Raw genomic sequence first — 120,983 nt, 5'->3', positions numbered from 1 at the left:
TTTCTGTTTTAAGTTAGTTATTGCTCTACGGATAACATTTGTTATTGTTGATGTTTTTTGTTTTCTGGTGTTATTATTTTGGAGTAAAGTTACGTCACAGAGTAATAAGACCGGATGTTAGTATTTTAAGTAGCAGATAGCCCTTCAGTAGCTTTCCGTAATTCAAAATAATAAAGTGTAAAAAAAGGAAGTCACTGTTATTACGGTTGAAAGCAGCGATAACATTCACAGTCTAAATTTCCCAGCAACTGATAGCGGTGTTTGAAACAAAATACGAGAGGATCAGGCCTGTATTTATACCAGCAGGGGTCACTTTCAACATTGTTTATAATTGTCATTCCTATATTTACCTCTGTATTCTATATTGAAACATGTCTGTTAATAAATATAAGTGCACAGACCGAACACCCTGGAGTGTTAAGCAATGGCAAGACAAAGAAACAAATTGGTAGGAATTTCAGAAAATTAATAACATAACAACTGCCAGATAAAATAAAACACTGTGCAGTTTTGATAGCAGCGATAACAGAATTCATTCATTTTAATTCGAGCCATAATCTGGTAGCGGTGTTTAGAAACAAAATAAGAAGGATCCAGGCCTGTATTTAAAACAGGGGTCACAAACAACATTGTTTATAATTGTCAACCATAACAACTCCTGTATTCTATGATTGAAACATGTCTGACAATTAAATATATAAGTGCACAGTTCCTTTCCGAACACCTTGTAGTATTGTAAGCAATGGCGAACAAAAACAAAATTAAAACATTAGAAACAATATTAGAGCAGAAATTAAACAACTAAAACAAGAAAACTGGGACAACTTCTGCTCCAAACTAAATGAACAAACCAACCCTAGTAAGTTCTGGCTACACTTAAAACACTCAGAAATGAACCCACTACAAAAAAATACCTAACACTGGAACATATAACACCTTAGTACAAACCAAAAAAGAAAAAGCAGAGACCTTCAGACATCAACTACAAAACACATTTAAAACACACAATGACTCGGACATGAACAACTATTACTACAACAAAATAAATAGCTACGTAACAAATAACATAGAATTATATAAACCACATTTTCCAATCAACATTACAAACAGTAACAATACATATGACTACAATACCCAATTACTCACCTAAAAATCAAACTAAGTGAACTCGAACAAGCAATCAAATATTCAAAAAACAAAGCACCAGGAAATGATGGCATACAAACAATTCTTCTAAAAAAGGCACTCCAAAATTATTTGATCACCTATTAGCCACATTTAATTTATCTATATACTCTGGATACATCCCAGTTTCATGGAAGCAAGCTAATATATTACTGTTCCACAAAGAAGGAAAACCAGCTAATAAGCGAAAGTGTTATCGACCGATCAGCCTGACCAATTGTGTAGGCAAAATTCTCTCCAAATTTTTGGAGATTACATCAAAATTACCAGAGGAACAAAACGGTTTTGAAAATATAGACAATCAACAGATTTAATTAGGTTAACTGAAACAATAATAAATAGTTTTAAAAAAAAGAATGCATGATGCTTGCTTCCTCGATATCGAGAAAGCATTCGACACTGTATGGAACAATGGTCTTCGGTTCTGTACGTATGAAATGGGACTACCACGAGGATTCACTGGTTATCTAACTTTTTGGAAAATAGATAATGTAGTTCTTCACTCCAGAACCTGGCGTCCCTCAAGGAGGGGTGGTTAGTCCAATTCTCTTCATCACGTATGTAAATAATATGTTACTCAAAGACCCAAACCATGGATACTCGTTACAGTTCGTTGATGATGTAGCAGTTTGGAAAAGTGCCCCTACACCAGAAATTTCAGCCACTAACATACAACCACAACTAAACAGAATAAGTGAATACTGCCAAAAATTTAGAATTAAAATAAATACAGCGAAGACACAATTAGTGGTATTTTCAAAATGAACGAAACATCAAAAAAGTACAACCCCAGATTTACATAAACGGAGAGCTTCTCCAGACTGCTTCATCTGCACGATTTTTAGGGTTAACATATGATTCTAAACTTACCTGGATAAAACATGTAAATAACATAAAAACTAAAATTTGGCGAAGAATAAACTATGCTAGGAGTATAACTGGTAAAAACTACGGAACAACACCAGAAAACATCATTAAAGTATACAAGACATACATTAGACCTGTAATAGACTATGCAGCTCCTGCATGGATCAATGTAAGTGAAAAACAAATACAAACCACACTCCAAACATTACAGAATACACTAATTACATCAGGATACAGAGTACCTAAAACAACCCCATCAAAGTTTATGCATAATTACTCAAATACACAAACAATACTAGATAGATTTCTACATAGTAAAATAAAATATTTTGATAAAAGTTGGCGAAAAAATGAGTTGTTGTGTGAACTAGACAGATATTGCATATATGATGAAGAGAGACCTAAACACCTCTCCCTGTTAACTTTGTACATCAGATCTTTAAGATAAAATTAAATTTAAAATAATAATAATAAAATAGTGCTAAAATAAAACAGGCCACCTACGTTCTAGACTTATTAAAATAAGTTAAAAAAATGAAAGAACAATATAAATGGACATTGTCCTGAAAAGGACCATATTTAAAGTTATGATATTACTTGAGCCATTCAGTATTTACTCGAAATATATTAATCAGGCCATTCCAACTATGTAATGGAAGAAGGAAGAGGTCTAGTGTACATGACCCTCCTGGGTATACAAATATATATATATACACCCAAACACCAAGAGAGAGAGACAGCACTGGCGAAAGATCATCACGGTTGCCCAGAATGAGGCACGAATCAACCAGAATCGTAAACTACAATTATAGAGAAATAAATTTAAGGATCTAATAATTTCTTTTTTTTTTATGCGTGGGGTCATGTTTTGTAGTTACGTCACTGATTATAAGTCCGTCAACTTACTGCTGATCCACTGGAGTCTCCAGTTAAACCTGGCGCTAACATTTTCTAACAAAATATTTTTTTGCAACAGTTGTAAAATATTTTTCAAATATTGTTGTAGATGATTCAGTAGAGAGGGAAACATCTACAAACCTTCTTGATGAAGTTACGTTAAGTAGGGAAAAAAAAGACAAATTAACATGAAAATGTGACCAAATTCGAGTAACAATATAAACGATGTGGAATTCGAATAATTAATAATGTGTTTAATTTTTACCACAAAGCTGCACAACGGACTATGCACTTTGACCGTTCACCGTGGGATATTAAGCCCTGTTTCTACTGGTCTTGCGAGTTCGTTAACTTATTACTGAACCAAAGCGGGGCAAAAATTTATTGTTTGTTTGCTTAGAATTAAGCCCAAACTGCACAGTAGGCTACTTGTTCTCCAGAAACCCGGTTTTGAGTGGTGTTAATTCGCAGACATACCACTGTGCCACTGGGAGGTGGGGAAAAACTGAACAATTTCATTGTGCTAAAAATGAAAATACGGACGTTATGTTCCGCCCTGCCTTCAGTAAACGTAAGAGCATATCGTCACTCAGATTTCCACACAGTTTCTGTCATACCTGAACGCTTGGTTAAAATGGTTATCGGTATCTCTCCCAATCTTTCTTTCTTGAATTTAAAATAACATTCTGAAACAGGAATTCTCAAACTGTGGTACATGAAGCTAATGTCGATAGCACACGACACAATTAATATTAAAAAATATATATGAAAATTTCTAACAAGTCCTATCCGAGCTTTCCTTTTATATGTACGTACTACTATCCTCGCTCACAGACTCACCCTCCACTCGGATATACTCCCCAGTAATTTCTTCCCTTGAAATTGACAAAAATAGTACCACGTAATCTTCACTCGTGTCAGAAAAAAACAGTTGCATCTTTCGCATTAATGGGTGGGTGTTTAAAATATGAATTTCTGCTATTATGTGCTTTTATATTCTTTTTTATAATTAGGCTTGCGTTTGTAATTAAAAAGCGAGCCTTAAATAGTTGAGAACTACTGTTCTAAAGAGTTCATATTTTTACAATTAAATATATCATTGTTTGTTTGTTTTTTTAAATTTCGCACAAAGCTACTCGAGGGCTATCTGTGCTAGCCGTCCCTAGTTTAGCAGTGTAAGGCTAGAGGGAAGGCAGCTAGTCATCACCACTCATCGCCAAACTCTTGGGCTACTCTTTTATCAACGAATAGTAGAACTGATCGTAACATTGTAACGCCCCCAAGGCTGAAAGGGCGAGAATGTTTGGTTTAACGGGTATTCGAACCCGCGACCCTCGGATTACGAATCGCACGCCTTAAATATATCATAATACATTACTATGACGCATATTACATTTTTATACACAACATTTTAAACATAGCCCATGAGTGATTTTCAAGATTTTTCTTTTTTAAAAAGGGTACTTTGTTACTGACAAAGTAATGGATTTAAAAGTGGTTAGCATTCCCTTTATATTATTCAACAAAAATATTTCATATTTTTGAGAAATCCGTCTCTGCGACGACGCACTTTAGTCAATCCAGAGCTCACCGGAGTGATTGGGATACAATAAACGTGGGTAGTTTGTTTGTTTATTTTGAATTTCGTGCAAAGCTACTTAAAGGATATCTGCGCTAGCCGTCCTTAATTTAGAAGTGCAAGACTAGAGGGAAGGCAGCTAGTCATCACCACCCACCGCCAACTCTTGGGCTACTCTTTTACCAACGAATAGTGAGATTGATCGTAAATTATAACGCCCCCACGGCGGGAGAGGGCGAGCATGTTTGGTGGGGCCTGGATTCGAACCCGCAACCCGGATTACGAGTCGAACGCCTTAACACGCTTGGCCATGCCGGGCCACAACGTTGCATGTTCTGACAATAATAAAATATATTAAAATACCAGCGACCGAATCTTAAAGAACGTTTTCAATGAAAGAGTTTTGTACGATAATTGTAAAGTTTTCTTTTCCCTTCTTTTGAACCCAATTACCAATAAATCAAGATAAATTTATTTTTTATGCAGTTTTTATTTAACAAACAAATTAATATTGGTTTCTTTTTCATTTGATAAAACCGTCAGTAATTGTTAAAACATAGGAGTGTAGTTATAATTATTAATTTATAGAGCGAAACAAATTTGTACGGTTGTTGTAAACAGTCTTATGACTGGATTCTATCATAATTCACAATCATAAATTGGCAGAATAATTATTTTATATTAGTCCCCTGTCCCTCCCCCTGCTTGACATAGCGATTTGTCTGGGGGGGGACTTACAGAGCTAGAAACCGGGTTTCTGTACCTGTGGTGGGTGAAGCACAGATATCCTTTTGTGTTGCTTTGTGCTTAAAAATAAAGACAGATAAATTTGTCCAGTGGTAGAACAAAAGTGAGGTTAGAGATTTGGAACGCTAAAGCTGAGAATTCGATTCCCGCGGTGAGCAAATGGTATATTATGGGTGCTTTATCCTAGTGAGTGCATAATAAGATGGACAGATTAACGAGAGACCACGATTTGTGGTACGTGTCCGTAATTGTAGGATCTGGCGATAGTAGTTTGCTTGTCAGTACGTCCTTAACGCAACTGACCTTTTCTCTCACACTGAACTAGTACTGTTTACCCAGTGCGCTGTTGCTAGTACAATTTTACAGTGGATAGACATCTGTCTCTACATGTACGTAGGAAGCTATTTTTTGTAAATAAAGAAATCTGTTAAGGGCTCCAACTTTTTTAAATGCACCATAATTTATTATATACATTTGAAAGAAATATAAAACAAACAAAATTCAACAACTTTCAAGGAAAGATATTTCATTGGGTTAAGAGAACGAAGAAACAACAAAACACATGAAAATTCGCTTATACTTTTTTTTGTTTGTTTGTTTTGAATTTCGCGCAAAGCTTCTCGAGGGCTATCTGCGCTAGCCGTCCCTAATTTAGCAGTATAAGATTGGAGGGAAGGCAGCTAATCATCACCACCCACTCTTGGGATACTCTTTTACCAACGAACAGTGGGAGTGACCGTGACATTATAACGCCCCCACAGCTGAAAAGGGGGAGGGAAAGCGAGCGTGCTTTAGCGCGACCAGAATTCGACCCTCACATTACGACTCACACATCTTAAGACACTTAGCTATCCCGGGCCATTCACTTATATACTGGAGTAAACGCACGTGTAATTTGCATATTGTACAGTGGCGCCACTTACTAAACCGATTTCCAGATATTTACTTCCATGGCACCAGGAACTAAATCTCTGTCCAGAATCATTTTGTTTTTAGCAGTTTCTAATGAAACTTATATTTAACTCATTTATTGATTTAATTTGCACATTATCACAATCAATACTATGCCAATAGTTCCTCGCATGTTCTACCAAAACCCAGTTACTAGTTTTTTAAGGTATAAGCGGTATTTTTATACTCTTTAATTTTGCGTTACTGATGTAATAAAATTATAGGAAATTGTTAAAACGTGCAAGTGGTTATTCATAATTGTTAACCTTTTGCCAATGTTGTAAACAATTTCACAAGTGTATTTTAGCATAAGTTACCTTGACGGATTGTCATAATAATTATTTTATTTGTTATAAAATTAAGGCTTGGTAAGTACGACCACGTCGTATACGTGAGAGTGACAACGGGTGTAGATCGCACCAAACATTCCAAAGGGGAACGTGCCTGGGAAATGGATGTCGTCCATCAGAGCTTCATCTCAGACATCAGTGTTTGTGTGTTAAGGTTTTGTGTGTTTATAGACTCTTAGGGTACCGGTATCGTCACCGTGTTGAATATAGAAATGGGAACGTAAACATGGACTTTTAACACATCTCCAAAATACCTGTTTGGTTTTGACAGATCTCGTACTAGATAAGTTGATCGATGGATCAGATCCGATAAAATCATTCGGCTTAAAGTTGTTTTTTTTGTACTAGAGGTGTTTGTTGGGTATCACGTATGGTGGTATAGGCTTAATCCATTTGGATTTAACTTCGCAGTCATTGAGACCCATTGAGTATTAATCTAAGCAGGTCACTGTTTTAATTACTTTGTGTATGCAGAAGTACGATTTTTCTCCCTAGTATTGATTATAAAAGATATATTTATCACAAATCCAAAAAGTTAATTATCTGTGCACAAATTACTAGTTGAGCCTCATCTGTAATACAGTGTGCAGTGGTGGTGTTCTTATATAAGAAAGGATATTACTCTATCGGAAAAGGTACAGAGGGAAGTTAATAGGATGTTACTGGAGATGAAAGTATTATTTTGTAGGGATTGGTTAATTTCTGTTCTCGAGAGAAAAGAAGGGAAAAAAGGGGTATTAGTGATATTTACAATATTACCTCAGGGTAATAATCCTCAGGGTAATAATCTGTCTGGATAATTAGCTAATCATGTACAATCTTATAGTAAAGTTGTTATGGGGTCGCCTGGTTCTGGACAGTTGACTAATCATGTATAATCTCCCTTTGTCATGGAGTCTCTTGATTCTGGATAATTAGCTAATCATGTACAATCTTATAGTAAAGTTGTTATGGGGTCGCCTGGTTCTGGACAGTTGACTAATCATGTATAATCTCCCTTTGTCATGGAGTCTCTTGATTCTGGATAATTAGCTAATCATGTACAATCTTGTAGTAAAGTTGTTATGGGGTCGCCTGGTTCTGGACAGTTGACTAATCATGTATAATCTCCCTTTGTCATGGGGTCTCTTGATTCTAGAAATTTAACTGATCATGTACAATCTTCCTTCGTCATGGGGTTTTCGCTAATAATGTAAAAGCTCTCTTCGTGGTTTAGACAACTAATAATGTAAAAGCTCTCTTCGTCATGTGGTCGCCTGGTTTTGGACAATTAACTAATAATGTAAAAGCTCTCTTCGTCATGGGGTCGCCTGGTTTTGGACAATTAACTAATAATGTAAAAGCTCTCTTCGTCATGGGATCACCTGGTTTTGGATAATTAACTAATCATGTATAATCTCCCTTCGTCGTGATATAGCTTTGTGCTTGACGTCAAACAAACAAACAAACAAACGAAAAGAGTACAGCTGAAATAAGTTTGTCACAAAGAATAGAAAGGAAACATTCAAACAAATCGTACAGAACTTTGTGTTCGATCAAAACTAATAAGAAATTTAATGTTCTGCTTAAAAAAAGAAGTTGAAATCAGAAAAACCAAAAGTTAGTATTTTCTCAATGTTAGAATATCTGCGTAAACAATAAAATAATTGTGGTTATCTTAAGTTTTATCCTATAACGACAATGTTTTTCAATTTATACAAAGCAGCAAAACTCTTATAAAACTGAATATAAAACAAGTATATATATAAGTAAATTTGAATATTTTTCAAAATTAAAATTAAATATCAAAAAGGGTTAGGTCCTTACTGGTTTCAAGTTAGCATCAGAGTTAGGTGAAATACATGCAAGTTGTTCATCGTTCAGTTTATATGCATTCATTTGGATTTTCCTTATCTAGCTATCAATATGCGGGTTCCCCGCTAGTACAGCGGTAAGTATACGGATTTACAACGCTAAAATCAGGGGTTCGATTCCCCTCGGTGGGCTCAGCAGATAGCCCGATGTGGCTTTACTATAAGAAAACACAGACACTCAATAGGTGGAGTTTTATTTTCTGTATTTTGCAAATAGTTTAGAACAGAGATAACAGAACACACCCAACAACTTCTTCTAATTGACTGTTGTCTGTTTTGTTTCTAGTTAAGCACAGTCACACAATGGGCTATATGGGCTATACCTAGTAAAGGCGAGAACAAATTTTTGAACGTTATAAGTCATCGGACTCATTGTTTAGCTACTGGGAGGGGGGATGGAATCAGGTTGTTACATTGCTTTCATCTGTAAGAACAGAATAACAAGGGTAGAATAACCTAAAAGCCTAACGCGATATTTTACGAGTGTTATTATTCCTCTGTTAAAAAGTTTGACTTGTGGAATAGTGTGCTCTGTGCTGTTTTGTATCCAAGTGCATTAGTTGTTTTCTATGTGTTTTAGTTGTATGGAAAATTTAAACAAATTTACGTTATTTAGTTCTGGCATAAATACGTGGCCACGAAATTCGTTCAGATCATTGTGTTCAAATAGCTTTGTTTATTTGCTATAGTAGATAATGTCTACTCTGTTTGAGAGGATGTTGAAATAACATACAACATCCGAGCTTACTGCAATGTCCTTTGCTGGACGACCCAACATTGTCTTTATGTTACTGTCAACCTATGCTATGAGACAGCAAAGGTTACATAATTCGAGCATATTTTCTTAGTCCAACGCGTTTAGTTTTACAAGTTTGTCCCGAAAGAAAGAAATCTGTAGGGATAATTCAGTAAAAGCAATTGTCTTTTTGTGTTAACAAATAGGTCAACTTGTCTTCTGGCTTATTTCATAAAATGTTCTATTCGTTTGACATTAACTTTTTCCAGTCTAATTACCTCACACACGCTAGGAAAACTTTGTCGGGTTATCACACAGTTTACCCTCCTATTTCCTGAACAAATCTGTTGGTATTAGCGAGTTTAACTATTTAATACTTGTTAGGAAATCAGTTTCTACATGAAAATAACATACTATTAATTTCGACTGTTTAACTTTTACATTATATTGACATAAGAATACGAAAAGTTACATTAAGGTGAATTTGTTTGTTGGAGGACTTGAAGTGATTTCAATGGACTTGGATGGCTTTTCGTCATCTTGCTCGTTTTTTATAATAATAGTGTTTCAAACATTCAAGTGTTTTCCTGAAATTACTTAGTAGTGTGCTGCTTGAGGTAAAAAAAAGTAGTGATTCATATTATTTTACTCTAACGTAAATATATTTGTTTGGTTTCCTACCCGCCCTTAATGTAGAAAATACTAAAGGGAAGCCCGAGTCGCACCAAACATGCTCGTCATTTCATCTTGGGAGCATTATAATGTAACGGTCAATTCCACTATTCGTTGGTAAAAGAGTAGCTCAACAGTTGGCGGTTGGGTGGTGATGACTAGCTGCCTTCCCTCTAGTCTTACACTGCTAAATTAGGGACGGCTAGCACAGATAGCCCTCGAGTAGCTTTGTGCGAAATTCCAAAACAAAACTAAAGGGAAGGCAACTAGTCATCACCTTCCACTATCCAATCTTGGACTAAGTTCTTACCAACGAATGGTGGGATTGACCGTTACGTTATAACGCCCGCACGTGAGGCTGAAAGAACGAGCATATTAGATGAGATGGGGATTCGAACCTGTATCTTGCGAGTCGAGCGCTCTAACCACATGGAAATGCCAGGCCCTAATATATCTTTCCATTCTGAAGCTCTACACTTATAAAGCAGATAGTTTGACTGTAAGTGCTTTCTTATTAGATTTATTTTTATTATTTCATTACAAATTACAAATCAGAGGTTAAGTTCAAATGGAAATATTTTATTGTTTATTTTTGTCTGCGTTGTATTGATCTTTCTTGGCTCTTCGTGGACTTACATAAAGAATAGCCCTAAGATTTGGTAGTTCTAACATAGTGCACTACATAAAGAATAGTCCTAAGATATGGTAGTTCTAACATAGTGCACTACATAAAGAATAGTCCTAAGATATGGTAGTTCTAACATAGTGCACTACATAAAGAATAGTCCTAAGATTTGGTAGTTCTAACATAGTGCACTACATGAAGAATAGTCCTAAGACTTAGTAGTTCTAATATAGTGCACTACATAAAGAATAGTCCTGAGATTTGGTAGTTCTAACATAGGGCACTACATAAATAATAGTGCTAAGATTTGGTAGTTCTAACATAGTGCACTACATAAAGAATAGTCCTAAGATTTGGTAGTTCTAACATAGTGCACTACATAAAGAGTAGTCCTGAGACTTGGTAGTTCTAACATAGTGCACTACATAAAGAATAGTGCTAAGATTTGGTAGTTCTAACATAGTGCACTACATAAAGAATAGTGCTAAGATTTGGTAGTTCTAACATAGTGCACTACATAAAGAATAGTCCTGATACTTGATAGTTCTAACATAGTGCACTACATAAAGAATAGTCCTGAGATTTGGTAGTTCTAACATAGTGCACTACATAAAGAATAGTCCTGAGATTTGGTAGTTCTAACATAGTGCACTACATAAAGAATAGTCCTAAGATTTGGTAGTTCTAACATAGTGCACTACATAAAGAATATTCCTGAGACTTGGTAGTTCTAACATAGTGCACTACATAAAGAATAGTCCTAAGACTTGGTAGTTCTGACATAGTGCTTGTAGTTAGTGCGTTACGGTGTATCTCACAACTTGTAGGACCAACTTCTGCAACTTTCCCACGCGCTCCCCAGTGGCTCAGCGGCATGTCTGCGGACTTACAACGTTATAAACCGGGTTTCGATGCCCCTGGTTGGCAGAGCACAGACAGTTCATTGTGTAGATTTGTGCTTACTTCAATACAACAACAACTTTTCCACGTTATAGTTTGAACCTTGGTTTTTGTTTTTATTTCTTGCTGCTACATTCCTACCTGGCTTTTGACTCTCAGTAAGTATTCCACGAATGGTTGGCTTTGTTGTTGTTTTTTCGTCGCTCAAATTCCAATAGGTGTAGCATTTCAAGGTCGTTAAGGTAAACGTACATATAAATTCGATTTTACAACATTATGATACCAAGTATCTAGAACGTTGGACTACTGGGTCGAATGAACGCTTGTTGTTACATTGACACTGGGACATTTTAATGGAACATGAACACAATTTACACTTAACGGAGAACAAATTTATTTAAAAACATTTACACAAATCAACACAGCTGTATCTTTAATAAATAGTACATAATTCTAACTTATTATTACAACTGATATTCGTATCTTTAATAAATCTTCATACTTTTTTATCTTATTTGTTTCCAATAATAATGTGAAAGGTCATGTGTGGTGGTGACCTTTTGGCTTATCTTATGAAAACATTTCACACATACAAACACATTTATTTCATGCCATCCAATCCTTATTTTTCTAATCAGTGACGGTAATTATAACATTATGTACCTAAAACATATGATATGTACTAATGTGGGTTTGCAATGATTTTTACAGCAGTACGACAATACTGTTCTGTTGTAATATAACTAGATCTGTAGCAACACAGCGATACTGTTCTGTTGTAATATAACTAGATCTGTAGCAGCACAGTGATACTGTTTGTTGTAATATAACTAGATCTGTAGCAGCACAGCGATGCTGTTTGTTGTAATATAACTAGATCTGTAGCAGCACAGATACTGTTTGTTGTAATATAACTAGATCTGTAGCAACACAGCAATACTGTTCTGTTGTAATATAACTAGATCTGTAGCAGCACAGCGATACTGTTCTGTTGTAATATAACTAGATCTGTAGTAACACAGAGATACTGTTTGTTGTAATATAACTAGATCTGTAGCAGCACAGCGATACTGTCCTGTTGTAATATAACTAGATCTGTAGCAGCACAGCGATACTGTTCTGTTGTAATATAACTAGATCTATAGCAACACAGCGATACTGTTCTGTTGTAATATAACTAGATCTGTAGCAGCACAGCGATACTGTCCTGTTGTAATATAACTAGATCTGTAGCAGCACAGCGATACTGTTCTGATGTAATATAACTAGATCTGTAGTAACACTAGATACTGTTTGTTGTAATATAACTAGATCAACACAGCGATACTGTCCTGTTGTAATATAACTAGATCTGTAGCAACACAGCGATACTGTTCTGTTGTAATATAACTAGATCTGTAACACAGAGATACTGTTTGTTGTAATATAACTAGATCACAGCAGCGATACTGTCCTGTTGTAATATAACTAGATCTGTAGCAACACAGCGATACTGTTCTGTTGTAATATAACTAGATCTATAGCAACACAGCGATACTGCTGTTGTAATATAACTAGATCTGTAGCAGCACAGCGATACTGTCCTGTTGTAATATAACTAGATCTGTAGCAGCACAGCGATACTGTTCTGATGTAATATAACTAGATCTGTAGTAACACAGAGATACTGTTTGTTGTAATATAACTAGATCTGTAGCAGCACAGCGATACTGTCCTGTTGTAATATAACTAGATCTGTAGCAGCACAGCGATACTGTTCTGATGTAATATAACTAGATCTGTAGTAACACAGAGATACTGTTTGTTGTAATATAACTAGATCTGTAGCAGCACAGCGATACTGTCCTGTTGTAATATAACTAGATCTGTAGCAGCACAGCGATACTGTTCTGTTGTAATATAACTAGATCTATAGCAACACAGCGATACTGTTCTGTTGTAATATAACTAGATCTGTAGCAGCACAGCGATACTGTCCTGTTGTAATATAACTAGATCTGTAGCAGCACAGCGATACTGTTCTGATGTAATATAACTAGATCTGTAGTAACACAGAGATACTGTTTGTTGTAATATAACTAGATCTGTAGCAGCACAGCGATACTGTCCTGTTGTAATATAACTAGATCTGTAGCAGCACAGCGATACTGTTCTGATGTAATACTGGTAAAAATAAAGAAAATAAACAGAACAAAAAGTACCGATTCTTTCATGTAAACCTGAATAAAGGAAGCATGTTCTATATATATATATATAAATGATAAACAAAATATAGTGATAATTACGTTGTTCATTGTGAATTTATTATTATTATCAGGTTTTAAATATCACTTTTACTACATATGTAAATTATAAATGCTAGGTACTCATCAGTAGCTTACCGTAGCATTACCTCTAGCTACCTTCAACTGTGACGTCTTTTCTTATGCATTTCAATGAAAACATAAACATAACAACAAACGTTTATAAAGATATTACACGAACGTCTACACGAGTTTATTTGTACTGTGACGTTTGTCCACAAGCGCGTGTTGCTTCAGTGTTCCTCCATTCTTCTTGCACTTTGGGATGGAAGCTGACCAACGTCCGGTCTCTAGGCACTTTATTGTTGCTCTTCCTATTATTCGATAACCTTCTGTACACTTAAAAGTCACCGTTTCATTAACTTTATACTGAAACTTAACGTTCGAAATAACGGCACCTGGCGTCCGTCCTGGATAAGTACACGCTGGCACACCTGTTCAAAACAGACAGACTTTAAATTATGTAAACGTGAATATTTTAGATGAAGTGACATCAAAGATAATGCTTTCGTTACTAGAGTAAATATTGATGCGCGTTCTTTAAGCGGGGAGTTTGGTGAAAGATGATCACGGTGTTCACTTCTGAATTATTTTTGTTTTTGTGGCAAAGCTATGAGGTTTTATGTATTGTCGTTCATTATCTTAAAATACTGACCAAAAGAAAGTCGGTCCGTTACTCTTATTACGCTTTCACAGCTTAGAGAGAGGGGAATATTTTGTGGTGTCGCAGAGATTCGAAATTGGCTTTCCAGGTGGCTTGGTTTTATCTGAAAGATGGGTAGCTGGACTCGTAATCTGCGGGTCAGAGGTTCGAATCCTGTCACAGAACATGTTCGTCCTTTCATCCGTAGAATTGTTATAATCCAACGATTAACTCTGTTATTCGATTACAGTAACCGAAGAGGCCTAGCGCGTAAGGCGTGCGACTCGTGATCCGAGGGTCGCGGGTTCGCGCCCGCGTCGCGCCAAACATGCTCGCCCTCCCAGCCGTGGGGGCGTTATAATGTGCGGTCCATCCCACTCTTCGTTGGTAAAAGAGTAGCCCAAGAGTTGGCGGTGGGTGGTGATGACTAGCTGCCTTCCCTCTAGTCTTACACTGCTAAATTAGGGACGGCTAGCACAGATAGCCCTCTAGTAGCTTTGTGCGAAATTCCAAAACTAACTAAGTAACCGAAGATTTGGCGGTGGATGGTGTTGGTTAGATGTCTTCCATCTAATCCATCACTGCGACATGTGACGTCTAGCGCAGATAGCCTTCGAGTATTTTTGCGCGAAATTCAACAAACAATTGTCCTACCAGTTTCAGAATCCGGAGCAGGACGAACCCAAGCCTTCTGAATTGTGTGACTATTCGTTAAGTGAGTTTTACTTGTAAATCTTTCAACATGAAAAGCTGTAATTTAAACAACTATGTATATCAAATACCATGAAAATCACCAGCAGTATATCTAAGAGGTCAGAGGTGGCTGAGTGCACTCAAACCTCTACCTATTGTTACGTCTCAAAAGTGACTCTTTTCTGCAATCTTTAAAAATGATCAACAACTGCTAGCAGACGTGCACCTTGCACGCTGAGAGCTGTAGCGGGGGAGAAGATTTCTGCGATGAAAGAAGTTACACGCAGGTAATTGTAGGTCTTTACATTAAGAAAAGTAAATTGTGGTAAGCTATTACATGTTAATAAATAAAATTCATTGTTTAATTTTATATTTTTAAATGTTTTATTGTTTGTTTGTTTGTTTTTGAATTTCGCACAAAGCTACTCGAGAGCTATCTGTGCTAGCCTTCCCTAATTTAGCAGTGTAAGACTAGAGGGAAGGCAGCTAGTCATCACCACCCACCGCCAACTCTTGGGCTACTCTTTTACCAACGAATAGTGGGATTGACCGTCACTTTAAACGCCCCCCACGGCTGAAAGAGCGAGCATGTTTGGCGCGACGGGGTTGCGAACCCGCGACCCTCAGATTACGAGTCGCACGCCTTAACCCACTTGGCCATGCCGGGCCTTTAAATGTTTCAAGTCCTGTCTAATTGAATCTGCTTGTTATGTATACCAAAGTAATCCATAGATCCCTCCTTTCTTCATCAAACAATGGCTATTTATTATATGTATAGAATCGTGAACACTTACCTGTCGGTATAACTAACTTTAAATTTAAAATAAATGTCATAGCTGAAACTTGGGCACAGTCATACCTCATTCTGAACAAGTATTCCAAAGTAGGGACCGTTTTATTCATTAGGGTAAAGAGGGAGTGCAGAGGCCACCGCTTATTGCGATTATAATAATAAATAATAAAATAATAATAATAAACCAGTTTTTTAAAATATTTTTTCATTTTTTGTATTTCCTTAATTTTTTATCACCAATAAATTTAGTTTATCAAATTGTATTATATTTTATTGAAAGCAAAGGTAAGCAAGGTCGTCCACGACCCACTAGTGTCTTAATCTGAACGCATGATTCTTACTATATTCATTTTATACACAACCATGTTATAACCGAGGTTGTATGTGCCATCTTTATACGTTACTAAAAGATAATGGTTGTTTTTATTGGAGTTTTCATGTAAAGCTACACAACGGCCTATATTTACACTGCTGGTCAAAATCTTAAGGCCAATGAACATAAAGAAAAAAATATGCATTTTGCGTTGTTAGACTCAACCACTTATTTGAGTAGAGCTTCGAAAGATGAAAATAAGAAAATAAAAATAATAAACTTTTTTGGCATTTAATAGAGAAAATGTGAACATTATGAAATTAGCCTAAATACTAGCTGGTTAAAAGTTTAAGACCATACCAAAAAGAAGTCCTAAACAGGGTAGGAAATGCCCAACAAGAGGTCTCAGTGGTGAGTTGCACGGCTGTCATTTCAAATAACTTCAAACATTCGCTTTGGCATGGTCGATATAAGCGTTTGCAGAAGGCTGGGTGGAATGTTATTCCAAGTGGTGAAGATGGCTAAGGTTTTTTTTTTTTCCTTTTCTTATGTTCATCTTTCGAAGCTCTACTCAAATAAGTGGTTTAGTCTAACAACGCAAAATGTATATTTTTTCTTTATGCTCATTGGCCTTACGATTTTGGCCAGCAGTGTATATGCACTCAGATTCGCGGACCTCAGATTTTAGCGTTATAAGTCTGGAAACTTACCACTAACTCCCTGGCAGTCCAAAAGGGGAAGAGCAAAAGAAGGAATAGGAAAAGCACATCGTTCGGAAAAATCTACGACTTATCGAGATATATCCAAAAATATAGTTTAAAATGCTTTGGTTGTATTTGTTTGTTTGAAGTTAAGCACAAAGCAACACAATCGGCTACCTGTGCTTTGCCCACCACGGGTATCGAAAACCCGATAGCGCTGTAAATCTGCAGACATGCCGCTGCGCTACTGGAGGGGGGGGGATGATTTTATTTAATCTTTTTGTAACAAACCAGTATACGAGGGCAACTACCGTAAGGGGGCAGCAGTGAGCGACTCGCATAACTATTGGAAAGCCATTACGCCCTCTCTTTCGAATAAGTTAAGGAGGGAAATTACTTGGTCAACAGCTACTCTTACCTTACTGAATAGTGTGGTTTGACTATCACTCTCTTAGCGCATATATAAACGACTAGAGTCACTAGACCTTGTTACGGAGCGCATTTTTTCGGCAATGCTTAATCCTTAAACTCAGATTCCAGGTACGTGAACCATTAGGCCACATCATGGTTTAAAATAAGCTGGAAGTGATCTGTCAGTAAGTTTTATACTTTTTAAATCGTTCATTTTGAGCTGCACTACTAATTTTAAATTGGCCAAGGTTAAAGCTTCCCAATAGCACAACGTTATGTCTGCGGACTTAGAAATATACTCGCCCTTTCAGTCGTGGGGACGTTATAACGTTATGGCCAATCCCACTAGTCGTTGATACAAGAGTAACCCAAGAGTTGGCGGTGGGTGGTGGTGACTAGCTACTTTCCCTTTACTACTAAATTAGGGTCTGCTACCGCAGAGGCGTGGCATGGCCAGGTGGGTTAAGGCGTACGATTTGTAATCCGAGGGTCACGAGTTCGAACCTCCGTCGCACCAAACGTGCTCGCTCTTTCAGCCGTGGGGGCGTTATAATGTGACAATTAATCCCACTATTCGTTGGTAAAGAGAAGCCCAAGAGTTGGCGGTGGGTGGTGATGACTAGCTGCCTTCTTTCTAGACTTACACTGATAAATTAGGGACGGCTAGTGCAGATAGCCCAAGTGTAGTTTTGCGCGAAATTAAAAAAAAACAAACAAACAGCTAGCACAGATAGCCCTCGTGTAGCTTTGCGCGAAGTTAAAAACAAACTAACTAAAATTTGGGTTCGATTCTCCGCTGTGCGCTAAAAACAACTATCTTACATCCGTTAACATTTCTTTCTGAACTTCGCGGTAAAGGTTAGTGATTTCAAAATTGATAAATACTGAAACATTAAAATAGCATGTCAGTACCTACAGCCTTCAAGATATAATACAATTTTGAATTTTAATTTGCCTGAAAATTTATTTAAATTGCATTACTATGGTACATTATCTGAAGTTGGCTTACAACACTAATTTTAACTCTGGTAAATTTCAAATTCTATCTCTAGCCGTAAATCCAACGCGTTAAATGTTTTTATTTGGATTTCTAACTCCAAGGCCCGGCATGGCCAGGTGAGTTAAGGCGTTCAACTTATAATCTGAGGGTCGCAGGTTCGAATCCCCGTCACACCAAACATGCTCACCCTTTCAGGTATGGGGGCGTTATAATGTTGCGGTCAATATCACTATTCGTTGGTAAAAGAGTAGCCCAAGAGTTGGTGATGGGTGGTGATGACTGTCTTTCCTCTAAATTAGGGGCGGCTAGCGGAGATAGCCCTCGCGTAGCTTTGCACGAAATTAAAAAACAAACAATCCGTGTCTATAACCTTCTTCATACTTTTAAAAGTTCTAGATAATTCTATAAGTTTTAAATGATTTATATCCTTATGATATGAATTTGAACATTCAAAATTAATTTTACAACACGCTAACAAGCGATTGCTTACATTTTGGTGGATTCCCTGTCCAGTATCCACTCTGACAGACAAGAAAGGTTGGTCCGTCCATGACCAAACCAGCTGTACAGGTAAACCGGATCACGTCTCCTGTGTTATAAGTGTTTTGGCTCCCGGTCTGTGTTATCACATTTAACATTCTTGGTGGTGGACGACAGGTGTCCCCTGAAATTTATTTTAATTCGATGAAGGTTAAATACAGCATTAATTAAATGATTAAAGAATGCGAAAGAAAACAGTGACGATTAGCCATCATGGAGATCGGGTTCGAGACTCGTGCTATGATACACTAACGCAATTTTCTGTTGGCTTAGTCTTCTGTTTTAAAGCAGTTTCAAACAGAAATTAGGCTAATGAAAGTAAATCCTTGTCACCATGTTTGTATGGCTGTGTTATGTGCTATATCTAGTAAATATTTTCCAATAAGGTGAATAAAAAAATATCCGATAAAATCTTAGAACAAGATTCAAATTATGAAGAATTAATTAGTTTGGCTGTGATCGTCTGGCGCCCTCTTCTGGCAGTGCTGAAGTAATTAGTTGACATTTAACTCGCGATCAAAATCTATTACGGTCTTTAGCCAAAATAGAAATCATCATGGTAAGAACGTACAAAAATTAGAACCCACTGTTTGATCATTAGGGTAACTTACCTTCACAGCTTGGTGGTTTAGATGACCAACTTCCAGAAGGTAAGCAAATAGCTTGTCCATTTCCGACTAAGCTCAGTCCCTTGTGACATTTGAACACCACTTTTGTGGTCATCACGGTAGAAGAGGTACTGATGATCAAGCCGGCAGTCAAGTTGAGAGGTGGACAGTGGACAGCTGAAAAAATTAGTACAGACAACAAAAAGGTTAATATAAGTTACAAAATAGCAGGTTCGTACGCAGAATGGTTAAAAGGGAGGGGGGTGTAATTTGTGAGATCAAAAGCCAACACATTATGCTAAGCATGCTAATGCTATGGGGAGTCTGGGAGCATGCTCTCTAGAAAATTTGCAAAAATAAAAAGTTATAAAATTACATCGGAAAACATTTAATGGCTATTCATATAGAATTCACAAACATCAAATGAAAAGCCAACAAATGTAGGGAGTTAGTTGAATCTCCTGGAACCCCTCTCTACATATCATATTAAACCTCATAGTAAAATGGTATCCAGTTATTGGAAAACCTCATAGTAAAATGGTATCCAGTCATTGGAAAACCTCATAGTAAAGTGGTATCCAGCCATTGGAAAACCTCATAGTAAAGTGGTACCCAGTCATTGGAAAACCTCATAGTAAAGTGGTATCCAGTCATTGGAAAACCTCATAGTAAAGTGGTACCCAGTCATTGGAAAACCTCATAGTAAAGTGGCATCCAGTCATTGGAAAACCTCATAGTAAAGTGGTACCTAGTCATTGGAAAACCTCATAGTAAAGTGGCATCCAGTCATTGGAAAACCTCATAGTAAAGTGGTATCCAGTCATTAGAAAACCTCATAGTAAAGTGGTATCCAGTCATTGGAAAACCTCATAGTAAAGTGGTATCCAGTCATTGGAAAACCTCATAGTAAAGTGGCATCCAGTCATTGGAAAACCTCATAGTAAAGTGGTACCCAGTCATTGGAAAACCTCATAGTAAAGTGGCATCCAGTCATTGGAAAACCTCATAGTAAAGTGGTATCCAGTCATTGGAAAACCTCATAGTAAAGTGGTATCCAGTCATTGGAAAACCTCATAGTAAAGTGGTATCCAGTCATTGGAAAACCTCATAGTAAAGTGGCATCCAGTCATTGGAAAACCTCATAGTAAAGTGGCATCCAGTCATTGGAAAACCTCATAGTAAAGTGGTATCCAGTCATTGGAAAACCTCACAGTAAAGTGGTATCCAGCCATTGGAAAATGGAAATAAAGTTTGATAATATGAGTGACTTTTGTTATATTTAACAGTTAAATATTTAAAAATAATAAATATTTTTATTTGAACGTTCTACCAAAAAAATAAGGTATTCACGTTAAAAATAATTTTAATGATATTAAAATGACAATATTATTATAAACATAAAAGATAAATTTTAAGAATGGTTAAGTTGACAATATTATTTTAATTAGAATGTTCGGAAATCTTTGCACTCGTGCAACAAGAAATAATGTCATTCATTTGGTTAATATTACAAATTAACTAATCTACAAGGACCGGCATGGCCAGGTGGTGAGGGCATTACACTTGTAATCTGAGGTTCGTGGGTTCGACTTCCTGTCGCACCAAATATGCTCGTCCTTTCAGCCTAAGACTAGAGGGAAGGCGGCTAGTCGTCGCTGCCAACCCTTGGTCTATTCTTTTAACAACGAATAGTGGGACTAACCGTCACATTTTAACGCCCCCACGGCTGAAAGGGCGAGCATGTTTGGTGGGACGAGGATTCGAACCTTCGACCCGCAGATTGCGAGTCGAGCGCCTAATCACCTGGCTATGCCAGACCTACCTATTTATTGGTATACGTGTGTCACGACTTTACTGTTTTTTACTAAAGAAAGACTATTATTGGTATCCGTGTATAACCACTCTACTGTTTTCAACTGAAGAACTATTATCGGTATACGTGTATTACCACTTTACTGGTACGTAAGTTACAACAGTACCACAGTGTGGCTTAGCTAACTAGTTATGGAGGTTATAACAGTACCACAATTTTGGATGAGGATTTAGAGACATATTCTGTTGAAGAGAAAATCTGAACTTTCAACTGTTATTTTTTTAAGCCTAAAACAGAGATTACTGATGGTATTAGAACTTTATGACAGCATTTAGCTTATCTGAAAACTTCAACCTTTTCCGCCATTTTGAGATAACAGAAAATAGTTCAACTGCTCCGAAAATGTATTAAAATAAATGAAGTAATAAACGTTTGTTTCCTCAGAACCGACGTAATTCTTGTAGAACCATGATTATCATAAGGTTACTTACCATCTACAACCACATTTACAGAGTGACGATGACCCATAGGCGAGATGCAAGTAAACTGACCAGAGTCGTCCTTCTGCGCATTATAGATGGATAGTCGATACTCCAGATGAGAGTCTCGTCCTGGTTCATTTGTCCAGCCTGTATATTGGCCATATACAATACCGTTCAGGAAACACCAACACTCTACTATTTTCTTCATTTATAGATTTTTTTTTATTTTTTTACGGTTATAATACTTTCCACTATGAAGTCCATAACATTTGTTTACCTCTTAAATTGAAACTAATTTTTGGGAGATGTCTCATTAAATGTTATTTGATTTTCTTAATTTTTGGCCATTGTTTACAATAACACATCGATATTTTGTTTTTGCTCTTTTCATCTCTCAAAATTAAATCCATCTCTTAAAATTATTTCTTCAGTGAAAAGACATTTATAAGCACTACAAAACGCGTATTTGTCATGGCATAATGTCCAGGGTGACAAACTGTGAAGCCAGGGCTCCACTGTTTGTTTGTGCACAGTTGTATAATATTTTTTTTTGAAAATGTGAGCTAGAAACTGCTAATCTAGTTTGCTTGGCCTAACTATTATTTATGTATCTGCACATCTTTTCGCCCTGTAGTCTTACTTCTCTAAATCAGCCGTTAATTCGAATGACAAAACTGAAAACGGTCCACTGTAGGAAAAATTTTTGGCCGATAGCTTAGGTGACATTTTGCATTGGCGTGCATAAAATGTTTGGTCAAAACTGGTTTGTTTTGAATCGAGCGCGAAACGAGGACTTTTTGCGCTAGCCGTCCCTAATTTGGCAGTGACAGACTACAAGGGAAGCCGAACTCTTGGACTACTCTTTTACTGACGAATAATGGAATTAACCGTACCATTATAATACTCCCATGACAAGCACCCGGGTTAGCTCAAAATGTGACTTATTTTTGAAGCTAATTTTACACCCAACTTAAATTGGTAAATATCTATCATTGTACCAAATTTGAGAAATATTCATAAAAGTTAAGTATGCTTTTCTATCAAATAAAATTTCCGTATTTTGGATTAGAAAGACAAATAAAGCAGAAACTCAATGAAAATATGGAGATTTTATATCTCAGGTATTGCTTAACTGATTGTCTTGAAATTTGGTAAGTGAAGTAAGAGACAAGTGGAGCACATCCACTGAAAATATGTGGTAGTTTTCATTACCACAGTTCGATATACAAAAGGTAGAATATCATTAAGCCTGTCAGTAATGAAACATAGTGTATCATTCAGCTGGTTGGTTTGACTACACGACACACTACCATGTGTCTTGATCAGAAATATGTCTTAACTTAGGCTTAAAACATGCCTGAGGGAAGGAAGATTTCTCACACAAAGTTGTTCCAGGGTTAACTAACACTAATTTAGTAGTGATAGAGTAGTACAACTCTTGGATCAACGAATAGCGGGATTAATCGACAAATTATAGCACCTCCATGGCTAAAAGAACGACTATGCTCAGTGATGGAGATTCGAACCCTCGCCCTGCGGATTGCGAGTTACAGAAGGTTGAAAATAGCTAAACTATCACTTCTGTTGTTTTGACCGCATGACGGCGTGTCTTGATCATGTTGGTAATAAACAGTTTTATTCAAAACGTGAATTCTAGAAGCTTCACTTAGTTATAACTTGTACTCGTTCTCTGTCAATCACATATTAAATCACCACATAGTGTTAACAGTATTCTTGTGTTACATATTTTAAGAACACAGCATGTCCTGAATAGTTGTTAAAGTGTAAAATAAATTATATTATTAAATAAATGTTATATTTATTTGATACTCAAGCTATCTTTTAATATACTGTGCAAAATCCTCTTCCAAAGAACGAAGTTTGAGAAGACGTGGCAAAAATTTTAAAAATACAACTGTAATCGGTCATATTACCTTCTGGATACTTTCGATACGAATGATTAACTTCCCATTTTGGCGCACCGTACTTCCGGATCCATAAACATTCAAGATGGAGGACTGTTCCAGGATATACAAGTAACTTGCCGTCGTTACTCTGAGCTATAGGTCCTAAATGATGGCGGAATAATATGGTTGGGGGTTCTTCCACTGAAAATGTATTCATACATCGTTATCTAAGTGGATTAACTTACGACTTTTGATAGAATAGTATCTTATAAGATCATAGACTTTAAAAGATAAAAGGGAGAATTTTCTGAGAGGGAAACAATTTTATGAGCTGATCATTAATCATCGAAGAAAAATCCGTGAACGAAAATTGTTCTTAAACTTTCACGTTTAATCTTTGTTGAGCAGCAAGCAGGAAATCTTCTAACATTGAAACAAATAACTTAGAGTCACTTTTAAAAATATGGTATTCGAATTTTACATCGGAGTTGATCGCTTCGCAGCTATCAGTTGTTGTGGTCAATTGATGAAAGGAAAGAAATATTGCATTTGTAAGCAACAGTAAATAAAAACTTCATAGGTTTTAATAAGGCAGGAACGAGATATTGTTTCTTTATTTACACTAAAACGTATAGTAATTAGTGTTTATTTCAAACGTTCTTATGTTACAAGACAAATCTTAAGATCATTTCTTTCTGTTACAAAAGTAATTTATATAACCAGCGGATTCAAGGCTCAAAACTGAAGTCAGTATGTGCGAAGTAATCACAAGTTACTTCTTATAGATGAGCGCCCTCTATGGGCAGTTGCGTTATAATTCTCGGAGAAGTTTTAAGGTTGTACGGTTGGACTATTCGCGGTGTATTCTTACACTTCAATTATTCTTACAGCTGGCCCGGTATGGCCAGGTGGTTAAGGCACTCGACTTGTAATCTGAGGGTCGCGAGTTCGAGTCCCCATCACACCAAAATTGCTTGCTCTTCCAGCCGTGGAGGCGTTATAATGTGACAGTCAATCCCACTATTCGTTGGTAAACGAGTAACTCAAGAGTTGGCGGTGAGTGGTGATGACTAGCTGTCTTCCTTCTAGTCTTACATTGCTAAATTAGGGAAGGCTACCGCAGATAGCCCTCGTGTAGCTTTGCGCGAAATTCAAAACAAACAAACCAATTTTTTCACCTACAATTACGACAGAAAGTGTTCGTACCCCTGCGTCCCGAGTGGTTTTTTGTCCATAGCTTAAAAAGTATCATGAGTAGGCACACATCTACATAAATTTTTATGTAAATTAAACGACAAATAAACTGTTTAGAAACAAATAACCAAAAATAGGAGGAGCAGAAAGTGTTCGTACATTTCAGAATATGTGAAAAACTGATATTCCTGTAAAGATTGTATTTCGTTTGGCGAATAAACTACATTACACAATTCCAGAACTAGACACTGGGGTCATAATTATTAGAATTTAGCCAGCAAAAAATGTACTTCCGCCAGTTTAGTGCCGACTCCGTCATTATCTGCTTGGTCATCATGGCGAACAGGAAATAACTGTCCAGTGATTTAAAAAACCGAATTATTGTACAATACAAGTCTCGTGTGTCTCTTTCCGGTATTGCTACACAACTTAATTTGCAAGAAATCTACTGTTCAAAGCATAATTGCCAAGTTTAAGCTTACAGGATGAACTGCTAACCTCCCTCGTTCCGGACGCCCCACCAAAATTTCAGAGAGAACCAAGAGGAAGGTTCTCAGAGAAGTTAGTAGGAACCCTCGATTAACACGTAATGACATACAGAAACTGGTAAGGAAAACTGGGGTTGAAGTAAGCACCTCTACAGTTACGAACATGTTACGCTCTTCCGGGTTCAAAGCATGCCGTCCTCGTAGAACTCCATATTTAAAGCTTGTTCATTTAGAAGTACGATTGAGGTATGCAAGAAAGCACGTAGATAAACCCTTTATCTATTGGAAGAGTATTCTGTGGTCAGACGAGACTAAATTCGAGCTTTTCGGCCACAATGATTTTCGCTATATTATCAGTAAGAAGGGGTAACGAAATATTCCAAAGAATACCGTCCCTATAGTTAAACACGGAGGTGGCTCGATCATGCTATGGGGTTCATTCAGCTCTTCTGGTGTAGGCAGCCTTCACTGCGTGAACGGAATCATGAAAAAAGAAGACTACGTTGATATATTAGGCACTTATATCAAGAATGATGCTCGGAACTTGCGGCTTGGACGTCGTTGGATCTTCCAGCACGACAATGACCCTAAGCACACATCGAAATATGTGCAATCCTGGTTGCAGAGGAACCATATAAGCGTTCTGGAGTAGCCATCGCAGTCACCCGATCTCAACCCAATTGAAAACGTTTGGCAAGAGTTGAAGACCAGGGTTCATCAGCGTCATCCGAAAAACTTGCAAGAGTTGGAAGCCTTCTGTAAAGAAGAATGGAAGAAACTACCAATCGAGTACTGTCAAACGATCATGGAGGTCTATGAGGAGAGATTGCGCCAAGTAATTCACCTGAAAGGCTACACAACTGACCATTAAAGTAGACGCACGAACACTTTCTGCACCTCCTATGTTTGGTTATTTGTTTATAAACAGTTTATTTGTCGTTCAATTTACATAAAATTTTATGTAGATGTGTGTTAGTATAATATTTATAATATATTTTACTTTCATTATTCTAATCGTGATACTTTATTTAAGTTATGAGGAAAAAAATACTCACGACGCAGGGGTACGAACACTTTCTGTCATTACTGTACTTAGCACGTACCAACGATTAGGTTTATACTGCATGGCTATTTAAGTACTGTTTGTTTGTTTTTGTTTTGTTTTTTAATTTCGCGCAAAGCTACTGGAGGGCTATCTGCGCTAGCCGTCCGTAAGTTAGCAGTATAAGACTAGAGGGAAGGTAGCTAGTCATCATCACCCATCGCCAACTCTTGGGCTACTCTTTTACCAATGAATAGTGGGATTTACCATCACATTTTAACGTCCCCACGGCTGAAAGGGCGAGCATGTTCGGTGCGACCGGAATTCGAATCCGCGACCCTAGGATTACGAGTCGAACGCCTTAACACGCTTGGCCATGCCGGGCCCATTTAAGTACTTTAAAGCACATTTAGAAAGGCACGAGTTTTATAAAATACTATTAAAATTCCAGACTTACAAATGCTATTTAGGTTCATTAAAATATATCACAATTTTAATGTTTTTATTTCATCAAATTATTCACAGAAAGATCGCTTACATGCATAATTATTTTCCTGAGACAAGCCGTAACAGGAAGGTTTATCTCCTGTCCACGCCCCCATCACGCAAGACCTTCTCACGCTGCCAATCAAACGAAATTTTCCTATATCCTGACAGCGGAACACCAATTCAGAAAAAGGCAAAAATTGCGTCAGTTCCTCCTTGATTTGTTCGTCACCATAGAAAGCTACCAGATGAGGGTCGTTGTTCCGAAAGGTGCAGTTATGATTTTTTCGATAATGAATGAAACTTTTACGCTCTTCTGTTAACAACAAAAACAAGAAAAAGCGTAAGTAAAAATGCAAAAGGTTTAAATTAAATGAGTTATTTTAATTTTCAAATAACTTTAACTATCATTTGATTTTTAAATGTGGACAATCAAATAGTATAACGAAGCAAAATAAATAAACTTTAATATCAAGTGAAAACCAAATTTATGGTGCAAGAAAACATGATTGTCATTAGAAACATTTTCTAGAAATAATCAAAAATATTTTGAAAAGGACAAATGGTCAGATTTTTTTGTGGTTCGTAATTACGAATGAAATGAAATTTGACGGTTTATTGAATACACATTTACCAAACGATTTTTTTTAATTATATCTTCGATATACTGCTTGAATTGATAAGACTGAAATGTATGCCGTACAAATACTTTTGACTTGTTGTAATACGGCTACGGAAACCTGTTTCATTACTAGTACAATATGTATACTTGCTAACATTTAAATTATATTATTCAAAACGTTCATTGGATATTGATAAACAAACTAGTCTTAATCGATTTGATATAATTGGTTTTATTATTTTTCATTTTTTTGTAGTTCTAATTACTAGATCAATATGAGGTACATTTTAATTGTTAGTTTAGCATGTAAGTTTTGAACAAAACTAAATCTATCAGGTTGACCGATACCTGTAAGGTGTTAGTGGGATTACGGCCCAAAATATCGATAACAGTAAGCGTATCCAAATAACAAATGAGTGCACTCTTGTAATTAAAAGATTTTCTTTAACACTTTGCATGCTTTTGGTGACACTTGTATATAAAATAAATTAATTTTGTTTACTAAGTTACGTTTTAGTTCTGACCTGTATGGGTGGTCTGTTTTCATAAGAAGTTATTGTTATATAATAACTTAGTAATGCCTCACACATTTAGTTTGATGTTACTGGGAATAACTTGTTATATTGATTATCAAAAAGCATTTGATAAGATGCTTTACAAAAGAATTCTTACATAAATTAAATCCTGGGTTTAAGCATTGTAACTTCATAACTCTACTGCAAACCCACTGGAAGACTTGCATATCCACAAACGTTTTTCAAGAACACCTATACGGTTTGGTTTAAAAAGTCTGACACATATTATAACCCCCTTAGTTTTATCACTTTTCTGTGAATCAACAATAAATTTGAGGACTTAAAATGATGAAGTCCAGGATTCGGCTCCACCTGTTAAACAGAGAACAGGTCATCTGTTGTGTAGCCTTGCATTAAAAATAAACAAAGCCCCATTTATTGAGCGGCTTTAGGTGATGAGTGTTATAGTTTTAGCAGTGGAATGTTGTTGTGATTTAAGATTTGTATTTGTTTCTAGTTTTCAGTTTTAGTTTCATTTTACCTGTGAGGTTTGCAATGTTCATTAACTCTCATAGTCAGTGTATCCATATTCTGTGAAATACACTTCACCAGATATATCTGTTACTAAGATACATCACACTGTAGCTTATCCCTAGGTTTATATTTCAGTCTTAGGTTTGTAATGCAATTTGCTTTTTGTTATTTAAAAAACATTGCAACAAGACAGCAGCCATTTTACAAAACAACTACCTTTTAGATGTTAATTTTAATTTACTTATTATATTTTGTTTATGATACGAGCTTTTGTTATGTACGTTTGCACGTAGTAGCAAGCACTGGAGTTTCTCTAACGTAGCATCTGGTCATAATGGTATACTGTCAAGTAATGGATTACACAACCCTTAGTTTCATCATTGTGGTATACTCTTAAATAATGGACCACATAACCTGCAATTGCATCATTATCGTACTCTTTAATAATGGACTACATAGTCATTAATTTCATTATTCTTATACACTCTTAAATAATGGACTATGTAACTTGCAGTTTCATCAGAATAGTATTTCCTCAAATAATGGGCTAAATAATAAGCTATTTCTTCACTATGGCACCTTCGTAATTATTGGTTTATATAGCCTACCATGTGGTTAATGTGTCACTTTATCAAATGTTGGATTACATTGGGTTACTGTGGACCTTCCTATCTTGTATTCTATGGACCCTGTTGAAGAGCTGCAACTTACTCAGAGGTTGGAAGATTCAAAAATAAAACAAAACAAAACAAAAAGGAAATCTGTTTCTTACTTCACGTTCAGAAAATTGTTTGGAGTTTTCTAGGTGGCAATTGTTACAGTGAGGCAAAAGTTGGAGAGTGTGAAGACACACACACAATTGTTACGGTGAAGCAAAAGTTGGAGAGTGTGATGACACACACTCAATTGTTATGGTAAGTCAAAAGTTGGAGAGTGTGAGGACACACACTCAATTGTTATGGTGAGTCAAAAGTTGGAGAGTGTGAGGACACACACTCAATTGTTATGGTGAGTCAAAAGTTGGAGAGTGTGAAGATACACACACAATTGTTACGATGAGTCAAAAGTTGGAGAGTGTGAAGACACACACTCAATTGTTACGGTGAGGCAAAAGTTGGAGAGTGTGAGGACACACACACAATTGTTACGATGAGTCAAAAGTTGGAGAGTGTGAAGACACACACTCAATTGTTACGGTGAGGCAAAAGTTGGAGAGTGTGAGGACACACACACAATTGTTACGGTGAGGCAAAAGTTGGAGAGTGTGAGGACACACACTCAATTGTTACGGTGAGGCAAAAGTTGGAGAGTGTGAGGACACACACACAATTGTTACGGTGAGGCAAAAGTTGGAGAGTGTGAGGACACACACTCAATTGTTATGGTGAGTCAAAAGTTGGAGAGTGTGAGGACACACACACAATTGTTATGGTGAGGCAAAAGTTGGAGAGTGTGAGGACACACACTCAGTTGTTATGGTGAGTCAAAAGTTGGAGAGTGTGAGGACACACACACAATTGTTATGGTGAGTCAAAAGTTGGAGAGTGTGAGGACACACACTCAATTGTTATGGTGAGGCAAAAGTTGGAGAGTGTGAGGACACACACTCAATTGTTACGGTGAGTCAAAAGTTGGAGAGTGTGAGGACACACACACAATTGTTATGGTGAGTCAAAAGTTGGAGAGTGTGAGGACACACACTCAATTGTTATGATGAGGCAAAAGTTGGAGAGTGTGAGGACACACACTCAATTGTTACAGTGAGGCAAAAGTTGGAGAGTGTGAAGACACACACACAATTGTTATGGAGAGGCAAAAGTTGGAGAGTGTGAAGACACACACTCAATTGTTACGGTGAGGCAAAAGTTGGAGAGTGTGAAGACACACACACAATTGTTATGGTGAGGCAAAAGTTGGAGAGTGTGAGGACACACACAATTGTTACAGTGAGTCAAAAGTTGGAGAGTGTGAGGACACACACACAATTGTTACGGTGAGGCAAAAGTTGGAGAGTGTGAGGACACACACTCAATTGTTATGGTGAGTCAAAAGTTGGTAGAGTGTGAGGACACACACTCAATTGTTATGGTGAGTCAAAAGTTGAGAGAGTGAAGACACACACACAATTGTTATGGTGAGTCAAAAGTTGGAGAGAGTGAAGACACACACACACATTTGTTCGCAAAAATTTTCAGGTAAATCTCTTGTGCACAAGGAAAGTGAAGAAAATTTTCCCGATTTCTAAGTACACTTGATTTTCACACCTAAATGCCTACCACAGTAAAACAAAATGAACTTGGTTTGCTTGCAATTAAGACCATCACTGTTTTCCAGTGAAAAGGTATAACAGTGGTGTGGGTGAGTTAAAAACAAAAAAGATTTTTACCTCATATCTAATACTTCTTTACTTACCAACAACAGGAAAAAAACTGGTTGTAGAAGGAAGGCACACGGGTGAAGAAGGTTTGAGTTTCCCCCTCTCGCACAGTAAGAGGTTGGTGATCACTTTGATGTAGCCATGGTTACAATCAAACTCTACAAATGACCCATGGGAAACATTTTGACCTGCTCTATATCCAGTCATGTAGTATCCGTTGACCACTTCTGGTAAGTCACATGGAGCTAGTAGTGTTTTGAAGTAGAATATTATTGTTAGTAAACTTTACATTTTTATAGTATTATGAATACCAAAAACAATCCCTCTAATGACAGAGATGAACAACATCAAATACAAATAAAAATAGTAACAAAAAGACAGAATTTCATACAATTCACGTTTATATATTTAACGAAAGAACCAGAAAAAATTTGAAGCTTTGTAAACACATATTTTCTTCTGTGATACTTTTCCTGGTATTACATCATGTATCACGATTGTATTTCCGTCAGTTTAAATTTATATAAATTGTTCTACTGTTTAAAGCTTAAACTATGGTGTAATAATTTTCAGGTGTTTAATGCTAAACAAACCTATTTGAAACTTAGTCAGTCTGCCTCAAAGGAATATATCTAATTCCTTCATGTCTTAAATAGATTAATCATATACATTATTGGGAGAAAACAACCAAGAACTGCAGAACTGCACAATGTTTGAATTTGGTAAAAAAGAGGAACTGTACAGTTGATAACGAATCACTAAAGGCTGTTGCTAATCATATGGATATATACATATATAGAGGTGGAAACACAAAGAGTAGCTTCCAAATTTTACTTGTGAGACATTTAGGAAGACTGAGAGTTGACATGTTGGAAATGACCATATTTTTCCTTTTACTGCAAGAAAAGATGACTGAATCATTATGGTAAATTTATATCTTTGTTGGAGTTTCACCAGAGAACATAGTGTCCTATTCTTAGAGTAATAGCTGTAAAGCTCATAAAAAGAGTGTCCTGCTTTTAGAGTAATAGCTCAAAAGCTCATAAAAAGAATGTCCTGTTCTTAGAGTCATAGCTGTAAAGCTCATAAAAAGAGTGTCCTGTTCTTAGAGTAATAGCTGTAAAGCTAGTAAAACGTGTCCTGCCTTAGAGTAATAGCTGTAAAGTTAATAAAAAGAGTGTCCTGTTCTTATAGAGTAATAGCTCACAAGCTTATAAAAAGAATGTCCTGTTCTTAGAGTAATAGCTGTAAAGCTCATAAAAAGAGTGTCCTGTTCTTAGAGTCATAGCTGTAAAGCTCATAAAAAGTGTCCTGTTCTTAGAGTAATAGCTGTAAAGTTAATAAAAAGAGTGTTGTGTTCTTAGAGTAATAGCTGTAAAGCTCATAAAAAGTGTCCTGTTCTTAGTGTAATAGCTGTGAAGCTTATAAAAAGTGTCCTGTCTTAGAGTAATAGCTGTAAAGCTCATAAAAAGAGTGTCCTCTTCTTAGAGTAATAGCTGTAAAGCTCATAAAAAGTGTCCTGTTCTTAGAGTAATAGCTGTAAAGCTCATAAAAGGAATGTCCTGTTCTTAGAGTAATAGCTGTAAAGCTCATAAAAAGAGTGTCCTGTTCTTAGAGTAATAGCTGTAAAGCTCATAAAAGGAGTGTCCTGTTCTTAGAGTAATAGCTGTAAAGCTCATAAAAAAAGTGTCCTGTTCTTAGAGTAATGGTTGTAAATCTCATAAAAAGAGTGTCCTGTTCTTAGAGTAATAGCTGTAAAGCTCATAAAAAGAGTGTCCTGTTCTTAGAGTAATAGCTGTAAAGCTCATAAAAAGAGTGTTCTGTTCTTAGAGTAATAGCTGTAAAGCTCATAAAAGGAGTGTCCTGTTCTTAGAGTAATAGCTGTAAAGCTCATAAAAAGAGTGTCCTGTTCTTAGAGTAATAGCTGTAAAGCTCATAAAAGGAGTGTCCTGTTCTTAGAGTAATAGCTGTAAAGCTCATAAAAGGAGTGTCCTGTTCTTAGAGTAATAGCTGTAAAGCTCATAAAAAAGTGTCCTGTTCTTAGAGTAATGGTTGTAAAGCTCATAAAAAGAGTGTCCTGTTCTTAGAGTAATAGCTGTAAAGCTCATAAAAAGAGTGTCCTGTTCTTAGAGTAATAGCTGTAAAGCTCATAAAAAGAGTGTCCTGTTCTTAGAGTAATAGCTGTAAAGCTAAAAATACAGTGGGCTGTTGTTAAATTAATAGTTTTGAAGCTGTGGAAAGAAAAAGTCAGTTCCTTACAGTAATAACTGTAAAACTTGTAAAAACAACGTTCAGTTCTAGGCCCTTATTGATTAATTTGATTACACCTGCAGTTTTATGCTGTTAACTCAAAATCCAATTTATTTTGACAGGCCTGAAAGCCATTTATTTCGTCACTCCAAGTTAATGTAACATTTAATTCATGTTTCATTTCAATTCAAAATGAAAAATATTTACGTACCATCATTTCTACGTCTCGAAATGATGGTTGTAATATAGGTAGATAAACAGAAGAAATAAAATCTGATTTATTATATTCCAAGTTCTTGAATCTAACACATCATTATCAGCCGTGGGAGCGTTATAATGTCACGGTCAATCCCACTATTCATTGGTAAAAGAGTAGTCCAAGAGTGGATGGTGATGACTAGCTGCCTTCCCTCTAGTCTTACACTGCTAAATTAGGGACGGCTAGCGAAGATAGCCCTTGAGTAGCTTTGCGCGAAATTAAAAAAATAATCAAAACAAACAAACATCTACCTTTCCAAGTGATCGCCAATACCTTATGCTCATCATATTATACAGTGTGTAGTTAGATAGTACTACAGTTTATCAAACCATTAATTTTTTTGAGTATACACGTTCTAGTAATGATACGAAAAACAACTAAATACTAGCGCTCCTTTTAAATTAAAGTTGACTAAAATACAATTGTTAAAGTGAATGAACTGAACATTCATATCTTAATTACTACACTAATTCCCTATGTTTCGAGGAAAGCTGCTTAAGTTAGGCTAAAAAATAAAGCATTGCAATATACTGTGATTACAACTTCTATAAAAAATGTTGTTAAAGAAATCTGAATACAGTTAAACATTTAGAATAATTAGTCGAAATGATTATGCTGATAACTAGGATCAGGTTTTCTGACGAAACGATAACCAAGCTAGCGTAGCTTTTGATTAGGAATTCCATTATGAAATAGTTATATCTGTACACACTCAGAATAAATCTAGGGACGCTATTAATTATATAGCTTTTAACAACTAAGAACCTAGGATCACTATTACATATACCGACCTCAACAACCGAATCAAGGGAAGCAATTAGTTATTCACTTCTTAACAATCGAATCGAAGTGATTGTTAAATATCCAATAGGTTAACAATCGAATCAAGGGTTATTAATCAATAATAAATATTTTAACAGGGAGTCAACGTCATTATTAAATATTCAACACTTTAACAATCGAATCAAGGGTCATTATTAAATAAATATTTTAACAATCGAATCAAGGTCATTATTAAATATTCAATACTTTAACAATCAAATTGAGGAGCATTATTAAATATTCAATACTTTAACAATCGAATTAAGGGGCATTATTAAATAATAAATATTTTAACAATGGAATCAAGGGTCATTAATAAATAATAAGTATTTTAAAAATCGAGTAAAGGGTCAATATTAAATATCCAACACTTTAACAATCGAATGAAGAGTCATTATTAAATATACATTTCTTTAACAATCAAATTAATGGCCCCTGAAAAAGATAACAAAAAGGATTGCAACTAAAGTAATTTTAATATTGGTGAGACATTCATGTAGAAACTATTAAAGAACATGAGGCATTAGGAAAAACAAACTTTAACACAAAATAGTTGTGATACACAATGTGTATACAGTAAGACTTACGTACACGCCACACACTGTGGCTCTTTTGGCTTCCAACGACCTCGAACACATTTAATAAAAGGCTTATGTAGATTCAAGTGATGCCCATTTGTACAGGTCACGTGATATTTGTTCCTATGTGGTAGAGTTCTATTCAACTTTCCTGGTCGCAGACGTTCCATTTTCATCCAGGGACTGGGACGTAAAAATGGACACGAATCTGTGATGGAGGTGTTCAAAGTAGATATAGATAATGTTACATTGAAGAACATTTTTTTTTCATTTAGGACGTTCATTAAACAGTTTAAAATACATTCAGAACCTGAATGTTTTATACACAATCTTTAGTTATTCTAAAAAGCTTGTTTTGGAATTTTGCGCAAAGCTACACGAGGGCCATCTGCACTAGCAGTCCCTAATTTGGCAGTGTAAGACTAGAGGGAAGGCAACTAGTCATCACCACCCACCGCCAACTCTTGGGCTACTTTTACCAACGAATAGTGGGATTGACCGTCACATTATAACGCCCCCACGACTAAAAGGGCAAGTATCTTTGGTGCGATGGAGATTTGAACCCGCGACCCTCAGATTGTAAGTCTAAAGATTTTTGGTTCGCAACCCACTGCCGTAACAATCACGATGCATGATTTAGGACCGTGGTGTGAGTAATATATAATGATAGTTAAATTGAACTATTGGTTAACGAAAGTCCAAAAGATGGAGGTGGGTGCTGTTGAAAGGATGCCTTCCCTTTATTCTATCAATTCAAACGTAGGGGATAATACAATTTTTTCATGGAAATTTACTGAAGTTCGTCTTTCTAATCTTGTTCGTTCTCTCTTTTGACTTATCAATAGCATTAAAACATACACCTAAAGTGCAACGGTGAGTCTGTAGACTCACAACGCTAAAATCCGGAGTTTCATTGTGGGCGAAGAGTGGGCTTAACTGTCACATTTTATCGCACGTGACCCTCAGATTACGCCCTAACCGCCACACCGCGGAGAGATAGAAACCTTATGTATTTTATATTAAGAGGTCTAAAGACGTGAGTTTAAACATGCAAGTCCTGAATATAACTACTCATAACGTGCAAGGCTATGACAGTTTCATGTATGTTCAATAGGCTAACACGTTAAATCCTGACGAGTGAGACGTTCCTGTGTAATAAACGTAAAAAAAAAAAACACACACGTAGTTTTCATGTTCGTGCAAATATTAATATTAAGATATGACGTACACCTGTTTCTCCTTCATTGTACTGTCCAGAGATGATTGAAGGAAAGCACTTGGTGTAGTATCTGTGTACAGTAGCACTTCAACGTAATCGGTTTGTTTTGATTATTTTAATATCATACAGAAACATTTACCCCGGTAAAAAAACCCACAGGACAGCGACATAAGATAGAAAATATTATTTCATGTGGATCGATGTTATGAGCTTGGAAACAAAAGGAGGTTAGGCCTGTTGGTTAGGGCGTTTGACTCGCAATGTATGGATTTCGGGTTCCCAGTCCCTCTCGCCGAACATACTCGTCCTTTCAGCTGTGGGAGCGATATAAAGTGAAGGCCAATCCAAGTATTCTTTGGTAAAAATATTGCCCAAGAGTTGGTTACCTTCCCTATCGTCTATCACTGCTAACTTAAGGACGGCTAGCGCAGATAGCCCTTGTGTAGCTTTGCGCAAAATTCAAAACAAAACAAACCGATGAAAGAAATGTTAAAACGTATCATTTAATATGAATACAAAACGTTAATATTATTTCATATGAAACTTTGTGAATATGAAGAATATATTATTATTTCATATGAGGCCGTTTTATGAGCACAAGGAAATGTACAGAACTATTTGTTAGTGGAGTGATATTATGTACATTAAAGGTTAGCTTAACGTAAAGAACTATAAAGTTCTATTTTATATGATACGACGTAGTGATAATGAAAATATTAGAATGTATTATATAATATAGGACGATGCCGTTAAAATGTAAATAAATAGAATTATTAATTTATATAGACTTACATTGTTGTCACAGGAGATGTTAGAAATTATGAGTTAATAAGCACTTTTACTTTAATGACAATTTTAGACTTTCTAAAATTATTGTCATACCTCTATATCTATGTCAAAAAATCTATTGTCATACCTTTTGTAGCAGGTTTGCTGTTGTACATTTATTTATGTTTCTATACATGTTTCTTTTTTTGCATGCGATGCATATTATGTATTGCACAAGTCACGCCTGTTCTCGAAATTTGTAGGGAATTCTTTAAAGTGAGAATCAAAAATATTTGTTTGCAAAACGCGCTAGATTGTTGTAGAAAATTCTCGAAACTCGCTTGATTGGTATATGAAAACCGATGCGCAGAGAGACAGAGAATGTTTTTGGTAAGTTACAGTCAGTGCGCAATAGGACTAGAAAGCAGTAATTCTGATTAACGCCTATTAATCAGAAAACTACAAAATTTGACCAGGAACGTTTATAGATTTCGAACATTACGTAGCGTTTAACTTCAGTGAAATACTTCGGACCTTAGAATTTCTACGAGGACATTAAAATCACCACCGATAAAAGTCAGCCGTTGAGGCCAACGGAACTGGCTGGCTTAAGCGATGTGTGACAGTATCAACTGAGAATTAATTTGTTCATTGTCGACCTGGATTGCCAATAAAATATTCAGTTCTAGACCAGATACAAGAATCAGTATTGTTTGTAAAACTGTTGTATATAAACCAACATTTGTAACAACTATTTGTAATAACCGTTATTATAAATTGTATTTTGTGTTTTTATATTAAAACATATTTGTCTTAAAAAAGGAAACTGTGTGTATCAACCTTGTTGACAAATAATATAAATTTAATATCTATTAATATTGAATTCAATAATAAATTAAAATTCCTGTTATTTGAAGTAGTTATACGTAATGTACGTAACATAATTAATCGGAGACTTATCCGAAATAAATTATAGTACGTAACACTTTATGTCATAAAATATACTGTCATACCTTTGTATAAACGTCATAAAACTATCATATCTACATCATAAAATATATTCTCAAAACTTTATATACGTCATAAAATATATTCTCAAACCTTTATATACGTCATAAAATCTACTGTCATTCCTTTATATCTACGTTATGAAATATATTTTCATACCTTTATATACGTCATAAAATCTGCTGTCATACCTTCATATGTATGTCATAAAATGTATTTTCATACCTTTATATACGTCATAAAATCTACTGTCATACCTTCATATGTACGTCGTATATTTGTTTTTTTCTGAAGTAAGCCTCCTTTCCTTCTCTCTCTGATGGTTGTCTCCAGTTCACGGACACTCTGTGGTTTATTTAAAGAATATCCGCTTATTTCGTTCTTTTTCTCCGCTAATTCCGTGTGACGACTGACCTTTAAGGAGCGAATCAAGCGAATGCGAGGATGCGACCCCCTTACACAGCGGGGTATGTTGTCGGGGCTCCAGGCTCCATCTACACAGGTAGCTCCAGGGGGGCCGTCCGTCAACATGTAGCTTTTATGACATTCGTACAGGATTTGTCTATTATTCTTTACTTTCCGAACGTAGGGTCTGTAGTCGTACATCCCCATGTGTCCGACAAGAAGGACCCGTCCGTGCTTCAGGTACCCAGGGAATGGGCAGTAGACTGAAGAACATGTAAACACATAAATATACGTGCACACACACATGTAACATTGTCACAGTTTATATTTGTTTATAAACTAATCTTTCAATACAGAATAACGACTGTTGTCATGACGACGATTCTGTAATCCGCATGCTTGCTACAACCGATCAACCCGAAAATATCTTTGTTCCATGTTTACCTGCCCTTTATTTACGCTCAACCTTGGAGTTCCCGTCAAAGAAAAAAACACGTGTAACACGTGTAACACCTGTTATTATTTTTATCTGCTCACCCCCATTTCTTCCCCGGCGGAGCAGCGGTAAGCTTGAGAACTAAATTCAGGGTTCGATCCTTAAAGTGTACAGTGTGCAACACTGAACGAACGAGACTGCTTGAAGTAAGAAAACAAACTCGAGTTTTCAGTTGGTTGTTTGGAAGTAAGCACAAAGCTACACAACGGGCTATCTGTGCTGTGCCCACTACGGGTATCGAAACCAGGTTTATAGGGGTGCGAGCTCGCAGACATGCCACTGTGGGGCTTTTGTGTATAAATTGATAAAATAAATGTAAGTAGTCAATTATGTTTTGGAATAAACTGTCACTCTTCGAATATATACTTTATTTTACCACCATTAAAGAGTTCTGTATCTATGTATAAAATTATCTCATAAACTTTCAGTCAACGTTTAAATCAAGAGGTGCTTTATTTGACAAGAGAAAGATAGATCTGTTTTATCATAAACTTTCAGTCTGCGTTTAAATCAAGAGGTGCTTTATTTGACAAGAGAAAGATAGATCTGTTTTATCATAAACTTTCAGTCTACGTTTAAATCAAGAGGTGCTTTATTTGACAAGAGAAATATAGATCTGTTTTATCATAAACTTTCAGTCTACGTTTAAATCAAGAGGTGCTTTATTTGACAAGAGAAAGATAGATCTGTTTTATCATAAACTTTCAGTCTACGTTTAAATCAAGAGGTGCTTTATTTGACAAGAGAAAGATAGATCTGTTTTATCATAAACTTTCAGTCAACGTTTAAATCAAGAGGTGCTTTATTTGACAAGAGAAAGATAGATCTGTTTTATCATAAACTTTCAGTCTACGTTTAAATCAAGAGGTGCTTTATTTGACAAGAGAAAGATAGATCTGTTTTATCATAAACTTTCAGTCTACGTTTAAATCAAGAGGTGCTTTATTTGACAAGAGAAAGATAGATCTGTTTTATCATAAACTTTCAGTCTACGTTTAAATCAAGAGGTGCTTTATTTGACAAGAGAAAGATAGATCTGTTTTATCATAAACTTCCAGTCTACGTTTAAATCAAGAGGTGCTTTATTTGACAAGAGAAAGATAGATCTGTTTTATCATAAACTTTCAGTCTACGTTTAAATCAAGAGGTGCTTTATTTGACAAGAGAAAGACAGATCTGTTTTATCATAAACTTTCAGTCTACGTTTAAATCAAGAGGTGCTTTATTTGACAAGAGAAAGATAGATCTGTTTTATCATAAACTTTCAGTCTACGTTTAAATCAAGAGGTGCTTTATTTGACAAGAGAAAGATAGATCTGTTTTATCATAAACTTTCAGTCTACGTTTAAAACAAGAGATGCTTTATTTGACAAGAGAAAGATAGATCTGTTTTATCATAAACTTTCAGTCTACGTTTAAATCAAGAGGTGCTTTATTTGACAAGAGAAAGATAGATCTGTTTTATCATAAACTTTCAGTCTACGTTTAAATCAAGAGGTGCTTTATTTGACAAGAGAAAGATAGATCTGTTTTATCATAAACTTTCAGTCTACGTTTAAATCAAGAGGTGCTTTATTTGACAAGAGAAAGATAGATCTGTTTTATCATAAACTTTCAGTCTACGTTTAAATCAAGAGGTGCTTTATTTGACAAGAGAAAGATAGATCTGTTTTATCATAAACTTTCAGTCTACGTTTAAATCAAGAGGTGCTTTATTTGACAAGAGAAAGATAGATCTGTTTTATCATAAACTTTCAGTCTACGTTTAAATCAAGAGGTGCTTTATTTGACAAGAGAAAGATAGATCTGTTTTATCATAAACTTTCAGTCTACGTTTAAATCAAGAGGTGCTTTATTTGACAAGAGAAAGATAGATCTGTTTTATCATAAACTTTCAGTCTACGTTTAAATCAAGAGGTGCTTTATTTGACAAGAGAAAGATAGATCTGTTTTATCATAAACTTTCAGTCTACGTTTAAATCAAGAGGTGCTTTATTTGACAAGAGAAAGATAGATCTGTTTTATCATAAACTTTCAGTCTACGTTTAAATCAAGAGGTGCTTTATTTGACAAGAGAAAGATAGATCTGTTTTATCATACACTTTCAGTCTACGTTTAAATCAAGAGGTGCTTTATTTGACAAGAGAAAGATAGATCTGTTTTATCATACACTTTCAGTCTACGTTTAAATCAAGAGGTGCTTTATTTGACAAGAGAAAGATAGATCTGTTTTATCATAAACTTTCAGTCTACGTTTAAATCAAGAGGTGCTTTATTTGACAAGAGAAAGATAGATCTGTTTTATCATACACTTTCAGTCTACGTTTAAATCAAGAGGTGCTTTATTTGACAAGAGAAAGATAGATTTGTTTTATCATACACTTTCAGTCTACGTTTAAATCAAGAGGTGCTTTATTTGACAAGAGAAAGATAGATCTGTTTTATCATAAACTTTCAGTCTACGTTTAAATCAAGAGGTGCTTTATTTGACAAGAGAAAGATAGATCTGTTTTATCATAAACTTTCAGTCTACGTTTAAATCAAGAGGTGCTTTATTTGACAAGAGAAAGATAGATCTGTTTTATCATAAACTTTCAGTCTACGTTTAAATCAAGAGGTGCTTTATTTGACAAGAGAAAGATAGATTTGTTTTATCATAAACTTTCAGTCTACGTTTAAATCAAGAGGTGCTTTATTTGACAAGAGAAAGATAGATCTGTTTTATCATAAACTTTCAGTCTACGTTTAAATCAAGAGGTGCTTTATTTGACAAGAGAAAGATAGATTTGTTTTATCATACACTTTCAGTCTACGTTTAAATCAAGAGGTGCTTTATTTGACAAGAGAAAGATAGATCTGTTTTATCATACACTTTCAGTCTACGTTTAAATCAAGAGGTGCTTTATTTGACAAGAGAAAGATAGATCTGTTTTATCATAAACTTTCAGTCTACGTTTAAATCAAGAGGTGCTTTATTTGACAAGAGAAAGATAGATCTGTTTTATCATAAACTTTCAGTCTACGTTTAAATCAAGAGGTGCTTTATTTGACAAGAGAAAGATAGATTTGTTTTATCATACACTTTCAGTCTACGTTTAAATCAAGAGGTGCTTTATTTGACAAGAGAAAGATAGATCTGTTTTATCATAAACTTTCAGTCTACGTTTAAATCAAGAGGTGCTTTATTTGACAAGAGAAAGATAGATCTGTTTTATCATAAACTTTCAGTCTACGTTTAAATCAAGAGGTGCTTTATTTGACAAGAGAAAGATAGATCTGTTTTATCATAAACTTTCAGTCTACGTTTAAATCAAGAGGTGCTTTATTTGACAAGAGAAAGATAGATTTGTTTTATCATAAACTTTCAGTCTACGTTTAAATCAAGAGGTGCTTTATTTGACAAGAGAAAGATAGATCTGTTTTATCATAAACTTTCAGTCTACGTTTAAATCAAGAGGTGCTTTATTTGACAAGAGAAAGATAGATTTGTTTTATCATAAACTTTCAGTCTACGTTTAAATCAAGAGGTGCTTTATTTGACAAGAGAAAGATAGATCTGTTTTATCATAAACTTTCAGTCTACGTTTAAATCAAGAGGTGCTTTATTTGACAAGAGAAAGATAGATCTGTTTTATCATACACTTTCAGTCTACGTTTAAATCAAGAGGTGCTTTATTTGACAAGAGAAAGATAGATCTGTTTTATCATAAACTTTCAGTCTATGTTTAAATCAAGAGGTGCTTTATTTGACAAGAGAAAGATAGATTTGTTTTATCATAAACTTTCAGTCTACGTTTAAATCAAGAGGTGCTTTATTTGACAAGAGAAAGATAGATCTGTTTTATCATACACTTTCAGTCTACGTTTAAATCAAGAGGTGCTTTATTTGACAAGAGAAAGATAGATCTGTTTTATCATAAACTTTCAGTCTACGTTTAAATCAAGAGGTGCTTTATTTGACAAGAGAAAGATAGATTTGTTTTATCATAAACTTTCAGTCTACGTTTAAATCAAGAGGTGCTTTATTTGACAAGAGAAAGATAGATTTGTTTTATCATAAACTTTCAGTCTACGTTTAAATCAAGAGGTGCTTTATTTGACAAGAGAAAGATAGATTTGTTTTATCATAAACTTTCAGTCTACGTTTAAATCAAGAGGTGCTTTATTTGACAAGAGAAAGATAGATTTGTTTTATCATAAACTTTCAGTCTACGTTTAAATCAAGAGGTGCTTTATTTGACAAGAGAAAGATAGATTTGTTTTATCATAAACTTTCAGTCTACGTTTAAATCAAGAGGTGCTTTATTTGACAAGAGAAAGATAGATTTGTTTTATCATAAACTTTCAGTCTACGTTTAAATCAAGAGGTGCTTTATTTGACAAGAGAAAGATAGATTTGTTTTATCATAAACTTTCAGTCTACGTTTAAATCAAGAGGTGCTTTATTTGACAAGAGAAAGATAGATTTGTTTTATCATAAACTTTCAGTCTACGTTTAAATCAAGAGGTGCTTTATTTGACAAGAGAAAGATAGATTTGTTTTATCATAAACTTTCAGTCTACGTTTAAATCAAGAGGTGCTTTATTTGACAAGAGAAAGATAGATCTGTTTTATCATAAACTTTCAGTCTACGTTTAAATCAAGAGGTGCTTTATTTGACAAGAGAAAGATAGATTTGTTTTATCATAAACTTTCAGTCTACGTTTAAATCAAGAGGTGCTTTATTTGACAAGAGAAAGATAGATCTGTTTTATCATAAACTTTCAGTCTACGTTTAAATCAAGAGGTGCTTTATTTGACAAGAGAAAGATAGATCTGTTTTATCATAAACTTTCAGTCTACGTTTAAATCAAGAGGTGCTTTATTTGACAAGAGAAAGATAGATCTGTTTTATATCAGCCATACGAAACTTATTTTTCATCTGAAACATAAGTTATAATATTTAAAGCATAATTAAAAATCACTTTGAAAATAAAACACATATGGCTAAGTATGGCCAGGTGGTTGAGGCACTCGACTCGTAATTTGAAGTTCAACACAAAATGAATGTCAGACGAAACGGAACAAAATATCGAGAAGCACATAATTAAAACCTGACGTAAATAAAACACCAGCAGCGCCGCTATATTTGTATTACAGTAAGAAAGTTTCAGATCAGTCTACAGCCATCTTAAATAAGTACTTTGAAGTGCTTGCACCTAGCAAACTGTAACTGACCACTTGAATGATAAGTAAACTTATTTCAAGTAATGATAAATAATTGTCGCTAAAATAAACAATATTGTGTTATTAACCCTTACCCTAAATGTGATTTATAAATAGCTCGTATTGGACTGATTAAAATGAAATAAAAACTTTCACCAACTCACTCTGGTTCATACCGTATCAGTTGTTGACAAAAATACGAAACCCGAAAACAAGAGCGCTTTGGAAAGATTCGTCTTTCTTCATCAGGAACAAACTTGTTTCCAGTTTGTTCCTAAAGAAGAGAGTTTCACTTTTGGAAAACGAGCAAGTTGTAGGGTATCGTACTTATATCTTTAATCCTCAAAAAAAGTACAAAACTGTTTGATTATCAAATAGTGAATGTTGTTATTTTAATATTAATGATAAAAGTTTAGGTTTCTATAATCCATATTGTGTTTTCCGAACATCATGACAGCGGTTGTTATCCATTCGGTTTGACAATATGAACAGTGCCTGAACAACAACTGTGGCTGTCGTGTATCAAGTAGCCTGATGAGCGCTGTTGTTGGTCTTGTTGACTCTGAATTTTGTGGTGACAGTAAACTCGCATTCTGAGGGTCGCAGGTTCGAATCCCCTTCACACCAAAAAAGTTCGTCGTTTTAGCCGTGGGAGCGTTATTATGTGATGGTCGATACCACTATTCATTGGTAAAAGAGTAGCTCAAGAGTTGATAGTGGGTGGTGATGACTAGCTGTCTTCCCGCTATTCTTACACTGTTAAATTGTGAACGATTAGCGCATATATCCCTCGTATAGTTTAGCGCAAAATTCAAGAAACAATTGTTCGTTTGTTTTGAATTTCGCAGCTAGTCATCACCACCAACCGCCTATTCTTGGAACATTCTTCCACCAACAAATACTGGGATTGACCGTGATATTATAACGCCCCCACGGCTAAAAAGGCGAGCATCTTTAGTGCGACGGGGATTCGAACCTGCGACCCTCGGATTTCGAATCGAACGCCTTAACACACTTGGCCATGTCGGGCCTCAAGAAACAAACAAACAAACATTAAAACACAAATATTATCGTAAAGCTTAAAATGTGTCAAAATAACACGAGCTCGTTTACAAAATTACAAAATATATATAAACATTTATTCAATTTTTTATAGTCTAATAGACTAACATAAAGTATTCAAAAATCGTGTATAATGTAGATAAAAATTAATAGCTTAAGGTCAAAATGTGAATCGAAAGATTCGTGGTTCGTGTTTTGCTTTCACGACCCCACCCCCTGCACTTTGGGGCTGTGACTACACTATAAAAATCGTGGTGAAATTTCAATATTCGGAGTAACCCAAGAACTGGCAGCGGGTGGAGTTGATTAGATGCTCTCTCTCTCTAAGTTAATAGTTATAAAATTAAAGCGGTTACGCGTGGGTAGCCCTTGGTGTAACCCATAGAAATCCTTGCAACAAAGATGTCGCCAGCACTTGTTTCCTTAACTTGAGGCTAAACTTCTTTGAAATACCTACTTTCCTCGCAATAGGGAACACTTCCAGTCCATTGACCAAATTTACACGTGGTCACGTTAAGGCCGACGAGTCTGTATCCGTCTTTGCAACGAAAAAGAGCTGTCCGTCCGTGGTCAGTTTTAGGAGCGATGACCATTCCATGGCGTGGCTTTATCGGAAGATATTTACATCTTGCTAAGGAATAGAGAAAGTCCATAAAGCTAAGTTATAAATAGAAATCTTATTATTTTACAAATAAAAAAGGCTTGTGTGAAAAAAAGAAAAAAGTACAAATATTCCGACTTCCAGCTGTTATTTACTAGTTGTTATTAAACACTTTATGACAGTAATTTGGTAAACGAGTAGCCCCAAAGTTGGCAGTGGGTGTGGCGACTAACTGCTTTCCCACTGCTAAATTATAGACAACTAGCGCAGATAGCCCTCGTGTAGCTTTGAGCAAACTTCAAAATAAAGAAACATTTTTTTTCCAGTATTAATTACAATATCTAAAAATTTCACACAAGAAATCCAGTCACCTTAAGAGTACTAGTAGATTGTTAGGACACTTAAAAACGGAATTTGTACTTGTCAACATATTTTAATCGTTTCTAAGCGTGTCTATCGGTAGTGGCCTGGTATGGCCAGATGAGTTAAGGCGTTCGACATGTAATCTGAGGGTCGCAGGTTCGAATCCCGGTCGCACAAATCATGTTTGCTCTTTCCGTCGTGTGGGCGTTATAATGTGACGGTCAATCCCACTATTCGTTGATAAAAGAGTTGCCCCAGAGTTGGCGGTGGGTGATGATAACTAGCTGCCTTCCCTCTAGTCTTATACTGTTAAATTAGGGACGGCTAGCGCAGATGGTTCTCGTGTAGCTTTGCGCGAAATTCAGAAATAAGCAAAGCTAAACACTGAATAAAGTTATCAGACGGTTATTTAATAGTTTACAATGCTTACTAATTAAAAAAAATACTACTTCACGTGCACTGTTATAAAACAGTTGCACATGCAAGTTCAGAGAACTTTCAGTTGTTGAAGAAAATTTAATTCTATATAAGATATGAAATAAGTGCTTCCATTGCACGTGAAGTGAGTGATCACTGCGTGGTAATTCATTTTTAGAATACGTAATGTAAAATTAACATTTATGGCCATCTGGTAGCCTTCTCTCTACCCTGACGTTAGGCTTGAGAGCGAGCCTTGTTTCTGAGCTTAACGTCAGGGTCGGTATGTGACTGGGATTCGAAGCCGCGACCCTCAGATTATGAGTCGAATTCTTTTACCACCTGGCCATTTCGAGCTAAGACTACTGCTAGGAATCTGTTATAACAATTTGAGAACAATTATACACATGAATTACAATTATCACAGTTAGCTTGTTATATACGATGCCATATTTTCCAAATAACAAGCGTCCATCAATAAACTGAGTAAGATTTTGTTGTAAGTAGCTATGAGTTCCAAGTGCGGTTCTAACCCTTGATGAACTAATTAGTCTACTAATTAGATTCGTTTTCTGTATTTAGTGAGATTTTGTCCACGTAATATTTAAAAACTGAAGTTTCAGTGTTTCATGCCTGACTCTGCTATCACAGCCAATCAGGGAAGGTAGCGTGCAACTTTGACTGAAATTCAAACCAAACCAATCAGTGATATTGTGTGTTTTGTAGAAGTTTCGGGATCGTTTCGAAGGGCAAAATAATAATAAAGTGTTGAAATGTTTTTTGTAACTTGTTATTTATTAAGTTTCAAAACAATGTCAAATTTAACGACAAATGGCCTAAATATGTAGAACATGTTCATAATCTAGTGACAACAACAAAAATCAAGAGACCAACAAGCGAGAAACGTTTCAAATCTTATTTAGTTTTACTGGCTAAACTTTTCTATTAAACTTTCAAATTCTAGTATATAATCGTTTAAATGTGATTCAAACAGTGAGTAAGGAAGAAGGGCTTTGCACACTGTCGTATGAGTTAGGACAGAATGGCTTTGCACACTCTCGTATGAGTTAGGACAGAAGAGGTTTGCACACTGTCGTATGAGTAAGGACAGAAGAGCTTTGCACACTGTCGTATGAGTTAGGGCAGAATGGCTTTGCACACTCTCGTATGAGTTAGGACAGAAGAGGTTTGCACACTGTCGTATGAGTTAGGACAGAATGGCTTTGCAAACTGTCGTATGAGTTAGGACAGAAGAGGTTTGCAAACTGTTGTATGAGTTAGGACAGAAGGGCTTTGCACACAGTCGTATGAGTAAGGACAGAAGGGATTTGCACACTGTCGTATGAGTTAGGACAGAATGGCTTTGCACACTCTCGTATGAGTTAGGACAGAAGAGGTTTGCACACTGTCGTATGAGTTAGGACAGAAAGGCTTTGCAAACTGTCGTATGAGTTAGGACAGAAGAGGTTTGCAAACTGTCGTACGAGTTAGGACAGAAGGGCTTTGCAAACTGTCGTATGAGTGAGGACAGAAGGGATTTGCAAACTGTCGTATGAGTTAGGACAGAAGGGCTTTGCAAACTGTCGTATGAGTAAGGACAGAAGGGATTTGCACACTGTCGTATGAGTTAGGACAGAATGGCTTTGCACACTCTCGTATGAGTTAGGACAGAAGAGGTTTGCACACTGTCGTATGAGTTAGGACAGAAGAGGTTTGCAAACTGTCGTACGAGTTAGGACAGAAGGGCTTTGCACACTGTCGTATGAGTTAGGACAGAAGGGCTTTGCATATAGTCGTATATAGATCAATTTACCAGGCACACAGACAGGCACGTGCGTCCATGTGCCGTTCCTACATGTTACAGGTGTGGTGTTGTACAGGAACTGGTGCTGCTGTTTACAATCCACGTGGATTTCTTGTCCGTCCTCCACTCTCGTTCCGGGCTGAAAGTTGTTTACTCGACCATTTGTCACATCCGGGACAACACAGTAAGCTGTAGGATTAGAACGGTATGTTTAGTGTTAGTACTTCGCAAAGAACTGTTATTTAGTGGATAATTTTTGGGTATCATTCCTTAGTGAAGCTTCGTTTCACCAGTTGATACAGTAAGGACATCTTTATATTTAGATATATAAATATATTCACACACATATTTATACGCGTTAACACTTAAAAACACACATAAATATACGACGCAGAGAAAAAGGTTGATAATGCTGGACGTGTCCAAAGGCTAGTGAACTGGACTGTGGATCCGGGACTATGGTTCGAGTCTCGTCGTAGGTGTTACTGTCGCTAAAAACATAGCAACTTTAAATGTCTTTGTGATGTGTCAACTACTGACATCTCGTGAGTAGTAATTGTAGTAGGTAGACTAAACATTTTTTCATAGTTGTAAGAAAATGTATTGAACCTGTTTATTGTTTAACTATAAGAACCGCTTTTTTGTGAAAGAAGATTTAGTGTTTAACTAAAATAAGTGCTCTTTTTGTGAAAGAAGATTTAGTGTTTAACTAAAATAAGTGCTCTTTTTGTGAAAGAAGATTTAGTGTTTAACTAAAATAAGTGCTCTTTTTGAGAAAGATTTAGTGTTTAACTAAAATAAGTGCTCTTTTTATAAAAGAAGATTTAGTGTTTAACTAAAATAAGTGCTCTTTTTATGAAAGAAGATTTAGTGTTTAACTAAAATAAGTGCTCTTTTTATGAAAGAAGATTTAGTGTTTAACTAAAATAAGTGCTCTTTTTATAAAAGAAGATTTAGTGTTTAACTAAAATAAGTGCTCTTTTTATGAAAGAAGATTTAGTGTTTAACTAAAATAAGTGCTCTTTTTGAGAAAGATTTAGTGTTTAACTAAAATAAGTGCTGTTTTTATAAAAGAAGATTTAGTGTTTAACTAAAATAAGTGCTCTTTTTATGAAAGAAGATTTAGTGTTTAACTAAAATAAGTGCTCTTTTTATGAAAGAAGATTTAGTGTTTAACTAAAATAAGTGCTCTTTTTATAAAAGAAGATTTAGTGTTTAACTAAAATAAGTGCTCTTTTTATGAAAGAAGATTTAGTGTTTAACTAAAATAAGTGCTCTTTTTATGAAAGATTTAGTGTTTAACTAAAATAAGTGCTCTTTTTGTGAAAGAAGATTTAGTGTTTAACTAAAATAAGTGCTCTTTTTGTGAAAGAAGATTTAGTGTTTAACTAAAATAAGTGCTCTTTTTATGAAAGAAGATTTAGTGTTTAACTAAAATAAGCACTTCTTGTGAAATAAAATTTACTGTTTAAAATAAATGCTCTTTTTGTGAAATAATATTTACTATTTAACTGAAATAAGCACTTCTTGTGAAATACAATTTACGGTTTAACTGAAATAAGTGCTCTTTTTGTGAAATAATATTTACTGTTTAACTAAAATAAGCATTTTTTGTGAAATAATATTTACTGTTTAACTGAAATAAGTGCTCTTTTTGTGAAATAATATTTACTGTTTAACTGAAACAAGTGCTCATTTTGTGAAAGAAGATTTAGTGTTTAACTAAAATAAGCGCTTCTGGTAAAAAATACTTTACTATTTAACTGAAATAAGCACTTCTTGTGAAATACAATTTACGGTTTAACTAAAATAAGCGCTTTTTTGTGAAACAAAATTAGCTGTTAAACTAAATAAGTGCTATTTTTGTGAAAGAAGAATTACTGTTTAACTAAAATAAACGCTTTTTATTTAAAGAATGTGAAATAAGGACGTACACACACACTCTCTGACTTCATCCTTTATATAATCAACTATGATAATTTTGTTTTAGAGAATGATTAGGTAGAGTAAATTTTACTAGATTTTAAGTTTTTATGGAATTCACTTGCTCTCAATATTCACTTGCTCTCAATACAAAAGCGTACAATTTGCGATTTTTGAAAGATTTTAACAATGTGTTTTTTCTTCACCTAAATATTTGTCTCGCGGCAAGTTTTTATGGTATATACAACGATATAACTTAATGTTTAACAAGTGGGTTATATTTGGGTGTAGCTACCAGTCGGATCTATAAAACCTTTAGAAAATGGATCGAAACGTGGTTCAATTCAACCATGTTCAGTTTAAAAAGTTCAAATTCAAGAGTTGTCTGACAAACAAGTGATTAAGAGATATTGAAATATTTACTTATGTCTTCACTTGTTCACCTTATGTACTCAATAGGCTAAACTTCCAGGTTAGATGTCTCCTATGGTTTAGCACAACCGTTTCCAGTTTTGATCTGCAGACCAGAGGAAAACAGTCAAGCTTCAGCCTTCTCCACCTGAATGGTAGGCTGTGGAAAAGATAGCTAGTAAACATCACTCACTGCTAACTCTTTGACCAAATAATAGTGGGATTGAGCCTCATATTATAACGTCCCCAAGGCTGAAAAGATGCATGTATAGTGATGGAAATTTGAATTCCCGATCCAGATAAGAGCCCTAACCACCATGTGATGACAGACGTTTTGAATATCGAGATTATCACTGTGAAATGTAAAAGCGTTTTGCAGAACCACGTTTCGAACCAAAGATCCTGAGATATCTAGTCAGATACGATAATTAAGCCTTGCTTGGACAGATTATGTCGATAAATTAATTACTAGAAATACAATAAAGAATTTACTATAAATGGCGGTGACAGTGTAGTAGAGACTGCTAATTTTATCGGAATATTTTGTTACGAAGTTTATCTTCTGTGTGCATATCTGATATAATTAGTTTCAGCAAAACAACCTCGTTTCGTTTGCCAAAATTATATAATTTTCTACATACCCCAAAATATTTTATGAGAAAAAGAAATCAAGATACACATACTTAATAAAATGTTACCTACAGGTGCTGTCTAAAAATGTATACGCTTATACATCATTAAATAATAATAAAAGTGACAGCGTTACCTAAACATTGAGGGAGCGGATTGGACCAGGTACCATTTTCTAGACATGTGGTCGAAATAAAGTTGCCCTGAAACTTCATTCCATCAAAGCAGTGAAAGACTATAACTGACCCTACAGTCGTTGTCTTGCCCTCTAGGTAACCGTTGTGGAGATCTTCCAACTCACCGCAGTTTATTTCTAAAAAAACCCAAAAAAAAAACAGGCAATTTCTAAATATCTTAAGTAGTTTTAAACGAAAGAAACTAAGTGAAATATAAACTACTGCATCTCTTCCTTTGCGTAACCTTGATAAACTAAATATATTAATGACATGGGATTAAGAAATAAAAATAATAAATATATTAAAAGTTGGTTTATTATATGTATATATATCATTATTTTATTACATACATTATAATTTATTATTATACCCGCAAAGGGCGGTGGGCCATGCACAATTGTTCCTTTTACCCATTAGACAGGCCCGGCATGGCCTAGCGCGTAAGGCGTGCGACTCGTAATCCGAGGGTCGCGGGTTCGCGCCCGCGTCGCGCTAAACATGCTCGCCCTCCCAGCCGTGGGGGTGTATAATGTGACGGTCAATCCCACTATTCGTTGTTAAAAGAGTAGCCCAAGAGTTGGCGGTGGGTGGTGATGACTAGCTGCCTTCCCTCTAGTCTTACACTGCTAAATTAGGGACGGCTAGCACAGATAGCCCTCGAGTAGCTTTGTGCGAAATTTCCAAACAAAACAAACAATACCCATTAGATAAAACGGTCGTGGATAAAGTAGTCGAATGGAGCTGGATTATACGACATGACAGTCTGTGAATTCTGTGTTTCCTGTTTAACAAATTGGTTTCTCACTGATCACGCGTCTGTTACTACAAAGTTCAAATAATTAACATTTACTGTTGCTTTGTTCTGAATTAAATGTGCTTTCATTCAGTAATTATTACATGTTTTTGTACTTTCAGCATTTTTTAGATTTCGCACTGGACCTGTGTCCCTAATCTCAGTTAATATCTTGAAAAATCAGAACAGTAAACCATGATCAGTATCAAAGAGAAACGCTAAAAATTCTAGCACCTATGAATCCGAGCCCTGAATCTTTTGGGTTCCTTGCGACGTTGTCTCTGATTATTCCATTCACTTAGAGCAAAAGACGTGAATTAAACCAGATAAACTCTGTGTTAACAGCTCGAGTTTAATGCTAAGTGAACTAATATTTAATGTAAAGATAAACTAATGTAATAAACAAGTAGAAAGGCTTTGGAAATGAAATAAATCAAACGGAGTTCTATAAACTACATATATTTTTTTTAAGAGAGTAAAAATTCAATAGAAATTAAGAGAACTGGAACCACTTGTACAGAAAGATCTTGCCACCAAAGACGCTGTTCCTCGTCCGGAATTGTACATATTACTTGGATTGTGTTTTTAGATAAAGATTGCTTCATTGAGTTTCACGTAGGGCCCGACATGGCCAGGTGGATTAAGGCATTCGACTTGTAATCTGAGGGTCGCGGCTTCGAATCCCCATCGCACCAAACATGCTCGCCCTTTCAGCCGTGGGGGCGTTATAAAGTGACGGTCAATCCCACTATTCGTTGGTAAAAGAGTAGCCCAAGAGGTGGCGGTGGGTGGTGATGACTACCTGCCTTCCCTCTAGTCTTACACTGCTAAATTCTGGAATGGCTAGCGCAGATAACCCTCGTGTAGCTTTGCGCGAAATTCAAAAACCAAACATAAGAGTTTTACGTACGAAAGGAATCCTCTGAAAATCTATCAAGAAGCAGCAGTACAAAATCAAACAGATTTGGTGAAGAGAAGAAACAAAGATTTTGAACGAATAAAAAAAATCAAGTTAACATCGAACCAATTTTAAAGAAATTTCAACAGCACAAAAGAATGTACACAAAATAAACCTCTGAAAGTAACACACCAAAGAAAACCCCTAAAATATCAAACAAAGGTGTAAAAGTAGCACAAAACAAAAGTGAGATATGGGGAAGACATTAGAAGTGTCTCGGTGCATGTGGATATCAATAGAACGTAAAATAAACATTTCTAAATGACGGAAGTTTATTGTGTCATTCAAACAAATGTTTCTTGATACAAGCCATGCCTCGTTTCGAAGTTACAATTTCAACGTTTTGAAATGGATCCTGGTTTCTCCAAATCCCAGTGTTCAACCATGTAGAAAACCTTGAGAAAATGTGGAAATTGGGGGAGTTTACTTCGAAACACCAGACCCCAAAAGTAAAAATGTGTTCTTGTGGGGTTGCCATACTAAATATTCCCCAGTGAAAATAATAATATAAATTGAGACCTCCGTTTTGAACTCGCAGGATGTGTTGTAAACTAAATACACTATATTAAAATTTTGATATGTAGAGATGCTTTACTAGTTCCGTTGGCAGGGGCGTAGATCCTGGGGTGGGGGATGGGGGTATAGTGCATACAATCATACCCCCTACAGTTTGGTCTGTTTAATTGTTTTATTGCATCACAGGCCTACAAATTGTGTGTTTGTTTTTGTGATTATCGTGTTCTTACCAATCGTATTACATAATTAGGCCGAGATGTAGGCTTTTTCAGTAGCCAAAATGTACATCTTTAATATAGGCGTGCTTCTAAGCTTTTCAATCTAAGCGATAGTTCGTAAGTATCAGTCAATAGGCCTAAGTATACATGCAAGTATCGTAGCAACAAGATTACTCTGTGACTGCATGCTTACAGCTTTCAGGTTCACGTAATCAGAGATTACGGATTTGCAAATTGAACAGTCCACATAAGTGGTTGAAAAAATCATTTCCCCCATCGGGTGTAAAAAAATCCACGACCCTGTTCGTTGGTAAAAACGCTGTAAATACAAGATTAATTGTTATAATTAAAACACTACCTTGATCTATCAGCCATTTTGTTAGATGATTTAATCATGAAACTGCGTGTTTCTCTAAGCGCCATGTTTAGCGTCAAACGTGTGGTAAAACGGCCCCTTCATCTGTAATAACTATAACGCACCTTCACAAGAAGGCTCCTCCCCTTCATCTGTAATAACTATAATGTACCTTCACAAGAAGGCTCCTCCCCTTCATCTGTAATAACTATAACCTACCTTCACAAGAAGGCTTTTCCCCTTCATCTATAATAACTGTAACCTACCTTCACAAGAAGGCTCCTCCCCTTCATCTGTAATAACTATAATGTAACTTCACAAGAAGGCTCCTCCCCTTCATCCGTAATAACTATAATGTACCTTCACAAGAAGGCTCCTCCCCTTCATCTGTAATAACTATAACCTACCTTCACAAGAAGGCTCCTCCCCTTCATCTGTAATAACTATAACCTACCTTCACAAGAAGGCTCCACCCCTTCATCTGTAATAACTATAACCTACCTTCACAAGAAGGCTCCTCCCCTTCATCTGTAATAACTATAACCTACCTTCACAAGAAGGCTCCACCCCTTCATCTGTAATAACTATAACCTACCTTCACAAGAAGGCTCCTCCCCTTCATCTGTAATAACTATAACCTACCTTCACAAGAAGGCTCCACCCCTTCCCATTCTTTGTTGTATTTACACCGTCTTGTCACGGAACCTGACAATCGGTAACCATGGTGACATTCGTATTTCACTACAGAGTTATAGGCCAGAGTGGTGAAAATAGCTTTTCCGTTAGGCGGAGCTGCTGGGACAGGACACTGCACAGCTAAATAAAGAGAAAGAAACGGATATCAAACGTGATTTTCTTGTATTTAGACTTTTGTGTTTAATATGCAAAAATAAAAGAAATCTCATTATATTTTTAAAATTAGTATTGAATTGAAATTTTTATACTTAATCAGTAATTTAAAACATTTTATTTTTATATCCTTTCCTTTCTTGTTTTAAAAAAGACAAATTAGAAAATCAATTAGGATAAAGCAACTGCTTGTATTTCTTTAAAACAAAAACAACTTAGAAAACGAAGACTTTGGAAAGTTAATGAAACCTTTTGTACCTTCGAAGTTAAAATTATATTTTCAGAATATTATAAAAATCTGGAACGATGCTTGTTGAATACCGATATTTACATTTCATTTGCTCGTATACGCACAAGATACTCAAACATTTTTGTTTTGTTATTTGAATGTTGCGCAAAGCTACTCGAGGGCTATCTGCGCTAACCATCCCTAATTTAGCAGTGTAAGACTAGAGGGAAGGCAAATAGCCATCACCACCCATTGCCAACTCTTAGGCTACTCTTTTACAAACGAATAGTAGGATTGACCGTCACATAATAATGTCTCCACGAGAATGTTTGATATAACGGAGATTCGAACCCGCGCCCCTCAGATTGTAAGTCGAGCGTCCTAACCTATGCCTAGCCTATGTTTTACAGCTAGTGGTTTTAGTTTTACCGTATATCTTGTACGTTTTATTTATTTTATAAAATAAAAAAACAGGTTTGCACACGAAAATAAATATCTCTATCTTATAAGCAGCATATTTGTATTCCACAGTCTTTCATTAGAGCTACTAGTTGGTATTAAAAGCATATTAATGTGTTAGCTCTAATTTTGGAAATATGAACCCATTTGTGAAACCATAAATGACCAATATGAAAATTGTAATGTATCTTTTAACTTCCTTACAATCCAAATTTATACAAGTTTTTTGGGTATAAAGAAACGTTTTCAAAAAGTATTTTTCATTACGTTTTCTTCTAATAATTTTGCATCAAAGCCATCAACGTTTTCTGATTGTTTCAAGTGTGGCATCAGGCAAGGAAATGGCAAGAATTTCCAGGAATCTGTCCCGCCAGTTTAAACAACGCAAAAGCTATGATATGAGGGTTGCGGGTTCAAATCCCGGTCGCACCAAACATGATCGCCCTTTCAGCCGTGGGTACGTTATAATGTGACAGTCAATCCCATTATTCGTTGGTAAAAGAGTAGCCCAAGAGTTGGCGATGGGTGGTGATGACTAGCTGTCTTTCCTCAAGTCTCACAGTTAAATTAGGCACGGCTAGCGCAGATAGCCCTTATGTCACTTTGCGCGTAATTCAAAAACAAACAATATATGTTGCGCACATCTTACGAGGATCATCAGTAACATTTATTGATCATTACTCATATCCTTCATAACAGATGGCGCTACAAGGCCACTAGCTGCTTTCACTCCAGTAGATGATATTTTCAGTATAATTTACTAACTTAGTTCGTGTTCAAGTCACTGAAACTACGTAATATCACTTGAGTGGTAGTTTCCCTGAGAAGATATTTCCCCAAATAGTTTTTTTTTAACGTTAATATAAATTAAAATATATATAATTAATTTTTTTTAGATTCCCCGTATGGGTAGAATATCAATCATCAGTAATTCCGTGCCTCGGAAAATCTAGCCTGTCTTTATTTGTTAAGGTTGGCTCTCAGTGTTGTCACTGTTTGTATGTCTCTTGTTCATCGTGGTTTCCTTTGAGTTGAACAGTAGAGTTTTAATTTATTTTGATAAGGAACTCAATATTTGTGTCATGTCCAAAGCTGAAAATTCGTTCTGATTATGCCCGACATTGCCTGGTGCTTAAGACAGTCGACTTGCAATCCAGCCATGGCACACGCTAGCTCTTGACGCTGAGGGGACATTATAATGTGATGTTTAATTCAACATTTCGTTGGTAAAAGACTAGCCCGGGAGTTGTTGGTGAGTGGGGTTGACTAGCTGTTAAGTTAGGGCTATCTACTACAGCTAGCTCATGTGTATCTTTGCGTGAAATTCAATAAAGAAGAGAAAATTTCTCGTTATGTGTGCGCAATGGACTATCTGTGCCCTGCTCACTACAGGTATCGAAACCCGATTTTTCTCTATATAAGTCCGCAGACATATCATGTGCCCCTGGGGGAGAACGTCTGAAAACGTTGCATAGATTGAAAACGATTGCCTATACCCCTTCCTATATTTAAATATTGTTTTACTTCTTACTTTCTTGTGTCAGTTATGAGTAATCACGAGACTGATAAAATCTATTAAAGCCCAAGTGTGTTCTATAACAAATTCATATCAACCCCTGGGGCACAGTCCACGGACTACTACTGCTGAAAATGTGCGAATCTGTACCATTCTTGGCTGCCAGAACGAGCCGCTGTGCAGCTGCAGCCATATGAAAATATAGCCCCAGCCCCATACGCACTGCCAGAGGCTGAGACTAAAATATTCTAACTATAAAAATGAGTTTCGATACCTGTGGTGGGCAGAGCACGGATAGCCCGTTGTGTAGTTTTGTGCTTACTAATAAACAACAACAAATCAATAATCACTTTAAAGTAGAAAAGTAAAGTAAAAGACATAAAACACCACAGAAAAACCTGGAAAACGTAGTTATTATACAGGCTGTCCTACAATCTAACTTAAATTTCAATCCTTTCATTTCTCGAAAAGCGGTAAACATTATATGAATTTTGTATAAAGTCCAATTTGTTGAGAGGGGAAAAATTAATAGATGGCGCATATATGACTTTCTTTTGTAATAATAGTGTGTAACGAGTTATGTCTGATAAGGTAATCTGAAAATAACGATGCTGCAGCTGCTTGCTACAGTATAACGAGTGTGTAACATCCTTTCAGAAAGTGTTTTTTCGTTGCAGCTGCTTGCTACAGTATAACGAGTGTGTAACATCCTTTCAGAAAGTGTTTTTCGTTGCAGCTGCTTGCTACAGAATAACGAGTGTGTAACATCCTTTCAGAAAGTGTTTTTTCGTTGCAGCTGCTTGCTACAGTATAACGAGTGTGTAACATCCTTTCAGAAAGTGTTTTTTTGTTGCAGCTGCTTGCTACAGTATAACGAGTATGTAACATCCTTTCAGAAAGTCTTTTTTCGTTGCAGCTGCTTGCTACAGTATAACGAGTGTGTAACATCCTTTCAGAAAGTGTTTTTTGTTGCAGCTGCTTGCTACAGTATAACGAGTGTGTAACATCCTTTCAGAAAGTTTTTTCTCGTTGCAGCTGCTTGCTACAGTATAACGAGTATGTAACATCCTTTCAGAAAGTCTTTTTTCGTTGCAGCTGCTTGCTACAGTATAACGAGTATGTAACATCCTTTCAGAAAGTCTTTTTTCGTTGCAGCTGCTTGCTACAGTATAACGAGTGTGTAACATCCTTTCATAAAGTGTTTTTTCGTTCACTTTTAGGGCATAAAAGTTTTAGTCATCGTTTGCTAGAGAACATTTGAGCTAGTAAAAGAGCAATCGTAATAATAATTACAAAATGTTAATCATTTAGGGCTAGTAAGAGGACAATCGTCACTCTAATGATGAAGTAATGCTAATCGGTAGATGACGTATCTTTCTGTGACCAAACTATAATTTTGGGGTGTAACAATATGTTTGTTTGTTTTTTTAATTTCGCGCAAAGCTACGAGAGGGCTATCTGCGTTAGCCATCCCTAATTTAGCAGTGTAAGACTAGAGGGAAGGCAGGTAGTCATCATCACCCACAGCCAACTTTTGGGCTACTTTTATACCAACGAATAGTGGGATTGACCGTGACTTTATAACGCCCCCACAGCTGAAATGGCAAGCATGTTTGGTGCGACGGGGATGCGAACCCGCGACCCTCAGATTACGAGTCGAGTGCCTTAACCACCTAGCAATATGAAGACTAATTTGTTAAAATGAGTGGATCAAAATTTAGATTGGTATTTTATTATATAATACGAAGCCTAACTCAATTTAAAACATTATTCTATCCAATATCAACTAGGGAAACAATAGAATGACTTATTTTTATTTTCCATAAGGGTTATGTTTTTACATTCTCTTATTTAACAGTTTTTCCTCGGGTCAGGTACCCAGAATTCTGCAGATTCTAATTTTTCAAATCACTTTGGGTCGTTATTTTTTTATCGGCTAACACTTTTACCAAAACATGATTGGACAAAGAGCAGGCAATTGACGCACCCTTTGTAAAAATCGGATCCACGACTAGCCACAGAACAGATATCGACATATTATCGATATTCAGTGACTAAGTGTACCGATCTTATATTGATAAAGCAACATTAATACAGGATACGAAGCCCCCACGCTTGTACAGCAGTAAGTCTACGGATTTACAACGCTAAAATCAAAGGTTCGATTCCCCTCGGTGGGCTCAGCAGATAGCCCGATGTGGCTGTGCAATAAGAAATAACTCACACACACACACACGGGAAAGGGAAAAAAAAGGTTTGTGAGGGTAAAGCGTGGTACTTGTGGGAAATGTTCTCGATGTCAGCTTGGATGTGATGGTTTAAACCCAGAGGTCAAAATGGCACAACAAGCAAGTGGGAAACAGCCACAGAGCAAATTAAAGGCACGAAGAAACAAACATGAAGGATGACGCTGTTTCATTGGACAAGGATGAAGATGAAATGCCTAGCAATAATATTGAGGATCCTTTGGAATTTGTGACACTGAAGGAACGACATCGGTCATTCACGAACTCAAGTGTGAAAACAAAGCGTTGTTGTTGTAGAACTCGAACGATGTATATTTAATTCGGTAGTTCTTAGATATCGAATCCACATTCACATCAAACTTTCCAAACGAAGGAATATGGTGTCAGTGTTCTGGACAAGAACAATAGACTGTTTGTGTTCTGTATGATTGTTTTAGTATTCTATGTACTGTGTTATTCCAAGGAGAAACAGATGGTCTTACGAACGTGATTGGAAATGACATTTGGAAGAAATCTGATGATACAAAACTATTCTCATCTGTCAATGTTATTTAACAAACTCTGTCAGAGAAATGTATTGAGATAAAAATTATACTGTATTGCTGTGTTGGTTAATGACATTCAAAGAAGTCAAAGAGATTGAACATTGACGAACAAGCTTTTGAAACAGATAGATGGCACTTTCGTCGACTGAAGTGTGGGTCTCAGCTGGAACCTACAATAATATCTGTCCAGCATTATTGTAAGCAAGGTGGACTGAAAGATGATGAGAATTATCCCACTGACACTAAAACAAACAACAAGAACGGAAACAAATAAACAAGAATACAACAAACTAATGTTGATCTTAGTCACGTGACGGAGAGTCAACAACATAACACCACTAGCACATCTTCAAACTTTACTGCTATGAAGCAAAACGTCACTAAATCTGCGATTTTTTTCGTAAAACTTTGAATGAATACTTTAGTTCAACGTGAAAATGCACATTCCGGAATTCTGGGTACCTGACCCGTGAAAATATTGTCAAAGTTTTAGCATGATAACGTGCAATTTGTATTTCATGTAACTGCCTTCTATAACTTTATCTTTTAATAAAACAATGTTGTGTTTGCCTGCAAATTTTACCTTTCTTTGCCCTCACGTGCTGTGTCACTTCAAGCAAGACTTCACAAAAATGAAATCTTCCAGAATAATAAGTAACGAAAACAATAAAAAATATAATTAATTTATTTAACTCAGCCTAAAGTACCTTTCATAGTAAGTAACCAATATAATAAAAATATAATTAGTTTGTCTAACTCAGCCTAAAGTATCTTTCATAGTAAGTAACCAATATAATAAAAATATAATTAGTTTGTCTAACTCAGCCTGAAGTACCTTTTATAGTAAGTAACTAATATAATAAAAATATAATTAGTTTGTCTAACTCAGCCTAAAGTATCTTTCATAGTAAGTAACCAATATAATAAAAATATAATTAGTTTGTCTAACTCAGCCTGAAGTACCTTTTATAGTAAGTAACCAATATAATAAAAATATAATTAGTTTGTCTAACTCAGCCTAAAGTATCTTTCATAGTAAGTAACCAATATAATAAAAATATAATTAGTTTGTCTAACTCAGCCTGAAGTACCTTTTATAGTAAGTAACCAATATAATAAAAATATAATTAGTTTGTCTAACTCAGCCTAAAGTACCTTTTATAGTAAGTAACCAATATAATAAAAATATAATTAGTTTGTCTAACTCAGCCTAAAGTACCTTTAATTATAAATAACCAATATAATACAAATATAATTTATTTTGTCTAACTCAGCTTAAATTACCTTTTATTAAAACTAACGAATATAATAAAAATAAAATTTATTTTTCCCACTAACGTTTACAGGTAGGTAATACGCCGCTCCAAAGACCACTAGCATTACAATACCGTGTGCCAGGACCATCAAGTTCAAACCCCCGATAACAGAAATACACAACACTCCGGCTGAATGTAAATACATTTCCGCTTCTGTCTCCATTTCTGATATTTCCGGGATCGCCACAGTTTCGTGCTGGAAACGAAAAAGTAAAACAAAAAATGATGAAAATACCTTCAATAGAAGTGATAAATCTCACAGATACGTCTGTTTCTTAGTCATATACTATATTAAACTTACTGTTATCTTCATTTTTATTCCATTTAAAGACAAATAAATTGTTGTTTTTAGCCTGCGCGTGGTACCTTGGGCGACTAAAATATTGTATATATATTCCCTATTATGTATCTTTAGATATATAAAATATTACCTGTGTGGTCAGAAATGTGATTTGCATTTATTAAATATTATATTTCTTTATAGACACATAGATTTTCTAAAATATTGTCATTGGTGGAATCTTTTCGTATGAGTTGATAAAAATAAAACACAGTTGGTTTTAAAACAAATTCATGATAATATGTGAACCGAGACTGACTGATAGGTTTTTATTAATACTTGTTCAACGGATTTAATGAGCGCCATCGAGTGTCAGATATGAACACTACTCCATATGTTACAACCCAGGAACTATAACAATACATGCCGAGAATGTTAACAATCGGTTCAGCAGTTCGCGGACACACAGTCACACACATTTATCAGCTAGTGATTACAAATAAAGAAAACAAAGTAAATAAATAGTGGTCTTGTAAGAGTAACATGAAAACCGAAGACAAGACACAAGAAGTTGACAAGTTTCAGAGACAACATACCATATTTGCTGTACCAGTTTATGGTTCAAAGGATCCTTTTAGTTGTATATTACCAGAACGTTTAACGACAAACTAGATTTACGACTCATAGGGTCCATTTAACTGATATCTTATTAGGCATTCATTAGAATATTTCTAGTTTATATCCTACAAGACACATTTTGTTAAGCATTTATCAGAATGTTTGTAGATTATATCCTACAAGACACATTTTGTAAGGAGTTTACCGGAATATTTGTAGTTTATATTCTATAAGGCATATTTTCTTAAACACTTATCAGAATATTCAGAAATAAAACTTTTTGTGGCTCTAAATATTTTCTTATATAAAACGAAGTAAGGCATAATGAATGCTTTTAAGTTCAAAATTACTTTAAAAGGACAATAGTTAAAAACTGTATTATACGTTTATTTCTGACTCTATAGCATTGTGATACTTAACTTCAGGGTTTTTTATTGAGAAACGTTTTCAGAACTTTGATGTTAGATTCCATTCTATGGTTCGTTACTTGTAGTTGATGTTGTTTTATAACAACGATAAACACGATTATTAAGTGACAAGTAACCATTGTACTTACGAGTACATTGTAAGTCCGGACCAAACCATTGGGCTGACGTGTTGTAAAACATACATTTAGCACGTGTTAGTCCTACCACTTGGTAGCCTGGGAAACAAGTGTAGTTTACGATCGTATCTACTTCAAACTCCTGCTTGTCCAAACCAGCAGAGTATCTGGCATGGTTAACAACAGGCGGAGGGCCACATACAGCTGAAAAACAAACAGTCTATATCAGGGGTGTGCAACAGGCGGAGGGCCACATACAGCTGAAAAACAAACAGTCTATATCAGGGGTGTGCAACAGGCGGAGGGCCACATACAGCTGAAAAACAAACAGTCTACATCAGGGGTGTGCAACAGGCGGAGGGCCACATACAGCTGAAAAACAAACAGTCTACATCAGGGGTGTGCAACAGGCGGAGGGCCACATACAGCTGAAAAACAAACAGTCTACATCAGGGGTGCATGCAGCAGGCGGAGGGGCCACATACAGCTGAAAAACAAACAGTCTACATCAGGGGTGTGCAACAGGCGGAGGGGCCACATACAGCTGAAAAACAAACAGTCTACATCAGGGGTGTACATCAGGCGGAGTGCCACATACCAGCTGAAAAACAAACCAGTCAGTCATCAGGGGTGTGCAACAGGCGGAGGGCCACATACAGCTGAAAAACAAACAGTCTACATCAGGGGTGTGCAACAGGCGGAGGGCCACATACAGCTGAAAAACAAACAGTCTACATCAGGGGTGTGCAACAGGCGGAGGGGCCACATACAGCTGAAAAACAAACAGTCTACATCAGGGGTGTGCAACAGGCGGAGGGGGCCACATACAGCTGAAAAAAACAAACAGTCTACATCAGGGGTGTGCAACAGGCGGAGGGCCACATACAGCTGAAAACAAACAGTCTACATCAGGGGGTGTGCAGCAGGCGGAGGGAGCCACACAGTGGCTGAAAAAACAAACAGTCTACATCAGGGGTGTGCAACAGGCGGAGGGAGCCACATACAGCTGAAAAACAAACAGTCTACCCATCAGGGTGTGCAACAGGCGGAGGGCCACATACAGCTGAAAAAAAAACAAACAGTCTACATCAGGGGGTGTGCAACAGGCGGAGGGCCACATACAGCTGAAAAAAAAACAAACAGTCTACATCAGGGGTGTGCAACAGGCGGAGGGCCACATACAGCTGAAAAACAAACAGTCTACATCAGGGGTGTGCAGCAGGCGGAGGAGCCACAGCACAGCTGAAAAACAAACAGTGAGATACCACATCAGGGTGTGCAACAGGCGGAGGGCCACATACAGCTGAAAAACAAACAGTCTACATCAGGGGTGTGCAACAGGCGGAGGGCCACACACAGCTGAAAAAACAAACAGTCTACATCAGGGGTGTGCAGCAGGCGGAGGGCCACATACAGCTGAAAAACAAACAGTCTACATCAGGGGTGTGCAACAGGCGGAGGAGCCACATGCAGCTGAAAAAACAAACAGTCTACATCAGGGGTGTGCAACAGCCGGAGGGCCACATACAGCTGAAAAAACAAACAGTCTACATCAGGGGGGGGTGTGCAACAGGCGGAGGGCCACATACAGCTGAAAAACAAACAGTCTACATCAGGGGTGTGCAACAGGCGGAGGGAGCCACATACAGCTGAAAAAAACAAACAGTCTACATCAGGGGGGGGGGTGTGCAACAGGCGGGAGGAGCCACAGGGCCAGCTGAAAACAAACAGTCTACATCAGGGTGTGCTACAGGCGGAGGGCCACATACAGCTGAAAAACAAACAGTCTACATCAGGGGTGTGCAACAGGCGGAGGGCCACATACAGCTGAAAAACAAACAGTCTACATCAGGGGTGTGCAACAGGCGGAGGGCCACATACAGCTGAAAAACAAACAGTCTACATCAGGGGTGTGCAACAGGCGGAGGGATACAGCTGAAACAAACAGTCTACATCAGGGGTGTGTGCAACAGGCGGAGCCACATACAGCTGAAAACAAACAGTCTACATCAGGGGTGTGCAACAGGCGGAGGGGCCACACACAGCTGAAAAAACAAACAGTCTACATCAGGGTGTGCAACAGGCGGAGGGCCACATACAGCTGAAAACAAACAGTCTACATCAGGGGTGTTACCAGCAACAGGCGGAGGAGCCACATACACAGCTGAAAAACAAACAGTCTACATCAGGGGTGTGCAACAGGCGGAGGGCCACATACAGCTGAAAAACAAACAGTCTACATCAGGGGTGTGCAGCAGGCGGAGGAGGCCACATACAGCTGAAAACAAACAGTCTACATCAGGGGTGTGCAACAGGCGGAGGGCCACATACAGCTGAAAAACAAACAGTCTACATCAGGGGTGTGCAACAGGCGGAGGGCCACATACAGCTGAAAACAAACAGTCTACATCAGGGGTGCAGCAGGCGGAGGGCCACATACAGCTGAAAAACAAACAGCAGTCTACATCAGGGGTGTGCAACAGGCGGAGGCCACACACAGAGCTGCAAAAAAACAAACAGTCTACATCAGGGTGTGCAACAGGCGGAGGGCCATGGCTGAAAAACAAACGGTCTACATCAGGGGTGTGCAACAGGCGGAGAGGACCCATACAGCTGAAAAACAAACAGTCTACATCAGGGGTGTGCAACAGGCGGAGGCCACATACAGCTGGAAAACAAACAGTACATCAGGGGTGTGCAACAGGCGGAGGGCAACAGGCGGAGGCAGGAGGCCACATACAGCTGAAAACAAACAGTCTACATCAGGGGTGTGCAACAGGCGGAGGGCAGCCACATACAGCCGAAAAACAAACAGTCTACATCAGGGTGTGCACAAGCAGGCGGAGAGGCCACATACAGCTAGAAAACAAACAGTCTACATCAGGGTGCAACAGGCGGAGGGCCACACACAGCTGAAAACAAAAACAGTCTACATCAGGGGTGTGCAACAGGCGGAGGGGCACATTACAGCTGAAAACAAACAAACAGTCAGGAGGGGTGTGCAACAGGCGGAGGGCCACATACAGCTGAAAAACAAACAGTCCACATCAGGGGTGTGCAACAGGCGGAGGGCCACATACAGCTGAAAAAACAAACAGTCTACATCAGGGGTGTGCAACAGGCGGAGGGCCACATACAGCTGAAAAACAAACAGTCTACATCAGGGGTGTGCAACAGGCGGAGGCCACACAGCTGAAAAACAAATACCACACAGGGGGTGCAACACAGCCGAACTGAAAAACAAACAGTCTACATCAGGGGTGTGCAACAGGCGGATAGGCCACCACAGCTGAAAAACAAACAGTCTACATCAGGGGTGTGCAACAGGCGGAGGGGCCACATACAGTCTACATCTGCAACAGGCGGAGGGCCACATACAAAAACAAACAGTCATCAAAACGGAGGGCAAACAGTCTACATCAGGGGTGTGCAACAGGCGGAGGGCCACATACAGCTGAAAACAAACAGTCTACATCAGGGTGTAAGCAACAGGCGGAGGGCACAGCCACAGCTGAAAAACAAACAGTCTACATCAGGGGTGTGCAACAGGCGGAGGGCCATATACAGCTGAAAAACAAACAGTCCCATCAGGGGTGTGCAGGCGGAGTGACATACAGCTGAAAAACAAACAGTCTACATCACATACAGCTGAAAACAAACAGTCTACATCAGGGTGCAAGCAGGCGGAGGGCCACATACAGCCGAAAAACAAACAGTCTACATCAGGGGTGTGCAACAGGCGGAGGGCCACATACAGCTGAAAACAAACAGTCTACATCAGGGGTGTGCAACAGGCGGAGGGCCACATACAGCTGAAAAAAAAAACAAACAGTCTACATCAGGGTGTGCAACAGGCGGAGGGCCACATACAGCTGAAAAACAAACAGTCTACATCAGGGGTGCGCAACAGGCGGAGGGCCACATACAGCTGAAAAACAAACAGTCTACATCAGGGTGCAACAGGCGGAGGGCCACATACAGCTGAAAACAAACAGTCTACATCAGGGGTGTGCAACAGGCGGAGGGCCACATACAGCTGAAAACAAACAGTCTACATCAGGGTGTGCAACAGGCGGAGGGCCACATACAGCTGAAAACACAAACAGTCTACATCAGGGTGTGCAACAGGCGGAGGGCCACATACAGCTGAAAAACAAACAGTCTACATCAGGGTGTGCAACAGGCGGAGGGCCACATACAGCTGAAAAACAAACAGTCTACATCAGGGGTGTGCAACAGGCGGAGGGCCACATACAGCTGAAAAACAAACAGTCTACATCAGGGGTGTGCAACAGGCGGAGGGCCACATACAGCTGAAAAAAACAAACAGTCTACATCAGGGGGTGTGCAACAGGCGGAGGTGCCACATACAGCTGAAAAACAAACAGTCTACATCAGGGGTGTGCAACAGGCGGAGGGCCACATACAGCTGAAAACAAACAGTCTACATCAGGTGTGCAACAGGCGGAGGCCACATACAGCTGAAAAACAGTCTACATCAGGGGTGGCTACAGGCAGGCGGAGGCCACATACAGCTGAAAAACAAACAGTCTACACATCAGGGGGTGTGCAACAGGCGGAGGGCCACATACAGCTGAAAAACAAACAGTCTACATCAGGGGTGTGCAACAGGCGGAGGGCCACATACAGCTGAAAAACAAACAGTCTACATCAGGGGTGTCAGCGGGTAACAGCTGAAAAACAAACAGTCTACATCAGTGCAACAGGCGAGGGCCACACACAGCTGAAAAACAAACAGTCTACATCAGGGTGTGCAACAGGCGGAGGGCCACATACAGCTGAAAAACAAACAGTCTACATCAGGGGTGTGCAACAGGCGGAGGGCCACATACAGCTGAAAAACAAACAGTCTACATCAGGGGTGTGCAACAGGCGGAGGGCCACATACAGCTGAAAACAAACAGTCTACATCAGGGGTGTGCAACAGGCGGAGGGCCACATACAGCTGAAAAACAAACAGTCTACATCAGGGTGTGCAACAGGCGGAGGGCCACATACAGCTGAAAACAAACAGTCTACATCAGGGGTGCAACAGGCGGAGGGCCACATACAGCTGAAAACAAACAGTCTACATCAGGGGTGTGCAACAGGCGGAGGGCCACATACAGCTGAAAAACAAACAGTCTACATCAGGGGTGTGCAACAGGCGGAGGGCCACATACAGCTGAAAAACAAACAGTCTACATCAGGGGTGTGCAACAGGCGGAGGGCCACATACAGCTGAAAAACAAACAGTCTACATCAGGGGTGTGCAACAGGCGGAGGGCCACATACAGCTGAAAACAAACAGTCTACATCAGGGGTGTGCAACAGGCGGAGGGCCACATACAGCTGAAAACAAACAGTCTACATCAGGGGTGTGCAACAGGCGGAGGGCCACATACAGCTGAAAAACAAACAGTCTACATCAGGGGTGTGCAACAGGCGGAGGGCCACATACAGCTGAAAACAAACAGTCTACATCAGGGTGTGCAACAGGCGGAGGGCCACATACAGCTGAAAACAAACAGTCTACATCAGGGTGTGCAACAGGCGGAGGGCCACATACAGCTGAAAAACAAACAGTCTACATCAGGGGTGTGCAACAGGCGGAGGGCCACATACAGCTGAAAAACAAACAGTCTACATCAGGGGTGTGCAACAGGCGGAGGGCCACATACAGCTGAAAACAAACAGTCTACATCAGGGGTGTGCAACAGGCGGAGGGCCACATACAGCTGAAAAACAAACAGTCTACATCAGGGTGTGCAACAGGCGGAGGGCCACATACAGCTGAAAACAAACAGTCTACATCAGGGTGTGCAACAGGCGGAGGGCCACATACAGCTGAAAAACAAACAGTCTACATCAGGGGTGTGCAACAGGCGGAGGGCCACCACAGCTGAAAAACAAACAGCAGGGGTGTGAAAACAAACAGTCTACATCAGGGTGTGCAACAGGCGGAGGGCCACATACAGCTGAAAAACAAACAGTCTACATCAGGGTGTGCAACAGGCGGAGGGCTGAAAACAAACAGTCACATCAGGGTGTGCAACAGGCAGCATACAGAAAAACAAACAGTCTACATCAGGGGTGTGCAACAGGCGGAGGGCCACATACAGCTGAAAACAAAACAGTCTACATCAGGGTGTGCAACAGGCGGAGGGCCACATACAGCTGAAAACAAACAGTCTACATCAGGGTGTGCAACAGGCGGAGGGCCACATACAGCTGAAAAACAAACAGTCTACATCAGGGGTGTGCAACAGGCGGAGGGCCACATACAGCTGAAAAACAAACAGTCTACATCAGGGTGTGCAACAGGCGGAGGGCCACATACAGCTGAAAAACAAACAGTCTACATCAGGGGTGTGCAACAGGCGGAGGGCCACATACAGCTGAAAAACAAACAGTCTACATCAGGGGTGTGCAACAGGCGGACAGCTGAAAAACAAACAGTCTACATCAGGGGTGTGCAACAGGCGGAGGGCCACATACAGCTGAAAACAAACAGTCTACATCAGGGTGTGCAACAGGCGGAGGGCCACATACAGCTGAAAACAAACAGTCTACATCAGGGTGTGCAACAGGCGGAGGGCCACATACAGCTGAAAACAAACAGTCTACATCAGGGTGTGCAACAGGCGGAGGGCCACATACAGCTGAAAAACAAACAGTCTACATCAGGGTGTGCAACAGGCGGAGGGCCACATACAGCTGAAAAAACAAACAGTCTACATCAGGGTGTGCAACAGGCGGAGGGCCACATACAGCTGAAAACAAACAGTCTACATCAGGGGTGTGCAACAGGCGGAGGGCCACATACAGCTGAAAAACAAACAGTCTACATCAGGGGTGTGCAACAGGCGGAGGGCCACATACAGCTGAAAAACAAACAGTCTACATCAGGGTGTGCAACAGGCGGAGGGCCACATACAGCTGAAAAACAAACAGTCTACATCAGGGGTGTGCAACAGGCGGAGGGCCACATACAGCTGAAAAAACAAACAGTCTACATCAGGGTGTGCAACAGGCGGAGGGCCACACAGCTGAAAACAAACAGTCTACATCAGGGTGTGCAACAGGCGGAGGGCCACATACAGCTGAAAACAAACAGTCTACATCAGGGGTGTGCAACAGGCGGAGGGCCACATACAGCTGAAAACAAACAGTCTACATCAGGGGTGTGCAACAGGCGGAGGGCCACATACAGCTGAAAACAAACAGTCTACATCAGGGGTGTGCAACAGGCGGAGGGCCACATACAGCTGAAAAACAAACAGTCTACATCAGGGTGTGCAACAGGCGGAGGGCCACATACAGCTGAAAAACAAACAGTCTACATCAGGGTGTGCAACAGGCGGAGGGCCACATACAGCTGAAAACAAACAGTCTACATCAGGGGTGTACAGCTGAAAAACAAACAGTCTACATCAGGGTGTGCAACAGGCGGAGGGCCACACACAGCTGAAAACAAACAGTCTACATCAGGGGTGTGCAACAGGCGGAGGGCCACATACAGCTGAAAAACAAACAGTCTACATCAGGGTGTGCAACAGGCGGAGGGCCACATACAGCTGAAAAACAAACAGTCTACATCAGGGGTGTGCAACAGGCGGAGGGCCACATACAGCTGAAAACAAACAGTCTACATCAGGGGTGTGCAACAGGCGGAGGGCCACATACAGCTGAAAAACAAACAAACAGTGCAACAGGCGGAGGGCCACATACAGCTGAAAAACAAACATCAGGGTGTGCAACAGGCGGAGGGCCACATACAGCTGCCACATAAAAAAACAAACAGTCTACATCAGGGTGTGCAACAGGCGGAGGGCCACATACAGCTGAAAAACAAACAGTCTACATCAGGGGTGTGCAACAGGCGGAGGGCCACATACAGCTGAAAAACAAACAGTCTACATCAGGGGTGTGCAACAGGCGGAGGGCCACATACAGCTGAAAAACAAACAGTCTACATCAGGGTGTGCAACAGGCGGAGGGCCACATACAGCTGAAAAACAAACAGTCTACATCAGGGGTGTGCAACAGGCGGAGGGCCACATACAGCTGAAAAACAAACAGTCTACATCAGGGGTGTGCAACAGGCGGAGGGCCACATGAAAAACAAACAGTCTACATCTGCAAAAACAAACAGTCAAACATCATCAGGGTGTGCAACAGGCGGAGGGCCACATACAGCTGAAAAACAAACAGTCTACATCAGGGTGTGCAACAGGCGGAGGGCCACATACAGCTGAAAAACAAACAGTCTACATCAGGGTGTGCAACAGGCGGAGGGCCACATACAGCTGAAAAACAAACAGTCTACATCAGGGGTGTGCAACAGGCGGAGGGCCACATACAGCTGAAAAACAAACAGTCTACATCAGGGTGTGCAACAGGCGGAGGGCCACATACAGCTGAAAAACAAACAGTCTACATCAGGGGTGTGCAACAGGCGGAGGGCCACATACAGCTGAAAAACAAACAGTCTACATCAGGGTGTGCAACAGGCGGAGGGCCACATACAGCTGAAAAACAAACAGTCTACATCAGGGTGTGCAACAGGCGGAGGGCCACATACAGCTGAAAACAAACAGTCTACATCAGGGTGTGCAACAGGCGGAGGGCCACATACAGCTGAAAACAAACAGTCTACATCAGGGGTGTGCAACAGGCGGAGGGCCACATACAGCTGAAAAACAAACAGTCTACATCAGGGGGTGTGCAACAGGCGGAGGGCCACATACAGCTGAAAAAACAAACAGTCTACATCAGGGTGTGCAACAGGCGGAGGGCCACATACAGCTGAAAACAAACAGTCTACATCAGGGTGTGCAACAGGCGGAGGGCCACATACAGCTGAAAAACAAACAGTCTACATCAGGGGTGTGCAACAGGCGGAGGGCCACATACAGCTGAAAACAAACAGTCTACATCAGGGGTGTGCAACAGGCGGAGGGCCACATACAGCTGAAAAACAAACAGTCTACATCAGGGGTGTGCAACAGGCGGAGGGCCACATACAGCTGAAAACAAACAGTCTACATCAGGGTGTGCAACAGGCGGAGGGCCACATACAGCTGAAAAACAAACAGTCTACATCAGGGTGTGCAACAGGCGGAGGGCCACATACAGCTGAAAAACAAACAGTCTACATCAGGGGTGTGCAACAGGCGGAGGGCCACATACAGCTGAAAACAAACAGTCTACATCAGGGTGTGCAACAGGCGGAGGGCCACATACAGCTGAAAAAAAACAAACAGTCTACATCAGGGTGTGCAACAGGCGGAGGGCCACATACAGCTGAAAAACAAACAGTCTACATCAGGGGTGTGCAACAGGCGGAGGGCCACATACAGCTGAAAACAAACAGTCTACATCAGGGGTGTGCAACAGGCGGAGGGCCACATACAGCTGAAAAAACAAACAGTCTACATCAGGGGTGTGCAACAGGCGGAGGGCCACATACAGCTGAAAACAAACAGTCTACATCAGGGTGTGCAACAGGCGGAGGGCCACATACAGCTGAAAAACAAACAGTCTACATCAGGGTGTGCAACAGGCGGAGGGCCACATACAGCTGAAAACAAACAGTCTACATCAGGGGTGTGCAACAGGCGGAGGGCCACATACAGCTGAAAAACAAACAGTCTACATCAGGGGTGTGCAACAGGCGGAGGGCCACATACAGCTGAAAAACAAACAGTCTACATCAGGGTGTGCAACAGGCGGAGGGCCACATACAGCTGAAAAAACAAACAGTCTACATCAGGGGTGTGCAACAGGCGGAGGGCCACATACAGCTGAAAAGGGCCACAAACAGCTGAAAAACAAACACATCAGGGGTGTGCAACAGGCGGAGGGCCACATAGGCGAAAAAACAAACAGTCTACATCAGGGGTGTGCAACAGGCGGAGGGCCACATACAGCTGAAAACAAACAGTCTACATCAGGGTGTGCAACAGGCGGAGGGCCACATACAGCTGAAAACAAACAGTCTACATCAGGGGTGTGCAACAGGCGGAGGGCCACATACAGCTGCAAAAAAACAAACAGTCTACATCAGGGGTGTGCAACAGGCGGAGGGCCACATACAGCTGAAAAAAAACAAACAGTCTACATCAGGGTGTGCAACAGGCGGAGGGCCACATACAGCTGAAAAACAAACAGTCTACATCAGGGGTGTGCAACAGGCGGAGGGCCACATACAGCTGAAAAACAAACAGTCTACATCAGGGGTGTGCAACAGGCGGAGGGCCACATACAGCTGAAAAACAAACAGTCTACATCAGGGGTGTGCAACAGGCGGAGGGCCACATACAGCTGAAAAACAAACAGTCTACATCAGGGTGTGCAACAGGCGGAGGGCCACATACAGCTGAAAAACAAACAGTCTACATCAGGGTGTGCAACAGGCGGAGGGCCACATACAGCTGAAAACAAACAGTCTACATCAGGGGTGTGCAACAGGCGGAGGGCCACATACAGCTGAAAAACAAACAGTCTACATCAGGGTGTGCAACAGGCGGAGGGCCACATACAGCTGAAAAACAAACAGTCTACATCAGGGTGTGCAACAGGCGGAGGGCCACATACAGCTGAAAACAAACAGTCTACATCAGGGTGTGCAACAGGCGGAGGGCCACATACAGCTGAAAACAAACAGTCTACATCAGGGGTGTGCAACAGGCGGAGGGCCACATACAGCTGAAAAACAAACAGTCTACATCAGGGGTGTGCAACAGGCGGAGGGCCACATACAGCTGAAAAACAAACAGTCTACATCAACCAAAAAATTGTTCCTGTCACACTCGTCTTTCAAAAAGTAAAAATATCCCCACGTGCTGAGCATTCTTTTGGCAGAGGATTGTTTGTTTGTTTGTTTTTTGAATTTCGCACAAAGCTACTCGAGGGCTATCTGTGCTAGCCGTCCCTAATTTAGCAGTGTAAGACTAGAGGGAAGGCAGCTAGTCATCACCACCTACCGCCAACTCTTGGGCTACTCTTTTTACCAACGAATAGTGGGATTGACCGTCACATTATAACGCCCCCACGGCTGAAAGGGCGAGCATGTTTGGCGCGACCGGGATGCGAACCCGCGACTCTCAGATTACGAGTCGCACGCCTTAACACGCTTGGCCATACCAGGGCCTGGTGAAGTCTAAAAGCTATTAATACACAGAAGTTTAATATTATAATGTTACTTGTTTTCTTTCTTTTATCGAAAGTGCAAAACCAGTTTACATACGTTCCATTGTGGCTTCTTATGGTGCATTTTCAAACCGAATATTTCTATTGTTTTTCTTATGTTTAAAGCTAGAAAAATCAGTCAGCCATTTTCTATTTTTTTATTGTAAATGTTGGCTTTTATGTTGTCAAGTAACTTATTTTATTCTTCTTTCACGGGCACGGCATGGCCACGTGGCCAAGGCACTCGACTCGTAATCCGAGGGTCGCGGATTCGAATCCTTGTCACACCAAACATGCTCGCCCTTTCAGTCGTGGGAGTGTCATAATGTTACGATCAATCCCATTATTCGTTGGTAAAATATCAGGCCAAGAGATAGCAGTGGGTGGTGATGGCTAGCTGTCTTCCCTCTTGTCTTTTACTACTAAATTAGGGACGGCTAGCGCAGAGAGCTCTCGTGTAGTTTTGCGCGAAATTCAAACCAAACCAAACCAAATATTCTTCCACATATAGGATATAATCGATATATTTCCACCGGAAATTGGTGAGAACATAGGTGCATTAATGGGCTTTGTCTCTATGGTAACGAAGAAATTTTTAATAGTGGACATAATGAGGTTGCAATGTTTAAGACTTCTATTTGATGATTTTTGTGGCAAAGTAAAACAGTTGGTAGTGGCTAATTCATGTCGTTTTCACATTTTCTAAAGACATTTTCAAATATTTCTTTTTGTCATATTTATCTTTGATTAGTTCAATACAAAGTGGAAAAATCTAAAAAGTTTGTTTGTTATGAATTTCACGCAAATCTGCGTGGTCTATCTGCGGTGTAAGACTAGAGGGAAGGCAGCTACTCATTGCTACCCACCGCCAATTCTGAGGCTACCTTTACCAACGAATAGTGAGATTTACCACAACATAATAACATATCCACGATTGAAAGGGCGATCATGTTTGGTTTGATGGAGATTCGAACCCGCGACCGTCAGATTACGAGTTGAGCGCCCTGACCACCTGGCCATGTCTGGCGAAAAACTAGAAATAAAGCAACAACGAAGAACCCCAAAAATTATAGTCACAGGGACAGTAGCAATGTCCCTTAGCGACTAAATAAAATATGAAACATCAGAATAAAAAACGTGAGAGAAAAGCAGAGGATAAGATACACACAGGAGAAAAAGGAGAGCAAATAAAACTACTAAAAACATGAAGCGACAACGACAGGTGTGTTGTTTGTTTCCAGTGTATTTATCACGACAACGACGGCTGTGTTGTTTGTTTCCAGTGTATTTATCACGACAACGACGGCTGTGTTGTTTGTTTCCAGTGTATTTATCACGACAACGACGACTGTGTTGTTTGTTTCCAGTGTATTTATCACGACAACGACGGTTGTGTTGTTTGATTCCAGTGTATTTATCACGACAACGACGACTGTGTTGTTTGATTCCAGTGTATTTATCACGACAACGACGGCTGTGTTGTTTGCTTCCAGTGTATTTATCACGACAACGACAGGTGTGTTGTTTGTTTCCAGTGTATTTATCACGACAGCGACGGCTGTGTTGTTTGATTCCAGTGTATTTATCACGACAATGACGACTGTGCTGTTTGCTTCCAGTGTATTTATCACAATAACGAGCTTACTGGCCACCCAGCTTGTCTGGCTGTTTAGTATTCTTAACTTGGTTCTGAGCTCTTGTCAAAATTCAACTTTTCCTTGCTGGTGAAACCTTAAGCTAAGAAGCGAGGTGTCTCTCCAGATGACAGTTATTACAGGACAACAAAAATAAATCAACCCACAGAAACAAACAGCTTAGCGAATTTCTGAACTTGTTTGGCTCCGTACAATAAATTACAGAACTAGGTGACACCTTACAACAAATTTCTGAATTAATCTGACACCTTACAACAAATTTCTGAATTGGTCTGATACCTTAAAACAAATTTTATTTTTAAAAAATCACTTCTTCTGAACAAAACGTTTCTGTTTTTTTTTAAATAAAACAAAAACAATACAATATTCTAGTCCGTTTCAAGAACGCTGGTGCTCGCTTTTAACTCCAGCTGTCGCTCCGTCAAACAAATTTTATGTATTCGCCTTGAACCTTCTGATCAACAGACCAGTTCGCTTACGTTCAGTTAAATTACTTAACTGTAAAGACAAACAATTTTAGTTGCTGTTAAACTTTCAGGGATCGTGGAATGTGTATGGAGGGGTGGAAGGTAAAACAGTATTAACAGAAGATAAAAAACACTTAACATCCATACTGTTATAATTCGTATTACCCCTAACTTAGTTCAACAATAATAGCGGTTTTCACACCTACTTACGTTTTTTCTTACAAGCAGGAGTCTTACCACTCCACGAGCCATCTCCCTGACATACTCGCTGTCTTGGCCCTGACATCCAGTACCCACCATAACATTTGTACGTAACCTTGACCCAAATATGTTACCAGTGGCTTCAGGTTGACCGTGGACGATCGGCTCCAAGCTCTCGCATTGAAGGTCTGTAGAATAAAATTGTCGTGTGTTGTTAATACAAGTGGCAAAACGAACACTGAAGTTGTGTTGATTTTATAACGTAAAACAACATGTCTACTTTTGTAATTTTAAAAACAAAGTGACACCACTGGAAAGGTATCCACTTCACGAGGACATAGCTGAGATAAGTTCGCTTTCTTAGCTATATTTCCCGAAAAGTTTAATATCTTAGAACCTTCGTAAGTTCTTTCCGATTTTCGATAAATAAGTGAATAGGTGTTTTATAATAGAACTAAACATGGCCGGCGTATAGAATTACGTGGAATAAATATTTTCTTTATCAACACAAAATATACGATATCTGGAATAATTATATTACCTATCAACACAAAATATACAACATATTAAAGTATTGTACGTTCGTACTTAGAAAACAAACAAAGAAACTGAAGTGACCGTTGTCAGATTAGACTGAAAATTCTCGTCACTTTAAAGAAGTGATGTATCACTTAGTTTTCTAGATTATTACTTTTTATAAATCTAAGTTCATCCAATCGGACAGCGTAACTTTTTTTTGGCCTACAATGCTAAACTTTGGAGTTCGATTCCCGTGTTGCGCTGAGCGCAACTCACTGTGTAGCATAGCACAATTATAACTCATTGTGTAGCTGAAACTGTAACAACAACATTTTCTTAATTCATTGACAACAATCTTGTGTTAAGAAACAAGAAAGATTCGTTACACGTACGAATGTTTGTTTTGAATTTCCCAGTGGCACAGCGGTATGTCTGCGGACTCACACAGGTGAAAACCACGTTTCGATACTCGTGGTGGGCAGGGCGCAAAGTTACACGAGGGTTATCTGCACTAGCCGTTCCTAATACAGCAGTGTAAGACTAGAGGGAATGCAGGTAGTCATCACCACCCACCGCCAACTCTTGGGCTACTCAAACATCTAGTACCGCCCTCTACATTCCGACACTCAGTTACACAACCCCTTTCAAACATGTGGTCAGCTTCCGGTCAGTTACCTCTTTCTTTGTGAACCTGGCGATGACCGAAGAAGGTCGAAACGTTGTTCGCTTTTCTATGTAAAATATTTTCTCAACCCAAACGAGCCGTTTTTGCATATACATTTCTCAACTAGTGGGTTTCTCGACATAACTGACTTGGGCTACTCTTTTATCAACGAATAGTGGAATTTACTATAACATTATAACGCCCCCACGGCTAAAAGGATGAGCACGTTTGGTGCGACGGGGATTCGAGCCCGCAGCTCTCAGATTACGAGTCGAGCGCCTTAATCACCTGGTCATGCCGGGCTACACGTAGGAAACTGAAGGTGAGGGCGGTTTGTACATAATCAAACAAACAGACTTGATTTAACAGGTTCGTGTGTTCTCAGTATTAATGATATGAGTTAGTAATACCAAACAGACTTGATTTAACAGGTTCGTGTGTTCTCAGTATTTATGATATGAGTTAGTGATACCAAACAGACTTGATTTAACAGGTTCGTGTGTTCTCAGTATTTATAGTATGAGTTAGTGATACCAAACAGACTTGATTTAACAGGTTCGTGTGTTCTCAGTATTTATAGTATGCGTTAGTAATACCAAACAGACTTGATTTAACAGGTTCGTGTGTTCTCAGTATTTATAGTATGAGTTAGTAATAACAAACAGACTTGATTTAACAGGTTTGTGTGTTCTCAGTATTTATAGTATGAGTTAGTAATACCAAACAGACTTGATTTAACAGGTTCGTGTGTTCTCAGTATTTATAGTATGAGTTAGTAATACCAAACAGACTTGATTTAACAGGTTCGTGTGTTCTCAGTATTTATAGTATGAGTTAGTAATACCAAACAGACTTGATTTAACAGGTTCGTGTGTTCTCAGTATTTATAGTATGAGTTAGTAATAACAAACAGACTTGATTTAACAGGTTTGTGTGTTCTCAGTATTTATAGTATGAGTTAGTAATACCAAACAGACTTGATTTAACAGGTTCGTGTGTTCTCAGTATTTATGATATGAGTTAGTAATACCAAACAGACTTGATTTAACAGGTTCGTGTGTTCTCAGTATTTATAGTATGAGTTAGTAATACCAAACAGACTTGATTTAACAGGTTCGTGTGTTCTCAGTATTTATAGTATGAGTTAGTAATACCAAACAGACTTGATTTAACAGGTTCGTGTGTTCTCAGTATTTATGATATGAGTTAGTAATACCAAACAGACTTGATTTAACAGGTTCATGTGTTCTCAGTATTTATAGTATGAGTTAGTAATACGTTTTAAGTTGTCCTCAGTTAAGGTATTTTTGAGATAAGTTTGTGAAACAACCAAGGAAATGTCTACCTAATACTTACGTATCATTTTAAGATCTTTGGGAGGTGAACTTAGTTCTTATTTGTCATATGTACATACATCTGTATATTATGAAGATGAAATTCTGGGCCTTTCCAGATCCGAATAAATCCATATATAAAATAGTTATCAATTAATTAAAAGTTATGCCAGTATTTTGCACGTCGGCAATGACGACACATTTCATAAAATAGTTTATATTTAAAAAAATTATATTCTTTATATTCTATATGCTTTAGAAAAACAAACGAATGGCCACTAATCAGTTATTGCAGTTTCAGTCAAAATATTTAATAGATTTTTTTTATTTTATCTTATTTCATTTTTTGAGATTTCAAGATAATTTAAAAGATGGAGCTTTGTCTACATGAAATGCTGCGTGTGTCGTCTGCGTGTTTTAACTATTGCAGTGCAATACAAACACAACCAGAGCTAGGCCCGCATTGGCCAAGTGGTTAAGCCACTCGACTCGTACGTAATCCGAGGGTGGTGGGTTCGAATCTCCGTCACACTAAAAATGTTCGCCCTTTCAGCCGTGGGGACGTTATAATGCGATGGTCAATCCCACTATTCGTTGGTAAAAGAGTAGCCCAAGTGTTGGCGAAGGGTGTTGATGACTAACTGCCTTCTCTCTAGTCTTACACTGCTAAATTAGAAATGGCTAACGCAGATAGCCCTCGTGTAGCTTTGCGCGAAACTACAACAAACAAACAAACATAACCAGAGCAAAACGTACGTATTGGATATAAAAAAAAAAATGCAACACGAAAGTTTTGTTTTATTCAATTTTGCTACACCAGGTGGTGACTATTTAATCAGTCGTTTTCTTATAACGCTGTTCATGAAAAATATAATAATCTCTCTGTAAAACTGGATCTTGCTACATTTACTAAGTGCTTGAATAATTCGTTCGGAAATCTAACCGCCTTATAGACTGCCGAAGTAGACACTTTTTTCACAAACATTATATAAATCAAATACTGAATTTTTACTGTCTTTCTCTGTGCTTTTCACAGGTTTTCATGTGTTTTACTTTACTTTGAACTGTGCTTTTTCCTGTGTTTCTCCTGAAATATCTGAGCTGTGCTTTTCATTGGATCTGACTTCATGTTTATGTGTTTTACTGTATTTTTAACTGAGTGTTTCACTGATGTTTGACCTGTGCTCGACCGGTGAGACAGGGCCTGACATGATCAGGTGGTTAAGGCACTCGGCTCGTAATTTTTGGGTCGCGAATTCGAAGCCCCGTCACGCCAAACATACTCGCCCTTTCAGCCGTGGGGGCGTTATAATTTACGGTCAATCCCACTATTCGTTGGTAAAAGAGTAGCCCAAGAGTTGGCGGTGGGTGATGATGACTAGCTGCCTTCCTTCTAGTCTTACACTGCTAAATTAGGGACGTTAGCCCAGATAGCTTTCGTGTAGTTTTGCGCGAAATTCAAACCAAACCGGTGCGACAACTATGGACTTACAACTTTAAAATCCGGGATTCGATTCCTCGCGGCAGACACAGCAGGTAGCTCAATGTGAGTTTGCTCTAAAAACAAACAGACATTTGATTTTTACTGGTTTTGAACTGCGTTTCTTCCTTCTTTCAAAAATTTGCATTTTAAATTGGTTTCTATGCGATTTTCACGGATTTTCATCTACGAAAATCATTAGTTTTAATTTTCACCGAATTTTCAACAATTTTCTCAGTGTGAAACCATTTGAATAGTTTTCACGGCTAGTACACTTTATTGTTCTCAACTTTTAAGGCGGTTTGTTTTTCCTCTTCATGATGTTCAACTGTCGTCATCTGAGAATAATCATCAACCTGGTGGTTAACCCTCAGGATGACTTTAAATCAATGTGGCGGATGTGCCTGTGTAGGATGGTAATCATCAACCTGGTGGTTAACCCTCAGGATGACTTTAAATCAATGTGGCGGATGTTCCTGTGTGGGATGGTTTGTGTGAGTCTCACTCACAAGAGCTGTTGTTACAGATTTTCTTTGTTTAAATGGTTTGTATGAGTCTCACTCACAAGAGTTGTTGTTACAGATTTTCTTTGTTTAAATGGTTTGTATGAGTCTCACTCACAAGAGTTGTTGTTACAGATTTTCTTTGTTTAAATACTGACTAAAACTTTCAACCAATAAGCTGTCTGGCATGTTTATGAATGGAACAACATGAACACCCATTTTCATTCTTCAGTTGCATGAAGTGTGTTTGTGATGGTTGAATAGATGTATTGTTGAAGCCACATGTGTAGTGTGCCATGTGTCACTTTTACAGATCTAGATCCTCTTCAAGTATATTGTGTATTTTAGGGGCATTTGGATAACTTTTGTGTTCGTGGATTCTCACCTTTTACAGGATACCGCACTTTGCATATCAACGCTGCGGTACAGTTTGTTATAGGTACCTTTTTGAATGGTCCTGATATCCCAAGCTGATCCATATTTCTTTGTTTTCTAATTCCTTTAAATGCAAGGAATATCCTGCTTTTGGAAATTTATACATCTTCAATATTAACACATCTTATAATTTTAGTATATGAATAGTTTGTGTTGGAAAGATCTTTCACACATCCTTCTGAAAACAATCAATATTTGGAGTCATCAAATTATCTATGTGCTGTCAAACAATGTCAAAATGCTCCTCTGATACACTCCATTCTATATCAACTTTATAACGGTCATGTGACTTGTTGCTTTACATATTCAAAATAATTTTAATGCAGAAATTTGAATCGTCTGTAGTTTTCTTGCCAATCACTTGGTGTTTTTTTTCTTCTAACTTTACTTGACTGTTGCTGTTTTAGTAAAATGGTGTCTTTAGTGAATCCGCTGTTTTCATGTTTAAAACGACGTTTTATTTTTCGAGTAGTTTGGTGGATATTCATGTTTACTTTTCATTCTTTGGAATTGTGATATTCTTAGATTAATTGATTTTTATGAAGAATGTTGAGTGGGGTCTCCTTTATAAAGGGAAGATGGACAGGATAAGTTTTAAACTGAGTAAAATAACGAGATGTGTACATCAAAATTAACAGTCTTTATTTGCCAATAGAAACCAACACAGTATGCATATTTGTGTAGGGCAAAGGTTGTTCACATTATATGGGATATATGAAATAAGTAACAAATTTTATACACCAGGTGGAGCTGTGTGAATCCATTGCTCCTTACATAAGAGGAAATATCAGGTTTAACAATGGCGACTAGCGCTACCACGTGACTTTAAATCATTTACACTCGTAATAAGGTGAACAGAGTCTCTGGAAGTAACATTTTTAATTTAAGTTTAGTTTGTCTTTCAGTCTCTGTGCACTTTTGACACTTGGATTAGCCACTCCGCTTCTCTGTAACAGTCAGTGAAACTTTTTACATACCCCAAAGTTTACCTGAGGTTAAAAACGTTTCTCACCCTGTAGAAAAATCAAAACTTTAATACTTTAATATTAAAGTATTCCAGTCCGCCATGAGAAAGAAGCTTAATAGACATTTTACAATGGAACTTTCTAGAATATTTACGTATAGTTTGCATGTTTAAAGTTAAGCACAATGCTACGCAATGAGCTATATGTGCTCTGCCCATCACAGATAGCAAAACCCAGTTTATAGTGTTTTAAGTTCGCAAACATGCCGCTGTGCCACTGGGAGGCCATTTTCGACTACATTAACATTTCTCGTTTTCTAGAACATTTCACAATTAATCAACTTTTCCGCCATTCTAAACTACAGCAGTATACCACACTTTAATCAGCAAATATTTTATATTTCTAAACAAACAAAACGTTTCGGGACGCAACATAAGAAACCTGTACAAAAGAACTGTTAACGTACAATACAGTACCAACAAGCATTTATAAATAAATGGTTGTACAAATCGTTACAAATGTCTTGTCTTTACGTACTAACTAGTGTATGATTTAAAAGCGTCAAAATCGATTCAGAAAATGCTTCCGGGCATGTATATCAAGAGAACACGACTTGAATGTCGTGGAAACAATTGCGTGTAAAACGTTTAATCTTCACATATGAGCACGTGCTCAAAACCCTGAAGCATAATTTATCACCTCAAGCAATACTGTTACTATAGCAACACGTCTGTTTTCTCTACCGAGAAAGGTTTCAAATATTTGCATAGAATTTCAAACAAAGCACTTTATTTATAACATTATATGTCTTTTCTTATTGGTTTATAGGTGAAATAAAATACAAATAAAAAAATAACTCACATTTCAAAAGAGGTTCCTGTCAAAAGATGTAAGATATTATAAAGCACAGAAAAAAAAATTGTTTTGGGAACTGTTTGTCCATCTGACTCTGACATTTATTGTAAAGTTTATCCGGTTTAGAAAAGAATTAATCTACAATACAGAATTTTAATATTAAAAACAAGTATTCCCCAGCAGAAAATCCCCATCCCCAGGGGTTCATCTGAAGGCTTATGATGGTAAAAACCGGTTTTCCATACCCGTGGTGTCCACAACATAAATAGCCCATTGTGTAACTTAACTACAAACAGACAAACAATAAACAATCCGCTACAGGAAGTCAGTCGAAACTGGAAACTTTAGTTCGACCGATTAATGAAATGTCAACTCATACTTGAGTTTTTAACTAAAAAAACACCATATTCTGTCCAAAGTAGCTAACTGAAACCATAACAATCAAGCCTTTTCTGACCCAAGTAGACGGCTAAAACTATAACAACTTTAACTTGATCAAGTATGAAGACCGAGTCGTGTCTGATTTCATGACTAAAAACCAGCACTCTCCGACCCAAGTAGATGGCTAAACCTATAACTTTAACTTGATCAAGTGTGAAGATTGAGCCGTGTCTGATTTTATGACTAAAAACCAGCACTCTCCGACCCAAGTTGATGGCTAAACCTATAACAACTTTAACTTGATCAAGTGTGAAGACCGAGTCGTGTCTGATTTCATGACTAAAAACCAGCACTCTCCGACCCAAGTAGATGGATAAACCTATAACTTCAACTTGATCAAGTGTGAAGACCGAGTCGTGTCTGATTTTATGACTAAAAACCAGCACACTCCGACCCAAGCAGATGGCTAAACCTATAACAACTTTAACTTGATCAAGTGTGAAGACCGAGTCGTGTCTGATTTTATGACTAAACACCAGCACTCTCCGACCCAAGTAGATGGCTAAACCTATAACAACTTTAACTTGATCAAGTGTGAAGACCGAGTCGTGTCTGATTTTATGACTAAACACCAGCACACTCCGACCCAAGTAGATGGCTAAACCTATAATAACTTTAACTTGATCAAGTGTGAAGACCGAGTCGTGTCTGATTTTATGACTAAAAACCAGCACTCTCCGACCCAAGTAGATGGCTAAACCTATAATAACTTCAACTTGATCAAGTGTGAAGACCGAGTCGTGTCTGATTTCATGACTAAACACCAGCACACTCCGACCCAAGTAGATGGCTAAACCTATAACAACTTTAACTTGATCAAGTGTGAAGACCGAGTCGTGTCTGATTTTATGACTAAACACCAGCACTCTCCGACCCAAGTAGATGGTTAAACCTATAATAACTTTAACTTGATCAAGTGTGAAGACCGAGTCGTGTCTGATTTCATGACTAAAACCAGCACTCTCCGACCCAAGTAGATGGCTAAACCTATAACAACTTTAACTTGATCAAGTGTGAAGACCGAGTCGTGTCTGATTTTATGACTAAAAACCAGCACTCTCCGACCCAAGTAGATGGCTAAACCTATAACAACTTTAACTTGATCAAGTGTGAAGACCGAGTCGTGTCTGATTTTATGACTAAACACCAGCACTCTCCTACCCAAGTAGATGGCTAAACCTATAACAACTTTAACTTGATCAAGTGTGAAGACCGAGTCGTGTCTGATTTTATGACTAAACACCAGCACACTCCGACCCAAGTAGATGGCTAAACCTATAACAACTTTAACTTGATCAAGTGTGAAGACCGAGTCGTGTCTGATTTTATGACTAAAAACCAGCACACTCCGACCCAAGTAGATGGCTAAACCTATAACAACTTTAACTTGATCAAGTGTGAAGACCGAGTCGTGTCTGATTTTATGACTAAACACCAGCACACTCCGACCCAAGTAGATGGCTAAACCTATAACAACTTTAACTTGATCAAGTGTGAAGACCGAGTCGTGTCTGATTTCATGACTAAACACCAGCACTCTCCTACCAAGACTGGTTGCTGAAACTTGCACCATCAGTTTGAGCGAATGATAAAACATTAGAGCCAGGTCGTATCTGATTTCATGACTCATCTTCAAGTTAGATCTGGACACCGAAGAACGTGACACATTGTACGTGGATAAATAATACAGTTTAAAGACGGCTTTATAACTGATAACCTGTGAACTGACGAGTTAAAGTAAACAAAGTAACGTATAACGAATTAGAAATGCCAAACAAAAACATTAACTTGAGCTCAACTTTATTTCACACAGCCATCAGACGTTTTCGTGAAAATCCTCCTTCTTGGAATATATATACATGAGATTCATGGTTGGAGACATGTTGTGTTTAGTGTTAAGAATTCACCCAATACAAATGTTATGTTACTAAATGCATAAAATGATTAGAAATATTGATGTGCTGGTAGATTTCTAGACGTTCTGAGCTGGACTTGAGTCCAGGCAATAACACAAGCTTTTCCCTGAACTTGTAAAAACTGAATGTGCTATAAGAGTAGCAGTCAGTTCCTTGGCGTGGGTAGTATGGTGTTACTGGCAAGCCACCTGCCTTCTGGTCTGTAGTTCAAAGCTATGGATTGTGGTCATTACTTTGATATAAACATGTAAACTAAAGCTTGACACCCAGATAGATCTGTCTGTCAGGCTTTTCGTGGATAAACAACGAATCTCTTACCACAGATAACAGATAGGCAGCTAAATAAATTTTGAAACTTTATTCTTGAGTTGTCTTCTTAGAAGAGGTAAATCAACAACTACACTGTGGTCCATACTAGAAATAATGTGAGACAAACGTATTTTATTTTGCTTGAGGAACTGATACCAAAACATTCAGTTTTTTCTAAATCATTTTCCTTCTACACTGCTCCCAGGGCCCGGCATGGCCAGGTGGCTTAAGGCGTTCGACTCGTAATCTGAAGGTTGCGGGTTCGAATCCCCGTCGCACCAAACATGCTCGCCCTTTCAGCCGTGGGGGCGTTATAATGTGATGGTCAATCCCACTATTCGTTGGTTAAAGAGTAGCCCAAGAGTTGGCGGTGGGTGGTGATTACTAGCTGCCTTAGACTGCTAAATTAGGGACGACTGGCGCAGATAGCCCTTGAGTAGCTTTGCGTGAAATTCAAAAACAAACAAATACACTGCTCCCCCTAATGGCACAGCGGAATGTCTGAGGACTTGCAAGGCTAGAAAAAGTGTTTCGATACCTGTGGTGCGCAGAGCACAGATAGCCCATTGTGTATCTTTGTGCTTAATTGAAAACAAAAAACGAATTTTTACACTTCGAGGTATCTTTGTGTAGAAGTACAGATGTCTTCCAATTAACCCTAAAATAATTGTCTTTATTTGTGACGTTGTGGTGATTTTTGTTTGAGAAAACAATTAGTGTATAAAACAGTTAAATCATAGTGTGAAAATACTCATTTTCTGTGTAAAAAACACAAAGATCCCCAGTAATGAGTGGGAAGACTGACAGTAGTATTATGGTTTATACTTTTTTGTGTGTATGTGACACGCATTAAGGACTAACAAATTGTTTGGTACATAAACAGTTCAAAGAAAGGTGGTTAATATTCTTAAGGAGTCTGGCCACGTTTGTTGTTCTTGGACAAAACGGAGCTTACACCGCACGTGTAGTTTTATCCTGGTGAAATATTCTTACGGTAACTTCTATCCGTTTCTTGAACGTGGTTAAAATATTCTTGTCGTACCAAAAAATAGTTTTTTTTTTAATTTTTAAACTACCCCGCGTATTTTTGTTTGATGTAAACGACTGTTAATTTTAAGTTTAATATGACAGTATTATTTAGTTTATACAGTGCGAACGTTAAAGTAAATTATTTTTAGACATGATAGTTTAACTGTTTAAAAATTATTGATTGTGCAGTTCATTTGTTCTAAACTGACGTCGTATTAGTTTATTTTGTTTTTGAATTTCGCGCAAAGCTACACGAGGGTTATCTGCGCTAGCTGTCCCTAATTTAGCAGTTTAAGACTAGAGGGAAGGCGGCTAGTCATCACCATCCACCACCAATTCTTGGGCTACTCTTATATCAACGAATAGCGGGATTGACCGTCACATTATAACGTCCCCACGGCTGAAACCCTCGAATTATGAATCGAGTGCCTTAAGCATCGAGCCATGCCGGGCCCCAAGTTAGTGCAAGTGAAAGTAAGACAAAGTTAATGAAAGATACAATCAACTAAACATAAACTGTAATTTTAGCCAAAAAGAGTGTATAGGGACGACTTTTAAACGTAATAATAACAGACTGTATTGTAATAACAGAATAAAGAATAATAATCCGTCTTGTAAAATGGGGTCTAAAATAACTGAACCAATCTGTGTGGACTTTTGAAGTAAAACAGAATTCGTGATTACAAGAAACCCACTTAAAGTAAAAATGTATCTCAGGATTATTTTATCTCAGAATTATTTAAAGCTCTGGATACATCTGTGTTAATCTACAAAATGACACTAGTGAATTTATCACCGATTGTTTTGTGATAACAGAGTAGAGAAGGATAATCACTCTTGTGAGTTAGGTTTTAAAATAACTGAACAAGTGTTTCTGGACTTTTGACGAAAAGACACGATTATTCAAAGTTCTGGATACAATTGTGGCTGTTAGCTGTGTAACGAACATTTGTATATACGTTTTGAAAATATTATTTTATAAACATGTGAAGTGTGTGTGCTGTCCATTTATTGTTGAAATTTATCGCCAGCAAGTCACAGACACATCCTGTGAAGTATCCTGCACATCCATACATCAAAACATAACACCGGCGAGCCAGCCAGGGTTATGCAGTAAAAGACGGTAAAAGAAGACGTGAAAGGCAGCAGAAGTATAACGGGGACAAGTTAAAAGAGGCCAAGCGGAAACGAGATGAACTTATTGGAAAAGGTTTGTATTGAAAGTTCAGAGAGGCCAAACCTAACACTGGAGAAGCTGGCATATCTACGGCGATACTTTACAAGTCGGATTGACATGACTTTAAGTTTAGGAAAGGAAAAATGTACGTTTGTTTTTTGTGTGATCTCTCTTCTGGCTTCGCTAATTTAACCCTACAAATACAATTTGCTTTTTGATCCTTTTGGATTTTTAAATGCATTGATTTCAATTATTCACGCTTTTATTTGTTTGCCAAATTCACTACAAAGCTATCCGACAGTTAGCTGTCACTAATTTTCAAGAGATAAAGGGACAACAGTTAGCCAGCATCACCCACCGCCAACTCTTGGACTACTTTTACCAAGAAATAGTGTGCGTGATCGACACATTATAATCTTCCCCACAGCTGAAAAGGCGATCATGTTCGGTAACAGATTACGATCCGATGACCCACATGAAAATATTCTAACCACCAGCCATGCTAATCCTTCAGTATTCATACACCTAACTGCTAGAGGGCCACCAATACTGCCTGTTCACCGTTAACATATCTAAAAAATGTAAGCAAAAATAACAATAATTATCGTATTAGTTACAGCTGCTGCCCCCTATGTATTTTACATAAAAAACGAGGAATTTCACCCAAGTTTTGGGTTAGTTCTTTAGACTGAGTGTTGTAACATAACTTACTCATAGAACCCTAAAAAACAGTCCATAATTTGAGAGTAAATAATTATATTAACGGATCTTGGAAGGGAATTGTATTTCTTCTATATCTTTGAAATACTAAAAACACGACTTTTTAAATACATATACGAATATCACTCGAATTGGCTTTACAGGAATCACACAGACAAATAAAATAATGTATTCTTATCGTTGGGTGGTAGTTGATATGTACAGAAAACAAATATCCTTCTAGTCAACTGAGAAGCTCATAGTTAACTTATAAAGTTTTATAACAGTTTACTCTTCTGTGGCATTCATTTTTATTATTTCATCAAATATCAAGTGAAATAACAACTACTGAACACCTGTTGTACCTGTAACAACTACCGAACACCTGTAACAACTATTGAACACCTGTTGTACCTGTATCAACTACCGAACACCTGTTGTACCTGTATCAACTACCGAATACCTGTTGTACCTGTATCAACTACCGAATACCTGTTGTACCTGTATCAACTACCGAATACCTGTTGTACCTGTATCAACTACCGAATACCTGTTGTACCTGTAACAACTACCGAACACCTGTTGTACCTGTATCAACTACCGAATACCTGTTGTACCTGTATCAACTACCGAATACCTGTTGTACCTGTATCAACTACCGAATACCTGTTGTACCTGTATCAACTACCGAATACCTGTTGTACCTGTATCAACTAACGAAAACCTGTTGTACCTGTATCAACTAACGAAAACCTGTTGTACCTGTATCAACTACCGAATACCTGTTGTACCTGTATCAACTACCGAATACCTGTTGTACCTGTATCAACTACCGAATACCTGTTGTACCTGTAACAACTAACGAAAACCTGTTATACCTGTATCAACTACCGAATACCTGTTGTACCTGTAACAACTACCGAAAACCTGTTATACCTGTAACAACTACTAAATACCTGTTGTACCTGTAACAACTAACGAAAACTTGATTTACCTGTAACAACTACCGAAACCTGTTATACCTGTAACAACTACGGAATACCTGTTGTACCTGTATCAACTACCGAATACCTGTTGTACCTGTATCAACTACCGAATACCTGTTGTACCTGTAACAACTAACGAAAACCTGTTATACCTGTATCAACTACCGAACACCTGTTGTACCTGTAACAACTACTGAAAACCCGTTTTACCTGTAACAACTACTGAAAACCCGTTTTACCTGTAACAACTACTGAAAACCCGTTTTACCTGGACGAACACAACTCCACCCACACAAACCGTCACAGAGGCATTCTTTTCGAGAACTGATACAGTCGGCGTTTTTCTTGCATTTTCGTAAACACTGACGCCCCCTACTGGCTGCTGCTTCCCGGTTCATAGGGCATTCTTCTTCATGCCTGACGTGTGATCCTGGGGAAACACAAGATTGTCTTATTTATTCGTTCACATGAGTCGTATGGCTTTTAACAATCTATGAAATGTAATAAATATGACATTCTTATATCCGTGTTCATCGGATCGTATTAACGATTATCCATGTGTTTAGAATAAATCATTTTATCGTTTGAAACTGCTTAAGTTTATTAAACTTACATCAAATAATTCGAAACTAATAAATATAAAGATTTCTTCTGAAAGAAAAGATGCAAACTTTCGTATAACTAACACCTTGATTTTCAAGTGACAGAATGAATTTCGTGAAAGAGAAATATTGGTTCCTTGTCAACTGCAAATGACCCGGCATGGCCAGGTGGGTTAAGGCGTTCGACTCGTAATCTGAGGGTCGCGGGTTGGAATCCCCGTCACACCAAATACGCTCGCACTTTCAGCTGTGGGAGCGTTAAAATATGACGGCCAATCCCACTATTAGTTGGTGAAGGAGTAGCCCAAGCGTTGGCGGTGGGTGGTAATGACTAGCTGCCTTCCTTCTAGCCTTACACTGCTAAATTAGAGACGTCCAGCGCAGACAGCCCTCGAGTAGCTTTGCGCGAAATTAAAGAAAACAAAACAACTACAAACACTGCAGCGGCACATTGGCATATCTGCAGACTTAGAACATTAGAAACCGAGTTGCGATACCCGTGGTGGGTATAACACGGATAGGCAGTTGTGCAATGTTGTTCTTTACTACAAACAAACACAACTGTAGAACAAAATAAGAATAGAATAAACGAAGGTTTACTGGATAGTTTGTTTGTTTTTTTGGAATTTCGCACAAAGCTACTCGAGGGCTATCTGTGCTAGCCGTCCTTAATTTAGCAGTGTAAGACTAAAGGGAAGGCAGCTAGTAATCACCACCCACCGCCAACTCTTGGGCTACTCTTTTACCAACGAATAGTGGGATTGACCGTCACATTATACGCCCCCACGGCTGGGAGGGCGAGCATGTCTAGCGCGACGCGGGCGCGAACCCGCGACCCTCGGATTACGAGTCGCACGCCTTACGCGCTTGGCCATGCCAGGCCTTACTGGATAGATAATTGAAGTAAATATACAACTTTCATAGTATTTTAATTTGAGTGGGAACCTCACATAACTGTTGTTGAAAACGAAAGCCACCCGTCTCAAGTACAGTATATATAATAAGGGCAGCTGCGCAGTAACAAAAGAGCTTGTTTCACCCAGATTAGTCCTAACGCATGATAACTCTATTCGTATGATACACAAAAAATATACATGTGGGACTCACTTGTTACAGAGATGGTACAATACTGAAGTTACGAGTAACTGTTGATAAATGGTAAATCTATTGTTACTACATTACATTACTACAATACCTTATTACACAAAGTGGTATAGTTTATTTACTTCTCTGCTTGGATTTTCGCGCAAACCTTCACGTGGGCTACCCGCGCCTGCCATGACTAAATTTAAAATGACAGACTTGAGGAAACACAGCTAGTTTACATCATCCACTACTAACGTTTGGACTACTTTTTTAAATGAATATTTGTGAATGACCTAACATTACAATATCCCACAACTGAAGGGGTGAGCGTGTTCAAACGCCTTAGTTTTACGATACCACAAGTTTATCAATACGTGATCGTGAAATATAGTTCCAAATCTTCTGTAAACGCTCATTAATTCAGCCAATTTGTTTGGTTATCGTTTCATCTACTCACTTTCCAGATAAGCTCATGTATCCTAAAGAGCATTCCTTTACTTTATACAGGACAGAACATGGTTACAAGTGTTCCATTATACAGGACAGAACATGGTTACAAGTGTTCCATTATACAGGACAGAACATGGTTAAAATGTTCCATTATACAGGACAGAACATGGTTACAAGTGTTCCATTAGCCTCCTACTCTTTAAATATCGTTTCACCACATTCACTGTATGTTTGGAATCTCTGTCGTGCTGGAAGATAATTCCTGCACAAATAAGTCTTGTTCCTGAGTGAATAACATAACGTTGTACCAGTCAGCAGTCAGGGTACCATAAGTTTTGTATATCTCTCCAACGGAAATGCAGCACACAGTAATATTATTACCCCAACACGTTCCATTGGTGTAGATGCTGTTCGTTTACCTTGATACGTTTCATTTTGCTATCTAACAAGTTATCACTGATTGTTGTCAAACAATTTCAATTTGGTTTAATCCGTATTCTTCAATTTGCTCATGTTATTTTGTAAAGTCTGACGCCTGTTTTAGGTTTTGTTATATCTGTATCTCTCAAGTGGTCATTCTTGAGGAGTCATATACCCACTGAGGCCATTCGTAGCAATGTGTATCTTACTTTTCTAGAAATACAATTCACGCCTGTACTTTTGACAGAATTCCTACTGGATTATCGTATACGGATAAGGCTCCAAGCACGACTCATTTAACATTTCTGTCACGGGGACATTTAACACTACGTTAGGAATACTCTGTATATTTATAGGCGCCATGCTGGTGTGGCAGTGTCTCGTTGATTGGAGGACAGCCATTCACAGAACAAGCTACAAACATGGGATCGCCAATATGGCAAGGAACATTTTCCCTCCAGATATATAGCTAATCCATAACTGTCAAGACTCATCAGCTGTTATATTTTGCCTAAGAAATTTACATTTTGAAGTAGTGATTAAGATTTGGTAACAAAGGCTTTGTCATGTACTTCATGACGGACTTATCATAGCCTGAAACACTGCGCTGTCACGGAAAAGATATATCGACAAACTAGCGTATGATAAAAATAAAAGAGTTCTCGCCACATCTTTGTTTAGGTGGTTATAAATTCCAAAACTGTTGGAAGGTCTCTTTGGCATATGTTCCGTGATTCCGGTGGCTGGAGTTCGTGTGGTTGACCCAATGCGGCCGTTGTTTACAGCATGGACGAGTGTAGTGATAGACCAGTAGCGACATTTTTCAAGGAGTTATTTTGACTTTTTAAAAAAAATCATATTCTTTTATTCAATTTGAAAGTTATTCTTAGGCTCAATTGGGAGGACATTTATTACAGAATCCCTTTAGTTTGACGTCATGTGAACCACCGAAGGTTAACATCAGGGTTATAAAGGTTAACATCAGGGTTATAAGGTACTTGGGAATGTTAAACTATTGGATCTTGGGGTTCTAAACTTTATTATTATATTCAAAAAATAATGTTGTTGGTAAACACTAGAGGGAGGCATTTCTAATCAAACACTGTAAATTAAATTACAGTAAGTTTGTTTTTGAATTTCGCGCAAAGCTACACGAGGGCTATCTGCGCTAGCTATCCCTAATTTAGCAGTGTAAGACTAGAGAAAAGGCAACTAGTCATCACCACCCACTACCAACTCTTGGGCTACTCTTTTACCAACGAATAGTGGGGTTGACCGTAACATTATAACGTCCCCACGGCTGAAAGGGCGAGCATATTTAGTGTGACAGGGATTCGAATCCCCGACCCTCGGATTTTTTTTTCTTACCTTTTAAAGTCAAAATACCTCTTTCTAAAACGTGCTAGTGGTGTATCAATACACTCATCCATACTGTAAACAATGGTTGCATTGGGTCAACGAAACGAACTCTAGCTACAAGAATCAAGGAACGTGAGCAAAACAGCCATTCCAACAACCTGAAGTCATGCTGTACTGAGAAGCCGAACATTCAAACAGATTCAGCAACAAATGAATGGACATTAAGGAACAAGAAAGAGGTCCTAATTCGAAACTTTAGACCAACGCTAATCAACCAATTAACGACACCATTGCACCTCAAGCTGTGATAAACTTGTTCTTAAAATAGGCCACGAAGAATCAATTTCAAATCGTTGTCGAATAATCAAATAACATCTCAAGTGTATTTACTTATAAAGGAGATATAGAACCGTAAATAACACGAAGAAAAACCTAAATAGTGATTCCCTGTGATTTAGAAGAAAACTATATTCGAGTACTAGGGATCATGTTTTCTTTCTATTGAAATCAGTCAACTCTAAACGTTCTCCTTTTACCACTCTATCACTGATACACAGTATTTCATCATGTTATATTCGGTGTGGAATTATTATACAACTCTTGCAAAGTTACGCAAGGGCTATCTGCATTAACTGTCCCTAATCTTGAGTTGATGGATCAGAAGGAAGGCATCAGTTAACAACACCCACCGCCAGCTCTTAAGCTATCCTTGTTTGATCAAATAGGTGGCTGTGACTGTCAAATCTATAAAGTAAGATTTTTTTATATTACATTTTTGTAGTTATGGAGCTCAAACTTTGGACTTTTCATCCTTCTAACTTCTATGCCACACGCGACGCTTATCGGAGAGAGACAAGTATAACAAAACTTACAAGTTAGTATCAGTTTAAATGATAGTATATATATATATATATATATATACGTACTTAGAAAAACCAAAACACATGAATGTATCTAGACTTTACCGTTACAACGTGGTCTTGAAGTTCCAGAATAAAACAAGAATATTCAATTTTAGGGGATTTCCTCTTGCAGCACAAATGTTTAGAATTTTTATTTGTTTATTTCAAACTTAACCTTTTAATGCTACGATAAGGAAAATTGACTAAATTTTCGTTAAACTTTCACTTCCGGGGTAAAAGAACAAGAAAATCAGGTTAAAAAATCATGTAATTAAGAACACAACTAAAGATTCAGCAGAAGTTTCTACTTGTTGGTGAAACGCCAAAATCATTGGTTTATTCTAGTGTGACGTCATATCCGCTTATAGCTTATTGGTGAAACCCCGAAACATTGTTTTTGCTAGTTACGGTGCTCGGCTTATCGTTATTTTATTTACACATAAAATTAATATTTATTTTTGTTCCATACAATAAATTAATTTCAATGAAAATTGTAGGTAGCAGCAGTTTATTTACACAGAAAAAAAAATTGCATCAGATATTTAGTTATAAAGGATCCATATATAATTCTTACAGTTTGGGAAAATAACCCTTACGAAAAAGAACTATATTTAGCCGTACAGGATTTTTCGTAACCCAGTGGCACAACGGCGTGTCTGCGGGCTTAAAATGCTAAAAACTGGGTTTCGATAGCTGTGTTGAGTGGAGCTCAGATAGCCTATTGTGTAGCTTTGTGCTTAACTTGGAACAAACAAGGTAGGATTTTTTTCTCTCTTTAGATGAGTTTTGTTTGTTTGTTTTGGAATTTCGCACAAAGCTACTCGAGGGCTATCTGTGCTAGCCGTCCCTAATTTTGCAGTGTAAGACTAGAGGGAAGGCAGCTAGTCATCACCACCCACCGCCAACTCTTGGGCTACTCTTTTACCAACGAATAGTAGGATTGGACGTCACATTATAACGCCCCCACGGCTGGGAGGGCGAGCATGTTTGGCGCGACGCGGGCCCGAACCCGCGACCCTCGTATTACGAGTCGCACGCCTTACGCGCTAGGCCATGCCAGGCCCATTTAGATGAGAATAATCATTATTCACAAGAACTGTATTACGTCTTTACTCATGTAGGATTTATACTCTCTCATTGGTTAATAACCATTTACTCATGTAGGATTTATACTCTCTCATTGGTTAAGAACCATTTGCTCATGTAGGATTTATACTCTCTCATTGGTTAAGAACCATTTCCTCATGTAGGATTTATACTCTGTCAATGGTTAAGAACCATTTACTCATGTAGGATTTATACTCTGTCAATGGTTAAGAACCATTTACTCATGTAGGATTTATACTCTGTCAATGGTTAAGAACCATTTACTCATGTAGGACGTATACTCTGTCATTGGTTAAGAACCATTTACTCATGTAGGATTTATACTCTGTCATTGGTTAAGAACCATTTACTCATGTAGGATTTATACTCTCTCATTGGTTAAGAACCATTTCCTCATGTAGGATTTATACTCTCTCATTGGTTAAGAACCATTTCCTCATGTAGGATTTATACTCTGTCATTGGTTAAGAACCATTTACTCATGTAGGATTTATACTCTCTCATTGGTTAAGAACCATTTCCTCATGTAGGATTTATACTCTCTCATTGGTTAAGAACCATTTCCTCATGTAGGATTTATACTCTCTCATTGGTTAAGAACCATTTCCTCATGTAGGATTTATACTCTCTCATTGGTTAAGAACCATTTACTCATGTAGGATTTATACTCTGTCAATGGTTAAGAACCATTTCCTCATGTAGGATTTATACTCTGTCAATGGTTAAGAACCATCGTTGTTTCTTTATTCTCTCATAATAAGCTATTAAGAAAAGAAACTGATAACATATACTAAAAGAGTCAACCGTTTAAAGAAGTGAGTGTAGTTTAGCTACTCTTTTACCAACGAATAGTGGGATTGACCGTTACGTTATAGCGCCACAACAGCTGAAATGGCGAAGATGTTTGGTTTGACGGTGATTCGAACCCGCGGCCCTCATATTACGAGTCGAACGCCTTAACCCACCTGGCCATGCCGGCCCTACGAGTTCTTTATTTGTTCAGTATTTCCCACACTTGATAATGAAATTCAATAGTTACTTCTTACCAAGACAGTGTGAATTTCGTAAGTACGTGTTTGGTACGTTTTGTGAATGAATAAGCTGCCATTTTGGGCCACGCGACTCTACTGAAATACCTGAAAACCAATAACAAAGTTACTACGCTACCGTTCAATGCACAGGGAACAGATACAGTGACACCCACAGGGGGTAGTATGAAGTTCGGATTAGAGTTCGAAGCCTCTGTGGTTAGTCCCCAGGTAACCGTAAAGGTACACGCTAGTTTTGGTAACAACCAGCCCAGCGATTCGCTGATTATAAAGAGACAGACTGGTATAGGTTGCAGTCCTTCATACAAGCAGATTGCGTCTTTAATTTAAATTCAGTTCGATTCGACCTTTCTGTGATCGCCCACTTTCCTAAACCATTTCACTTGATAATAATAATAAAACAATTTCTTTTCTTGGTAATACATCAGGTAAACGTACGTCTTAAAATAAAGTCGTTTGTTAACTGATGACGTAAAACGTTTTCTAATAATAAAAAACTATCTTGCAAAAAAAGAAGAAATGATTAGTAGATTCTCTTATTTTGACGTCAGTTCTTTAAACAAGTCGTAAGTGGATTTCGTTACTATGGTGATCGTCCAATTGTTACAAAAGCAGTGTTTACACAAGTGTGAAGTGTGCACGTGTCTAACTGCAACATAACTTTGATGTAGATAATATATAAACCTTGGCGGTGGTAGTTGGGTTTTTGGTAAAGTTATTGTTCATTCCGCACAATTACCACTTCAACCATCACTTTTCACACAGTTCACCGCTGGTGTAGCGGTAAGTCTACCGGTATAGATTTACAACGTTAAAATAAAGGGTTTGTTTCCCCATCGGTGGACTCAGCAGATAGCGTGATGTGGCTCTGCTGTATGAAAAACACACAGATTTTGTCGTCTACTTAATTATTAATTATTTATATATTTATGTATTGAAAAACTAAACAAACAACATGTCAGAATCATTTTTAATTTCAAGATTTGATTTGTTTTACTTTGTAAAATTACAGGTATCAATATTTGGAGATACCTTAGCATATGGGAGACCAATATCTTAGAGGATATTTATGATATAATGATATCCGTTATTAATATTCATTATTTTAACAAAAATTACAGAATCTCAAATCCAATTGCTGTAAAATACCATCCACGTGCTCCCCCTGGCGACAACACTACAAAACAAAACCAATGAGGACCCACATTTGGAAAAGTTAACCAAGAGGCTTAGCTGTAAGTGTTAGGATTCACATGATAACCCTGATGTGCAACCTGCTTTGTACTTAAACTTAGAAACAAGTAAAGTACATAAGTCACCTTACCTGTTAATAGGCTCTGAGTCAGTAGAACCCACAGGAACAGAAGGTGAAATCTACCATTCATAATTAGAAGTATAAGTTGTTAAAACACGTATTTTCTATTTTTTTCTCTCAGAACTCCGTGGTGTATATACGTATGAAGGTAACGAGACAGGTATCACCGTAGAAGCTCGTGCAGTCTTTTCGCCTCTCGAACAGATCAATGTAATTATATACTGTGAATCGCTACTCTGAATAACAGGTGCTATTACGTATCGGTTAAACAGATCTGCCCCCTGCCGGCAATTTAATAAACAAAAGACGAATCAGAAGAAAATATCTGAGATTTGACTTTTTTTTCAGTATCAATTTCTTGTACTAGTTTTCAGCCTTGCTAACAACAACGAGATAATTTATATAAAAAACTGCCTCACATTTTTAAGCCAAGTACGTTTCATATGTTTCGGTTTTAGCCAGGATATACCTACTTTCCACAAACGTTTATAATGCCAAATGAATTTCATACGTTTGAGCTTGAGCGAGGATACCTGTATTTCCCATGAACAAATCGGAAATCGCAGATAGCCCTCCTGTAGCTTTGCGTGAAACTCAAAAACAAACTAATTATCACTTATCCTAGTGGCAATGTTACGTTTACAATTTCGGACAATGCAACTCGAAGACTATCTGCGCTAGCTATCCCTAATTTAGCAGTGATAGGGTAGAGGTAAGACAGCTAATCAACAACACTCACAGCCAATTCTTTATGGGTGTATATGTACCAATGAATTGTGTGATCGACGGAAACATTATAACGTTCCTACGCTATAAAGGACAAGTATGTTCGGTAACGGGGGTTCGAACCACCTCCTTTTTTTATTCACTCTGCATGTATATGCATATATACCAGTTTTTAAATAAATTCACAATTTCATATTACTTTGCCCCCCGGTTAACTTTACCTCCCTCCTAAAAACATTTCTGCGAACGCCCATGATTGTGAGCCGACTGTCTTAACCACCAGGCCTGTTAAGGTTTCCTAGCATGCAGGCATAGGCTATGGCTTTAACAGTTAAATATGTCAATTATTAAAACTAATACTTGTAGCTGAAGAAAGAAAAAGTTGAAAACTCTAGTTGGAAAACATGAGCAAAGAATGAGAGTTAGACGTGAAAAGTTCCCCAGAGGCACAGCGGTAAGTCTGCGGACTTACAGCGCTAGATACCGGGATTCGATACCCGTGCTAAGCAGTGCATCGGTAGCCATTCGTGTAGCTTTGTGCTTAATTACATACAAACAAATTAAGTAAGAAACGAAACTTTCACAACGTCTAGTCACAGATTAATACTGATTGTTAAACCACTCGATACTAGAAAGGTTGGCAGATCAATCGACTCTAGAATAGCCCGTGGTTTGACAAGAGGTGAAATAAATCAGTGGGATGAATTATTTATTGTAGCCACTATTTTACACAAAATAATACAACTTCGAAAATCCATATGTGCGGTACACTATGTTTTTGTTTTTTTTAAATTTCGCGGAAAGCTACTCAAGGGCTATCTGCGCTATACGCCCCTAATTTAGGAGTGTAAGACTAGAGGGAAGGCAACTAGTCATCACCACCCACTGCCAACTCTTTGGGTACTCTTTTACCAACGAATAGCGGGATTGACTGTCACATTATAACGCCCCCACGGTTGAAAGGACGAGCATGTTTGGTGGGATGAGGATTCGAACCTGCAACCCTCAGATTAACCACCTGACCATGCCGGGCACGGTACATATGAAAGGAGTCTTTGAACACGTGCAGAGTGCTTTTCACATATGGATGGCTGACGGTGGTTTCTATGTACCATGAAAGTGGTATCAGTCAGTAATATAAGAAATGTAAATTGGTACTGACACATCGAGAAACCTGTATTTTATTACCGGCTGACTTCTCCGAGTGGCTTTTTGTATTATTTATGTCTGTGTTAGGTAGGCAGTGACACGTATAGTTTTTCAGAATTTGTAGTGTACTCTGGATGAAGTTAGACACTTTGAAAAATAAAGCTACCGTGTTTCTCCGATAATAAGACCTACCCATAAAATAAGACCTAGTGTGATTTTTGGGGATAGTTTTAATATAAGCCTTACCCTTAAAATAAGCCCTAGTTAAGAGTGGCAGGAAGAGGAAAGAAATAAAAAAATAATAATTTATTAATTAGTTTAATAGTTAGTTAATTAGTTTGTTTAAGTATTAATCAGTTAGTTTAATAGTTTAATAATAGTTTATTTTAAATGGTTAGTTTAATAGTTTTACTTTGTAACTTCATTTTTTTAATATATCAAAATAAGACATCCCCCGAAAATAAGCCCTAGTGTCATATTTTGGAGTGAAAATTAATATAAGCCCTGTCTTATTTTCGGAGAAACACGGTAGTTTTAAAAAATGGCATTTTCTTTGTAGATAATAATAACATACTGTTTCAGCCAACTTTCGCCACTGATGAAGCCGCAAAGCGAAACATTGATTGAAATGAAGCTTTTATTATTACCTGAAGAGTAACGGCTGTTTATTTTGTTCACTTTTATTATTACCTGAAGAGTAACGATTGTTTATTTTGTTAACTTTTATTATTACCTGAAGAGTAACGGCTGTTTATTTTATTAACTTTTATTATTACCTGAAGAGTAACGGTTGTTTATTTTATTAACTTTTATTATTACCTGAAGAGTAACGGCTGTTTATTTTATTAACTTTTATTATTACCTGAAGAGTAACGATTGTTTATTTTGTTAACTTTTATTATTACCTGAAGAGTAACGATTGTTTATTTTGTTAACTTTTATTATTACCTGAAGAGTAACGGCTGTTTATTTTATTAACTTTTATTATTACCTGAAGAGTAACGGTTGTTTATTTTATTAACTTTATTATTACCTGAAGAGTAACGGCTGTTTATTTTATTAACTTTTATTATTACCTGAAGAGTAACGATTGTTTATTTTGTTAACTTTTATTATTACCTGAAGAGTAACGATTGTTTATTTTGTTAACTTTTATTATTACCTGAAGAGTAACGGCTGTTTATTTTGTTAACTTTTATTATTACCTGAAGAGTAACGGCTGTTTATTTTATTAACTTTTATTATTACCTGAAGAGTAACGGCTGTTTATTTTGTTCACTTTTATTATTACCTGAAGAGTAACGGCTGTTTATTTTATTATTACCTGAAGAGTAACGACTGTTTATTTTATTAACTTTTATTATTACCTGAAGAGTAACGGCTGTTTATTTTATTAACTTTTATTATTACCTGAAGAGTAACGGTTGTTTATTTTATTAACTTTTATTATTACCTAAAGAGTAACGGCTGTTTATTTTATTAACTTTTATTATTACCTGAAGAGTAACGGCTGTTTATTTTGTTCACTTTTATTATTACCTGAAGAGTAACGGCTGTTTATTTTATTAACTTTTATTATTACCTGAAGAGTAACGGCTGTTTATTTTGTTAACTTTTATTATTACCTGAAGAGTAACGGCTGTTTATTTTATTAACTTTTATTATTACCTGAAGAGTAACGATTGTTTATTTTGTTAACTTTTATTATTACCTGAAGAGTAACGGCTGTTTATTTTGTTAACTTTTATTATTACCTGAAGAGTAACGGCTGTTTATTTTGTTCACTTTTATTATTACCTGAAGAGTAACGATTGTTTATTTTGTTCACTTTTATTATTACCTGAAGAGTAACGGCTGTTTCTTTTATTAACTTTTATTATTACCTGAAGAGTAACGGCTGTTTATTTTATTAACTTTTATTGCTCAAATCGAAAAATGTTTTCCACGAGATAAAATCCATGACAAATTACTGTCGACATTTTGTACCAATTTGACACCCGTGTATTTAAATTTAGTAAAGAATTGAGCAAAAGAAAAATTTACCATTATGTGCTAACCCTGTGCTATTTACATTTTTCTTTCTTTCCCTCGAACTGGTCAGAAAGCTTTTTTAAAGCTATTCCTTGTACTAAACATTTTAAAATATATTTAATGAGAAAATAAGGAAGGCTCAGCATGGCCAGGTGGGTTAAGAAGTTCGAATCCGAGGGTCGTGGGTTCGAATCTCCATCGCAACAAACATGCTCTCCCTTTTAGCTGTGGGGGAGTCATTATGTGATGGTCAATCCCACTATTTATTGGTAAAATAGTACCCTAAGAGTTGGCGGTGAGTGGTGATGACTAGTCTTACACTGCTAAATTAGGGACGGCTAGCACAGATAGCCCTTGAGTAGCTTTGCGCGAAATTAAAAAAACAACAATGGGAAAATTAGTTAAAACATATAAAATTAAAAATGTTTTCTTAAAGAGGAAATCAAGTCGATGGTATTTCAACACGTATTTCATGAAATTAATTCATGAAAATTCTACCACTTTTTCTCTTCAAAAGTCTTGTTTGTTCGTCTGTTGTTAAGCACAATACAACAACGCGCTATGCGTTTTCCCCACAACTAGTATTTAACCCGATATTTAACATTCTTAAGCAAACTTATTAGATTAATCATCCCCTGGTGGAACAGCGGTAAGTCTGTGGACTTCCAACTATAAAATCCGCGTCTCGATCCCCGCGTTGAAAACAGCAGATAGGTCAACATGGCTTTAATCTAAAACAACCAAGTGAGGAGTTAAATAAATCTAGAAAAAATGATTAATCCACAATAATCAGACGTAGGATATAAAATGTATCATGTTGAAACTGTGGTAACATATTATATCAAATGGAAAAAAAATGAAATAAACTTAATATTTTTTATTTTGTTTATAAATGTCTTTAGTATAGTGTCCCCACATTCTGATAGATGGCGCTATCAAGTTTAATGGAATCTGTTTTCCGTGATTTGCTCTCAACTCACGTTCTTCTGTAGATTTCTCTTTAAATATTGTATTACTTAAAAAAAAAACTTAGACAAAGTTCGTGTGGGAAACGTTACACTTTTTTTCTTACGAGAGTCAGAATGGATGAAGTTTTGAAAATTATTGTCACAGTGCAGAGGAACATGCAAAACATCATGACCGTAATGTTTTCCTACAGTAAATTCACTGGAGTCATGAAGTATATACCTGTTTTCTACTAGACTGCTCACGAGATGCTAGATGCATTTCTAATCAGACATTTTCGACAGTAAAATATTGCGTTTCTTGCTTTGAACATTTAACAGCCTAATGTTGACCGAGAGATAGGGATGCGCAATGACCTAAAATAAAGGTTTCTAATATATCAGGCCTAACAACATGTAAACTTAGTGGCCATCACTGTTACTTATCGACCCCCCCCCCCCCTAGTAGTACGGCGATCAGTTTACTGACTTACAACGCTAGAAACCGAGTTTCGATACCCTTGGAGAACAGAGCACATATTGTCCACAGTTTAGTTTTGTTTTGACTTCAAACAAACTCTGACGTAAATTTCTTTTATGATAATATAAACCCGTGTTCAAGTGAAAACAATAATGTTCATACATTGGTGACTAGAGAACAAGACATCTTCAAATATTTTTTTTTAAATAATCCAAAATGTAACATTTGAAATTCTTTGTGTACAACAATCATTTTATCATCATTATGAATCGCATTCTTGGTCGTGTTAAAATGTGTCACATTTACTCACTAAATAACATACACACAAAACCCTTCCTCTCGAACATATTATATATGTGTATATCTATGTAGATACGTATGAAGGCTGAGTACGTTACAATTTATTCGTCACATCCAGTCATACTTTGTCTGACAAACTTAAATCTTAACAATAACCCTCGCCTCACTAGAGTAGTTACACTAGCTAAAGTGTAGACACACTAAATGTTTCACATTACTTTACTTAGTGTAGATACACTAAATGTTTCACATTACTTTACTTAGTGTAGATACACTAAATGTTTCACATTACTTTACTTAGTGTAGATACACTAAATGCTTCACATTACTTTACTACAGTGTAGAAACACTATATGCTTCACATTACTTTACTACAGTGTAGATACACTAAATGTTTCACATTACTTTACTACAGTGTAGATACACTATATGGTTCACCTTTCTTTACTACAGTGTAGAAACACTATATGCTTCACATTACTTTACTACAGTGTAGATACACTAAATGTTTCACATTACTTTACTACAGTGTAGATACACTAAATGTTTCACATTACTTTACTACAGTGTAGAAACACTAAATGTTTCACATTACTTTACTACAGTGTAGATACACTAAATGTTTCACATTACTTTACTACAGTGTAGATACACTAAATGTTTCACCTTACTTTACTACAGTGTAGATACATTAAACGTTCCACCTTGCCTCACCAAACAGCAGATACACTAAACGTTCCACCTTGCCTCACCAAACAGCAGATACACTAAACGTTCCACCTTGCCTCACCACACTGCAGATACACTAAACGTTCCACCTTGCCTCACCAAACAGCAGATACACTAAACGTTCCACCTTGCCTCACCAAACTGCAGATACACTAAACGTTCCACCTTGCCTCACCACACTGCAGATACACTAAACGTTCCACCTTGCCTCACCACACTGCAGATACACTAAACGTTCCACCTTGCCTCACCACACAGCAGATACACTAAACGTTCCACCTTGCCTCACCAAACAGCAGATACACTAAATGTTCCACCTTGCCTGACTACAGTATAGACAAACTAAACGTTCCACCTCACCTCACTACAGTGTAGATACACTAAATGTTCCACCTTGCCTCACCACAGTGTAGATACACTAAACGTGCCACCTTCCCTCACTACAGTGTAGATACACTAAACGTGCCACCTTGCCTTACTACAGCGTAAATACACTAAACGTGCCACCTTGCCTCACTACAGTGTAGATACACTAAACGTTCCACCTTACTTCACTACAGTGTAGACACACTAAACGCTCCACCTTACTTTAATACAGAGTAGATACATTAAACGTTCCATCTTACTTTACTACAGTGTAGATACACTAAACGTTTCACCTTACTTTACTACAGTCTAGATACACTAAATGTTCCACCTTACTTTACTACAGTGTAGATACAAAAATGTTTCACCTCACTTTATTACATTGTAAATACACTAAATGTTTCACCTTACTTTACTACAGTAGATACACTATATGTTCCACATTACTTTACTACAGTGTAGATACACTAAATGTTTCACCTTACTTTACTACAGTGTAGATACACTAAATGTTTCACCTTAATTTACTACAGTGTAGATACACTAAATGTTTCACCTTACTTTACTACAGTGTAGATACACTAAATGTATCACCTTAATTTACTACAGTGTAAATACACTAAATGTTCCACCTAACTTTACTACAGTGTAGATGCACTAAATGTTCCACCTTACTTTACTACAGTGTAGATACACTATATGTTCCACCTTACTTTACTACAGTGTAGATACACTAAATGTTTCACATTACTTTACTACAGTGTAGATACACTATATGTTCCACCTTACTTTACTACAGTGTTGATACACTATATGTTCCACCTTACTTTACTACAGTGTAGATATACTAAATGTTTCACATTACTTTACTACAGTGTAGATACACTAAATGTTTCACCTCACTTTACTACAGTGTAGATACACTATATGTTTCATATTACTTTACTACAGTGTAGATACACTAAATGTTTCACATTACTTTACTACAGTGTAGAAACACTAAATGTTTCACATTACTTTACTACAGTGTAGATACACTAAATGTTTCACATTACTTTACTACAGTGTAGATACACTAAATGTTTCACCTTACTTTACTACAGTGTAGATACATTAAACGTTCCACCTTGCCTCACCAAACAGCAGATACACTAAACGTTCCACCTTGCCTCACCACACTGCAGATACACTAAACGTTCCACCTTGCCTCACCAAACAGCAGATACACTAAACGTTCCACCTTGCCTCACCAAACTGCAGATACACTAAACGTTCCACCTTGCCTCACCACACTGCAGATACACTAAACGTTCCACCTTGCCTCACCACACTGCAGATACACTAAACGTTCCACCTTGCCTCACCACACAGCAGATACACTAAACGTTCCACCTTGCCTCACCAAACAGCAGATACACTAAATGTTCCACCTTGCCTGACTACAGTATAGACAAACTAAACGTTCCACCTCACCTCACTACAGTGTAGATACACTAAATGTTCCACCTTGCCTCACTACAGTGTAGATACACTAAACGTGCCACCTTCCCTCACTACAGTGTAGATACACTAAACGTGCCACCTTGCCTTACTACAGCGTAAATACACTAAACGTGCCACCTTGCCTCACTACAGTGTAGATACACTAAACGTTCCACCTTACTTCACTACAGTGTAGACACACTAAACGCTCCACCTTACTTTAATACAGAGTAGATACATTAAACGTTCCATCTTACTTTACTACAGTGTAGATACACTAAACGTTTCACCTTACTTTACTACAGTCTAGATACACTAAATGTTCCACCTTACTTTACTACAGTGTAGATACAAAAAATGTTTCACCTCACTTTATTACATTGTAAATACACTAAATGTTTCACCTTACTTTACTACAGTGCAGATACACTATATGTTCCACATTACTTTACTACAGTGTAGATACACTAAATGTTTCACCTTACTTTACTACAGTGTAGATACACTAAATGTTTCACCTTAATTTACTACAGTGTAGATACACTAAATGTTTCACCTTACTTTACTACAGTGTAGATACACTAAATGTATCACCTTAATTTACTACAGTGTAAATACACTAAATGTTCCACCTAACTTTACTACAGTGTAGATGCACTAAATGTTCCACCTTACTTTACTACAGTGTAGATACACTATATGTTCCACCTTACTTTACTACAGTGTAGATACACTAAATGTTTCACATTACTTTACTACAGTGTAGATACACTATATGTTCCACCTTACTTTACTACAGTGTTGATACACTATATGTTCCACCTTACTTTACTACAATGTAGATACACTAAATGTTTCACATTACTTTACTACAATGTAGATGCACTAAATGTTCCACCTTACTTTACTACAGTGTAGATACACTATATGTTCCACCTTACTTTACTACAGTGTAGATACACTAAATGTTTCACATTACTTTACTACAGTGTAGATACACTATATGTTCCACCTTACTTTACTACAGTGTTGATACACTAAATGTTCCACCTTACTTTACTACAGTGTAGATACACTATATGTTTCATATTACTTTACTACAGTGTAGATACACTAAATGTTTCACATTACTTTACTACAGTGTAGATACACTAAATGTTTCACCTTACTTTACTACAGTGTAGATACACTAAATGTTTCACCTTACTTTACTACAGTGTAGATACACTAAATGTTTCACCTTACTTTACTACAGTGTAGAAACACTAAATGCTTCACATTACTTTATTACAGTGTAGATACACTACATGTTTCACATTACTTTACTACAGTGTAGAAACACTAAATGTTCCACATTACTTTACTACAGTGTAGATACACTATATGTTTCACATTACTTTACTACAGTGTAGATACACTAAATGTTTCACCTTTCTTTACTACAGTGTACATACACTAAATATTTCATATTACTTTACTACAGTGTAGATACACTAAATGTTTCACCTTTCTTTACTACAGTGTAGATACACTAAATGTTTCACATTACTTTACTACAGTGTAGATACACTAAATGTTTCACATTACTTTACTACAGTGTAGAAACACTAAATGCTTCACATTACTTTACTACAGTGTAGATACACTATATGTTTCACCTTACTTTACTACAGTGTAGAAACACTCAATGCTTCACATTACTTTACTACAGTGTAGATACACTATATGTTTCACCTTACTTTACTACAGTGTAGATACACTAAATGTTTCACCTTACTTTACTACAGTGTAGATACACTATATGTTTCACCTTACTTTACTAAAGTGTAGATACACTAAATGTTTCACCTTACTTTACTACAGTGTAGATACACTATATGTTCCACATTACTTTACTACAGTGTAGAAACACTAAATGTTTCACATTACTTTACTTAGTGTAGATACACTATATGTTTCACCTTACTTTACTAAAGTGTAGATACACTAAATGTTTCACCTTACTTTACAACAGTGTAGATACACTATATGTTCCACATTACTTTACTACAGTGTAGAAACACTAAATGTTTCACATTACTTTACTTAGTGTAGATACACTAAATGTTTCACCTTACTTTACTACAGTGTAGATACACTATATGTTCCACATTACTTTACTACAGTGTAGAAACACTAAATGTTTCACATTACTTTACTTAGTGTAGATACACTAAATGTTCCACATTACTTTACTACAGTGTAGAAACACTAAATGTTTCACATTACTTTACTACAGTGTAGATACACTATATGTTTCACCTTACTTTACTAAAGTGTAGATACACAAAATGTTTCACCTTACTTTACTACAGTGTAGATACACTATATGTTCCACATTACTTTACTACAGTGTAGAAACACTAAATGTTTCACATTACTTTACTTAGTGTAGATACACTAAATGCATCACATTACTTTACTACAGTGTAGATACACTATATGTTCCACATTACTTTACTACAGTGTAGAAACACTAAATGTTTCACATTACTTTACTACAGTGTAGATACACTAAATGTTCACATTACTTTTACTACAGTGTAGAAACACTAAATGTTTCACATTACTTTACTACAGTGTAGATACACTATATGTTTCACATTACTTTACTACAGTGTAGAAACACTAAATGTTTCACATTACTTTACTACAGTGTAGAAACACTAAATGTTTCACATTACTTTACTACAGTGTAGATACACTAAATGCTTCACATTACTTTACTACAGTGTAGAAACACTAAATGTTTCACATTACTTTACTACAGCGTAGATACATTAAATGTTTAACATTACTTCACTACAGTGTAGATACACTAAATGCTTCACCTTACTTTACTACAGTGTAGAAACACTATATGTTTCACCTTACTTTACTACAGTGTAGAAACACTAAATGCTTCACATTACTTTACTACAGTGTAGATACACTATATGTTTCACATTACTTTACTACAGTGTAGAAACACTAAATGTTTCACATTACTTTACTACAGTGTAGAAACACTAAATGCTTCACATTACTTTACTACAGTGTAGATACACTGAATGTTTCACCTTAATTTACTTCAGTGTAGATACACTAAATGTTTCACCTTACTTTACTACAGTGTAGAAACACTATATGTTCCACATTACTTTACTACAGTGTAGAAACACTAAATGTTTCACATTACTTTACTTAGTGTAGATACACTAAATGTTCCACATTACTTTACTACAGTGTAGAAACACTAAATGTTTCACATTACTTTACTACAGTGTAGATACACTATATGTTTCACCTTACTTTACTACAGTGTAGATACACTATATGTTTCACCTTACTTTACTAAAGTGTAGATACACTAAATGTTTCACCTTACTTTACTACAGTGTAGATACACTATATGTTCCACATTACTTTACTACAGTGTAGAAACACTAAATGTTTCACATTACTTTACTTAGTGTAGATACACTAAATGCATCACATTACTTTACTACAGTGTAGATACACTATATGTTCCACATTACTTTACTACAGTGTAGAAACACTAAATGTTTCACATTACTTTACTTAGTGTAGATACACTAAATGCTTCACATTACTTTACTACAGTGTAGAAACACTAAATGTTTCACATTACTTTACTACAGTGTAGATACACTATATGTTTCACATTACTTTACTACAGTGTAGAAACACTAAATGTTTCACATTACTTTACTACAGTGTAGAAACACTAAATGTTTCACATTACTTTACTACAGTGTAGATACACTAAATGCTTCACATTACTTTACTACAGTGTAGAAACACTAAATGCTTCACATTACTTTACTACAGTGTAGATACACTAAATGTTTCACCTTACTTTACTACAGTGTAGATACACTATATGTTTCACATTACTTTACTACAGTGTAGATACATTAAATGTTTCACATTACTTTACTACAGTGTAGAAACACTAAATGTTTCACATTACTTTACTACAGTGTAGATACACTAAATGTTTCACCTTACTTTACTACAGTGTAGATACACTAAATGCTTCACCTTACTTTACTACAGTGTAGATACACTATATGTTTCACCTTACTTTACTACAGTGTAGAAACACTAAATGCTTCACATTACTTTACTACAGTGTAGATACACTATATGTTTCACATTACTTTACTACAGTGTAGAAACACTAAATGTTTCACATTACTTTACTACAGTGTAGAAACACTAAATGTTTCACATTACTTTACTACAGTGTAGAAACACTAAATGTTTCACATTACTTTACTACAGTGTAGATACACTAAATGTTTCACATTACTTTACTACAGTGTAGATACACTAAATGTTTCACATTACTTTACTACAGTGTAGATACACTAAATGTTTCACCTTAATTTACTTCAGTGTAGATACACTAAATGTTTCACCTTACTTTACTACAGTGTAGAAACACTATATGTTCCACATTACTTTACTACAGTGTAGAAACACTAAATGTTTCACATTACTTTACTTAGTGTAGATACACTAAATGTTCCACATTACTTTACTACAGTGTAGAAACACTAAATGTTTCACATTACTTTACTACAGTGTAGATACACTATATGTTTCACCTTACTTTACTACAGTGTAGATACACTATATGTTTCACCTTACTTTACTAAAGTGTAGATACACTAAATGTTTCACCTTACTTTACTACAGTGTAGATACACTATATGTTCACATTACTTTACTACAGTGTAGAAACACTAAATGTTTCACATTACTTTACTACAGTGTAGATACACTAAATGCATCACATTACTTTACTACAGTGTAGATACACTATATGTTCCACATTACTTTACTACAGTGTAGAAACACTAAATGTTTCACATTACTTTACTTAGTGTAGATACACTAAATGCTTCACATTACTTTACTACAGTGTAGAAACACTATATGTTTCACCTTACTTTACTACAGTGTAGAAACACTAAATGCTTCACATTACTTTACTACAGTGTAGATACACTATATGTTTCACATTACTTTACTACAGTGTAGAAACACTAAATGTTTCACATTACTTTACTACAGTGTAGAAACACTAAATGTTTCACATTACTTTACTACAGTGTAGAAACACTAAATGTTTCACATTACTTTACTACAGTGTAGATACACTAAATGTTTCACCTTACTTTACTACAGTGTAGGAACACTAAATGCTTCACATTACTTTACTACAGTGTAGATACACTATATGTTTCACATTACTTTACTACAGTGTAGAAACACTAAATGTTTCACATTACTTTACTACAGTGTAGAAACACTAAATGTTTCACATTACTTTACTACAGTGTAGATACACTAAATGCTTCACCTTACTTTACTACAGTGTAGATACACTATATGTTTCACCTTACTTTACTACAGTGTAGAAACACTAAATGCTTCACATTACTTTACTACAGTGTAGATACACTATATGTTTCACATTACTTTACTACAGTGTAGAAACACTAAATGTTTCACATTACTTTACTACAGTGTAGAAACACTAAATGTTTCACATTACTTTACTACAGTGTAGAAACACTAAATGTTTCACATTACTTTACTACAGTGTAGATACACTAAATGTTTTACCTTACTTTACTACAGTGTAGAGACACTAAATGTTTCACATTACTTTACTACAGTGTAGATACAGTAAATGTTTCACATTACTTTACTACAGTGTAGATACACTAAATGTTTCACCTTACTTTACTACAGTGTAGATACACTAAATGTTTCACATTACTTTACTACAGTGTAGATACACTAAATGTTTCACCTTACTTTACTACAGTGTAGATACACTATATGTTCCACCTTTCTTTACTACAGTGTAGATACACTAAATGTTTCACCTTACTTTACTACAGTGTAGATACACTAAATGTTTCACATTACTTTACTACAGTGTAGATACACTAAATGCTTTACCTTTCTTTACTACAGTGTAGAAACACTAAATGCTTCACATTACTTTACTACAGTGTAGAAACACTAAATGTTTCACATTACTTTACTACAGTGTAGAAACACTAAATGTTTCACATTACTTTACTACAGTGTAGAAACACTAAATGTTTCACATTATTTTACTACAGTGTAGATACACTAAATGTTTCACATTACTTCACTACAGTGTAGATACACTAAATGTTTCACCTTACTTTACTACAGTGTAGATACACTAAATGTTTCACCTTACTTTACTACAGTGTAGAAACACTAAATGTTTCACATTACTTTACTACAGTGTAGATACACTAAATGTTTCACCTTACTTTACTACAGTGTAGATACACTATATGTTTCACATTACTTTACTACAGTGTAGATACACTAAATGTTTCACCTTTCTTTACTACAGTGTAGATACACTAAATATTTCACCTTACTTTACTACAGTGTAGATACACTAAATGTTTCACATTACTTTACTACAGTGTAAATACACTGAATGTTTCACCTTACTTTACTACAGTGTAGATACACTATATGTTCCACCTTTCTTTACTACAGTGTAGATACACTAAATGTTTCACCTTACTTTACTACAGTGTAGAAACACTAAATGCTTCACATTACTTTACTACAGTGTAGAAACACTAAATGTTTCACCTTACTTTACTACAGTGTAGATACACTAAATGCTTCACATTACTTTACTACAGTGTAGATACACTAAATGCTTCACCTTACTTTACTACAGTGTAGATACACTAAATGTTTCACATTACTTTACTACAGTGTAGATACACTATATGCTTCACCTTACTTTACTACAGTGTAGATACACTAAATGTTTCACCTTACTTTACTACAGTGTAGATACACTAAATGTTTCAGATTACTTTACTACAGTGTAGATACACTAAATGTTTCAGATTACTTTACTACAGTGTAGATACACTAAATGTTTCACATTACTTTACTACAGTGTAGATACACTAAATGTTTCACATTACTTTACTACAGTGTAGATACACTAAATGCTTCACATTACTTTACTACAGTGTAGATACACTAAATGCTTCACCTTACTTTACTACAGTGTAGATACACTAAATGTTTCACCTTACTTTACTACAGTGTAGAAACACTAAATGCTTCACATTACTTTACTACAGTGTAGATACACTAAATGTTTCACATTACTTTACTACAGTGTAGAAACACTAAATGTTTCACATTACTTTACTACAGTCTAGATACACTAAATGTTTCACATTACTTCACTACAGTGTAGATACACTAAATGCTTCACCTTACTTTACTACAGTGTAGATACACTAAATGTTTCACATTACTTTACTACAGTGTAGATACACTATATGCTTCACCTTACTTTACTACAGTGTAGATACACTAAATGTTTCACCTTACTTTACTACAGTGTAGATACACTAAATGTTTCACATTACTTCACTACAGTGTAGATACACTAAATGTTTCACATTACTTTACTACAGTGTAGATACACTAAATGTTTCACATTACTTTACTACAGTGTAGATACACTAAATGTTTCACATTACTTTACTACAGTGTAGATACACTAAATGCTTCACCTTACTTTACTACAGTGTAGATACACTAAATGTTTCACATTACTTTACTACAGTGTAGATACACTAAATGCTTCACCTTACTTTACTACAGTGTAGATACACTATATGTTCCACCTTTCTTTACTACAGTGTAGATACACTAAATGTTTCACCTTACTTTACTACGGTGTGATACACTAAATGTTTCACATTACTTTACTACAGTGTAGATACACTAAATGCTTCACCTTTCTTTACTACAGTGTAGAAACACTAAATGCTTCACATTACTTTACTACAGTGTAGAAACACTAAATGTTTTACCTTACTTTACTACAGTGTAGAAACACTAAATGTTTCACATTACTTTACTACAGTGTAGAAACACTAAATGTTTCACATTACTTTACTACAGTGTAGAAACACTAAATGTTTCACATTATTTTACTACAGTGTAGATACACTAAATGTTTCACATTACTTTACTACAGTGTAAATACACTGAATGTTTCACCTTACTTTACTACAGTGTAGATACACTATATGTTCCACCTTTCTTTACTACAGTGTAGATACACTAAATGTTTCACCTTACTTTACTACAGTGTAGATACACTATATGTTTCACATTACTTTACTACAGTGTAGATACACTAAATGTTTCACATTACTTTACTACAGTGTAGATACACTATATGTTTCACATTACTTTACTACAGTGTAGATACACTAAATGTTTCACCTTACTTTACTACAGTGTAGATACACTATATGTTTCACATTACTTTACTACAGTGTAGATACACTAAATGTTTCACATTACTTTACTACAGTGTAGATACACTAAATGTTTCAGATTACTTTACTACAGTGTAGATACACTAAATGTTTCACATTACTTTACTACAGTGTAGATACACTAAATGTTTCACCTTACTTTACTACAGTGTAGATACACTATATGTTTCACATTACTTTACTACAGTGTAGATACACTAAATGTTTCACCTTACTTTACTACAGTGTAGATACACTATATGTTTCACATTACTTTACTACAGTGTAGATACACTAAATGTTTCACATTACTTTACTACAGTGTAGATACACTAAATGTTCACATTACTTTACTACAGTGTAGATACACTAAATGTTTCACCTTATTTTACTACAGTAAATATTCATTTGTTCTTGAAGTATTTTAATAAATATAGAAATTTTACTTTGATCTATTTTTTATTGATTTAAACGCTAATAATTTTAAACATTCGCATTCAGGATACCAACTCACAATTATGGGGCCCGAAATAACCTTTAGAGAGACTCCACTCCCTTCTCTCCCAGCCCCAAAAAAACATATTGACGTTGCTCGTTTTCTTGTTTTCCTTTGAAAAAAAAATTATTATATACTCGCCGTGAAAGACAAATAACTTATTTATAAATGCAGCTGACTTATGCGAATCACATATTTCAAGTTTATTTATGTGAAAATGTCTAACGAAAACGTTCATTATTTAGTCTCACACTCAAAATATATTACCCATTTATAAAATCCACACACCTACCCCCTGTAGCGATGTAAAAAAGCCTATGCAAGATTGACAAATACTATAATTCATGTTTCTATTCAACAGCTATACAATGACGTCAGTGTCTGTTATTATAGCTGATACCCAATTCTTCTAACAACAGCACTCATGAATTCCAATATTCGTGTTTTTTTGTTTTTTACACAGCTGACAGCTCAGTACATGTATATATATATATATATTAAAAATTAATGACTGGTGAATTATCCATTTGTTATTAACTTTTACATGTGAAATTCGTACCCGAAGCTTTTGGTGTGTCATAGGTTGTCAGTTTCTCACGATGTCCTCAGAAATCATTCGTTTGTTCCCCTTCCCTCACCTCCTAGGATCCGAAAAAACAATTCTAGTTGTCTATCCACTGACAGTGCACTTCTTGCATCTTTATATGCATTTATATCCTTTTATTTATATGTTCTTGAATAATGCTTAAAGTTTTAGTTGAACCTTTGTTACACTTTATTTTCAGTTTTTAGAACTTCTGTTAGTTCTGTCAACAGTTTTAAAACTCTTGTTAGCTTTGTCAACAGTTTTAAAATTCTTGTTAGTTCTATCAAAAGTTTTAAAACTCTTGTTAGTTCAGTTCTGTCAACAGTTTTAAAACTCTTGTTAGCTTTGTCAACAGTTTTAAAATTCTTGTTAGTTCTATCAAAAGTTTTGAAACTCTTGTTAGTTCAGTTCTGTCAACAGTTTTAAAACTCTTGTTAGTTTTGTCAACAGTTTTAAAACTTGTTAGTTTCGTCAACAGTTTTAAAACTCTTGTTAGCTCTGTCAACATTTTTAAAATTATTTTTAGCTCTGTTAACAGTTTTAAAACTCTTGTTAGTTCAGTTCTGTCAATAGTTTTTGAAGCTCTTGTCAGTTCTGTTAACAGTTTTAAAACTCTTGCTAGCTCCATCAGCAGCTCAAAAGGCTAAATAACAATCATCATCTTCCAAGCACGGTTCAATAAACTATCGTGTCAGTTATTCAGTACGAACTGTGAACTGTTATGATCATTCATTAGAACGGAAGGTAGTAAAGCCTATAAACTCGAGCTACTTGGTATAACTAAATTCATTAGAACGGTAGGTAGTAAAGCCTATAAACTCGAGCAACTCGGTATAACTAAATTCATTAGAACGGTGGGTAGTAAAGCCTATAAACTCGAGCTTCTTGGTATAACTAAATTCATTAGAACGGTGGGTAGTAAAGCCTATAAACTCGAGCTACTTGGTATAACTACATTCATTAGAACTGTGGGTAGTAAAGCCTATAAACTCGAGCTACTTGGTATAACTAAATTCATTAGAACGGTAGGTAGTAAAGCCTATAAACTCGAGCTACTTGGTATAACTAAATTCATTAGAACGGTGGGTAGTAAAGCCTATAAACTCGAGCTACTTGTTATAACTAAATTCATTAGAACGGTGGGTAGTAAAGCCTATAAACTCGAGCTACTTGGTATAACTAAATTCATTAGAACGGTGGGTAGTAAAAGCCTATAAACTCGAGCTACTTGGTATAACTAAATTCATTAGAACGGTGGGAGTAAAGCCTATAAACTCGAGCTACTTGGGTATAACTAAATTCATTAGAACGGTGGGTAGTAAAGCCTATAAACTCGAGCTACTTGGTATAATTAAATTCATTAGAACGGTAGGTAGTAAAGCCTATAAACTCGAGCTATTCGGTATAACTAAATTCATTAGAACGGTTGGGTAGTAAAGCCTCTAAACTCGAGCTACTTGGTATAATTAAATTCATTAGAACGGTAGGTAGTAAAGCCTATAAACTCGAGCTATTCGGTATAACTACATTCATTAGAACGGTAGGTAGTAAAGCCTCTAAACTCGAGCTACTTGGTATAACTACATTCATTAGAACTGTGGGTAGTAAAGCCTATAAACTCGAGCTACTTGGTATAGCTAAATTCATTAGAACGGTAGGTAGTAAAGCCTATAAACTCGAGCTACTTGGTATAACTAAATTCATTAGAACGGTGGGTGAGTAAAGCCTATAAACTCGAGCTACTTGGTATAACTAAATTCATTAGAACGGTGGGTAGTAAAGCCTATAAACTCGAGCTACTTGGTATAACTAAATTCATTAGAACGGTGGGTAGTAAAGCCTATAAACTCGAGCTACTTGGTATAACTAAATTCATTAGAACGGTGGGTGGGAAGTAAAGCCTATAAACTCGAGGCTACTTGGTATAACTAAATTCATTAGAACGGGGTGGGTGGTAAAGCCTATAAACTCGAGCTACTTGGTATAATTAAATTCATTAGAACGATGGGTAGTAAAGCCTATAAACTCGAGGCTATTTGGTATAACTAAATTCATTAGAACGGTGGGTAGTAAAGCCTATAAACTCGAGCTACTTGGTATAACTAAATTCATTAGAACGGTAGGTAGTAAAGCCTATAAACTCGAGCTATTCGGTATAACTACATTCATTAGAACGGTGGGTAGTAAAGCCTATAAACTCGAGCTACTTGGTATAACTAAATTCATTAGAACGGTGGGTAGTAAAGCCTATAAACTCGAGCTACTTGGTATAACTAAATTCATTAGAACGGTGGGTAGTGAAGCCTCTAAACTCGAGCTACTTGGTATAACTAAATTCATTAGAACGGTGGGTAGTAAAGCCTATAAACTCGAGCTACTTGGTATAACTAAATTCATTAGAACGTTGGGTAGTAAAAGCCTATAAACTCGAGCTACTTGGTATAACTACATTCATTAGATTGGTTGGTAGTAAAGCCTATAAACTCGAGCTACTTGGTATAACTACATTCATTAGAACGGTGGGTAGTAAAGCCTATAAACTCGAGCTACTTGGTATAACTACATTCATTAGATTGGTTGGTAGTAAAGCCTATAAACTCGAGCTACTTGGTATAACTAAATTCATTAGAACGGTGGGTAGTAAAGCCTATAAACTCGAGCTATTCGGTATAACTACATTCATTAGATTGGTTGGTAGTAAAGCCTATAAACTCGAGCTACTTGGTATAACTAAATTCATTAGAACGGTGGGTAGTAAAGCCTATAAACTCGAGCTACTTGGTATAACTACATTCATTAGATTGGTTGGTAGTAAAGCCTATAAACTCGAGCTACTTGGTATAACTACATTCATTAGAACGGTGGGTAGTAAAGCCTATAAACTCGAGCTACTTGGTATAACTACATTCATTAGATTGGTTGGTAGTAAAGCCTATAAACTCGAGCTACTTGGTATAACTACATTCATTAGAACGGTGGGTAGTAAAGCCTATAAACTCGAGCTATTCGGTATAACTACATTCATTAGATTGGTTGGTAGTAAAAGCCTATAAACTCGAGCTACTTGGTATAACTAAATTCATTAGAACGGTGGGTAGTAAAGCCTATAAACTCGAGCTACTTGGTATAACTACATTCATTAGAACGGTGGGTAGTAAAGCCTATAAACTCGAGCTACTTGGTATAACTAAATTCATTAGAACGGTGGGTAGTAAAGCCTATAAACTCGAGCTATTCGGTATAACTACATTCATTAGAATTGGTTGGTAGTAAAGCCTATAAACTCAGAGCTACTTGGTATAACTACATTCATTAGAACGGTGGGTAGTAAAGCCTATAAACTCGAGCTACTCGGTATAACTACATTCATTAGATTGGTTGGTAGTAAAGCCTATAAACTCGAGCTACTTGGTATAATTAAATTCATTAGAACGGTGGGTAGTAAAGCCTATAAACTCGAGCTACTTGGTATAACTACATTCATTAGAACGGTGGGTAGTAAAGCCTATAAACTCGAGCTACTTGGTATAACTACATTCATTAGAACGGTGGGTAGTAAAGCCTATAAACTCGAGCTATTCGGTATAACTACATTCATTAGATTGGTTGGTAGTAAAGCCTATAAACTCGAGCTACTTGGTATAACTACATTCATTAGAACGGTGGGTAGTAAAGCCTATAAACTCGAGCTACTTGGTATAACTACATTCATTAGAACGGTGGGTAGTAAAGCCTATAAACTCGAGCTACTTGGTATAACTACATTCATTAGAACGGTGGGTAGTAAAGCCTATAAACTCGAGCTACTTGGTATAACTACATTCATTAGATTGGTTGGTAGTAAAGCCTATAAACTCGAGCTACTTGGTATAACTACATTCATTAGAACGGTGGGTAGTAAAGCCTATAAACTCGAGCTATTCGGTATAACTACATTCATTAGATTGGTTGGTAGTAAAGCCTATAAACTCGAGCTACTTGGTATAATTAAATTCATTAGAACGGTGGGTAGTAAAGCCTATAAACTCGAGCTATTCGGTATAACTACATTCATTAGATTGGTTGGTAGTAAAGCCTATAAACTCGAGCTACTTGGTATAACTACATTCATTAGAACGGTGGGTAGTAAAGCCTATAAACTCGAGCTACTTGGTATAACTACATTCATTAGAACGGTGGGTAGTAAAACCTATAAACTCGAGGCTACTTGGTATAACTACATTCATTAGATTGGTTGGTAGTAAAGCCTATAAACTCGAGCTACTTGGTATAACTACATTCATTAGAACGGTGGGTAGTAAAGCCTATAAACTCGAGCTATTCGGTATAACTACATTCATTAGATTGGTTGGTAGTAAAGCCTATAAACTCGAGCTACTTGGTATAACTAAATTCATTAGAACGGTGGGTAGTAAAGCCTATAAACTCGAGCTACTTGGTATAACTAAATTCATTAGAACGGTGGGTAGTAAAGCCTATAAACTCGAGCTACTTGGTATAACTAACATTCATTAGAACGGTGGGTAGTAAAGCCTATAAACTCGAGCTACTTGGTATAACTACATTCATTAGAACGGTTGGTAGTAAAACCTATAAACTCGAGCTACTTGGTATAACTACATTCATTAGAACGGTGGGTAGTAGTAAAAGCCTATAAACTCGAGCTACTTGGTATAACTACATTCATTAGAACGGTGGGTAGTAAAACCTATAAACTCGAGCTACTTGGTATAACTACATTCATTAGATTGGTTGGTAGTAAAGCCTATAAACTCGAGCTACTTGGGTATAACTACATTCATTAGAACGGTGGGTAGTAAAGCCTATAAACTCGAGCTACTTGGTATAACTACATTCATTAGATTGGTTGGTAGTAAAGCCTATAAACTCGAGCTACTTGGTATAACTAAATTCATTAGAACGGTGGGTAGTAAAGCCTATAAACTCGAGCTACTTGGTATAACTAAATTCATTAGAACGGTGGGTGAGTAAAAGCCTATAAACTCGAGGCTATTCTTGGTATAACTAAATTCATTAGAAGGTGGGTAGTAAAGCCTATAAACTCGAGCTACTTGGTATAACTACATTCATTAGAACGGTGGGTAGTAAAGCCTATAAACTCGAGCTACTTGGTATAACTACATTCATTAGAACGGTGGGTAGTAAAGCCTATAAACTCGAGCTACTTGGTATAACTAAATTCATTAGAACGGTGGGTAGTAAAGCCTATAAACTCGAGCTACTTGGTATAACTAAATTCATTAGAACGGTGGGTAGTAAAGCCTATAAACTCGAGCTACTTGGTATAACTAAATTCATTAGAACGGTGGGTAGTAAAGCCTATAAACTCGAGCTACTTGGTATAACTAAATTCATTAGAACGGTGGGTAGTAAAGCCTATAAACTCGAGCTACTTGGTATAACTAAATTCATTAGAACGGTGGGTAGTAAAGCCTATAAACTCGAGCTACTTGGTATAACTAAATTCATTAGAACGGTG

At 37.1% G+C, this 120,983-nt stretch overlaps 1 pseudogene across 1 annotated transcript; it reads right to left on the bottom strand.

The window, feature by feature from the left end:
- Window positions 1-13,848: 13,848 nt before the first annotated feature.
- On the bottom strand, window positions 13,849-97,971 carry LOC143233630 (sushi, von Willebrand factor type A, EGF and pentraxin domain-containing protein 1-like; annotated as a pseudogene). The gene is made up of 19 exons (XR_013018254.1): window positions 97,795-97,971; window positions 89,764-89,925; window positions 76,193-76,371; window positions 62,680-62,871; window positions 61,248-61,421; window positions 54,708-54,881; window positions 51,186-51,362; window positions 48,095-48,274; window positions 45,358-45,531; window positions 37,989-38,399; window positions 34,750-34,944; window positions 30,863-31,072; window positions 26,832-27,095; window positions 23,597-23,770; window positions 21,672-21,809; window positions 19,371-19,544; window positions 18,710-18,883; window positions 16,818-16,895; window positions 13,849-14,099 (listed from the first exon to the last, which is right to left on the bottom strand). The product of XR_013018254.1 is annotated as a sushi, von Willebrand factor type A, EGF and pentraxin domain-containing protein 1-like (transcript).
- Window positions 97,972-120,983: the final 23,012 nt, after the last annotated feature.

The sequence above is a fragment of the Tachypleus tridentatus genome, chromosome 1 (assembly GCF_004210375.1).
Source record: "Tachypleus tridentatus isolate NWPU-2018 chromosome 1, ASM421037v1, whole genome shotgun sequence".
Lineage (NCBI taxonomy): Eukaryota > Metazoa > Arthropoda > Merostomata > Xiphosura > Limulidae > Tachypleus > Tachypleus tridentatus.
The sequence above is the reverse complement of the archived record's forward strand: the minus strand, read 5'-3'. Positions and strand labels throughout refer to the sequence as shown.